The sequence below is a fragment of the Cololabis saira genome, chromosome 8 (genome assembly GCF_033807715.1).
Source record: "Cololabis saira isolate AMF1-May2022 chromosome 8, fColSai1.1, whole genome shotgun sequence".
Classification (NCBI taxonomy): Eukaryota; Metazoa; Chordata; class Actinopteri; order Beloniformes; family Belonidae; genus Cololabis; species Cololabis saira.
Window position 1 is genome coordinate 24,422,001 of NC_084594.1, and position 137,585 is coordinate 24,559,585.

A 137,585-nucleotide genomic window follows, 5' to 3' on the forward strand; every position below is an offset into this window, starting at 1 on the left:
TGACAGGCGACCATGTGAAGTCTTTTGAAATGAATACACTGTGCTTGATTAAGCCTCCTTAAATTAAGCAGACTCAACCAACAAATGTTTAAAGCTTCAGCTGTAGCCAGGATAACAGATCTTAAGGATAAAACTGTTTTGCTTGCAGGTCAATATTTGAATAGAGATACGTTATTAAAAATCTAAAATTTTAAATCATAAGAAAGTAGTTGATTGTTTTTAGAAACTATTTGGAGTCAGTGCTGGTTAATTAAAACTGGAAAAGCTGAAGTGAAAGCGTGCATTGTGGTCAGAAGAATCCATATTCCAGATTTATTTTGGAGGAAATTGATGCTCCCCTGCTTTTGTCATTCACATTTCTGTGATGGCAGCATTTGTGCAGAAAACTTGCCTACATGGTGATTTAAGAGAAACTTGTGCTTCTCTCAAGGTTCATGCATTTTTCGGCGAAACAATGCCCAACCACATTCTGCACACGTTACCACGGCATGGCTAAAGAAGAGACAAGTATGGGACTGGTCTGCATGCAGTCCTGACCTGACAAAGACAATGTATGCAGGACTCTGAAATGAAGTACACCCCCACCATACTGCTGTACACATACATGAAAGGGGCATAAATATTCACATTTAAATAGTTCAATATTTTACATTACAAAGTGGTAAAACCTTTGCCAGCTATTTTTAAAAATGTATTACGGGCCCAAATATGAAATAAAAAAATAGTATTCACATTGTCTGCAATAAATAAATAAGAATGATTTGGTATTTCCTCTTGAATTGCTTAGAAGTTTTAATGTAATTTTATTAATATTATTACCAATTTGGAATTGTCATTCAAATTTTTTGCCAGATTTCTTCTTTACATGATTGGTATTTGGTATTTCTCAGACTACAAAAGGACGTCACCAAGTATAAAAATCTCCTCAACGCCTCTACGTCTTCAACTGCAGAGTATTTTATTAGACTTTATGAAGCAACTATAATAAAAGTTTAAGAGAAAAAAGCCAACGGAGCAGCGTGTAACATACCTCCCACATGTAAACATTGCTGGTCACCTGAGACCTTTTTTTCTTGTCTCCAACAAATGGACCGAATCGTTTGCCTTTAGGAATTATTTTTGTGGCCCAGACACCTGGAAAAGAAGTAGAATATAGAATAAGGTTATCATAAGTTTTTTTTATGCTTTTACATCTGGCTCTAAATTTGTACACATTTACCAGTTTGACCAGCTGCGACAGAGAAGAAATGAACTTTAACTGCAGTAAACATGACACCATATGCATGCTGAGGTTTATAATTTATCTCAGGGGGTTAATGTGCAAGACCCAACCAGACTATTATTTTAGTTATGAGAATAGATGAAGCCTGCCAAATTAGTTCAAACGCTTTCATATTTTCAAAATTTGCCATATTGGAACTCAAGATTTGCTCATTTGTTTGTTTAGGGTTTATTTAGCAATATTATATTCAATATTTTGTATTTGTTCATTTCTGGGCAACAAGTGTTGCTGTTACATTTGGTTCCTGTTTGGTTCTTTCACTCTGGCCCACTGCAGCTGGAAATCATTTTCATTTTTGTGCAAACATGAGATTCAAAACGATTTATGTTTTGTACCTTGTGAAATGAAAACCAGCATCTTGTCACCCCAAAGCTGACTACTCACCGATGCGGCTTTGATTTATATCAGAGGGTCCGAGGTGCAGACAGTCAGGCAAACCATTCCACACATTAGCTGGAATGTCATCCAGAGTCTCCACCGTCCCTCCGGTAATGGCCATGGCTCCCACTAAACGACGTGGAGTTCAATCAATTTGTCATCAAATGCATGCAAGTTAGATTCATTTTGCAGATTTAGCCCCAAGAAGAAAGCTTGCTGCTTTTTATAACCTCACCAGCTTTAAATCAATTTTGAAGCCTCTTGCAGCTTTCGATAATTATGCAGTGTCATCTTTGAAAGCAGACAAGTTTATTGCTGATGTCTATGTAATTTTAGTGACAAAATGATGGATCAAATCCTTGCAGAAATGTAATTTAACCTGCTTGAATTAAAGATGCTTGATACAACTGTCAGCACCGCTCTTGGAAGGAGTCACAGAGAGACGAAAACATTACTTTGTCACATAATGGGGTTGAAAGGAAAACATAATTTCACTTGAGTTTTGTTGACATTTTGAAAACTGTAACAGAAACACGTCTGATGTCAGTCGGGAGAAGTTTAAAGCCAACACATTCTGCCCTCTTATCAAAAGTTTTACTGAAATGTCAGACACGTTTCAGTCAAAATACCACAGACGTGCAACAGCATCCTTTCAAGCTCTACTCACAGCAGCAGGTTTTAAGGGCCGGAGTCAACCCAGTCATACTTCTTTTGAAATGTTACACACAGGTGCAAATAAAGATGGTAAAAGGTGTATAACTACTCTGATGTGGGTCTGCGGCATCAAAGTATCCTTAAGATCTAAATGGCTCACAAGATGGACATGTTTTCAGAGTTTTTCAGCCAGCGGTGACTTCAGACACCTAATTAAATGTTCTTGAGTCTTTTTATAAAGAGTATAAATGAGGTAGCATCTTTAAAGAAAGGCACAATAACTTTAGCAGTTTTAAACACTTGGAATCCCCCTAGATGCTGGAAGTCAAGTCACTATTCCAACACCATCTTAACCTCTCGTTTAAAGAAAAAAATAAAGAAAATCGCTGCAGCGAGATGTAAGAAGGCAAATATTCCTTCAAATAAAACTTAAACTGATGTTTTAATAGAAACAAAAGGTAATTTCTTCTGCTTTAAAAATAATTGTTTCATTGGCAATATGTAAAAAGGAAAATTAAACTTGAAGTTTGCACAGTCTCAGGCACGATAATGACATTCTTGACATGCAGCCACGTATATTTTACTTTGCTGTATATCTAATGCAAGTTGCATTTCTCTGCAAACCTCAGGATTAATTCAATAAAGAAATGCAATCAATGCCAGACTATATTAATGACTTTACAAAAAAAGTATAATGCAGCTGAGGAATTCAGAAGAAGGCTCATCCTAACACTGACGTCAGTCATTTCATTGGGGAACTGATTATCTCAGTTGTTTAAATATTCCTCTCCATTCATGTATCTGTTCATTCAATCAGCTCAGCCAGTGCTAACCCATCAAACATCTCCATCACATGGCACATGCTCAGTTTTCCTCAGATTATGTTCATCCCAGCAGCCAGCAGGAAACAAAAAAAAAAAAAAACAGGAAAAGCCTTGGAGGGCAACAATAAAGATGAGGCATTCAAGTGTCGGGCTGGGCTCACGTCGCAATCATAGTCATTCAACGCCTATGAAAACCTCAGACGTGCTCATTTTAACAACTCTGGTTTGAAATAATGATGCTGTAACGTCAAACCCGACAAAAAGATGACACATGTAACACAATGCGCCCTTTGTCTGTGTTTGTGATGGTCCACATATGCTTGTCTAATTTAATCGGACATATACAGTATGAGGAATGAACTGCACAAACTTTTTTACCGGGGGAACGCTCACATGTATTCACTTCTTCATCATCTGCCATCACTGTTGCTGGAGTTGCGAGGCATCTCCCAAAAGCCCTCACGCAGCTGAAGTTCAATTACCAAATATCGAGATGAGTTTTGCAGCAGCGGGCGCGTCGGTGTGTGCGCGTAAAAGAGGATTTTAAAGCGTATCCTTCCTCCCTTGGTCCCAAAAAAGTTGTCAAAGACGGATAAAGAGTGTGTGAAAGTGTAGCTCGCTTGAAGGATGCGGTTTGCTGTTTCCCTGCAGTGCAAACCCGTCCGCTCCTCTCAACCCACCCGATTCTGGCCGGAGAAGTAAAGGCTGGTTTATGGTTCCGCGTTACACCAACGCAGAGCTTACGGCGTAGGGTACGCGGCGACGCACACCATACGGTGTGCGTCGCCGCGTACCCTACGCCGTACCCCACGGCGTAAGCATTGCGTCGATTTAACGCGGAACCATAATTCAGGCTTAAGGTGGATCTGCAGCTCCGTCCCGCACCGACGCGTCCTCGGATAAAAGGGCTTTTTTCAGGGGGGGTTTTCGGATACTATAGGAGGACTTACCTGCGTTATTTCACCGGGGACGTGTGCTTTTAGTGCTCTACCTGCTTTCAATCTGCTGAAAATGGCGGATGGAGGGCTTGAAGCCGAAAGCCTTTTCAGTAACTCAGATCGTTGTGTGGTGGAGTTGGGAGAGGCAGTCTGTCTGTCTGTGCCTCTTGTCTGTCACACAAAGATGGGGGGCAATAAAGCTCAGGCGAGGGTTTCCATGGACCAGAGCCTCCCAGAGCAGCCACAGATCCTGGGTCCTGTCCTCTCTGCAGCCTGCAGACAAACCAAGTCCATCAAGCACCTTTCTCAGATTGGTGTGTGAGCATAATGGGCCTGCAGGCTGCTGCCATCTGTGCATCCCTGAATAGCCCAGAGGAACTCAATAAGTGTTGCCTGGTGCTTTTAAAAGAGAGAGAGAGACCAAATAAAACCTTTAACTTCAATCTTTTCTTTGCTTTTCCTCTCATGTCCCTCGTCGTTATTATAAAAGTGTTACCAGCTGATTCAACAGATGTTTCAAGCATGATTTTAATTCATTTCTAACACCACCCCCTCCAATAAAGAGGAATATTGGTGATCACAGCTCTCTTATATTCCAGTGTTAAAAACCGGGGCGTCAATTGTCAATAAATCTTGTCCCACTGGCAGATTTTTCTACTTATTTCAAGTGAAAATTTACTTGAAACAGGTGAAAATGGTCAAATAACAAGTTATTTTTCTAGTAATGACTCTTGTTTTAAGTGTAATGAGATTTTTTGACTAAAAATGAGACATTTTAACTAGAAATAAGACAAATATTCCTGGTAAGATTTTGAGTTTTTGCAGTGAGCGAGACTGCATTTGAAAAAGTTCCAATTTTCTTGACCACACAGATAAGCTCCATAGCAGATTCTGTGATGAGTATTTGCTGGACGTGTTGATTGATACTCTAGTTAAGTTCTGTGACTCGTAACCTTGCCATACCTTAGCTTCCACTGAATTGACGCCACTGGTTAAAAATGCCATTAGAATAATTGCTGATGAGGAGTGGGAGAATTCTTGGGTACCCTGGCAGAAATGTTTAAGCAGCCCAACTTGGAGGGAGTTTGGCTGGAAGTTGAGAGTGAGATATTTTAAAACTCCTTTGGTGATAGCTAGATATTACAATAAGTGTTCCCCCCTTTGTTGGAGGGGTTGTGGCATGATAGGGGACTTCTCTCACATTTTTTGGGATTGCCCTAAATTGCAAAAATTCTGGGAGACTGTGCTGTGAAGCGACAAATAAGTGAGATTTTGAATTTAAATAGACCAATAGAACCACAGCAACTAATTTTGGGTACTGTACTGTTGACAGATTTAGGGAAAAACTGTGGGTTTATGCTCAGGGCTCTTTTGTTGATTGCACATAAAATGATCACAGTAAATTGGCTTGAGCCTCATCCACCCACACTGAACCAGGACCCAAAGACTTAAGGATGTAAACTATATGGAGCACATAACGGCAAAGCTTCGACTCCAGACGGACTTGTATCTTACAAAATGGACACCTGTTATAATGTATTTAGAGAAGGGAGAATATAGTCTCTGTGCAACTGGGCTAGTTGGATTTTCCTTTTTTTTATTTCTTTATTATTCTGAAATAAGTGGACTTATGAACAATATCCTTCCGCCTCTTGGCAATTTGATTGTCTATTTGGTATGATGTCATTTTGATACCAAGCTGAGTATTTGCACCTGTCATACTGTGTGAGACTCTATCAAGGAACTGGTTCTAATAAAAGTTCAAAATAAAAAAATGCCATTAGAAAAATCAGTATAACTGTAAATAAATATTGAGGATCTTTTGGCTACCTGAAATCAGGACTACATGGACTAACCAACTAAAGTGTTTCCTGTCTGTCTGTTGGTACTTTATTTATTTTTGTCTTCGGCTAGTCAAACAGAGTTATGTGCAGACTTTAGTACCCCCACTTTTAATTCTGTTTGTGTGTGTGTGTGTGTGTGTGTATGTTTGTGAAACATAATAAGTCATCAGCTCATAGTAGGTTTTAGGATTAACAAATACAGCCTTAGACAAATAACAACCCAGAACTCTTTTTTGCACCTTTTTTATTTAACAAAAATGAAGCCACAAAGTAAATAAATAAAAATCATGTGGAGAATACTAAGTACTCCTAAAATACAACAGCTTGTAGATGCACTTTTAGCAGCAACAATATGTCTCCAACCGAGTTTTACCTGTTGGACCAATAGCTTCACATTTGGCTCTGAGACACTCTGTTTTACCGTTTTGTTTGTGGTTGACCCAGTGACTACGAGGTGGAGCCCACATCATCACCACCACACCTGAGGGCAGGTATGAGGTGTTCTGCTAAAATGCTGTAAACACTCTACTTTGCTCTCATCTGTCCATAGGACATTGTTTTTATTTATTTTAATCAGGATCTGCTTTATCTAAAAGCTATATAGACAATACAAAGATTGCGTACAACTGTGAACTACTGTATATACAGGCAATACTTGTTATATATGCCAAGGCCCAGTAGATGAGGAACGTACAGATTATGGGTAATCAATGAGTGTACAGAGCAAGTAGCTGAGTGCAAAACATGAATGTGTTATGTGTGTAACATGAGATGTAACATAATGGAGATGCAGGACAAGTAATCGTCGCTCCTCTACACCCGGACCCTCGGCTCCTCGACGCTAGCTCTCGTTAGCTTCCAGCTACCGCTCTCGACCGGGACCATGCCGCCGCTCCACTCCGCCGCGGCCTTCCACCCGCGCCCGACACTTGGTCCACTCTGGCAAAACCATCCTCCACACAGCCGCTCAGGACGCATGTTTTCCTACAACTTCACGTCGCCAAACTCCATTCCTTCCTTCTGGTCCTCCTGCCGTCCCGCAACTTCGTTACGTCATCACAACAAGCAGCATGTGAATCTGTCCAATCTCCGTCCACTTCCTCAGTCCTCTCAGCCAATCACCAAGCAACACCACCTGAAACTGGCTCTGTTCAACACCCGCTCACTCAACAACAAAAGCCTGCTGCTGAATGAATTTATAACGGACAATAATCTGGATTTCCTCTGTCTAACAGAAACCTGGCACAAACCCCTGGACTATTTCTCACTAAATCAGGCCACTCCCCCCAACTTCACCTACATGGAACAAGCTCGCGCTGAGGGGCGGGGGGGCGGTGTTGCAGCAATATACAGAAAGGACATTAAAGCAACCTCCATCCCCATTCCTGTCATTCCTTCATTCGAACACACTGCCTTCAAACTACCTGGCCCCACTCCTCTTGTCACCGCCGTCATTTATCGCCCCCCCAAACCAAACCCCTCCTTTCTCTCGGATCTCTCGGATTTTCTGACCCAGCTCTGCTCCATCTCTCCCTCTGTTCTCCTCCTGGGTGATTTCAACTTCCACATCAACGATCCTAACTGTAAACCTGCTGCTGAATTCCTGGACCTGCTACACTGCCTCAACTTCACTCAACACGTCGACTTCCCCACTCACGCCCGCGGCCACACCCTCGATCTCGTCTGCTCCACCGGCCTCACAATAAATCAGCTCTCCAGCCTCAACCTCCACGTGTCTGATCACCTGGCAATCATCATGGACATCAACATCCCCATCCCCACTCCCAAAGAAGCACGCAAAATATCCTTCCGCAACATCAGATCCATCTCCCCCTCTGCCCTCTCAGCCTCTCTCGCCACTCAGATGTCCGCCTCCCCTCCCCCGTCACCCGATAACCCCTCAGACCTCGTGGATTACTACAATCATTCACTCTCCTCCTGTCTTGATCAACTGGCTCCCATAAAAACCAAAACAGTCTCTTTCGCACGCTCAGCACCCTGGTACACCCCTGAACTCCGCAAACTGAAATCCCGTAAACGTCAACTCGAGCGACTCTGCAAGAAATCTGGATTAACTGTTCACCAACTCGCCTACACTGATCATCTCCACCAATACAAGGATGCCCTCAACTCAGCTCGCTCCACCTACTTCTCCAACATCATCCATTCCGACTCCTCCAACCCAAAGGCTCTCTTCTCCACAATCAACAAACTTCTCAAACCCAGTGACAACATCTCCAACTCCTTCACAGTCTCTAAGTGCAACGACTTCCTCTCATTTTTTCAATCCAAAATCCAGACCATCTACAGTAACCTGACCACCTCCTCCACCCCCTCCACCTCCCCACCTGTTTACCCCCCCTCCACCACGCAGCCCCTGTCTCACTTCTCTCCCATGTCTTCAGCGTCTCTTTCCACTGTCATGATGGGCATGAAAACCTCTTCCTGTGCTCTGGACCCCATCCCATCCTCATTTATAAAAAACTGTCTCCCAGCCATCTCCCCACTCATCATCAACATCGTCAACTCCTCCTTCAGCTCTGGATCAGTCCCGGACACCCTCAAACTGGCAGCTGTCACCCCCATCCTCAAAAAACCTGGACTCAACCCTGACACCATGAACAACTTCCGGCCCATTTCCAACCTCCCTTTCCTGTCAAAAATTCTGGAACGCGCCGTCGCCACTCAGCTCAAGACCCACCTCACCTCCAATGATCTGTTTGAAACATTTCAATCTGGTTTCCGCTCACGTCACAGCACAGAAACAGCCCTCATCAAAGTCACCAATGACCTCCTTCTCTCCTCCGACTCCGGCAACCTCAGCATTCTCCTTCTCCTGGACCTCACAGCAGCCTTCGACACCATCAGCCACACCATCCTCCTCTCCCGCCTGGAATCATCTCTCTACATCACCGGATCCGCCCTCTCCTGGTTAAAATCCTATCTCACCAACAGACATCAATTCATCAGCATCAACAACTGCTCCTCCTCCACTGCCCCTCTGTCACAAGGCGTCCCCCAGGGTTCGGTGCTTGGTCCTCTACTCTTCATCCTCTACATGCTCCCCCTTGGCAACATCATCCGCCGCCACCGCCTCCACTTCCACTGCTACGCCGACGACGTCCAACTGTACATCTCCACCAAATCCCTCACCTCTGCAACCCACTCTACCCTGACCAACTGCCTCGCCGAAATCAAGTCATGGATGCACTCGAACTTCCTCCAACTCAACTACAACAAATCGGACATGCTCATCATCGGCCCAAAATCCCTCACCAAAACCGCTCACAACTTCACCCTCACCATGGACAACTCCATTCTGTCTCCCTCCACTCACATCCGCAACCTCGGAGTTATCCTGGACAGTAACCTCTCCTTCCAACACCATGTCAACCACATCACAAGGACTGCTTTCTTCCACCTGAAAAATATTGCCCGTCTCCGTCCATCACTCTCCTTCTCTACCGCTGAAACCTTGATCCACGCCTTCATCACCTCAAGACTCGACTACTGCAATAGCATCCTCTACGGTTCAACTTCCAAGGTCCTCAATAAACTCCAATATATTCAAAACTCTGCCGCCCGCCTGCTCACCCACACCCGCTCCAGAGACCACATCACCCCAGTCCTCCAGAAGCTCCACTGGCTCCCCATCCCTCAACGGATCCATTTCAAAATCCTTCTCCTCACCCACAAAGCCCTCCACAATCAGGCCCCCTGCTACCTCACCGACCTGCTCCACCGCTACACTCCCTCCCGCAGCCTCCGCTCCTCTGACGCCAACCTCCTGTCCCTTCCAGTCAGAACCAAGCACCGGACCTGGGGCGACAGGGCCTTCTCCATCGCTGCTCCCACCCTCTGGAACTCCCTCCCCAAAAACATCCGTGACTGTACAGACCTCCCAGCATTCAAATCCCATCTCAAAACTCACCTTTACAGAACTGCTTTTAATGTGTGATTAATGTCCTGTCTCATGTTGTGTCCTTTTGTACTGTCCTGTGTAATTGTAATTTGTATTATGTGTTTTGTTTTAATGTAAAGCGTCTTTGAGTGCCCAGAAAAGCGCTATATAAATAAAATGTATTATTATTATTATTATTAATCTGGAGGGAAAAACAATTCCACTGGTAAATTTATGGGATAAATATTCATGACTTGTATGAGGGTGGTGACAGTAAGAAACTGGTTTTATTATTCTGGTGTGGTGTCTGTGTGAGTCAAATCTGGCCTTGCTGTTGTTGTGCTAAATGAGTGGCTTGTGGTGGGTTGTATATTTGCTCTGGTGAAATCTTTTCATTATTGTAGAGGGAATATTATTTAATCTAGTTCAACCGTTCTGTGTATGTTCACGCTTAGTTTAGAGTACAGAGTTCACAACCAAGATTTCTTTTAGCTTCCAGAATCTCTCTGATATTGATCCGTTGTTTCTGCACCGTGATGAAGGCCTGTTTCATCTGCCCAGAGAGGATTTGACTGCCGGTGTCGGTTCACAGCAAATTCAACATGTGGAGTCAAATTCACACCTGTTTGACTTATGATGGTGTGAAGGAAAAGTTGTCCTTGAGATTGTCTTTATATCACTTGGCCAGTTTTATTTCAGGTTGTGAATACAAGGGTTCTACATTTCAAAAAGCTGCATTTCCTTAATTCTTCCTCTTATCTGGAGTCATATTAACTCAAACTTGCAGCATGCCTGCACTTTAAAGTCCCCATAACTTCAACAATAAAAACATTTGTAAAATTATTGGAATGAAAGAGACACACTCACAACCTTGTTTGTATAACAACTGAAAACAGCTGCACCATAGTTTCGGCGGCTCCAGTCCCTGTTGGGTTGTAAGTGAAACTTTCCTCATTTCTATAACGACAGCTGTGCTTGCAGGTGGCACCTGTGTCCACTAGAGGCCGCTCTTCTACCACGATCAGAGCTCAGATCAGAGATTTTCCTCCTTAAATTCATGAATAGTGTCTGGCTGCTCCGGTAAATTTGAGAAATTATGGGGCCCATTCCTTCAATTCGTTAAGAAGACGGATGTCCCACTCACCCCTGACTGATGGGACTGAAGCAGCTTAGTGAGTCCTGCAGATATGCTATTTATGTTGGGATGAGGGTTGTATGCCGTTTTAACTTGGGATGTCTGTTGCTATCTCTATTGCAATTCACTATTACCTGACTGATGTGCCTGTGCCTTTTTTTTTTAAATTTAATTAATAATTCTCATTAAATTTTTTCAAATATATATGTATATATATATATATATATATATATATATATATATATATATATATATATATATATATATATATATATATATATATATATATATATATATATATATATATATATATATATATATATTATTTTATTTTATTTTTTTGCAATTGTCCATTTCTGTCTTAGTTTTATTTTGTATTTTTTTATTGTGGTTCTAGTTTTATATAGGTTGTTCGGGTATGCTGCAATACGTAAGTGACCACTGTATTTTTCTGTTGTTTTTTCCTAACAGAAAAATGTGTGCTAAATTTGCTAAATGTTTTGATATAATTGTATAAATGCAAAACCCAATAAAAAAAGTTGGAAAAAAAAAATTCATGAATAGTGACAATTCAACAGGGCTGGTCTCATATGGAGGACCAAAACTGACATAATTAAAAATAAAAGCAGAAATATATATATATATTTTGAGTTTTCCTTTTCCTTATACATGCATTTGTTGTTTTTTCATGTCCTTGCTTTTTTTTTTACATTACCTTATGCAATTTTGCATAAGGTAAAGTAAAAAGCCCTTTTTACTTTACCTTATGCATTTTTGCCTCATTATGCAAATGAGGAGGGCTGCCCTTCTTGGTGCAGCTCCTCTACTATTGTTCAATAAACAGGAAGAAGCTGGATCGGGCCAAAACGAAGACACAACTGGCTGTGACACACTGGGATAGACACACATGCCCCTCACATTTGTGGATGTGTATGTATAATGCTGCTCTCATAAGACAAACAAAGCAGCTAATGTATATCTGGACATTATTATTATTAGTTTTAGTTTTGAATAAAATGTAGAGTAGTATCGACATTAATATAATTCAACATTGAGGGCATTTATCAACTAGCGCTGGCTTTACTGCTGTTTGTAAGCGCAGGAAATCATAATGTTAAAGAATGAGTTGAGGATGAGCACAATAGCTGTCAGCTTCTAAATGCCCAGCCGGTCCAAACTTAAAGACAGTCGAGGATGTGTCTAATCCAGTGGGTGACCAGCCTAGGTATGCAAGTCGTTCTCTCTCCAACGCACATCAGGGACATGTAGGCGATTCAATGAGTTGCAGAGTTTGACACCAAAATTACAGCCAAATAACGTGGGCAGTTACCAGGGTCAGCCACTCAGTTATCGGTACAGGCTTTGGGTTCACTATAGCCTCCTGCGACAAGGATGTGGACACTGGCGGTTGCAGAATAGTCTTAATTTTGGGCCCGATCATGTCATTCCTGTTTATTGACCAATAGTAGAGGAGCTGGACCAAAAAGGGCAGCCCTCCTCGTTGGCATCATGAGCCAGAAATGCAGATGGTAAAGTAAAAAGAGGAGACAAGGAAATGTAAAAACAACAAATGCATGTATAAGGAAAAAGGTAAAACCAAAAAAATATATATTTCTGCTTTTATTTTGAATTACCGGTATGTCAGTTTTGGTCCTCCATAGTCTCAGAGCAGCACCAGAACTGACAAATTGCAGTGTTGTAACACATTCTGCTGCAAAGCATAATACCGAGGCCGTGCAGAAAGGAGAGACAAAGTATGTCTGTATTTTCTGTCACTAATAAAAAGTGACAGCATTCCTCCGTAAACGATTATGGAAGGATCTGTGCTGCAGCGTCTCTTGATGTTGGATTAGGACCCACACAGCCAGCAACTATGATTCAGTACACTAAGAATTACATTTGCATACATGCAAAAATATGCCATTTCAAACAGCTGAACAAAAGAAGTAATTTGTGTCCTCATCCCATCGCCTTCAAACTCAGTCTCCTTCCCATAACTTGATGTGTTGAGCTTTTACAGTTCCTTCTGCTTTTCATGACAGCTTCAAGTCCTTTCCATTAACTTCCTGTGTTCTGAGACCGAGCCAGACAAAGCGAGTGTCAGTTACGTGGAGGAAGCTGTCACCTATTCTACAACATTAACATACTGACTGGTTTTCATAGACGAACCTTCTGCAGATCAGCTACTGGCACATAGTGCTACACGGTTTAAAGGAGCTTTTAAGAAATGAGACTCTCTAGCGCCACCCTTCACCACGACGGCCGTCGGGGGTACTGCAGCCAACAGTGAAGCCGGCACGGGAGAACGGGGAGAACGTGCATGCAGCGTCATGTGACGTCACATCCGCAGGGCAGCGCGGGAAATTCCGGCCCGGAATTGCAGCACATTTTGCAGCACACAGCCTGTTCAAGGCAACGGAGAGATACACTAGAGAGCTCATTCTTTTTGGTTTGGAACGCTTCATCTGACATTATTACTAGAAAACTTAAAACGTATACAAATTTTTTTCATAAATCCTGCCTCAATCCGGCCTCATGCTCCTTTAATGTGGTCAGTTATCTGGTCGGCTGACAAAGTGGAAAAGAAGAACCTGAATGTATTCATACTTTTAACTGTGTTCAGTGCAAAATATCTCCTCTGCAATTGTCCTTCTAATGTTGATTTTAAAGGCTGATAACAGACTCGGGTGTTGTCACACTTTTCACTCTTTCTTAGATTGACTGAGCAAAATGCATCAAGTGACTATAAATACTCCGCCAAATAAAACAGGTTCTTATCATATTGTGTATTTATTTTATCTTCATACCTCCTTTCAACTCCACTACATGCAGAATGTAGTCGGACAGTGTTCTGCTGAAATAGGTTAGATCTTTCCAAGAGAAGTCATCTGTTGATACTGTTCAGCAAGACTGGTCCCTTCCCATCCCAGATTCTGTATCAACTCTTTCCTCTTTAGCCCCAAAGACACAACAAATATGATTTCCAGAAATTGATTCATTAGTGCACAGGACAGTTTTCCACTTCACGTCTGTCCCTCTTGATTGCATTCAGGCTCAAACAGGCTGCTGTCGTCTATCTTTGTAAAAAAAAAAAATAAAAATATTTTCTTCCAAGGCAAAGTTTTGACTAGGTGCAGCACCAGACTGTTCTCTCCCTTTGGCTTTCATATATCCTTGACTTCATGCGATGTTTTTTGACTTCAGGATTTCTTGTCTGTTTTTATTCAGTGCAGCCTGAGGGTGAGAAGATTAAAGCCATTCACCAATGGCACACGCTTCACTGCACATGTGGAGTTTTATTCAGATTATGTGGATCTTTCAATGATATACTGCATCTGAGAATTTTTGCTGAAAAGAGACTTTCATCTCCTTTTGATTTAATTGATGCAATGAAAGCCAATCAGTAAAAACTAATAAGGATGTAATGTTTGAAAGTGGTATAGTAGCTGCTGTAAACTTGTAAAAGTTCAAAAAAATCACTCAGCAAGAGTCGGAACCTGCAGGTCTTGTAAACAGATTATAATTTCATACCAGCTCATGTGAATGTAAAACATAATTACAATTGGATATGGAGTTTTAATGTACAACTGGGGTTTAAACGTTTATTTGGGACTCTGTGTCTTCTTACCATCCTACAAATGTGTTGCAGCAGCATTCATTCACGTGGAGCTGGAGTGTGATTGATACAGTCAGACACCTCTCCCCGTCATGCTGCATGACAGGCCTTGTAAAGTGATAGTCCTCTATGACACGTGTACCACATGTGGTGTACTCAAGTGCATGCATGAATGGAGGCAGTGTTGTCACAAAGGATCATTTAGATTACTTTTGGGCTAAAATACTTCAAATATTTGCATGATTCATACACAGTGATAAGATATAAGATCAGCGGTGAAAATAAAAGTAGTCATTGTTCTTTTGGAGTTTTTCGATTAATGTTTAATACATAATACTTTCATAACACCACGTTAAAGCTCTCAAATGCCTTTAACAAACAGTTACAGTTGTATGCAAAGCAAGATTAATTTAAAATAGCAGAAAAATGCTGCTCACACATCAAAGAATTATTCAACTGCTGAGTTAAGATTTTTCTATTTCATGATAAAAGTAGATTAAACTGACTTATCTCACTGAGATGCGAAGGTTTGACATAAACTGAAGATCTTAAAATCCGGGTGGATGACAAACCCCCTCGTAGTTTCCATTGTCTGTGGACCTCTGGAAAAATCCACTCTCTGGGCATCCGGGCTTCACACAACCTGGAGCGAGACACCGTCCAAGATCAGAACCAGGACAACTGGTTGAGCTCGAGGCTTCAATCTGTCCACGTTTCCAACGTCCTCGAACAGCAATCATTTTTACTTTGGTGGGTTCTTAAGTCAGCATCTTGAAAATAGAGAGGGATTTGTGGGTGCAAGTTAATTTATTCCTTCATACATCACTTCCTGCATTTCAGTCTCCAACAGAGGATGTAAGAAGAATTTTGAAATGAAAACGGAAGCAGTGGGGACCTTTCTATTTCTGAACATGTTAAGATGTGTTTGCAGGAAGAATGGAGAAAAATAACATCTGAGACTCTGCATCTCATTGCCAGGGCAGCCTGGAAGTGTTTTGAGAGAAAACGGCAACATTACAAAGAAGTAAAAGCTTCCTTTTTTTTAGGATGTGTTGCAGCCCTGAAATCCAAAACTGGATGCATATTAACCTGAAGACGGTGATGCAAACATGCACTATCTTAAGTTTATAACATTTGCTGATTTTTTACTCACATGCTTTCATCGTAGTTTCATCGTAGATAAGATGAATATGATACATGAGGGTTCATACATTTGGAATTGTATACCGCTGGATGGAAAAATAATTGACTTTCTTTTTATGAGATACAGTATGTGACGGCAGCTCAGTGTTGAAATCTCACCCACAGGTTCAGGTTCAGGTTCAGGTTCAGGTTCAGGTTCAGGTGCAGTAGACATGTTAGCCACAATTTCTCTTGGAGCTCCTGGGACTACTTTGTCTTCCTCGTCCTTTTCACCAAGTGGCAACTGGACACCTTTTGCTTTCTCTTCTGAATTATCCTCTGTGCCATCATTGTCTGTGTCCTCCAGAGGGATGGGGAGGTTTGGGTCTGCAGGAGCTGCTTTCTCAGTAGGTTTCACTGGAACATCAACAGCAGGCTCTTCTGTCTCTGGATCTGTCGGCTTATAGGCTGAGACATTTTCTTCCTCTTGAAGCTCTCCTAACTCTGTACCGGTCTCTATTTGAGCCTCGTTTAAATTATTGTAATGTTTTATAGTGTAATACATATCCAAGTTATGTTGACAAATTACAGATCTGACAAAAGAAAGTGATCATGGAGCAAATGTAATGCTCCTTCTGATCCTCTTTTTTATGGATATAAGCTTCTGAAACTTACTGAGTGTAACATTTTCCACAATGCCTGTGTAATATACAATGTAGTGTTTAGACTCAATGATAGACTCTGTCATCTCATCCCCATTTATGCTCCCACTCATGAACACACTACAAGGGGAAAACAACTTTTAAAGGGAAAGAAAAGGAAACTGAAATGTACAAGTTTCAGTGTAACCTGCAAAGGTCCAAAAATTTGGAATGAGATTGATAGTGCTATAAAAGAGTCTGGATCTCGCTCAATTTTTAAAAAGAGACTAAAACAAAAATTGTTATTAAATTACATCTATTATTATATATTTTTTATGTACCAATACCTGATGTATTATTTTTATAAGAATATTTTTGTATCTAGGAAATCTGAGGAGGTCTCAGGGTTTTATTGTGTTTTTTCTTTTTAGGTTATAAGGTTATTATATGTATATGTATTATATGTGTAATTTATAGTTGTTTTGCTGTGTGACTGGGCCCCTATTCATAAGCTACAATAGCTTCTGGGGAGTCCCATTTTACAAACCTCAATTGATTGATTATTATCTGTATTTGTGTTTTTCAATTATTTGTAAATATACTCTAAACTCAAACTCATCTGCAGGACCATGATGGACAAAAGAGTCCTCTTCTTCTGTTGCCATGGGAGGAGTTTCTTCATAAGTGGCGGGATACCCATCTGGTATTATTGCGACAAACGCATCATCTTCTTCAGCATGAGCTTCTGGATTTCCCTCTGGCGATTCTGAAGAACTTACAGGAACTGTCTCTTGTTCATCTAAATCAGACTGTGATTCAGCCAAGTCCCTAGAAACAACAACAAATGTACGGTAGGATGCTTCTCGACCTGCTCTTATGGTGTCGTTTCCTCTGCAGAAGGTCTCACTTGATCCACCTCCTCCAGCTGGTTTTCTGCAGGACTGGGGATTACAGAGCCAGAATCAACAACACTGCCGTCTTCCTTGCCATCTGGGTTTATCCGTACAATCTTTGCATAATTTTTGCCATCTGAAGTTTCCTTGTTTGAAGCCACAGCAGGAATAGTAGAGGCTGTAGGCTTGCTCTCTGCTGGGGCCTCCTCCAGAGATGTCTCGTCTACAGCATCTCGAGCAGTTTCCTCTGGACGCTCTTGTGAAGCTGCAGTCCAGGCCCCTCAGGGACCAGTTCCTTAGATGCAGTAACTGATTCTGGGTCTTTATTGATGGCTAGACTGACTTTTTCAGATAAAGGTACGCCTGGAGGTGGCGATGCGACAGTTGGAATGTCTTTTTCCTCTTCTGATTTGACCTTCTCGACTGCCGTGTGTTCCTGTGGAACCGGTTCCTTGACAGCGGGAGATGACTGAACACCTTCAGCAGCTGCAACACAAATGTGATACTTGAAGCCCCATCGATATGTGCATTACGTATGGCTGTCTTGATTTTGAGTTCTCCCACAATGGTAAAAAGACCAAAAAAAAATGGTACACCATTATGAAAGAGAACGTCTCCAGTGACCTGATGCAGACATGAAAGTTGTTTAGTGATCCAAATACGGTCAAAGTGTTAACAGTCTGGCGCGTGCTGACAGGAGCTGCTGTGCCATTAAACGGCTGTGAGTCACATTTTAGCATTCAGACTCAGATGTTCTTGATTTACGAGGTGACTGAGATCAGTTTCCAAACTTAATGCACAATTTTATTATTCATAGCAAGCTAATGCCTAGAGCAACATTTGCCTTTCCCTGCTTTAGATTCTTGTTGACTCACAGCTTACTTGTTACATCACGGCAAGCGCACTTTTAACCGTGTCAGGCATCTTATTAGTATTCCTCTAAAAAACACGTCTCTGAAGTCAGTCGCTCAGCTCTGTGTTCTGACAATTGCTAAAGATTATAACTGAGAATTCAACTTATTACTGTGTTAAGCGCCATCAGGATATTATTCCACAGCATTTCATATTGCATAAGAATAGTTTCTCATCACGTAAAAACCTTATGAGCCATATTTACTTTAATCTTCAGTAAAGCAGCTTTGAAATCATTTTGCATAATACAAATGTCACTAGAACTCTGCAGAGCCTGATTTCTCCTGATAAAGCCGGATCTTTTACTCTACGAGCTCAGGGGAAATGAACAACTTACGTATGGGTGCTGATGAGAGCAGCTGAACATTCAGGATCATGGGCCAACAGGAGCGCGGGGGAAGCTCTGAACATCTTGTTCATCTTGCCGGAGTCCAATCGTCCTGGCTGTGACTCAAACCTCAGTGATAATCGCTCCAGTGTTCTGCTAGACCATTTTCCCCCTGAAGGAAAATGAATATCCTACCGGGGGTAAGCCCATGTGTACCATCAGCACGGACACATGTAAAGACGTGTCTTTGGAAATACTGTCAGTGTCCTAAGAGGGCAGTGAGAGCGATCAGAAAGCTCGGGAGATATGATTACTTGGGTCTCTTTCACAAGAGCACATACTGGTTCAAGTGCTTTTTTTGGAACAGCAAACACAGTTGTAAATTAAGAAAAAATTACTTTAAAAATTATCTATATACGCAGTTTATGACACCATTAAAAAATAACTTTGTGCACATTTCTTTTCAAATTCTTTTTGCAACAACTCATGTTTTTATTTTTGTCATCATTATTATTTTCTATATTAGAAGGTATATAAAAGTTATATAAGCACTGAATGCGGGAATTTACCAGCTCCTCCAGCACATGAAATATTAACTTAGACCTAAGCCGCAAAAAAGTTTAAGCAGCTATGCTGTTACTATGGAAACATACCATCTTTATACAGCTTATTTGACTCCGTCCCTCTGAAACAAGCACAACTTTCTCAGAAACCATTGCGGTCTGAATGAATTACTCTAAAATCTGTACTGCCCAGCATTAATGGAGCTTTGCAAATGTTCAACTGAAACTCCTGAAAGTTGAAACTCCTACATCACTGATGCCGATTACAAACGAAACAGTCCCCCTCGTTTTTATCCTGCAAGATGCAGCGCCCATGATGGATTTGACACTTCCTGCCCTCTAGATCGTCTTAGCTTAGATTGGGCCACTTAGGTGGTGTTATTTCAGTATTTCTTTTGTTTTTGGTTTAAAGTCCAATTGTAGATTCAGCAAATTGTGTTCACTGATGGAGTTTTCAAATGCTGTCCATGAAAGAGACATTTTCCTTTTGAGTGCAGAGATGCCTAAAACCCCAAAGATCACAACTTATCACTGTTTATTGAGATATTTGTTACTGACGTGCTGCCAGTTAATGTAACTAGTCGTCATTCTGTACATTTTACCAGAAGTTCTGTTTTACACCTTTTGTTTTCTAGGCTTTTCTAGCACCCTTTTCACCCCCCTCAAACAATCTATAGTTTGTTTTCTTCGAACCCCTTCTGATAAATGAAGGCTATTTGAATCGTTTAATTCATTGCATTAATTCCCATCTTTGATAGAGGGGTGTGTGTTTTATGCAGCTTTCATTTATATTAACTGTACAAGGTGCATGTTAAAAATGTCCAGTCTTCAAAGAAACGAAAATATTAAATAAAAGCTCAAAAAGGTCATATTATTCCACAGTGAAGTTACCATATTTTATTTCTTTAAGTGCCATTCATGCATATTGGGGAAGGGGGTGGGGTTGGGCGGTGGTATCGACAATTCTAATAACACTTGAGTTATTTTACAGCACTAAACGAGTACAAAGAGTAGCTGTGTCACCTCATTGGACAACAAAAGTAATAAACCGTGCAATAAACAAACGAGAGGAGAAAAAAGTACAAGAAATGACAAAGACAAACCGAGAAAAAAAAAAAAATTAAAAATGAAACACAAACCAAATACATATCAACACTGAAACACTGAATGTAGAACCATAGTACAGTTAAAAGGTAGTGTCACACAAAAAGCCAACGCATTTTCATCACATATATACAATATAGATATATACATACTGTCAACCTCTGATTGGACAATAACAAAATACTCTATTCATCTCCCCCTCCTCTTTTTCATGAATAGGACCAACCCTCGCCACCCCCCCTGCCCCCAGAGGGAAAAAAAGGGATGATTGAAAAGACATATGTACAAGCACAACAACACACCAGCACTGAATAAAATAGGCCCCGATCAGCAGATGTTGGCAGTTCTCTCCCATATTGTAACAAGTCTTTTTTTTTTCCTTTTTCTTTTTTTAATCCCCTCATTATAATAATAATAATAATCTCTCTGGCAGGTGCATGTCCAGCTGTATTTAAAAACTTAAATTGTCATTGGAAAAAAGGAGAAAAAAAGTAAACTTTCACTAGAAAACAAACACACAGACATATGTGAAACTTTGATCCAGTCTTTTTCTTCACCTTCTTCTCTGTTAGTCGCTGCGGCTTGTTAATATCTTTTGTTTTCCCTGTGGGCTGATGTGCTGTTCACTTCAGTGGCTTGTGTGTTCGCAGACTTCACCTGGAAGAGCTGAAACACGGCACACAGCCCACGTTTTCCCGTTTCAGCTCCATAAAGTCCTAATTAGCACACTCTGGTTCTCTTTTTTTTTTTGCTTTTTTTTCTGAGGCCGTCTTCAGTTGCAGTCCTTTAGCCCGTACCCCTTCTCCTCACACACAAAAAAAAGTTTCAATTTTGTCCGGGCACTTACACTGAAGAATCCTAGCGGCTGAATAAACTTAAAAACATCCACAGGTGAGGCAATCTTCCACATTATACCATGGACACTTGATGAAGAGACAAAACTTGGCAAGAAAAAAGCAAACGTGGACAGCAAGAAATAAAAAAAATAAAAAATATGAAAGTAAAATAATAATAAACAAAATGGCTGTATTGCAAGTTTAAATAAGAGAACCCGGCTTCTTCTGTTCAGTCTAACAGAAGAGTTACAGTATGAACTGGGCTGGATCAGAGGTGTGGTTCTGTAACGTTCAATGAAGCAAGCATGTAAAACATCAAAGTGCCACTTTAAAAAAAGAAAATAAAAGTTGAATTAAATGATATCAATTTAAAAAACAAAATAAAAAAGGATACATGATTGTCATCCAAATATGAAGTCAAAACTACAATTGGCTACACTTAACAGTTTAAAGGAACTATGAAATCTAGCTCCCTTTCTTGTTGAGATTTAGATGAGAAAACTGCAACCTCTTTCACATTTACATGTGTCTGTGTCCGTTTACTTGGCATAAAGACTGGAAGCTGTTGGCTGAAGACGTTCTTCAGGAGCGCACAATTCAATTTCATTTATATAGCGTCTATTACAGTACTAGTTGTCTCTGGGCGCAGAGCTCAACATGTTTCATTACTTCCAGCCGACTCAAAAGACGTGGATGACTAATGGGCAGAACTGTTGACGGTAGGCACTACGCCGCAAAGTCTTCGATGGAGTGAACAACTTGCTGTCTGCTTAAAAATATAAATGAATGTTGCTGTGCTGAGCCGAAGAAAAGGGCCTGAACATTTATCGGGAGTCAGCGACACTCATCCAGAGAGAAAGTACTGGAGGTGTGAGTGGGCTGTGGATGGCAGGTGAGGCTTCGGAGGAGGAAGGAACAAAACCAGTCTCGTTTAGTTTGTCATTAACTAGCACAAGTGCTTTTTCTGCAAGTTTACTGAGATGAGAGGGAATTTGAGGGGAAAAGACCAGCTGAAATCTCAGCCCTTGGCAAGACAATGCATGCCAGTACATCATAAAACTGTAAATTTACTGGTTGCGCCCATGTTTGCTTTGGTAAGTACAACCATCATTTATACTGGCTTTGTTCTGCAGCATCTAAAGCTGACTGTGCAAAAGAGGATGCTTTATAAAAGAGGAAAAAGTATGATGGATATCACAGTGCATCCTCTTCACAATACACTGATTCAGTGTCTTCAGTCAGAGACTTCCTCGGATCCATCACCACACAGACCCACTACTGGAGATCCTTTCCAGCCACAGCTACAGCCATCCCTTTTAAAGAGACTTAAACAGTGGCAGTAATGGCAAAATATACATTTCTGGGAGATCTATGAAGTATTACTGATTCTGGTTCTCAGTATTTATACACTAAGGGCCTGATTTACTAAGATCCTAAATAAAGAGTACTAAATTTGGGTGTGCACTGAAAAAGTTTGCACGTGCTGTTGTTGCGTGTGGTAAAAGAACCTATTTGCATTTTCCCCTCCCAGTATTTAGCGCTTTCTGGCGGGTACGCCCCATATTGATTATTCATCAGGGCAAAAGTACTAAATGAACAGCGTGTGCTATTTTGCGCATTTGAGAGGCGCAGTCCTCTTTGCACGCTGTTAGTAGATCAGCTGGCACTTTGCTTTGCGGGTGATGTCAAGTTTTCACACGTTTTTACGCACGCAAACCTTTAGTAAATCAGGCCCTAAGAATATAAACTGCACATGACTGATGATACCAAGTGTTACCAGTGAGCTCAACTGGGTCTACATGTTTTCCTGTTTCCAGTCTTTATGAGCACCAAGCAGCAGCTTCACACTTCACATATAGACAAGATAGTGGTATTAGTTTCTCATCTTCCAGTCAAAAAGACAGTTTTACCGACACAATGTTAATTTTCTTTTAAGCAAAGACAGAGTGTCAGTGATGGAGTGAACGACAGACACGTCAGTAATACTTCAGAGTTGAAACAATCCTGCTCATTGTCGTCTACAGACAACACCTCAGATAGTCTAAACGTGAGTGAAATGATAAGGAAACACCCCGACCGAACCAGAATAACTACCTTTGTGAATCTACTAGGTGCTTTGCATCTTAAGGTTGAAGAGTAAACAAAAGGTACTCGTGTGCAAAGGACTTGGTTTTTTCCCCCGCTCCTGCATCTCAATCTCCACTGTTCTCTTTTTTTTTCTTCTTTTAAATAAACATAGTGTCTCTTAAGGTCAGCACCTGTCTGATTGTTAGAGGACACAGAAGACAGGTTTCCAGAACCACTGATCTCCCTTTTCTGTGCTTGAAGACACATCTCAAAGCTACTCTTTCATCACTGTGTGCATCTGCTTTTGTGCTCATAGGTGGCAGAGAGATGACTGCAGCAATCAATCATGGCCTGAAAATTGTAATAAAAATCACTCCACACACACACACACACACACACACCATATATACGACTAGCACACTTACACATTGTATGAGTTATCTTTGAAATTATGCTGTGATTTTAAAAACTCCTGCTATCACAACAAAATGGTTGAGCATTTTAAAAAACCAACAAAAAAAACCAACCAATTTCCACAATTTAAATTTCAGACGCCCTAAGAAACCCTGTGTACGGTGCCAGAAACTCACTTTGATGCACACAAGCATGTACACATGTGCCTCACAAAAAAGTCCAATGTAAAACTGAAAATCAAATATTCTATTGATCATTAAACGAAGCTGCAACCCGGAATCAGATTCTCTCTGACAAATTCATGTTCTTCTACTGTTTTGTTAAGGGGTGGGTGGTCTAGTGGCTACAGAGGTGGGCTTAAGTTTCAGCAGGCTAAAACCTGTGAACAAATTAACCCTAGGGGGAAAAAAAGCCCCAGAATGGCAACCAAGATGAACCACCCTGAGCAAGGCCCTTAACCCTCATTCTTTCATGAAAATGGTGTGTGTGTCTCAGATGTAAGTCGCTTTGGATAAACGCGTCTGCTAAATGACAGTAGTAGTAGTTCAGTTTAGCAGCCAAATTATCAATTACCTAACTCTCTTCATGTTAACATAATCCACCCATCAGCATCTCCTAAACTCACTCACAGGTCACAAATCTAGTCTGGAAAACAACTGTCGCGAGGAACACAATTTTATTTTTTAATGCTCCCTAACGTGTTAACTGAGGACCCTCAGAAATGTCGGTGACAGTTATTTTCTTTTGGACAGAGTTGGAAAAGGCATTTTCTCCCGTTTCCAGACTTCATGTGATGCTCAGTTAGCCAGTTTGGGCTCTAGCGTTTTATTTTCAAAATCTTTTCATCAAATTCTCTTAAAAGAATTGAATAAGGAAATGTTACTAAAATGCTACATTTAACAAAGCCAGCTCCCAGTGACTTGAACAATTGAGTGTCAAGCGCTTAGCTGATGTCTTGTTTACATAAATGAGCAAGATAACTGCTGAATTAAATCCTTTAGAGTTGGTTCCTGATACAAACACATAACACCCTGACTGCCCTGAATAATATTAATATATAATAATATGTCCATAAGATGTGTATTTTTGGCCAACCAATAAGCAAATACTGATATTTTGGAATTAGACTGATCTTACATCAGCTTGCCAAAATACACTATTATTTTTGAGCGCAGGTATCTCGTTTAATGATCAGCAGGCTAGAACTTGTGAACAAATTCACCCTAGGGGGGAAAAAAGGAAGGGAAAAAAACAATTTTTTTTAGCTTGTGCCTGGTGAAGGTAATTAAAAATTAAATTAGTAAAAAAAAAAAAAAATGACAGTAATTTGAGTTTAATGAATTTCCTACAGACTGAATTCTCTCCCTTTGCTGCTTTCATTCACTCACCATCAAATTCATTCATTCTGAAGTGCTTGAGACGGAGACCTAAGAAAGACGTCATCGTTGAATTCCTATAACTAACTTGCTGCAGAGAGCCAGATCACGTTGGCTGAATATCATAAAGATGACTATAATTAGTATGAGTGCTCTCATTCTCACTCCTGGTTTGTTTAGAGTCCAGCCTAGTTTAAGATTTAACACCCTGTTCAAAACCTTAGCTTTTGTAAACCTGACTTAACCACCAGTTCAGCCACAGCGGGGCCTGCCTTCTCCCAAAAGTGACCAATAAGCACCATCACATTACTCACAGAGATGGCCTGTGTTTCTTAGAAAGAAAAGTAAAAATAACTTTTTTTTTCTTTTAAAAAAAGAGAGAGATAGTCATCCAAGAGGCAGCTAAGGCCAATGTTAACACGAGAAGAAGTACAAGCTCAACACATTGCTCAAATCACATAACCGTTACGGAGCAGGGGCGTTGGTGGGGAGAGGGGTTGGACACTGGAGGGCTGATCGCTGGGGCGAGGGGAGGGCTGGCAGAGGAGCTGAGGAGCATGTGTTTTAGACATGAATAAGTTCCACTCGTCTCTAGACAAGTTCATAAGCGATCGCTTTTATATGTCCGACTAAATATGATTGTCTTCAAAGTAACATTTTCTGGTTATGCTTTGCTTTTTGCAAGTGTCAGGACTCTGAAGTTTGTTTTTTCTCCAAAGCTTGTCAAATATTGTTCTGCATCACACAGTGGCCTCCTCCACCTGCGGCCTTTCAGCCTCAGCCCGACTTCCTCTGGCTTCCACCTCTTCTCCTCGCTCCGATTTGTATGCAAAAAGAAGGTCTGATGGCTAGACGATGGAGTCCCAGTCAAAATCATCCTGGATGTCATCAGCTGGCATGCGATGCATCTGGAAGTTTCTGGTGGGTATGATGTGCTGCTGGTTCATCTGTGTGTGGTGTCCTGGAGAGAGCGGGTTTGTCCGGTAAGAAAACAAATAGGGAAGTTGCAGTACCAGCTGCAGGACTGTCTCAGAAAATTAGAATATTGTGATAAAGTCCTTTATTTTCTGTAATGCAAAAATGTCATACATTCTGGATTCATTACAAATCAACTGAAATATTGCAAGCCTTTTATTATTTTAATATTTCTGATCATGGCTTACAGTTTAAGAAAACTCAAATATCCTATCTCAAAAAATTAGAATATTCTGGGAATCTTAATCTTAACCTGTAAGCCATAATCAGTAGGGGTGTAACAATATATCGTGCCACGAAATTTCGTGATACAAAAACGTCACAATACGTGTCGTGGAGGTGACAAAGTGTATCGCGATATTGGGTTATTAATATGAATCTATTGTGTTGACTAGAAACACACATCAGACCGCGACCGCATCTCGACCCGCGGACCAAAATCTTACTCCGCTCAGAAGAAACTAGTCCCATTTTGTGGTCCTGTTTTGAGCTCTGAACTTTTACTTATGTAAGGCTGGTGTAGAATTAAGCCTTACCTTATTAAATTAAACCTTTTTCGGGTCGTGAGTAGGATAAACACGCGCGGGCAACTTCTGCTGAGTTCCAGTGTACTTTAATGTCTCTCAACAGCGTAGGATTTTAGAACATCAACACAGCACCTAGTGCCGTACTGTGGCGTATCACTCCGCCCAATCTAAAACAGACTAAGCACTACAGATAAACTGACTAGTGTCATTATAGTCCCTGACAGAATATAAAGAATATATTTATAAAATAATGAACCCTGAATTACCAAAATAAACTTCTTAACAAAAATAAATCTCCTCTTACACTTATAAGGTGAGCATGAATCAATCTTTTTTATGATGTAAAATTGTATGTTTTTATTTACTTTTATTTATTTAATTTTAGTTGTTAAAGAAAAGAAAAAAGTCAAATCATACATGAGAGAAACTTTTCAGTTTGTGGCAAAATATTTGTACTTGTATGAAACTGAAGATGCATAATGCAAACCTGACATTTACTTTTAGTTCAGTTTGTGGAAAATGGTTGGCCTGGCTTTCTCTTTAAAACCTAAACAGTTATAAAGCTTTACAAACTGTAACAATAAGGCAAACACACAGCATTGTTTTGTATTTCGTGTCTTTCAAATAAAAGACAATTTTTTCCAGTCATATGTTCCTCATTCAAGGTTGTTAAAAAAATACTGCTATAATATCGTATCGTTATCGTGACCTCAATATCGTGTATCGTACCGTATCGTGAGAATAGTGTATCGTTACACCCCTAATAATGAGCAATATTAAAATAATTAAAGGCTTGTAATATTTCAGTTGATTTGTAATGAATCCAGAATGTATGACATTTTTGTTTTTTTAATTGCATTACAGAAAATAAAGAACTTTATCACAATATTCTAATTTTCTGAGACAGTCCTGTATAAGCAATAATCTTGAAGGTGCCTGTTCTCCTGGTATGTTACCTGTCATAGTGGGCCCTGTGCTGCTCATGGGGGGCATATGGGGGTATCCTGGAGGACCCATCATGGACATGCTCTGTCTCGTGTCCATGTACAGATTTCCTGATGAAAGAATCAAAACTTATTTTAATTCTTCTGTTTAAACAGAACCTGTTCACATGTAGTTAAAAACAGCAGATTAAACATTTTTACTCAGATGCTAGAAAATCTCCAAATCACCCCAAAAACAGCAGAAAAGAGCCCATGAATTAAAGATTTTAAAAACATACCCAAAGAAGCAACATTAACACATGTTTCCAAAATTGTCAAAGTGAAATCTGAATAAAATGGTGGGTTTAGGAACCTGTGTTGAGGTGCTGGCTGGGTTTGCTGGTGTGCATGGAGCCATGGCATACAGGAGGTTGTACCGCCCCCTGTGGCTGTATTACACCGGTGCGGGCAAAGAACTGGTTGATGGACGTGCAGAGGTCTGCGATCTGGGTGGGTTCAAGGCACCAATTGTTCAGCTCCGCTTGTCTCATACTGTCTCTCAACCCTAGCGGACAATTAATACATTTTAGCAAACACAAAGACGGGGTAACGGCACACTCCTGCACTGAAATGCATTTATGACCATCAAATGTATGAAAATGCACTAGTCCACAAAATATAAATGCGGTGAATGAGAAACTAATTTCCAAGCATAAAGCATAAAAAACTTGGCTGCAATATATATTCATTATGTCAGTAACCTTCAGTAGGTGATATTTAAAAAACATCCTACCTTGCAATCCTAGCCTATAATTGGATAAACTGACCTGCTGAGCTTGGTGTTATGGTAATTAAACTTGTAGGCAGAGTTATTTAATTGAAGAGCTCAGTTTAATTAAAGTCTTAATCAACTCCACAGTGCCGACACTTGAGTACTCAATCAAAAGCTGGGGCAGAGCAGTACTATCAGCCTCAAGCTTTAAATATCTGCGCCTTTTGATCGTACGAGGAGAAAGGAGATGCATCTGACAAAAGAATCTGGAGCCTTTAACAGTAAATAAAAATCGGAGTTAAGATTTTATTACAAAGGAAGCAAGATTTTTGGGTGATGTCCTGATCAAACCTTGAAAAGGAGAAAGGTCGACATCAGCCCAGTTATAGCTGCTTGCAATACGACAGCTTTCTTTCAGTGCATCGAGATTCGGGTACCAGTCAGACAGTAAACCTGCAACACAGACATGCAGCATGCAGTTATCTGTAATGGTACAAGATGAGAGGTGAAATTTAAGGACTTCTTTTGCCAAATTCACCTCTGGTACAATAATAAATGTAGTCATATGCAATCATTTCCGATTGATATTTCCTGTACGATACACACTTAATCTGCCAGGCAGAGTCCAGCACAGCAAAGTGGCCAGCAGGAGGCGCCAGGTGACTTTGTAAGTTTGTTAAAGTCAGTGGCTTCAGCATTTGCTTTGTTCTCAACAACAGATCGGAGGATGATTAACCATTTTGCACTTGAAACAGTTTTGCTTTGTTTTATGACCAAATAATGAGGAGTAATCGTAGGTTCTGTAGTAAACATGTCATGTTGGCTCCAGTTCAACTGTCTGTGTGATGAATGGGATGAAGAGAAAGCGGTTAAAAAGTCAGAGCTGGCTCACAAGAAACCCGTGCCAGACAGATGTTCTTACCTGTGTTGCAGGCCATCTGTTGCTGGGTGGGATGGGGCTGGTGGGAGAGGCTCTGGTGCTGCTGTCCGTGCTGGGAGGGGTGTTGGCTGTGCTGCGTGTGCTGGGAGGGGTGCGGCGTGTGTTGCTGTGGGTGCTGGCTGTGGGACGGGTGCTGCGAGGGGTGGTGCCCGTGCTGGGAGTGCGCAGCGTGCTGAGGGTGCTGGCTATGCTGGTTGTGAGGGCCGCCGTGCTGCGGGAGGTGCTGTGCGTGAGGCGAGCCGTGGCCGGGGTGGGCTTGGGCGGGATGAGAGAGCGGCACTTGGCCGCTGTTGGCAGAGTGGTTGTTGGGGTGACTGTTGGGCTGGTTGTTTGACAGACTGTTCTGAGTGGTAATGGTGCCACTGGGGAGTGCTGATAGGAGCAGGAGGTGTGGGTCTGCTGGGAGGAATCTGACGGGATGCCCATCAGACCTGGGAGACAAAAACAACAACACAAAACTGTCAGAGTCCAGACAGACTGGCAAAAACGGGAATCAACAAAACCCCCTTTTTTTTTCTTTAAGATATGAGGATGTACATCACAATAAACCTTTTGAATTCACTTTCGAATTAATTTCTCAGTGAACTAAATTATTAATGTATCTATTAAAACGCCAAGAGTTTAAGAAACAGCTGTGCTCCCAACACGCAATGCGTTTATGTTAGTAAAAATGTTAAAACTATCAAATACCGTATTTTCTGGACTATAAGCTCTATTTAAAAAAAAAGATATGCAAGCCGCAGATATTTATGTTAGATTAGATATTTACTACATGTACAGAAGGATTTTGAACTGTAACTGATGTACATGTTTGTACCTAAATAGATCCTTTCCTAACAGTGTCTTTTAACACGGCAGCAACTTTGCTGATTAAAGCGCGACAGAACCAAGAGAAAATAACCGGTATTTATCTATTTATCTGTTTGAAATCTGCTTCTACCTACTTCTATCTGCTAAAAAAGAAGTAGCGTATTCCTCTTTGCATTTATTTTGTCTTAGTTTTGATTGTAATACCGGTTAGAGCGACCCGAGCGGTGGAAGAAAAATCCACAGAATAGCCGCACCTTTATATAAGCCGCATGTTTCAAAACCTATGAAAAAAGTAGCGGCTTATAGTCCAGAAAATACGGTATTTCCCCCAAAATAACTGGTGAAAAATGTCCAAGAGCTGAAATCAGATCTGTTAATCATCATGTCATTTTACTTAAGGATTTTTCATGCAGGATTTTTACTTTTGAGTATTGTTACATTGACGCTTTTACTCAACACTTTGAGCACAAGCTTTCAACGTTTAAATATTTTAGACTGCCTAGCAAAAAAAAAAGACAATAAAGTTTACCACATAGCTGTAGCACAAGGAAGTGCCTCAAATATTCCTTTGCCACCCCACTTCAGTTTTCTTTCAATAATCTATTTATAAAGCTCCACATACACTTGTTCCAGCTTCTCAGCTGTAAGGATTTGTGTCCTTCCCACGTAAAGTCTATACACATGGGGTTTTAACCATTTAAGGGGAGTACCGGTAGATATACATTTTTTAAAAGCATCACATCAGTTGTGTGAATTATTGGAATAATTGTCAAAATATTTGCTCATAAAAATAAGTGTAATTGTAGTCCCAGTTCTTGAAAACAGATCATCAATTCCAGCTAAAATAATTGAATAAGTAACAGCTCTCAGTGCCGATCAGACTGAGGGGAAGTCAAAAAAATAAAAACAATTGGAAAAAAAGAAAGAAATAAAGCTACAAAAAGGGCTCTGTCTTAGCATCTGACAGTAACTGCATGTGGGCACCCCATGCATGTTTAAGCGGTTCTACTCTGGAGATCAACAGCTGCCATTTCATTGCATCAAGGAACGACTGCATCGGTTGCGTTTTCAAGGTTCACGAGGAGGAGCTGCCTCCATCTCTCCTCTCAAAACTACACAGCCCTGGCTCATCTTCAACAAACTTGCTGCACTATTGCTCGGCTCTTTCACTGATACGACTGGTGCGTGAACATCTGCCGACCAACTGCAGTCACCTGGGTGTTGCGGAGTAGTCTTGAGAGGCCCTGTCCTTCACAGTTTTGGCACAGTAAAGCTATTTCACTGGAGTGCTTTTAGAGTCGACTCCAGCCCTGCACTTCCACAATCGGCACATAACACTCACTGCAGGGGTGACAAAGGTGCATCTCTTATCAGCTCTTATCAGCACAGAAAGCCTATTGTCCAACTAGGGAAATACAGAAAGCAATTAACGTGGCACCAGAATAATAATGCAAGCTCATTACCTATTATCAAAGCCAGTGAATTAGCTCACTGTCTACAGCGGCAGAGTGTGAAATCCTCTAGCTCGATTATTTACGCTTTTTAATTGGTGGAGCTTGCCTGACTCAGAGATTTCACTTTTATGCTCATAAAAAAAAAAAGGTAACAACTTTCAACTAATGAAACATAGATGGAAGATTAAAGGAGAGGAACTCTTTGAAAACATTAGCATGAAATTCATTTGATTTCCAAAAGTGGGTTATACACAGAAAGCTCAGTCTACTTTGCTCATAACTTGCTTGTCAAGCGCTCAATGTTTATCAGTCAATCAGATTACAAGCAAAAATGCTTTTTGTTCTGCAGGGACTAGGCCCTTAGGAAAGCTGCACTCTACCCACCATTATGCATTATTTGATACAAATTCCAATCATTATGATAAATGAAGCTCAAGTCCAACAGAGTTCTTTAGCTGCTGTAAAGCTTTCCACTCCACTGATGAAACATGGCCGACGTGAAAAAACCATTTCCAACATGACCATACCCAGATATCGTTCATGCAAGCAGAGAGAAAATAAAGCAGAGAATTACCCATTAAGGGCATTTGGTAACACCGCTTTACATCCTTCAATTAAATATTTAAGACACAAACTCTGCTTTTGAATATGAAATGAGGTCTTTCGATATTTCCCTGGCAAAATACCATGAAAATACTCAGTATAATTTGCATTACAGCCAAGTCAGCCAGTTGAATACCTACTCACCCCCTGTCAACCTCATTAGTGCATAAAGACTCTCTCAAGTCCCAGCTGTTTAGAACAACCCCACATTAGGAAAATTGTTCTGAGGATCATCCTGTTCCTTGATAAGTGAAGCTTAGGCGCTCTATTAGATTTCCATTCAGTGCTCTCGTGAGGCCACTCACCTTGTTGGCTGAAGGACTGCTCAAAAACAGACTTGTAAAGGCTGCGGAAGGAGGCACTGAGATCTTCAAACTCTGAGAACAGGAGCTGCTTGTCCCTGTCTGGCATGTTGTACTGGGATTGGGGGGGCTGCTGCAGGCTCATCGACTGGGACACGGGCTCGGGGTGACTGGTCACCTGGGGGGATGGAGAAAAAAATCATTTCAGGTTAATATACGGAAGCCTTTTTTCTTGTGAACTGAACTTTTTGTGAAAGATAGAAACAAACTAAAGCTCTCGTACCAGTGCAGCACAAACTACAAGGACAACTGACTACAAGGAGCCCGCGAAACAGTTCAGAGTCACATCAATAGTGCATTTTTTTTCTTTATAGACATCTTCCATCCTCTTCTAGTCATGGAGCGACAAAAAAGAAAACTTCTTGAGTATTTTTTGCAAAAGCATGCATTAAACACGGTTATATAATAAGATGGTTTGTTTCCTCCTGTATGTAAAAGACAGCAATACGACACATAAACGTCAAATTACCCTAGCCATAACAATCCAGATCAGTGCTTACCGCCTTGGCTCACACAACATTAAGAGAGCAACTATAATGGACACAAAGCCAATACTCAGGTGGCTCGGCAAAATGTATTTAAAACAAAATCAATAGCAATACCTTGTACAAATAAGCAGCAATTTTATCTGTGTATTTGTGTGGGCAGTCAATGTTATGCACTGCCCCCGGCTGCGAGACAGAAAACCGTGCTCCCTCCAGCACGAGTTGGTCTATGAGATTTAGCCAAGCAAGGGCAGCAATACAAATCATTTGCAATTTCACAGAGTAGCGCCTGACCCGTGTCCACTGTGGGCTGGCTCTACTTGAGAGGTTGTGCCCAATTTTCGATTATAACGTCTTCCTCTTCTAATGTGTGGACAGGTTACTGAGGCATATGGTTTGTGTCAGAATGAAGAGGTGATAATAAAACTAGAGAATTTACTACAAGCTGCTGCTTTAGCCGAGAGAAAGAGAGAGAGAGCATGAGAGACAGCGCGCGGGCAACCACATCCATCAGGCTGAGCCGATCAATGCCCAGTGCCTGAAGCAGGGAGCACTCTTGGATGCAGGAGGACCACACCAAAGAGGGGGCATCTCTGGTGGGAGGACATCAGAGGAAGTGTTTCTCTTTGTCTAGCTTCCAGGAGCGAGCACATTTTTCTTTGTTTCCTTTAACCCCTTTTCTGATGTTGTACTCATGCTCATGTCCACCATGAACCTCTGTCTATTGTTGTCTACAGCCAACTCCTCTGTAGAGAGCCTCCTGGGGGCTTTCCAATCAAACGAAACACGAGATACCAGTACAGTTTCTCACTCCAGCAGTGTTTCATTTTCACAAACGCAATGCAAAGAAAACCACTAATCAGTTAGGCTAATGAGGGGGGGGGGGTTGTGTGGTCTGATGAGCACTAATTTATTCTGAGTGATAGGTGCATCACGGTTAGAATAAGGAACCCATGATGCATAGTTCCCACCGTGTAAGTCTAATGTGGTAGTGTCAAGATTCTTCTATCAATACATTTTTCCTCCCTGATAGCACAGGCGTATTAGAAGGTGACAATGCCAGGACTTATCGTACTAGTTAGGGCAGAACAGGACGTCATTTTCAGTCGTGGGTTGGCCAGCATAGAGTCCAGACCGTAATCGTATCCATACAAGATCTTGGTGAAAAGCTATCGCAACTCTGGGCAAAAGTATTGCAACATTGCACAAGTTTATAAAAGAAACGGCCCCAGAAAATGTGATGTGTATTCAAAATAAGTGGTAGAACAGCACACTCTTCGGGTGTGTGCCTTTCACTTTTCTTTTTTTCATTAATTTATTTAGTTTTGAAACCAAGAAATGTGTATTATTCTCTTCAAATAGCTGACTGGTTCCTAATCTTTTTTTATTATTAATTCAGAGTTCATCTATTAGGCATAATAAACAAGGACAGAGTTGTGGACAGCATCACTGGTTCAGGTAGGACCCTCTTTCTATTGCTGCAGCTTTCAACTTAACTCCATCATCTGGTGCCCAAGAAAAATGGCATTTCGAGTCAGAAAGTGTGAAATATCAATATTTCCATTCTGTTTTTTTCGTGCTTCATGCTGCTGCTGCAGATGTCCCCCCTCGTTCATGTTTTTTTTAATTTTTTTTAAGTCAACTGGATTATGAGCATCTCACATAAAGTCCAGAGTTTTGGATCCAACAAAGTTCTCTGAAATAGAAGTCGACTAAGGCTCCTTCTAGTACCCAGTGGCTCAACGACACCATGTTTTTTCTGAAGCTGGAAAAGATTAAATATTCACTGAAGGGTAGTTGCAACAAATTTTATAATAAGTGGCTTCCCTTTCTTACATTCTTCCACTCTCTCCAGTCCCTGCCTCCTGATTGACGGATCCCCCCCTCTCTCTCTTCTTTCATTCCTTTCTTTCTTCCTCCTTTTTATCTATTTATTTACTTTTCCTTTGTTTTTGGGGTTCGTTTTTCTTTGTTTTTTTTTTTTTTTAATCTCTCCCCCTTTTTATTCATCTATTTTTTAATTTATACTGTGCAGTTTTGTTACTTAAATATTACTTGGAATAATCTTAATGTATTTGTAATTATTTTGCGTGGATTTTTTGTTAAAAAAAGAAAAAACAATAAAAAATAAAAAAAAAAAAAAAAAGTTCTCTGAAATACCCAAATCCTTAAAGAGTTATGTCCATTTCCAGATTCCTCCTAGTTCTTACCGGTGTATAGTTGTGAACACTGCTGCTCACACTGTTGAGATTTACTGAGGCCAGACTCTGATCAGACAGGCTGTTGTTAAGGCTGCTTCTTGGACTATCGCTCCCTTCCTGGTCTGTGTTGTATAACGCCACCTGAAACACATATATATGCACAACATTTCATACCTTAGAAACACACAAACGCGTACTAATTACTGTTATCAATTCTCCACTCTTGTCAAAGAGAGAACATGTCATCACCCCTTGGTAAAAATAGGTATAAAATGTAGGTATACCATTAAACAACCTACTTTCATATGGAAATGTAAAGCCTGTGGGTGAGTGTACAGCAAGCAATAACATGTCATAATAGCAGAGTAAGTTGTCGTCCCCCCCAGTACTTGAATGTGTGTGGGGGAACACAGCATGCTGTTCAACACCCTCCGCAATCCCAAATGGGTTCTATCTAAATGTGTAAAGGGACCGGGAGACAGCTGAGACATTCCCATCGCTAAAGGTCACAGCACTGGCGATGTCAGCCACATCTGCTCACCGAGCGCAAATCCGTTTGGGACAGCTAACAAAGGATTTCAGTGCAGCCGAGACACTGACCTTTCAGTGTAGGAGTGTAACTAGCTGAAACACTTCAGGACGACAATCTTAATTATTGTCCACCAAGGTTCTGTCCCCCTACTAGGGATGGGCGGTATGGACTAAAAAATGTATCACGATAATTTCTGACATTTATCCCGATAACGATAAAAATGACGATAAAAAAAATACCAATTCAACTCGATCTTTTTAACTATGAATCTATCTCGCTCTCAGTTTGTTACACAAAAACGTCATCAATGGGAATCTTTCTTTCTTTCTTTCTTTCTTTCTTTCTTTCTTTCTTTCTTTCTTTCTTTCTTTCTTTCTTTCTTTCTTTCTTTCTTTCTTTCTTTCTTTCTTTCTTTCTTTCTTTCTTTCTTTCTTTCTTTCTTTCTTTCTGGCTCATTTCCTTCCTTCCTTCTTTCAGGCTCATTTCTTTCTGGCTCATTTCCTTCCTTCCTTCTTTCAGGCTCATTTCCTTCCTTCCTTCCTTCCTTCCTTCTTTCTTTCAGGCTCATTTCCTTCCTTCCTTCCTTCCTTCCTTCCTTCTTTCTTTCAGGCTCATTTCCTTCCTTCTTTCTTTCAGGCTCATTTCCTTCCTTCCTTCCTTCCTTCCTTCCTTCCTTCCTTCCTTCCTTCCTTCCTTCCTTCCTTCCTTCCTTCCTTCCTTCTTGCTCATTTCCTTCCTTCCTTCCTTCCTTCTTTCCTTGTTTTCTCCCCTTCCTTCCTTCCTTCTTTCCTTGTTTTCTCCCCTTCCTTCCTTCCTTCCTTCCTTCCTTCCTTCCTTCTTTCCTTGTTTTCTCCCCTTCCTTCCTTCCTTCCTTCCTTCCTTCCTTCCTTCCTTCCTTCCTTCCTTCCTTCCTTCCTTGTTTTCTCCCCTTCCTTCCTTCCTTGTTTTCTCCCCTTCCTTCCTTCCTTCCTTCCTTCCTTCCTTCCTTCCTTGTTTTCTCCCCTTCCTTCCTTCCTTCCTTTCCTTCTTTCCTTGTTTTCTCCCCTTCCTTCCTTCCTTCCTTCCTTGTTTTCTCCCCTTCCTTCCTTCCTTCCTTCTTTCCTTGTTTTCTCCCCTTCCTTCCTTCCTTCCTTCCTTCTTTCCTTGTTTTCTCCCCTTCCTTCCTTCTTTCCTTGTTTTCTCCCCTTCCCTTCCTTCTTTCCTTGTTTTCTCCCCTTCCTTCCTTCCTTCCTTCCTTCTTTTCTCCCCTTCCTTCCTTCCTTCCTTCTTTTCTCCCCTTCCTTCCTTCCTTCCTTCTTTTCTCCCCTTCCTTCCTTCCTTCCTTGTTTTCTCCCCTTCCTTCCTTCCTTCCTTGTTTTCTCCCCTTCCTTCCTTCCTTCCTTGTTTTCTCCCCTTCCTTCCTTCCTTCCTTGTTTTCTCCCCTTCCTTCCTTGTTTTCTCCCCTTCCTTCCTTCCTTCCTTGTTTTCTCCCCTTCCTTCCTTGTTTTCTCCCCTTCCTTCCTTCCTTCCTTGTTTTCTCCCCTTCCTTCCTTCCTTCCTTGTTTCTCCCCTTCCTTCCTTGTTTTCTCCCCTTCCTTCCTTGTTTTCTCCCCTTCCTTCCTTCCTTCCTTGTTTTCTCCCCTTCCTTCCTTCCTTCCTTGTTTTCTCCCTTCCTTCCTTGTTTTCTCCCCTTCCTTCCTTGTTTTCTCCCCTTCCTTCCTTCCTTCCTTCCTTGTTTTCTCCCCTTCCTTCCTTCCTTCCTTGTTTTCTCCCCTTCCTTCCTTCCTTCCTTGTTTTCTCCCCTTCCTTCCTTCCTTCCTTGTTTTCTCCCCTTCCTTCCTTGTTTTCTCCCCTTCCTTCCTTGTTTTCTCCCCTTCCTTCCTTGTTTTCTCCCCTTCCTTCCTTGTTTTCTCCCCTTCCTTCCTTGTTTTCTCCCCTTCCTTCCTTGTTTTCTCCCCTTCCTTCCTTGTTTTCTCCCCTTCCTTCCTTGTTTTCTCCCCTTCCTTCCTTGTTTTCTCCCCTTCCTTCCTTGTTTTCTCCCCTTCCTTCCTTGTTTTCTCCCCTTCCTTCCTTCCTTCCTTCCTTCCTTCCTTCCTTCCTTCCTTCCTTCCTTCCTTCCTTCCTTCCTTCCTTCCTTCCTTCCTTCCTTCCTTCCTTCCTTCCTTCCTTCCTTCCTTCCTTCCTTCCTTCCTTCCTTCCTTCCTTCCTTCCTTCCTTCCTTCCTTCCTTCCTTCCTTCCTTCCTTCCTTCCTTCCTTCCTTCCCACCCATACGTTCTGCGTCGATTTAACGCAGAACCATAAATCCGACTTTACACAAAAACGTCATCAACGGGAATTTATCGTTTTTACCGTGAGATGACAAATTCTTACCGTGGGGAATTTTTTTGACGGTTTATCGTGAACGGTAAAATATCGCCCATTCCTACCCCCTACATCTCCTAAATAAATTGCACCGTCAGACAATTAAGACAACAGTAAGAACAATCCTGATAATGATAGCTGAAGAGAACGGCACAAATGAGTTTTGTTCTGTGAGAAAAGAAGGATGCCTCGGAAAAGAAAAGGCCTAGTATTCCTGGACCGGTGTGTGTTTTGGGTACGTGTGTCTGCCCATCCATGACTGAGTGCAACACGGTGGCTTCAGCTCATCATTGTGAGTGGAACAGAGTGGGCTCTGTGTTCAGCACAATGAGACAGCAGTTGCAGTAGCTTCAGGCTGGCCCGGGCCCTGCCAGCAGGCTGCCTCTCAGCAGCAGCGGACTGAAGCCTCGTCTTCTCTGTCGAGCCACAGCGTGCTACCACAGAAGCCGCAAAGGAGGTGAGAAAACTCAGGCAGCCCTGACTGGCTTCTCTGCTCTGACTGATGTTTGGCCAGCTGACAAACATTCTGGTTCCAATCCAGGATACAGAGCAAGAGCCTAATCATATTTAGCCTTTAGCGTGGCTGCTGTACTGGAATAATGAGAGAAATAATTATAAAAACAACGACAAAAAAACCCGGAAATGCTGAATCCAGGCAACACTCGTGTGCTTGTGGAAGAGAGGTGAGTAATAGGGAGAACAGAACAGGGGGGTAGTTAGAGAAGCTCATTAGGGAACTCTAGCGTTCACCACTTATTGTGGGCTTGGCTCCAGTGTTCATTAGCATGAAGGAGAGCTCAATGAGCAGCTAAGACCGAAGGCTTAAACACGTCTACAAAATCAGTTCTACGATGCTAATCAAAGGCAGCGTGCCGCAGAAATATAAATGCTATGTGTAATGAAGTCGTAAAACAGGCTTTTATGTCTTAAGTCTCTAACCCACAATCTATTTTTACTCTACTCGACCATAAAGTGTGATGAGTTCAAAACCTTACTGTTCTATAGTTTCCCCAGAATAGAACCCCTGAATCCCCCGAGCGAAGACACCCACTCGCCCCATCTGAGTCTCAACGCAAAACAATATCTCACCCACATACGTATAAATATACACAAATGTATGACCAAAAAAAAGAGAGAAAAGAAAAAAACACTTAATAATTACACACAAGAGGAACGCACACACACGGACACGGACAGAGACAAACATGCCAACACAGGCAGGAGCCGCTCCAGAGTAAATACGGTGTGCAGCTAGTAGGCAAACGAGTCAGAGTTCTATTCTTAGCAACGAATTAACTAAAAAAGCCAGAGGTGTCTTTTACATGGGAGAGGGGTAATCTAGAGCATGAGACATGGATTATAAAAATCAAAGCAAGATTGGCCCAGGTGTTTCCAACAATGCCAGCCAATGTTCAGCACAATCCCTGCTTGCTGGATTGAACAGACGGAGCAAAAGAGAGAAGAGAGAGAGAAAAAAAGAGACTGCTCATCAGCAGCCTTAATTCCAACAATCCCCTCTTTCCCACCGTCATCACATTTCACTGCCAAAGTTTCATCAGGTTCACGCCAGCGTGCAGGACTGTCTCAAAAAGGAACCTGTAGTGGTGGTTGTGGCGGGTCAATGCAAGAGGAAAAAAAGAAAAGGGGAAAGAAAAAAAAAAAGAGAGAACAATCTTGTGAGGAATGTCGAGAAGAGAGAGGTTCTTGCTGGTTCAGTAGTCACACTGCCAGCCTCTCCATTGGCCTATCTAGGAAGGCGGGAATGATGCGAGAGACTGGAATAGAAAAACAGAGAGAGGGAATTCCTGTGGTTTGGCACGCTGTACCGAAAGAGGCGTGGCCCGTCGTATGTTTACGGTGTAAGGCAGTGAGAAACAAGCTCTCTCCAAGGAGTTGGAGTCTTAGATGTGTTGCTATTCCACTTTGTCTTCTGTTAACTTTACCGCCAAAACAGTTCTTGACAGATGAAGGGGGAAAAAATGTCTTTTATCATCACAAAGTAGAGGTTTTGTGCTCTGTTGTTTCTTCTGCTTGTTGCTCTCCTAAGCCATTTTACTGGGAGCATTTGATGGCAATCTGGATTTAACCGCCAGCACTTCACATCAGCGCTTCATTATTTAGTCAATGCTAGTGGGTGCTGGGGCTGCGGAAAGCACTTGTTTGTAGAAGTCAATGAGCAAAAGGGTCATCTTCCTGCACACCGGTGCCCAGGAATCTTTCTGCCACAGAAAATAAAAAAAACTGCCATGTCTGAAACAGCCCCCAGCTAGTACTCACTGACATTTGTTAAAACAAGCTGAAACACTAACATACTCTCCGATACATGTGCACATGAGTTGGGGAGCACAAGCAGACATATGCTCAGACTTTCTGCCTCATACTCAGAACGTGAAGAGCCCCTGACACACGCACACCGACACCAACTCATATTTCCGACGAACACTCCTGTTCAGGCAAAAAACATTTTTTTTGTAATGCTTGCAGCAAATGAATAAGCGACTCTTGTAGGCTTTTTAAAAGTACTCCTGAGAGCTGCCCCCACTGGGCCCAGAGGATGAGAGCTTAAGGTTAAAAAGCCTATTTAAATTTCAGAGTGAGCCACACACTCACAGCTAACAGTCCCTGTAGCTTTGCTTTATGATGTTCAAGTGTTTCCAAGTGAGCAGAAAATAAATGTATATATATATACAAATATATATATACAAAATAAATAAAATGTTGGGTGTATCACAACAATAAAGTATGAGCCTCATATTTTCAAATTGAGGATAGCAAGATCCTGTTGTTCATTGTTGTAAAGGAAAGAAAATACAACAGGGCACATAGTTGTGTATTTTGATGTGGGTTGCAGTGAAGAGAAGCTTTAGGCACATGAGCATATGCTTGTGTGTGTGTGTGTGTGTGTGTGTGTGTGCCCCTGCATCTCCCTCTACAAGAGTGTGCCTCTCTCTGTGGGGAACAGTGCTGTAGGTGGTTGCAGAAGTGGGTGGGGTCAGGGTGCAGCCGTGTAGCCAGGTGTGTGTTGGAGCTGGAGGCTGCATGGCTGGCTGTAGTACCTTGTTAGTCACAGTGTTGATTGCCAGCGTTGGAGAGGCACTTCCAGAGATCATACAGTCCATCACCAAAGGCTCTGAATCCAGGCTGTACGGCGTGGAAGCCTATGGAGATTGGGGGCAGGGTAAGGAGGCAGAACAAAAATAATTCAACACAATCCAATTATTAAACACATGCGATCTCACTACTGCAGGCTGAATGGATCAACCTACATAAAGCTGGTAACAAAAAAAAAAAAAAAAAATCACTAGATATATGGCCAAGACACTTAAACTATTTTCATATGACAGAGCAACACCTTTATTTAGGTCACATTCGAACAGTGCTTTCTCAAAAGATGGAGACACGCAGCTCCCCCCCAGCCCCCCACCTGTCACTTCTCCACTAAACAGCCAGTATACACATACTGTATATGCCCTCGTCTCGCAGTATACCGAGACACTGTTGCGGCAGATAACTTTGCCATGCCTGTCTCCCAAAACTGCTTACCCTAAGAGGATTGGTTGCCCACCATACCATTTTTAATTCATGATAAACATATATGAGATTTAAAAAAAAAAACCCAACTACATTTCAATGTATGCGACTTAACAGAATGCCTTGTGGCCAGATGGTAGCGACCGTGGTGGTGGTGGTGGGGGGTATGTACAGAGTGTGTACATTTAAGAAAACACTCCCTTGGTATATTCTTTAGCTTCTTGCTGAAATGAACAAAACTGAATCCGGAGGAAGGTGATACTGTTTTGACATGCTCGCTAGGGATGGGCGGTATGGACTAAAAAAATGTATCACGATAATTTCCGGCATTTATCCCGATAACGATTAAAAAATACCAATTCAACTCCACCTTTACAACTATAAATCTATCTCGCTCTCAGATCCGCCATGTTTGTTACACAAAAACCTCATCAACGGGACTTTCTTTCTTTCTTTCTTTCTTTCTTTCTTTCTTTCTTTCTTTCTTTCTTTCTTTCTTTCTTTCTTTCTTTCTTTCTTTCTTTCTTTCTTTCTTTCTTTCTTTCTTTCTTTCTTTCTTTCTTTCTTTCTTTCTTTCTTTCTTTTCTGGCTCATTTCCTTCCTTCCTTCCTTCCTACCTTCTTTCCTCCTGCTCTCTCCTTCCCTCTTCCCTTCCTCTTTTCTCCCTTCCTTCCTCCTTTTCTTGTCTTCTCCCTTCTCCCCTTTTCTTCCTTCCTTCCTTCCTTCTTTTTTCCCTTCCTTCCTTCTTTCCTCCTGCTCTCCTTCCTTCTTTTTTCCCTTCCTTCCTTCTTTCCTCCTGCTCTCCTTCCTTCTTTTTTCCCTTCCTTCCTTCTTTCCTCCTGCTCTCCTTCCTTCTTTTCTTCCTTCCTTCCTTCCTTCCTTCCTTCCTTCCTTCCTTCCTTCCTTCCTTCCTTCCTTCCTTCCTTCCTTCCTTCCTTCCTTCCTTCCTTCCTTCCTTCCTTCCTTCCTTCCTTCCTTCCTTCCTTCCTTCCTTCCTTCCTTCCTTCCTTCCTTCCTTCCTTCCTTCCTTCCTTCCTTCCTTCCTTCCTTCCTTCCTTCCTTCCTTCCTTCCTTCCTTCCTTCCTTCCTTCCTTCCTTCCTTCCCGTTGTGGATTTAACGCAGAACCATAAATCATTTTTACACAAAAACTTTATCAAAGGGAATTTATCGTTTTTACCGCGAGATGACAGATTCTTATCGTGAGGAATTTTTTGGACGGTATATCGTGAACCATTATATTAACTCCAAATGTGTTGTACGTTAATCGCCACACCAGAAACAAAGTTGTTAGGTGAATTCAAGTGATAGTCTTCTGACTAAAAGAGACACATAAGAGACAAATGTGTGTGGCGAGTGAACGGGCATCTCCGTCAGCTGGAGAGAACCTCTCCTCATCGTAGCCTCTGGTCAGCCACATTGTGGGAAAGGAGGAGACAAGAGCCCTGTGCACTGGGATGGCCAAGAGCCAGGTCAATCTGAGCTGCTCTCTACAAACCTCTACAGCCGTTTGTAACAGTGGAGAAAACTCATGCATAGTTAAAGACAAAAGCCCCTGTTCAGAATAGCGGGCACACACAGCTCTGCATTAATTGATGTTTGTTAAAAATGTGTTTGCAAAATGTAATGTATGGCCTGTAATGGCTGCCTGGGGCATCGCTTATTAATAAGGGGCCCACTGCATGACAGGCTAGCAGGGAGAGGCAATTACATGAATTCAGGGATATGAGCTCTTGGTGAGACCATATGCGAGTGTGGGGGTGTGTGTGTTTACCTGCATGTGCACAGTAAATGGAGTATACGAGGGAAAAACACGGAGAGAAAAAAAAAAAACGAAAACTGAGGTAGAAGGGCAAAGAAAAGCCAAAGAAATACAGACCCAAGCAGACGTGAAAGGTATAGATTAAGTATAAAAGTGTGTCCTCTTGGGAGTATGCAGTTTCTTCCAACACTCACCCGCTCTCCAGACCGCGGCCTCTTCTTGGGCCGGGTGGGCAAGGCATCCTCCTTTGGGTTAGTGTCAATGGCCCAGTAGGAGCCCTGCAAACAAAAGACAGGCCTTATAGAGCAGGTGTATTTCCCACATTACATCAGTGGGAAACTGAATCCTGAAAATCTTGAATCAGGATTTCAACATTTCCCTTTCACACCATAAATACCTGAATTTTTTGTTTTATTTGTTGTTGTTTTTTGCATTGGCACCTTTCAAAACCTTCATTGGAGTAGCCAGATGAGTGTTTAGTGTTTGCATGTTGTACGTGGGTGTTAGAAGAGAACTTTGACTTTCTTTGCGAACGCTCCTCAATGAGATGCTGGTGAGGGCAGCTGGTGGCGGTACGATGCTAAGCCTTTCTTGAAGCTGTACTTCCTCAGCCTCAGGTGCTAAAATCAGAGCACTGTTGCCAAGAATGAAGGATTCACTGTCTCAGTCAAGGAACCGAGGCAGCACTAGTCCTGCCATGCTGCTCTTTTCCAAGTTCTGAGCCAGGCTAACCGGGGGGGGAACGGTCAGGCTGTGGCTAGTGAACTCCACTACCAGGCTGCATTATTCATCTTTGCATTCATCCCTGTTTAATTCATTTTTTCAACAATGTTCTTACTCAAAGCCAACAGGAACGCTGCTTACAGTTGTTAAAAACTAGATTTCTACCCTAAGGCTCGGGGAGTTCTGAATTTCTTTTCAATATTTATATGACCCATGATAACATCTCAATCGTCAAGAGAAGGTGAGATCAACACCTTCAAAATGACTTCCTTAGCAGAGAGAATAATTGATATTTCCATAAGAAATCATCTGGAAAACAGGAGAGGACATGGACCAAGCTGCTTCTAAAATCTCTACATAGAAAATGCAATAAGTACAACAGCTTACTCTCGTTTAATGAATCCAATGTGTTATTTTGAATCAAATGAAGTTGAATGGAATATTATAAATCCCAAAGGGAAGTTTGACTGTTGCAATATACATTATTAACCAAATAAATTTAAAATAAATCATAAAAATGAAATAAAAACATTGAAATGAGCATTGTATGTGTGTTTTCTCTCGCGCACGCACGCACGCACGCACGCACGCACGCACGCATTATGCTGCTGCAACTGCTGACCTATATTTATTAGGAGGTTTAAAATTATAAATTTTAGAATATGTGAAGCTTTGGGGTCAATTAGTATTTTCCTCTGAGGGAAGAAATTCACAGTGCAATCAACAAAAGATAAAGAAACATGCTTACGTATAGAGACTGACTATAGTTACAGCAGAAACCTCATTATAAACTTTAACAAAAGGCTTCAACAAAGATCACGTGTAAAAGGTGGGACACACCGTCTCCACATGTGAACCAAATGTCTTAAACTCTGTCAAATACAGAGGACAAGTACAGACATCTCAAAATTAAGTCAGACAGAGCCAGGCTAGCTGCTGTTTCTTCTAATTGAGAGGGGAGAAAACTTAAAGTCAGCCCTCGTGGGACAGGAGTTTGTGCATTTTCCTACGCTCACCCCCAGAGAGTTTGCAGGAAAATAAAAAAAACATATAAATAACCATTAAATTATTCAGAAATTCTGCAATATGCTGTTGTAAACCCAAGTTATATGTATTCTTTGAGTTTAGGGCAAAATAGAGAAAAGCTAGTATACTTTGCTGCAGTCACAAAACAAAAACCTCTGTAAAGTAAAAACAAAAACAAAACAAACACACACACATCCCAATATCATATGTAAACTACCTGTTCTCTTCCTCTAAATGACGCAGCTCATTTTCATACATTACCATGAAATACATCATTTGCTTCCTCTTTTGTATGAAAATTTAGGAAAGACAAACAAAAACGTACAGTTGTTGCAACTCCAGACCAAAACACGCGACCAATTAAAAGGATTATTATTAACAGCAGGCTTCAGATGCTGCATATATTACTTGCATTATTGGACAGCACGTGTGTATGCACGGTATAAACTGTCATCGCTTACACCATCTAAGAGAGAGTCAGACAGAGGAGCAACATGACTCTCCTATCTCATCCAACCAGCAGTTCTCATATTCCTGCCACATTACAATATTGATGCAACATATCAAGACCAGCTAACATCTCTTTGAAGTTTTCTTCGGGGGGGTGGGTGAAGAAAATTTCAAATTAAACATTAAGGATACGAGCATGTTGGCCATGCATTTGGAATGGGATCTTTACAGCAATAGATTATTTTGTATTTAGTGGAGCAGCTCCCAGGAGTGTCGATATCAGAGGATTACAGCAAAACATGAAATTAGCATTCAGTCCCCTTCCTCTACACAGCCTGCTGCGGCTCTCCATGCATGTGTTGGTGTGCATGTATGTATGTATGTGTTTGTAACTATTAGTGTGGTTCTCTACGCATATTCTCCGTGTACTCAAAAGTGCACGAAAGTGCTGGTAGGATATCTGGGTTAGGCAACATAAAGCTAGACCTATGCGCACTCACTGTCACAGTAAATGCAGGCCTATAAGCTCCTTCCTCGTGACCGACAGCATCCATCGGGGGACGCTACTTATATCAGCTGTTATTGCTGGAGAATGTCACGTAAATGGGCTGAAACAGCAAATGTAGATGGTCCTGCTGAGACTCAAATGTCATCATTAACATGGAGTATACATCTTTTTAAAAAGGAAAAATAATGGGAGGCAGAAGCGAGCTGGGAGCCGATGAGTTTGTTGTTTTTTTATTTTATTTATTTATCAATACTTCTAGGTCAGGGGTCGGCAACCCAAAATGTTAAAAGAGCCATATTGGACCAAAAACGCTAAAAACAAATATGTCTGGAGCCGCAAAAAATGAAAAGTCTTGTGTAAGCCTTAGAATGAAGGCAACACATTGTGCATGTATCTATATTAGTTATTAATGGGGGAAGACTTCAAGCAAAAAGTCAAAATGTTGAGAAAAAAGTCGAAAATTTGAGAAAAAAGTTGAAATGTCGAGATTAAAAAGGAAAGGAAAAAGGAAGAAAAAAAAAGAAAAAAGAAAGACAAAAGAAAAAAAGAGAAAAGGAAAAAAAAGAAAAAAGAAGAAAAAAAGAAAAAAAGGTCAAACATTATTGAAAAAGCTCCAGGAGCCACTAGGGCGGCGCTAAAGAGCCGCATGCGGCTCTAGAGCCGCGGGTTGCCGACCCCTGTTCTAGGTTGTCAGATTCCTGACATAACCTGGCCGTCTTCCCTCAAACTTTACTAGTCTGACTTTTTTCCTCATTGACATCTGCCATCTAATCTTGCATTTGAAATGCTGTTGTGTGGAGGTGGTAAGTTCGTAACAGATAGTAGCCTTTACGCCCCTTCCATAACAGTTTAGATTCCAGGCAGCAATTCAGAGGGAATTGTCTCACAGGGATAGCAAGACAGACACATCCACAAAAGTGGCTTGTGAATTCTTCCAACTTACTAGACATAAATAAAATGTTAAACAAGCTATGTTTTCTTGCACTTGCATTCAACCATAACTATTCATAATTAAAATAATGTTTCTCAGGCTTACCTTTCCAGGGTCATCTTTGGAGCGAGGCACTTTGAGAAAACATTTGTTCAAAGACAGATTGTGCCGAATTGAGTTCTGTGGGAAACAAAGTGAGATAAAGGTGGAGATGTGAGAGAATATACATTTTATCATATAAAATAAATAAATCCACAAAAATAAACAAAGCAGCAGAGAACATCACTATCTACAGCACTGGGTGCACGTAACCTGCAAGTATGGGTCATTTTGGTTTAATCACAGCTTATGTCATTGAGATTCAGCTTGTTTCGTAATATAAAATAAAACTGTAGCTCAGTTACTGCACAAAGTCACCAGAAAGCTACATCTTTCGCCAGCGATTAGGTTACACAACATATCATATTCCATGTGTGCCAAAAATAGGAAACAGAAGGAATCCCACACTGGGATGGTTGCTGATGGCAGTGCCTGATATTAATTAATGCTTCAGCAGCCTCCTGTGGGGCCAGGAAATAAATTATGTAGATCATTCACAAAGTTAACTCATTACAGTGTTACAAGCTACTCCAGAATGGTGAAGAGGGAGGTTCATCCAGCTGCCTGATAGGGTAAAAGAGGTGGTCTTAATGTAGCCACAAGAGCCAGAGATCACCGATTCAGGCCTGCGTTAACCAGCAACAGCAAGACTCTCAGAACCAGCTGGAGCCAGACCACCTCGGGGCTTACAAGAGCCAATGGATGCACATGTTTCTCTGAGACACTTTATGGACTAGTATTGACAGATGGCTATGATAAAAAGCGGTAGAATTCCCAGATTAGTTTAACGGATGGCAGAGATAAGCCAAGAATGGCGCTCTTAGAGTGAGAAACACCCAAAAGTGCAACAGACAAGGCAATTATACCATGGAGGGGGTGAGAATTACATGCTGGTGGTAAATGTCCCAATGTCACTGGTTAAATTAGTTTGAAATGCCAGCAATATCCAGCACAGCCCCACCCCTGCTGCTTTTCAACATACACCGATTATAACACCTGGAAACTGGTCAAAACCTTCTAATTTTATGCCAAACAAGGGCAGGATTCATTACTACACCTTAGGGCTGTTCGATTTTGCCCAAAAATAAAATCTCGATTTTTTTTCCGTCAAAATCCGATTTTCGATTACGATTATTTTGTGAATTGACAAAAGGCAAAGAAATGATTTCAAATATGCTGTTTTTTTATTGAACATTTGCCCCATTGGGCTTTAAGTGCAAACTTTGCCCTTATTAAACCAAAAATGAATGAATAAAGTGCAAAACTCTGTAAAATAAGTTGAAAAAAAGTTTTAAAAAATATAATAAAATATAAAGTTTTATCTCTGAAAAAAAAAAATCAGCAAATGAGCACTTGCAAACATACAGTAAGTTATATTTCCAATTAAATAAAACAAGACATTTTCTAATTAAACTAAACTGGGTCTTTGCATGCTAAATAATAATGCAACCCATGAAGGAGGTAGAGGTGTGTAATGTCAGTCATTACATTTGCTATTCACATTTGCAAGTTTTTTGCAAGGAACACGAGCCGGTCTACCGCATCTGGCTTGAGGGATGCCCGGTGGCATGTTACAACGCCCCCTCCTAAAAAGTGAAAAATCGATTTTACGATTTTCACGTTTTAACATCGTTCTAATTACATAATCGCGATTACGATTTAAAATCGATTAATCGAACAGCCCTACTACACCTGCTAGAATGTTTTGACCATGAGTTTAACCTATTTATCCATCTTATTTCTTACAAGACACATGCATACAGTAAGATAAAATATACATCAGGCCAGTGCTTCCCAATTTTGGTCCTCAAATACCCCGGTCATGCATGTTTTAGATGTTTCCCTGCTTCAACATAACAGACTTGTGATGACCTTGATGACACGCTGATAATGACCATTAATTAAAAGCAGATGTGCTGCATTAGGCTGTGTTACCAGAAAAAATTGAAAACACATCACAGGCCATGATATCCTTTGGTAACATGTTTATTAGATCTCTACATAACTAGATAAGGAAGAGCTCAGGCTTGCACAGTAATCAGAATTCTTATGTGGTCTGAATGTAAATCAGTCACATGTGCAGCACTTTTCTTTGAAGTAATATTTTGCCTTGCAATGGCCCGGCAATACCTTGTCCTCAGAATTGTATATACATTTAATCGATTTGACACATACACATGCAAGACAGTAACAGTAATCTAATGGACCTATGGCAGTACAATTTTCTGATTCATTTCAAATAGGTCCAAATAGGTCCATCCATGTCAAGCTTCTTTGCCAAAGCTGACAGGTACAAAATCACTGTGAAAAGTCTCGTCCTTTTAGCTGCATCGTACCCCCCTCTGCCAAAGTTCAGCAATAGTCTGGACGAATAAAACAACGTGCACCGAGTGTGGTCATGCATAGTGGATGGTGACAAACCGATAAGAGGCTCCCAATTTAGTCATTCCATGCTACTTTAAACCACTGACACACGTTGTAGCAGAAGAGTGTCTGAGTAAGAGGGGTTCTGATACAAGCCTTACAATGCCATACACACTAAAGTCATTTAAAACATTTTCCTTTACAGACTCTCTGTGTCTGAGTGCATGTGCCACTTAATGCCAGATGGATAGAAGCAGCAGAACTTGCACAGAGAGGTGGCTCTATCCATTAAGGACCTTCTGCTAGGTCTAAATCATTGATACAGCCAAGCAGTCATGGCCTGCTGCTACATCTAAAATTTACTTTTTAATGAACTCGGCATTCCTCGCTCTCCTCCACTTTTGCTAGGTCCTGGGCCTGCAGCTTCCCACAATGTATAAAGGTCAAATCTTTTTACTATGCTTAAAGCTAGGCCTGTGTTGAAAAAATCGATTTCCCAATTCTAAATCGATTCTCATATTAATTCCTAAAAATCGATTCATATGTCTAAAGATTGATTTTTTTTTTTTTTTTTTTTTTTTTATTTATATATGTATTTTTTTTCATCATTACTTTACAACTTTGTTATTTTTTTGTTCATCCCCAAAAAAGGAATGTTTTGTTGGACACGAGAATAACTGGTGCCATGTTTTTGCCTTTAAATATGTTTAAAGGTATGAAAACATTAAAGTGTTAGGTTATAATTGCATAAATTGTCTATATTTCATTACTTTATATACTGTCTTGGGGTTACATTTGCAAAAAATGCTAAAAACCAAATGGTCAAAAATTAAAAACCAAAATAGACCGAAAATGGAACAAATAAAAACGGAATGTGGGAAAAAAATAAAACCGATTTCATCCGTCTCTGTTTCCTCCCTGGATCTGTTTAGTAATTCTGACCCACATGATGTTTCTGAAAGCAGTTCTATCAGCATTCTGGGAGCTGATTGGTCCTTACAGCATCATTAGCTGCCAATATTTGCTGTTTAATCTCAAGTAGTCTCTAGTAATATTTTGCATAACTACACTCATATAATTCATGCAACAGCTCAAAAAACAGTTTTAATAACACTAACCCAAATCAATATCGGAATCGAATCTTGATAATCGATTCTGAATCTTAAGAATCGGAATCGAATCTTGACATTTGAATCGATCCCCAGCCCTACTTAAAGCACTATTGTTGCATGGAGCCAAGTAGTGCGGAAGATTAGAAAATAAAAACAGAAACATGTCAACAGTGACAGTACATTTTATAAGTCATATTTGCTGATTGGAAGAGAATAAAACATCAATGCAAAACGGGGAGACATACTGTAAAAAAGATTAAGATAACATTGGTTATACAGTATAAATATGATAATATAATACAACACCTCTTAGATCTCCAAGATGAGGATCTTAGCTCTAAAATGTACCATCAGGGTTTGTATGAAATATTTGCTTTCAGACAGGCAGCTATAAGTTGTTACAATTGTAGATCTACAGTAAAGGGAAATGAAGTACGTGGGAGAGGTCAGAGGGTGTTAGTAGTTGTACACAAAGTGAGTTAGACAGAGCTCACTGCAGGGGTCCTGCCCAAGTGGTGCCCAGCATCTACCTGCAACCCCCACAGAGCACTTCACGTCCAACCTCAGAACAAGCCCGCGTGTGTGTTTGTTAATGTATGTGGGATGCCCTCCTACACACCTACAAAAAACAAAAACGTGTGCACACACTAGAATGTGTCTCCTCACAAATGGCAGTGATTTAACACACCAGGACAGCAGTGGAGGCGTAAGCGACTCCGCCCTCGCTGCCCCCCCTCCCGCTGAGAAACGCTGCAGCTCGGCAGAAGAGCCGCCAGGGAAAAGTAGGTCAGGCTGACCTCTGCTTTCGGCGTGTCAAACGTTCAGAGTGAGCTAAAGGGACAGGCCATGTCAGAGCCCTGCTCCTCACAGCTGGGTAGGAGGAGGCACGCTGAGCACATGGTCAGGCACCCAAGGGAGCGAACTCTGCATGTTGCTCATGGAAACATGCGTATACACATATACCAGTTTTGACACAGGGACAAACACCACCAGCCACTTTGGTCCAACAGGAATAACTAACTGCTACTGTAAGTTTCACACAACCCGAGTACAACTTCATGCCTTTAGAAAAAGCCTAAAACAGGAAAAACAGCAATCTTCTAGATGAGAAAGAGGTTTCAGTCAAAATTTAAGGTTACTCTAAACATTCTTGAGGACATAGAGAGAGTTTGAAATGATCAAACTACAATGAATGAGAATTTACACCCTGTTGGTTTTTCTGCCTTTTTGATCAATGTGATTCCCTCTTGCACAGAAATGAGTGGGAAAAAGGTCTGAGTTAAACAATGTCAAGTACCAGTGGTTAAAGAGTAGCATGACATCCAAAACAGGAGCTGATATATAGGCAGTTAAAAGAAAACAGATTTTAACTTTAATTTCTAAAGAAAAGAACATGCATTAGAGTAAATATCCATCTGTATATATCCGTCTGTTATCTTTTTATATACTAGAATTTCTTATTATTTATTTTTCTTCTTCTTCTTATTATTATTATTGTATATACCAGTTTACTGTTTATAGTGTGTTATTATTATTACTGTGTTATTACTTCTCTATTGATGCCTCTTGTTTTTTGCACTATCCCCTTTGCTGCTGTAAACTGCAAATTTACCCTCCGTGGGACTATTAAAGGTTTTATCTTATCTCTTATCTTATCTTAAATAGTAAGGTGAGGATTAGGGACGACATCCATCTCACTATTCACTCTAAATATATACATACATACATACATACATATAATATATAAAATAAATAAAAAGGTAAATAAGCACCTGAAAAGGTTCGACAGATAGTTTCACATGTATTAATGGGAGTTTCTCTTCCCAAACACAAACTTTGGGAAAGAGATTCATTGCACATTAATAAACGAAGTCTGATTTAATCAGCATTGTGCACACAGTTAATCCATTTGTGTCATTATTTACAACCAAAGAAAACCTAGCATGCCTGTGATCGTTGTTATGCAGAGGCTCATGCGTTACCCAACAACAACAGAGAAGTGTGCGGAGGAAGAGATTCTCCGTTCATTTATATTTACACTGAATCCCAGACGGGCAGACGTTATCAGAACATATTGACTGCTAAGCCACGCTATTCTTAATTGACTGGAAAGTATCTAAGGTATTGTTACTTTCCCTACACCATTTTTTCTTTAAACATTCCCATTCAATTTCACGTGACCAAACTAAAAAATGACTAACAGGGACCAAATTCTGCTAAGAATAATGAGATTTAAAAAGTATTCACCAAAAAGAAAAAAAAAATGCAGAAAACCAAAAACACATTAAATCAAGGATGACAAAATTACTGTTAATACTAGTAATCAACTAAAAGAAGATTTGAACAATAGTTAAGTTACTCATACTGTGTATTTTTTTGATGCAATCATTGTTGCACATTATTAAAAGGGCTTTTCAGTTTAACTGATTCCCTTAAACAATTCACACCCAGAATATTTGTCTCAAATTTTCCCTCTTTTTTTTTTTAACAACTTACGTTGAATGAGTCAGCTCACGATTTTTATGAGTTATTTTATTTTTTATTAGAAACAATGTAAAAAAAAAACAATAAAACATAGATAATATTAAATACATTTAGATATAAGACGCAAAGAGATGGGGACAGAAAGCAACAGAAAGAAGGAACATGCGTGACAGAAAAGAGTACTAAGAACAGAGCAGCAAACGAGGCCGTAATAAAAGAAACAGGAAGTGAATCAGTACTGATATAAAAAACACACAGGTAGATTACAGTATTTTTAGGCTTTTGTTATTTCGTATGGAACCCGTGTCATGCCCACCAACACAGAACATACTCTTCAGCCTCAGGGATGCACAACCAAGGCCATGGAATGTAGCACCTTCACTGTCTATTTGTAGTGGGTGTGGGAAGGCATGTGGGATGCCACGGTATTTGCTCAACAAAGCACTGCTTTAAGAAAGAAAGAAAAAAAAACTTGCTCAGACACAGGTAGCAAAAGGTAAGTTTGTTCAGGTACAATTACAAGACTATTTAGAAGAGCTTTGTCACGAAGGAGATTGGAACGAGGCCGTTGACGTCTTGCAGTCGATGAGGTGGAAACCTGCTGCGTGATGGAAATGGAGGGCACTCAAACAGGAACTTTGAAACAACTGTTCCCCTTGTTTTGCAACACACCTTCACAAAACAGCCACAAAAAGATCATGGAGCAAACATTAGTCAAGTCTGAAGTTTCAGTGGTGGCCTATGAAAATGGTTCCTGGGCTGCAGGAACAAAGAGCTTAAACTAAAACATCTGTTAAAACATTAAGTTCCATTTAACATGACTTAAAGGCTTAAGGAATATGGCAACCTCCTCCTTCTCTGATAAAATAATGTAAGACTTAAGCAGTATGTCAGCATACGCTGCCCAATATGCCACAAAACTCTCAAACATCCAGTGAAGCTGTTGAGAGACCTACAGCCAAATACCAATGAAGTCAACTATAAAAACTTTCATCTTTCATTTTTTTTTTTTTTAACCATCTTCAAAGATATTTGATCTGCCTCCCTTGATATCTCGTAGTAATGTGTTGGCATGCTTCTCAGTCTCTGATCTTAGTAAAAAAAAAAGTAAAAAAAAACAAAAAACAGGCCCAATAGGAAAATCAAACTGAAGACTGACTTTTACCATCTTCACATAGGTTATAAAGTAATACTCTGAGGTATTACAGTAATTAAAACTCAGCCACTTTTGCAGGAAGACATGACAGTATGGGGAAATTGTATTCTCTCAATCCCGCCCCCAACGGCGACTATTTTGCTAAATTAAACTCATTTTTCACTGGTAAAATCATTTAATGAGGGCAATACATGCAAGAAAGAAATTAGTCCAATAAGGGATTACATGTGTGGACTCAAAAAGAGGACTATGGGAGTAGTGGGAATATATGCTGCAAAATACAAAAAACTTTCTTAAGCACTCACGGTAGTGAGATATGTGGCAGGTATGACTGATGGTTAGTCAAAACTTTCCCAACCAATCCACTTCCCCAGCATTTTTAAATAAATAAATAAAATAACAAAAACAAAGCTGTCAAACATCAGCAGCAACTACAGGGAAGCCAGCTGAGAAGATAACACAGGTCAGTGGCTTGCGTCAGCCTCCACAGGTGTCTTTTTTCCAGAGGCAAGCTCCATACGTTCAAACTGCTGGCAAGCTAAACACTATAGACTAATATACATGATTGATAATGACAAAAAGCCATATTGGGCCAAGCTTCAAACGTATTAACCATTTTATGACACACATTAATGAAAAGATGTGAACCCGTAATAAAAGTAGAGTTGAAGCGTACCTGCCTACACTGGCTGTGCAGAAACTGTCAACACCTTAGTAAGCGAGGCTATCCAATTTTATCCGTCAAAGTAATTTTCCTACAAGTAATCCAAGGATGCTGCATCCTATAGAGCTCCGACAATGGGCTGAATCAACACAAAAGCCGCGCAGTTCCCTTGTGTCATATAACACGTTTAAGAATGCTGCACCAAGGATATTCCCTTTTCAATAGAGGCAAAGGGGTTAAAGACCAAAAAGTTCCACCACAAATGCTCTGAACTCAATTTCATGAAAGTATTGCATCTAAATTCCTTTTGTTAACTGTAGCTTTCTTTAAGGTCAACCTTGGAAGGGACCTGTAGAAATTAAAAAGAGGAGAAAAAAAAAACTACTTTGGTATTATTTTCTAGGCACACTCGAGGTTAAAGCAATGACTTGAATACTAGGTTTGAAATTCAAGCATTCCTCTTTTAAATTGGGAATAGTTTACTGTAGATCGGAAAAGCTGCGGGAAATGAAAAAAAAAAAAACTCCCTTAATGCAACACTGAATGACAGGTCACACTATGACAAAAGCCCCAAGCCACTCGTATGAGGTCTATTTGATCACAGTCCCTCAGAGAGCTGTTTGTCTTTGTCTCCCTTGCTTTTTTGCCAATATTTGTGTCTATCCCACTCTAACTCAAAACCAAACTACACACAGTAGAAGTGTTTTATTAAACCCCTGGTGTTGCTATACTTGCTACACTATTGCATGGTGCAGCATGCAGAATTGTAGTATAATTCCATTAAATGGATTATTTCAGAACATCCCTGACCTTCACTGGGATTGTCACTGGCAATGAACCAGGAAGCATTCTCAAGAAATGAAGATGGAGCAGAGTTTAAGGGATTATATTACCAGTAAAACAGTCAATACTGTTGATAAAAAAGGAAATGTCTGAAATATGGACAAATTAAATTATCTCAGGAGTGACGCCTATTAAACCGACCATGTCCAAGGGGTGATTAGCTGTTCAGACCAGGACTGACCAAGCGTTGGACTGACAGTTATTTAACTTTACTCTTTAAACTGTAACAACATATCAAAAGACTAAAATTCACACTGGATATATGGTGTGAAAATTGATATAAGTTATATATATAAGTTATATATATATATATATATATATATATATATATATATATATGATATGAAAAAAACACCCTCTCTCTTTATTCATAATCTCACTATTCATGTGTTAATAAAAGTATTTTTCCTTACTACAGTGATAAAACATACTTAAATGCAAATTATAGCTTTCTTTTTTTAATTTGTACTGCTGCCAAGTTATATATGCTAAATAAAACTAAAATTGATACTTAAAGTCTACACATTAGCTGCTAAGTGACAACCTTATTGGCTGATAGGGTCATAGAAGCAATGTAAAGCCTGCACTTGCTGCCACTGTGTTAATAGTATTAAGTGAAAACCTAAAAATCTGTCCAACTATTCAGTAGCATCAGGCCTGGCATGACAAAAATTAATAATTACGATTGAGGCAAAAAGGAAAACTAGCGTAGAAGTGACTGACAATAAAGACAAGGGCTTTATTCAGTGCTGTAACCTGAGTCGTCTTCTTTGAGCAACGCTGGCTCACACTTTTCTCTTCTGCTTTACAGGACCTTTTTCTTTCCCTTACGCCTCCACTGCAGAGGCAGCATAAGGCCATGAAAGATTGGAGGCAAAGTGACGTCCTCTGGTTTATCCTCCCTGAAAGCCTTCGCATGCTCTCAGTTCCGCATGAGGGATCTGATGAAAGCCGTTTGTCAGTACGCCACTTAATTATCAGCCAGAAGAGGAGCCTCTGATGCTACCCTCTGACAATAGCTTACAGCAGCCTACCGACTACAGTGCACACCAACAATGAAAATATGACTATAGCTACTAATGGTGACAGGGTAGCGCCAACTGTTCACTTAGTTAGACATAAAATAACTTCACAGAAAACCTTGTGTGCTTTCAACTTCAGTGTGCGTGCGTCCCCTCCGTCTCTCTCCTCTCTCTCTCTCCCTGAAAACCCATAAATTGCTATGTTTTGGAGCACAAATTCAAAAAAGATGAATTCTAAAAACGGATTTGAGCCTTTCTTAGACAAGAAGAAATACATGGATTATTTGGCTACAACAATCTATTCAATGTCAGAATTCAGATATTGGTTACTTATTTGTTAATGCTTCGTTTTACTTTAGAAATGCACAAAACTGTAACATGCACACTGCACTGCATTAAAATGGCAGCAGACGGGAACAAATCTTGAGATATAAATCAACAGAGGCCTCAGTTGCAGCTCAGACACTCAATCAGTTATCTTTCATTTATTTAAACCAGAAGATGAACTTTAAGAAAAACAACAACTTGGTCTAGCAGCCCATTATCACAGATAAAAGGCATGTAGTTGAAAAGTTTGGCTACAGGATATCTAAATTTTTCATAAGTTATCATAAGTCAAATGAAGGCATTGCTGGTATTTAAGTCTGTTAATGTCACTGATGGAGTTCATGTTACATCACCATGTATGTGTTACCAGGTGTGAGTCAAGTCAGATTTGTAGTTGTTGAATTAACAGTGTGATATTTGAACACACGCACACACACACCTCCCTCAAGGGATTCCTGATATATCACATTTAGGAAAATGTTTCGGTAACCTGAAAACATAATGCCTTCAGCCATGGCCATTGCTGCACCAATGCACACCAAAGCCTAAGAAAAGCTTTTCCCCCTAATATGTATTAGATTTGATTTCCTTCTGAAAGGGAATCAGAGACCCACCCCACAGTCCATTAGCCAAGTTAATGCGGAGCTGCCAGACTTGCCGACCCATTAATAATACATTGCAGTGGTCAAAAGAGGCCAGACACCTCTGTGCACCCTTTCATCCCTCTACATGGCCACATTAATGGACTAATTCAGATGCAATTAACTAGGGAGGAGAGGCTGTGGCCTTGCGGCTGTTGGAGCACAGGCTGAAGGGCTTAGACCCAGGGCTTGGATTATAATCACTGTGATCACACACATGAACACACACATTCATAAAACAATTAACATACCATTAGAAAAGAGCCTATACAATAACTGTATGGGCTCAGTTAGACACGTATTTTTTACAATTGAATTCCAGAATACAAATACAAACCTCTGCATAGTTTGAGCAATGAATAATACAAAAATCCTACAACCAGTTAAAAACCAGGACTCTAATGAAGTTATCTCATGAGGAGCTAACATTACTGAAAATGTATTTGAAAATGTGTGATATATACAGCATTGAGCTGTGGTTGAAAATATTTTGTTTCAACATTTGTTCATTACAGCAAGCTCCACTTTATAATGTGTGTCTAGAAATGTGCTCATTCAGATGTGACGTTGACAAATGAGTTATTACAGGAGCAATATTCACATATCAAATTTGTGGCTAGCATGACCTGTGATTAGCCCTCCTGATGCCGAATGTTAGGAGCAAGAGATGTACCCGTCAATACCGGCGCTTGGGAGGGCAGAGTAGCTCATTCTGGCATATAATCCATCACTGGTTCCACTCGGCTGCCACAGCTGTGTCACTGTCCCCCTTCTCACAGACCACTGACCCCACTGAGGACACACCAGCAGGATGATCAAATATCACTCTGCTATAAGACACAGTCATCCTAGTTTCCTGATGACGCAGAGAACAAAATATAAAGAAAAAAAAAACCTTTTCTGCAATAGGAACATCTCTCAATAAGCTGCTGTAAACATCAATCAGCAGAGTCACAGAAAGAAACAAGGCTGTTAGCCTTTCTTTCAAAAAAAAAAAAGGGGGGGGGGGGTGGCAAGGATTGCAAAGAGCAGAGTGAAGCCATTAGCTGTGGGAGATTGGCACAGAGGGTGACAGGGATTAAATAATTGCCTGAGAAGGGTGAGGGTGGATGAAAACAAAGATGAAATCAAATACCATTTGCCAGACATCTTCCATGATAATTACTTGCCATGCAGATTTTATCAACATGCCAATCACCAGGCCAGTCTGCTCCTTTTAAAATTCCTATAAGATGGAAATGACCCAAATTCATCGTGTCAGACAGCACGGGTGAGTTCCCAGTCACCCTGAGTGGATATTCATAAGAGGGCTTAAATCAGTGAAGCTAGAGACCTTTGACCAGATCAGACTTCTGTTTTTTTTTCTTTTTTTTTTTAAAGATCCTTCTCTAGCCTCCGCTAATTAGTCCACCAGCCTCTTTCCCTTTCATTTCTAAAAAGGAAATCCTGTGTGAGCTACAGTGCTGGCAGATCAATTAGCTGCAAGCTTCACAGAAGGCAACTGCTCTTAAGGGAGAGCAGGCTGCCATAATTATGAATATTATTAATTACATTAAAAACAAGAAGTTACCAAAAAAAAAATAGTTCACCCACATAGTGAAATATTTTTTTTAAATAGTTAAAAGAAACAGCTGAGAAGAATTTGGACTTTCTACAGTGCATGTTGTGTACAGGGAGACAGTCACACCAGTAGCTGCTCAAATTAGATTAATTTAACCGGCCAGAATCAGTGCTGAAAGCGGACTCCAAGAACTGTATTTATAGAAAGCAGAATGCATCGGTGAACCTCTCTCCTTTCTACTACTCCTTGTCAGGGCAAAAATCAGTGTACATACAGGATGCTATTTTAAAAGGAACCATCTGTGATCCCAATGTAAACAAAAGGTAGGGTGATATTCACAACTGAGAAGTCTTACATTACTGAGACATTTTTCAAATCTGACACTGCACTTGGATTAGCCATTTTCTGATCAGCAGGGTTTTATTTTACTCCTGTCTCTAAGCTAAACTAATGATTCCATAATAGATAAAGTCCGATCTGTAAAGCTTGTGTGAACTGTGCTCTTTCAGCAGCTTAAGGATCGCTCATTAAATTCAGTGACAAAACAGTTTTTTCCCCCCCTCTCCTGTCTCTAAAACAGCTGTGGATTGCCACCAACTCTGAATGAAATGCTGAATGAAACGTTTTACAGTGTATTACTGAGACAGCGATGTGGGAATATTGAAGTATTTGTTTGGTTTTTTCAAAGCATTAAAAAGGCTCTTTTTGTATAGATTTCTGCTGTCAAACTAGCTGTTGATTGAAGTAGAAAGTATGAAACCGATTAGGGTGAGAAGTCAACTGATTGGGACAGCCAAGTCAAAATACAGGAAGATAACAGTTAAACAGTTATTTATTAAGTCTTAAGAAGTTAAGAATAGGTTAATGATTTTTCCAGTTATAAGTTTTTTTCTGAAAAGTGTTTCCTTTTTTTTGGCATTGAATAACTTTAACATCAGGGGAGGTTTCAAGCCAAGTTGTGCTTCAAAATACAGGTCTGCTGATGTCTCATGAATGGACAGGTCCACATCCAAACCTCTTGACCCAGTTATTACATTGCATGTGCTTGATTAATGCCAGTCAGCTGAAGACGTAACGCTGCTCAATAGTTCTCACACTGAAACCTCTATTCAACCGAGATAACGACCAAAAACAAACACACCTGGGAAGAGACACCCACCAGCATTAGCCTCTTATTTCTCCATCATTACCAACTGAAGAGCACGTCTTAAACCATACAAGTTAATTAAAATATTTTTTCCCCAAAACCCTGAACTTCTGTTCAAGAATATGAGTCGGAAGCAGCAGTTTATTTTCCATTATAACCTGCACTATGAATGATTTCAGCATGGCTGTGTCTTAGTCAGATATCGACTACAACAGATTTTATTATCACAGAGCAGGAAGTTCTCAGAATCAATCAATGACCATGATCAACAGGTTTTACAACCGACTGTTGCATCACATTTAACAGAGCAAAAAGAGCAGATGGGAACGAGCTGATAAAAGTTAATGAGTGCTTAAAATGATAACAGAGATCATATACATGCAGAATGGACACAGTGAGACCATTGCATTGGCTGTTAAAGGGACAGCTACAGTTTCAAATGAATCTATCGCCAATATCTCTGAACAGGCCTGCTGCATGCCACTAAAGGAAGCAATGGAAGCCTGAGGCCTTTTATGTACTGCACTGCAGTCAGCACTTCACTCAGTGGAGTGTGGGGACACGCGCTCCTGCCAAAATGTATCAATGCCAAGGTTTGCCAGCTTGCTCTCCCCACCCACTCTAAGGGCCAGAGCGTGAGCGGTGGGGCACCGGTAGGCGGGTGCAAGGTGATGCTGGTGGGCGGATGGCCAGGCTGGAGCTTCCTGACATGGGAACCCGCCTCACAGTCAAATCCAACTAGCGGTTCAGTGAATCACTACCTCTCCCACAAACTGAACAAGTCTGTAGCAGGCCAGCAGGCAGACACATCGCTGTCTCTACATGGCTGTAAAAGCTCATCTTTCAACCTGCATCTTCGCCAAGGTTAAAATGAAACAGCTTTAAAAAAAAAAAAAAAAAAGAGAAAAATTCAGGATCAATTTGGAAGTGGGATTTGGAAGATAAAAAAACATATAAATCATCTCTACATATTTGTCTGCTGCCCAAAAATTCACCCCAGTCCTGAAAATTCAAATCCATGCTTTGCAGTTTAATGATGACGCAGACTAACAGACCAGATGAAGGTATCAGAGAGTCTAGCGCCAAAGCAATAATTTTACACTTTCAGATTTCAGGCTTCACAAACCTAAGCTTGAAGTGGGAGATAGGGCAGAAGGTACAAATGCTCATACCTGCCCAATCTTATTCAAATAACCACAAGTAGCAAGGATTTTCTGAGCTGCAGTGAGTCACTAGTTAGAAGCAGGAACATTATCTCCAGAGTAAATAATGTCCTGAAGGACCAGTGGCTACCCAAATCGCTTCTTTAAAAAATAGAAAGCTGCTTCGGGCTACTATTATTAAGCCTCAGATCCCATGGGAAGTTGAACCTTTGATCTGTTTAGGGTACTGTGTATTTGCATTTTATAATGAGATCAAAGCAAGGTCCAGGGCCTCTGCAGGAGACAGCTCTGTGCCCCATATCTACACACAAAGATTTACAGAGCAAAGCTACATTTCCCCGTTAGCATCGCCATATGAGAGCTATGGACTGTGGTGTAAAATGCAGACAGTTTCTGTGTTTGTCAGGCAATCAGCAATAACCTAGATTCCCTTCCAACTCATTCTGTTTTCGTGTACACAGGTGTGGAAGAGAAAAGTTGTGCCAGCAACAACAATTTCAACAGTTCAAGTTCACTTTTCACATTTCAAGCATTTTGAAAACGGTTTGGGGATTGATCCAGACTGTGTTTGGCATTCATCACCTGGAAGAAATGCAGAGGGGAATTTATACACTTAGCTTGAAGTGATCCGACAAGGAGATGAGAAGAGATGAGCACGGAGGTCAAAATGTGTTTCAGTTTTTTCCTTTTTGTTTGTTTGTTTTTGAGAAACGTTTAAAAATACGCCCAAAGTCATTATGCAGTACTATTAGTATAGTATGGTACAGACAGTATAGTAATACAGTAACATTATACCAATAGTATATACACAGAGTCTATATCATTCTGCAAAGATTAAGGAACAAATTACATAGACCTTATGTTAAGGACGTTTTCTGAGATTAACTTTTAATCTCAAAGTAGTTATCTGGGTCATCTTCCATTGCCCGTGACCGCTTTGAAATTCAAGAGACTGAACTACAGATATCTATTAGGACAAAGAGGATACATTGCATTATAGTAAAGAGCTCCAAACAGACATCGGACAAATCCGCTTTAAAATTTCTTAGCAAGTCAGACATATCCAAGCAATTTGGCAAATAAAAAAGAAAAAAAAACTGTACATGAGAGGAGAAAGACATGGAAGCTAAGGCACACAAGTTGAATCATGCACAACATGCTTTAACAAATCAGCAAAACATGAATCAAACGTGCCTCAGAGACGGTGTGAGGAAGAGCACCAACTAATTGTTTGCTCATAGATACCAGGCACATGTTCTCTACTCTTGAAGGAAACATTCATATTTTTTGACCTTGAAGATTTCAGTTTTTATTGACAGCACTTCCTGATATTTCTTCAAAGTAGAGGCAAATGGAGTTTTATTGATATGATTAAATGAGTTGCTGGTGCCGAGATTAGCCATGTCTGGTCTCGGAGGCACAGCTTGCACTATCATTCAGAACACACGAAAGAAGATGTCGAGTCTCCAATTGCAGCAGCTGACGTCTCTAGGGGAATAAGAAGAGCCAGGACTACATTTGACCCACATTCACCCATGATAATCACCAAGTACAAACATGAATACTCAGTGACACTATAGGTGGGTTCACATCATAGTAGTGCTGCAGGCATACAGTTAATACTCCAAGTGTATGCCTGAACAGTAGAGCTATAACAGATCACGAATAATCCAGGGCCATACATATCGCGCCCCTCTCCATGGCATGTCATGCGAGTCTTGGATTGATTTTTTTCCCCAAGTGCAGTGCAGATGTGTGGATTATAAGTGCTTTAAATGACGAGAGGTAATCTCGAAAATGTAGAGAAAAGGGAACTTGAAAAGCCTTTTGAAAAGCCTTTTTCCAGGTACTACTATGGAAGAACTTTGCGTTTTATGTCAATGACTGTCCAAAGAACAAAGACAAAGTTTGAGGTGCACAGGTGCAATTACAGTATGGGGGGGGCATGTCTATTTGGCGTTTCAACGTAGGAGCATTAATTACCTTAGAGGTGATAAATAAACATGAATACAATTATGTGCAAGTTATGCTTTAAGGATGGTGAACAAAATAGTTACAAAAGGTCAGAATCGTCACACAAGGAACCTATACGATCGTAGCAATGCATTGAGCAAGGCGACAAGTACGAAACAACATCAACCCCCTGTGCCAATGAAAGGAAGAAAGCCACATAAACTAGTTAAATTTATTGAAAAATTTGATTTATTTTCAGTATAGAGGTCCCATTTATTTTAACTCTTTTAAAGCTTAAAGTATTAAGTAGGCCTAATAGTAAACAAAGCAGATATGACACCTCATTCTTGCACTTATATTTTGTTTTATTGTACGTTTTTGAGCAGTGCTGCAAATCTTTGAACATCTAGGAATTTTGTTATCTTGACGATTAGGAGAGAACACTTTCCCAGGCTTTTATCTCCGGCTCTAGATAAAAATGTGTGTGTGATGGGATGTTAAAGTTTTTTGAAAACTAAATTTAGGGAACAAACCTAAGGCTACTGGAGCTCATTCAAAAGCCCCAGGCACGGAAACGGTTTAATAATGGATTTCATTTGGATGACTCATGCAGTCAAAAGAATTCATATTTTTAATACATACCTAGAAAAAAATAAATAAAAAATACAATATAATCTTATATCCATTATTTGTGTCACTTAAGATTCTCAGAAAAACTTTGACAGGTAAAAGATGCCATTAACAAGAACTGGGGTGGCGGGGAGTAGTGACGCATGGTTGTTGCCTATGAGCCCATCTACAAACCACTGTTTCTTTGTTTCCTGTGCTGTAAAGCATCCTGGTTAGAGTGATGTGGTTTCTCTCACTTCTAATGTGAGGGTATTTCTACAGTTGCAACCCACATGCAGGGAGGAATCTGTTCATCTGCGCACGCTATCACTGATCTTGAAAGTGCATGAAGAGCGTAAATCTCCCGCTATGACTAATTCTATTACTTGCGCTTTTACTCAAGCCATCATTGAAATTACGTCAAATCTTTCTCACCTGTCATGACTGTACGTACATGTATAATGAATACGTTTCTATGTAAAATTGCCATGTACAACTATGGTATTGGTCGTTTTCTTTTGTTTCTTCTCGATGAATCTATATATAAATGTTTAAGACATGAAGCCAGAACTAAAATTAAATTACTTTAATACTACTGATGACCACAACGTTCTGGTCCCAAAATAACTATGGCTTTCAAAAGGCATCAACGTCTGTCGTCTAAGGCCACGTTTACACATAGTCGGGTATTTACAAAAATGGGTATTTCCCCCCTCATCAGATCGTTTTCAAAATCTCTTCATTTACACGAACCCGCATACATATGCTGTTAAGGTGCTATGAGCAGCCAAACCTACAGCGGCAGTGTAACGAGAAGCATAAAGTCATGCTAGCCAATCAGAATCCTGGAAAAAAACATCAACAAATAACACGAGTAACTACAGTAGCCAAACAAATTGTAAACACAGGTCGCACACATGACGCTGGTGACGTTTATGTTGCATAATGCAGGGCTTGAAGTAAAAAAAGATCCTGAGCCTGAACTTTTTTCCGGGCGCTGGGGCACATTCGCTCGGCAATTTGGCAAGCAACAAAAATGACATAATTTGAATATTATTTTCCTTCTCACTATGCTTTTGATATCAAGTTTCGCTAGTTGTCATTGTGTTTGACAGGGTATGAGATGACCTACAATCTAAGGGTGCTTTCACACCTGTCCCGTTTGGAGCAGTTGTTCCGAAACAGGGAGCGTTTCCCCCTAAAGATCGGTTAGTTTGGTATAAATGAACACAGCAATCGCGCTCGGATGCGGGACAAAACAAGCGAGCCGAGATCGCCTAGGAGAGGTGGTCTCGACCCGATTCCATTCGAGGGAGCATTGCGTTTGGAGTGAGTCAGCGCAGCCTCCACCACCTTCTCTCCTATTGGACACAACTTTCTCTCTTCTCCCTTCTCTCTCTCTTCTCCCTTCTCTCCTATTGGATGTGCCGAAGATGTCACAGCGCGGCACAGGGAAATTAATAAATGTTCAATTCGGGCAGGCAGGCGCGGTGCAAACCCTGCGGCAGGCGCCGCTGAGCTCGGCGGCAGAGCAATCCACTCTTGCGCCGGTAGCACATACAGGACTGTCTCAGAAAATTTTAATATTGTGATAAAGTTCTTTATTTTCTGTAATGCAAAAATGTCATACATTCTGGATTCATTACAAATCAACTGAAATATTGCAAGCCTTTTATTATTTTAATATTGCTGATCATGGCTTACAACTTAAGAAAACTGTATCGATTTAGCCCCTGAATCGGAACAAAACAAACGGGGCACAGGTCTGAAAGCACCCTAAAAAATGAATATTTTAAATTAAAGGTCATAATGTTATAAGGGCAGGTGAAACTCAGGCAGGCTATAGATAGATAGATAGATGGATAGATGGATAGAGAGAGAGAGAGAGAGAGAGATAACTTCCACTATTTATTTATTTTTATTTGCAAAACACCTACAGTGCAACAGTTGAAGAATAAAAGAGAGGAGGTGAGGGGGTGCTGCTGCTGGGGTTCTCCCTCCTAGCTTGTGTCTCAAGTCCAGTCCTCTTTCCCTTCATAACGGCACAATTGTCCTGTAGAATACTTGTGACTTGTTTTCACTCAAGCTCATAAGACTGCAGGACTAGTTCCAGCATAAGTGCTGAAGCACGGGCAAGATTAACTTTTCTGCTTGCCAGATGTTGAGTTACTCTGGCCGTATCATCATGAAAAAAGTGAAACAAGTACATTCATAATTTTGTCCATGCTCTGGCTGGTGGCTTCATCAATGTTTAATGAAAACACTCTTTTTGAGCTTCTGATAGCCTCTGAGCTTCTGATAGCCTCAGAACAACAAATCAGAGGATGGATGTAATGAGAAAGATGACATTTCTGCCAGAAAAGCGAAGACTTCATGTAAATATATCTAAAAATGGGAGCCAGAGACCCACATGAGTGACAATGACAAATTCAAAGAAAATGTTTCACTTGAAGACAATCAATTTGTATATAAACTAAAAATATTTAAAATAAATAAATGTGCTTTAATTCCCCTTTGTGTTTTCATTTAGACTCTATTATAGGAATTGCATACATAGGAATGTCAACAGCATTTCAGTGTCAACAAAGGTACATAAAGGGCACTTAACTGTAGTTTGTAAGTTATTGACAGGTAGATATTTTAAATATCTTGTAAACCTGTCCTAAAATGTAATAATGGACCTCGGTTGGGCTACTTGGACAGCGGGTGGCGGAAAATTTCCCTTATTTTTAAATCCAAAACTTGACAAGTATGTATGCCATGAGTATTCATATACTGTAACTGGCATGCTGATTAGAAATGGTCAGGTTCGTCAAAGCTTTTTTATCAACAGCTAACTTTTTACATAGATTTACAAGCGGTTGAGCTGTTCAGCAATGAACGAGCACAGACGGATGTTCGCATCACAAACCCGGTCGGCCATTGGCGCCGGTACATCAGCTGTTGCTCCCGGTACCTTCGTGGCGAGGTACAACTTTTTTCCCGCTACTGGCGTACAGTAGCTTTTTAGAGCAGGGCTGTAAAAGCAAGCACCTGGCTCTCTTCTGGCACCAGCTACCGTAACACCTGCCGTCTCCGCCCATTTCTTCCATCCATGCCCAGTGCCATTTAATTTTCAGTCTTTTAGCGGCCAAATCATCCTCTCCCGACTTCATGAATTTTTTCTCTCCATCTTGAAATCGGTGATTCGTATTCCGACAGGCTGAAACACACCGCTCTGCGCCCTGCTGCCGTCAAAGACCCGCCCCAGCTCTACTTCTGATTAGGGATGCAACGATTCGTCAACGTTGTCGACACAAATTGATAATCAAAATTGTCGACAATGAATTCCATTGTCGACAATTGTCGCCAGACGTTTTTTTCCAATTGAGTGAGGCGTCTCACTCCAATACAATCTCTGCGTCTCAGCCGAGCGGTAGCGGTTAAACAAAAATGACTGCGTCCTGTACAGCAGCTGCATGTAACAAAATTTTAAAAGTTTGGGAGTATTTTAGCCTCGATACAGTAGATAAAAAGCTTACTTGCAAGTTTTGCAAAGCAGACCTTGCTATCACGGGAGTATGTTGGTAATGCACGATGCATTTGAAGAGAAAGCACGTGAACGAACGTTGAACGAAACGGACTCGCCTTGGTAAGACATTAAGCCTATTTTGGCTTTAAAAGAGAGCTTTTACGTTATGTCTGACTGTGCCTGAAATTTTTTTTTTAAATTAAATGCATTCAGTCCGAAGAAGAGCCACCGTGGAGCCTTTTCTGCAAAAGAAGCAGACGTGTTCCCTGCAACAGGTGACTGCCCTCACTGAGTCAATACTGCAGCTGATCTGTGATATGAGCAGCTCTCCATGGTTGATGGTGACGGGTTTCAACAAATTCATACTTGGCCTCCAGCTTTTTTAGAATTGCAGTTTTTATTGACTTTGTTAGTTCGAGGTTGTTTTCTTTTTTGACACTCGGTGTGCGACCTGCCATCTTTCTCCCAGTGCGTCTCTCTCCGCTCCGCGCTGTCAGGTGATGACATCACGTTCATAAACTTTATGGAAAGTCTTAAAACGTAGGCTAAAACATATTCAACTATTTAATTAAAACTGAAAATTCAACCACACATAACTGGACATAGAATCAATTTTAGGCAATAAATTACTTTTATTTGATATGTAATTGTTATCTCTTATATAAGTCCATTGCATTTTTTCATGACGGTATTGAAGATGATACCGCTGCTGTTTTTAGACACCGACAGTATACGGTATTACCGTAATACCGCCTAAGCCTAGTCGTCATATAACCATACTTACTTACCATAGGAAAGGGCATATTTTTAACAACATATTAAAAATACAATGCCAGCCACATCACTCAATCTCGACACAGCTTCCTCATTTAAGCATTACTCAAAGTCGAACTGTAACTCAGTGGGTAGAACATCACGTCAATCCTGCCACCAGAATCGGTATGACTCTCATTAGCGCCACCCACTCTTTAATGTATGAAAAGTATGCATTCCCACTGTTGTGACTAAATGTCACCTAAATTCTATGCTTTATTTAAATTTTATTTAAATTGGGTTGGTCAGTCACACAAGACTTATGAGCAATTACGTCCAAATACCTAAAAGAAAAAATAAATTAACTATGTTCACTTCAAAGATTAATCAGTGAAAGAGCAGTCATTGTTTTATTCAAATCTGACATGGTCTGAAGTGAGTCTGACACATAGATCAATAGATAAATTAATTTTCTTCATGTTTGCATGAAGGGGATACTCAAACTCAACTCAAACTCAAAGTAAACCCTGTCAACTTTGTTTGGGGAATCCCCAGTCTGAAAATATGTTATTTGGTGAGTGGCTCAGATTTGAAAGGGTAGTGTGACACCACACTACCCTTCAGAGTAGAATCCATCATCTTCATCTTAATCTCCAATTTCACATCAGCCTGCATTTGCCGTGCCGTGAAAGTGTGTGGTGCAAAAGATGCAACACAGTTTTTAAGAGAGCTGCACCTTGTGCAAGAGGGCGCCCGAGTAGAGTCTAAAATAGCTGCGATGAAAACATTGCTTTTGTAAGTATGTTGCAGACATTTCCTTAAAAACGTAAAAAAAATTCTGTCAGTTTGTGATAAAAGGGCACATCAGCATCAATCCAATTCAACACCACCAAGTCAAGGTACTCCTGGAAGCTCATACCAAGGTGTAGAAAAACATTTGACACTCAATTTTTAACAATGAATTGAATAAAAAAAGTAGAAAGTATCATTAAAGAGGAGGAATGCCTATAACTCAAATCAAGGCAACACGTATACAGCTGTGTTCCTGACAACTAAATAAGGTATAATCAAAGGAAAACAAGGAACAACGGTTACAGAATGAATCAATTAATTTCCATACAAAAGGCCTTTCCACGAAATCTCTAAAAAAAAAACACAATCCATTTCTAATAACACATGTTTTCTCATCTCTCCCCGAGCTACACTCACACACACACCTCCATGCAGCCTGTACACGCCAAATCTTGACGCCCCAGGAAATAGGCTTCATACATCTTGTCTGACTGCAATAAAGCACTGCCTAGGATTCTATTTCCAATAAACGGCAACTGATTGGAAAACTCATTCTAATATCAATTTCCATCTGGGCCCTTTAAAAGGCAATCAGCATAGTTTCATCTCAGTATATCATGGGCTCCTTGAGATGATGACACAGCACTGGCTTTCTCCTTCTGCATAATGGCCTTCTCTTATCAAGGCATCTGCAATGAATAATACCACCCATGAATGGGCTATTTAGTCTGTGCTTGCACAGATAGGGGCCACTTCTCTGAATATTAATCCAGGGTTTTACACTTCATACGCTTCTCTTAGGGCTGCACCATTTTTCATTCAGAGAAGTACAACACTCATGGTTTCCCTTTAAGCTTTCACAACATGTTGAAGATACGAAGCACCCGCAAAACAATGGATTTTCAATTTCAACCCTACACAAATATCAAGAGCTCATCATGAAATGTAAAACCAAAGGAGAACTTTCATAAATGAAGATAAAATTAAAAAGTAACAGATATAGAAATCAAAAGGCGAAAATTCTACACCATATATATGACTGACTGTGGTCTATTTTCAAAAATATTTATATTTATATATATATATATATATATATATATATATAATTAAACAAATTAAAAAAATAATAAATACAATATTGAATAAACTAATATATATATATAAGTATATTTACAAAATCACAGGGGATGACTAAATAAATAATGGAACAATTACATTCTTTTATCCTTGCTTTTACTGTTCATTGTTGTGAAATGCAGCTGTAAATGAACAGCGTGAGTGCATGCATCTCTGTTCAAGCAAACCGCTGCACTGATTTTCCCCTAAAATGAGAAAACTGTGACCCAGTGCAAACATCAAAAGCCCAGGTATAACTTGCGATCATTATTGTTGTATGTGAGCTCCAACAATTCAATCTGCATAGAATTTAGGATAGACGTTTATATTTGCTTACCTTCCAGCCACTGCCCGCTTCCCTGTAGTACGGAAAGTTATCACAGATCCACTGGTAGATTTCGCTCAGTGTCATCTTTTTCTTTGGCGAGCTGTTGATAGCAAATGTGATGAGACTGGCATAGCTGTAGGGAGGCTTGCCATCCTTGTGCTGCTGCACCTCCTCCTGATCCAACGTGGTGTTGTGATCGAGCATAGTACTCTTCTTGCCCATGCCTGGACCGTGGGTATTCTGGGCATCAGCCTTGCGGATGGCTGCCTGCATGGTCAGCTGAGGAAGCCAATCCATGGAGGTCAGGCTGCTCTCCAGCTCCGACGTCATGTTGACGGCAGGCTGGGCAGGAGGGAATGGGGGGAGGGGAAAGGTAGAGGTCCTTACTGCTGGTTCTTGGTGATGGATCAAAAGCACCCCAGGAGTGAAAACGGACAGGGCGGAGTGGGGATGAAGTCTGGACTGCCTCAGCTCAGGACATTAGCATTGCATCTTCTGTGAGTCAACTCTGCAGAAACAGGAGACAGACATGTTTTCATTAGTCAGCCATCTAGTCTTTGATTCATGGAGTAAAACCTGGTAGTGAGGGAATGTAAAATAACATCTCCAAAAATATAGGACAGTGTAAAATGTAAAATGAATAAATAACATAAAATGTATTATTTGTTCATCAAAAATAATAGCTCATTTTCAATTTGACGGCAAAAAAAGTCTCAAAGATGCTTGAGCATTGGGTTCATTCAGAGGAGGTCAGTGGCATGACTGATCTACCAAGCTAGGGGAAGAAAAGAAAATGAAAAAAAACTTAATTTTCCATTTAAATGTTTTTCAATTCTTTAACCATGGATACTGCAGCGCCCTGACTAAAGAGAAAAAGGACCACCTGACTTGCACTTCGTATGGGAGGTCATTGGTGCCTATGGCGTCTGCCGTTTTCACATCTAGAAATGAAACATCAATGCTGAAATGCTTGTTACAGGTTTTAAAACAATGCACACTAGGCCTAGGCGATAAACCGAAAATGTACCGTTACCGACATTCACCGCGATGACTGACGTCAATTTTCCCATGTCTGTAAATTTGGTGTTTTGATTATAAAAATAAAATAAACATCTTTTTGTCTGTTTTGACTGTGTGCATATAGACCATTTTCATTCCCCTTTAAGACGGTGTACAGCGTGTGTGATCACGTGACCCATCCAGTCTGAAAGAGAAGGGAGACCCAAGAAAATGGCTGATGGTTCAAACGAAGAAGCAGCCGACATAACAGGGCTGTCTAGTGTGAGACTCGTGCATTTCAACAAGTTCACACACTCACACCACACATGGCATTTCTTATGCTGAGAAATTAACTTCAGCGCACAGTAACTCCAACAGCCTATCTTACAAATGAGTCACGGCACGCTACTGTGCGCTGAGCTCTCAACTCAGAGCAGCCGTCTGGAGTTACCGGCCAATCAGCCAATCTGAAAATAGAATTTTTTTATTGCTGCCCAAAGGTTATCATACATTTATCATTATCAAGGTAAATATGCCCAATTTATCGTGATATTGATTTGAGGTCAATCGCCCAGCCCTAATGCACACTTCCATCAAGAAAACAACTTTCAGGGAAAGTCTTGTATTGTTCTGCAAGACAATGCTAAACCGCACACTATACCCATTATAAAAGCATGTCTTAACACTAGAGTCATCCAGGCGTTAAGACTGGTTTCTGGTATCTGGTTACCTTCCTCACTTTTAACATTTAATAATCTTTCATGTTCTATATTGAATAAAATATGGCTCTGAGATTTGCAAATCATAGCACATTTACTTTTTACAGGGTCCCAACGTTGTTTTTTTTTGTCATCTGGATTATATGTCAGATACGCTGCAGAGAATGAAAATGGTTAACGGTCTTGTGTCCTTTTAACCTTATTCAGATCCTACAAAGCTGAATCTCTCATTAAATCGTTCACAAAAAACACAGTTGCTTTAAAGCATTTCTATTAAACAGTATATACAGCAGCACATATTTTAGACTCCATATATCTTAAAATAAAATCTCATTTAACACTCATTGAGCACATTTTGGAAGTTGGAGGCAGTGCAAAATTCAATGTCCTGCCCAAGGACACTTCAACACATGACATGGCTAGGGATTTATCCGCCAACCTTCTAGTTAGAAGACAATTCTCTGCAACCATGAAAAAAAAGGGAGACATGAGTGAGAAAGCAGCTCTGTGGAATTTGCACAAGGTTAACAAAGTGTCTTAGTCAAGTATTCTTGTACAGCGCATGCTGGGGATCACAAGCCCACCACTTTCTCCGCCACTCGCTGCTCTCAAAGCTGACTCATAGCTGGGAGTCCATCTGCACGGAGAGTAAATGCCAGGCAATTGTTTTCACAACTGCCAGCCAAATGGGGGAATGGCTCAGGAGGAATTCCAACTCTCTCAAGGGGAGCACACACCACTACTTTCTTCCCTGCAGCTTGCTAGCTTCCCTGCCTCCTCTTCCTCCCCTAAACGGAGCCTCTGCCGTAAACAAGCCAGCTAGCGTCATCTTGCAAACTGCCCACTGTGATATGTGCGTTAGCCGTGTTGTGCAGCATACAGCCAGCCAAAACCTGTCTCACTGTCCCTCTCGGCACACTGCAAACCCCGTCCTAAAATAGATGAAGTAGAAAGGCCAAAAGTTACATGTACTCATTATGTGAACATGAGAATGGTGAAAAACTAAGTATAATGATGAGCAATAAGTCTAAGGCCGGGTGGGGTGGGAGGAACGACTGCTCCTCAGGAGAGTGAGGAATCCTTAAGTTGTGGGGTTTTTCTCTTGATTAAGCCTGCCAACACTAGTGCGTGCGTGTGTGAGAGAGAGAGCATGTGTTAACTTGATTATGCACCATTAAGCAGGGAATAAAACTGTTCTGATGGCACTCAATTGCTCAAATACTGTATCTTGCAAGCATAACATTTGTGTGTAATGACCTGTACTATGGCATTTAACCCGTTTTTTTTTTTTTTTACTTTTCAAAAAAGTAGGTCCTTTTGCATGTTTTTTCACAAGGACATTTGGACAAATAAGTGTTTAAGATCATAGTATATTGGCATCTTGGGAACATGACCTTGGAACAACAACTAAAATCTAAATGTTTAGGAAACAGACTTCAACATTAAAGGTGAAACATGTAATCACACAAAGCTGATATTTCTCCGTCTCTCTGCAAGGACAGTGCAAAGTTCAGAAACATCGGTAATTATGCTTAAGCATCTAAATATGAGATGCATGTGAAATTTAACAGAACAGTATAATTGCAATTGAAACATTGAGGGGGGTGGGGGAATCTGGTCCTCCTGGGACATACAGGCCGCCGGCTGAGCACCGCGGGAAATACAGAGTAGGTTTGAAGCAGAGTACCACATCTATAACTTTGACTGCGATTTTGCTAATGGTGCGCCTTCGAAGACATAAAAATACCTTATTCTTTGGCTTTCAACCTCAGCGAGACTTAGTCTCCTTATTTACTCGTAGGTGTTTAAGTCTGTTTTATTGTGTTGAATTTCAGTTGTTCTTACGTCTAGTTTTATTTCTGTTTTTATTTGTTTTATGTTTCTCATAGCCTTTTATAGTTCTTAGTATTCAGTTATGTGCAGCACTTTGTTTCACCTGTAGTTGTTTCAAAGTGCTTGATAAATAGAGTTGGTAAGGTATAGTTATGTTGACAAATGAATTTAAAAAAACAACTAAAAAAAACAAACTATTCTTAAGAGATGGGGGATTTGCGAAACGCTTCCAACTGAATCAACATAACATGCATTCATCTAGACTGCATTAGATCGTCTTCTGAGGGAGATGTATACGCCTCTGCTTATTACGCTTAATATTGTTCAGATTCGGGTTTTGATACCATCAGGACTGTAATATTATACTACTGTATTAGGGCAGCAAGTAAGATTTTCTTTTTAAGACATTTATCTGTTAAACATTATGGGAGTCTGTTCATTTAGAAGAGACAAAAATGTGTTAATTACCCTCACTTATTCACTCAGTTCCTCTCCATTCTGCACCTTTACTCTTGATTCATTAGTTCTTTATTATGACTGCAAAAAAACGTAAAAATACAGAGGTCATAAAGGCAACTCTCTCAAGTCTGAAGTCATGAGCAGGCTTATTAATTACTTGACTGAACTGACAGGTGACTCATAATCGCTCATAGCAGTTCCCCATCACAAAAAAGAAACAAATCATTCACAAGGTAACCCCACCCTGTAACTGAAATAAAAGGTGACTCATAAGCTGTTAATGACAGCAGGTTTTCCCCAAGAAATTAATATACTTAAATATAACATTTTTGTTGTTTTTTTATATATCAATTTGCATGTTCTCCGTTTGAATTTCTGTAGTACAACTAAAATGCTCCATCTCTCTCACAGGCCACAGGTACAGCTTTTATAGAAGTGCCACACTGTTACTACAGGTGTTACAGCTGACATCTGTTACATATGTTGCTGTGGTGCAGGTGTAAGGATGCTCCGACTGCTCAGCTGGAGACCACAGCTGCAACTCACGATTATTTTGGTAGTTGACTAATCAGTTGATTATTTTGCCAGCTATACAATATATACCAACAACTATTTCCATCATGCCCTCCACATGGCTCGCCACAGTTTATAACAACTCACAGAAGCAATTCAACACTATCGCACGGATGGTGCCTGAAGAGCCAGGCACCGTGGGAACTTGGCATCACAACATCACAAACGTCACGGAGGCTGCTGACGCTGTCTGGTGATGCTGCCTGCTTACTTTTTTAAATTGGACCCGAAAATTATAAATACATAACATTTCAAAATGTATCAATTAATTGCTGGTTGAATAAAACAAATTAAAAAAAAACTGTCTAACATGAAGTGATATTTCATATTACTGGACTCGAAATGAGACACCAAGCTATAACTTACTTTTTTCTTTTAATACCAAAAAATGTCCTCTCCGTTCAAAAGCACAGATTGATGGTTTTCCCTAGCCTACTAATGAAAACGGTACTAGTACCCATATTACACAAAAATAAATTCTTACTAATGCTCTAAATGAATGGGTCAAGCCAATGATGAAGCAAAACAAGCTTTCTGGTGGCCAGGGGAGGTCATGACACAAAGACACAGGTTAATGAAAAGTGATCCACTCAATACATGGAAAGCATGCCACCTGACTGCACGGTAATGATCCAGCTGCTACATAATCTGGAAGGCAAAGATGGTGTCTTAATTAGAGAACATTCGGCAGGTGGCAGGAAGGATAAAGTACAACACAAGTAGGGGTGGGCAAAAATATCGATATGGCAATATATCGCGATACTTTTCCAGCCGATTCAATATCGATATTCAAAATTTGAATATCGATTTTTTTTTTTTTTTTTTTAATCCCCGATCTTTTTCCCATTATATCACCCAGTGCTCCTACCTAAGTGACAGTCCTGGGCATTGCCACTCTCTACCAACCCTGGGAGGGCCCTGCACTGAGCTCAGGTTTTATTTCAGGTTTTATTTCATTTTATAATTTATTTTTTATATAACACAATTGCCTGTCCTTAAAAAATGAAAAACAATGGACAGAGGTTTATTTATTTATGGATTTATATCTATACTGACTGATCACTGTGCCTGTCCTTGGTTTTAGTACCATCTTTCTTGTGTTTATTATCATTTGCCACATAATTAAAGCAACCTCATACTAAATTTAATGTTAATTTCATATGATGTAAATAATATGAAAAACATATACAAATATGTTGTAACTTTAGCTTGTATAGTTATAATAAAACATTGTTTTGACTCAGTTTGTCCCATGAATTGTCACTATAATCTGATGAACGTGCAACTCGGATTTTAAGATCCATCACTATCATCTGATGTACATATATACAACTTGGATTTTAAGATGTGTAATGCATTTTTAAATTTTTCGGTGAACTATGTAGAATATAATAATCGGGATATCGCAATGTGTATCGTATCGTGGCTCAAGTATCGTGATGCGTATCGTATCGTGAGGTCCTTCCCAATACCCACCCCTAAACACAAGTAGTCAGAAAGAAGCCACCCCCCTACTAACATGTCTTCATTACTCAGGCTGAGGCACAGTCAGAGTCGAGACAAGCTCCAGCCTGATGGGACATCAGGATATGACTGTCCACCAACTTGTCTAAGGGTTGGCAAAGAAGTGCACAAGATGCTTGGAAGTTAAGACTTAAAAAAGCAGGGGTTGTTTGTGAAGGGCACAGTTTAGCTAGAGGGTAAAAAGTGGCAATAATTTGCATTCAAAGAGTCTGAGGGTTTAAGCTCCAAGAGCACAAGCCCAAAGGAACAGACATCAATGACGTACGATGTATAGAGCCACTTTGATCTGGCTCCAGAAAAATGGATTCCGCCACTATCATCATTAAAAAATAGTCTGACTTTATTTTTAGAATGAAGCACCAACAGTATTTTCAAGGGCTGAAAGGAAAATGGATGGTCTAATTCACTGTATTCAAAACTCAATTTCTTTATCCTTCAAGGATTAATGACAGATTTGGTTCTGAATGGAAAAAAATGAAAGCATTTTTGAGACATCTTAATTTCCCCAAGTTCTTGACAGGATTTAACAGTACAACTGCCAACAAAGCACTGACAGCAAATCAGCAATTGTGTTTTGTGTCTCAGCTACAAAGCCTGAAGTGGTTCAGTCAAACTGACAGCATGGCTTTTATACATGTGCTCGGCTTTTATTCAAGGATCCCCATGAAGAAACAAGCTGAGTAATAACCAGGGATTACTCAAGACAGCATAGCACATTACGTCAACTTCATCATGTTTAGCAAGTATGTACAGAGATGCAAGTCAGCAAGTGCGTCATACAAATCTGCGCTATTCCTCTTCTCTATTGCAAAATTGATGTCTGTACTTAACAAGCACTTAAAATTTTAGTACTCTGAACAATGCACAGTCCAGGGTGAAATTAATATTTCAACTCTGGTAGTGCTACTGTGAGTGGCACTTAAACATCTTCAACATTTTACACAATGATAGGAAACATGAAAATAATTTCTAGTTACTAAGCATTTTTAATAGCATTGGTATGCTTCATATAAATTGTGAGTCTGGTTAAATAGACAAAACTGCCATGAGATCAAGAAAAGATGAGAATACCCATATAGCAGGGTGTTCAATCAATTTTATTGATTGGTTCAAATGTATAGTTTATGGCAATGTTTGAAAAATGTAAAACAATTCACTTTTATCAACAATAATCACTCGCAGTTCGATAACCGTTCTCTTCAGGCAAAAGACAATTCTACAATATAGCTGTCAGCATTGTTAAGAGAGAGGGGGGGTTGCCTGCTTTAGTTTGTTTATTGCCATCAATAGTTCATGGCACCTGAAATTAAAAGCCCTGTAAATGTATTTTAGTGTGTTAAACAAGAGGCAGGTTAGTGTGAGACTGTTGTGCAAACTGCTGTCTTCTGTAAAATTTGTCTGCAGTCCATGGCAAGGTAACTAATGGTAGCAGCATCTTAAATGAGGGGGAGAAGTCTGTGAGAGATGTTCAAGACGGGTGAACCCGTAAAACATGCGCTAAGAGCATCAATTTTCCAGTGTCCCATTAGTTAGCTAAACCCGGTGGAACGCCATCACAGTCACGTTACATTACTGTACCAGACATTAAAGCTCGAGTTCACCCAAATGCTTATCAAGCTAAAACTTAAGTATGACAGTTCACATTGAACTTATTCATTAAAATATCAAAGTCATCTTCACTTAATCATTTTATACATATTTTTTAAGGCTGTCACTAATGATCGATTATTTTCTACATTACTCGATTAATATAACAATTATTTTTTTAGATTAATCTTTTTTTTTTTTCAAATTCTTTCCCTTAAAGGAGCTTGAGGCAAAAATAAGAAATGAGACTCATTAGCGCCACGACGACCGTCGGGGGTACTGCAGCCAACGGCGAAGCCGGCACGGGAGAACGCGCATGCAGCGTCATTTGACGTCACATCCGCAGGACAGCGCGGGAAATTCGGGCCCAGAATTGCAGCGCATTTTGCAGTACACAGCCTGTTCAAGGCAAAGGAGAGATACACTAGAGGGCTCATTCTTTTTGGTTTGGAACGCTTCATCTGACATTATTACTAGAAGACTTAAAACGTATACACATTTTTTTCATAAATCCTGCCTCAAGCTCCTTTAAATGTCAATAAATACTACATTTCACCATTCTCACAATTTTTTACTTTAAAATGTAAAAAAATAAAATAAAATTTCATACATAAACCTGACGCAAAAGTGTCTTAGGGCATCATTTGGTTTAGTCAGAACAATCTCCATAAATTCTAAAATAATTAATTCAAAGCTCTAAAAGTGTAAAACACTATATATAATTCTAACATAAATTCTGCCCAATGTTGTGAGTTTCAATGGTTTTCCATCACAAGCATAAACACTGCACAATTCACGTTGAATATGTAGTTACTTTTTTTAAACTTAAATGATCTTTTACCAGGTGATCGCAAAAAGAGGGATGTATTTTTGCCAACTGTTATATTGACAGACAGCACAAATATGACATAATAGAAATTAATATTGTTTAGTTTTAAGTGCTCAAAAAAAGACACCCAAATAGGCTGGAACACTTTGAACAAGGAAAGCTGTTAGCATCATCGTTTCATTTTTTACACCAGAAAATGATTAAACCACGACTTACACGTAAAAACTATAAAACAACAACCTACATTTATGCAGCTAATGCGTTTCCTGTCAATAATTATGTACATTTTTATATATTATTTTAGTGTCGTCACTTTAAAGTTTGAGAACCGCAGGATGTTTTCTTGAGATGCTCACGCATGGCGGTTGTGCTGCTGTGATACGATATTTCGATTTTACTGAGCGGCTTTAAGAGGTAGAAGTTTAATTCGATTAACGTATGCTACTTGTACTCGCCATTGTCAGTGTGTTGTGTACATGCGGCATGCAACGCATTTTATGCAAGTCAACGTTTTACGTCGTCGTTTTTTAAGGCAACGCAGGTTTAATATTTTTTATAAAATCAAATATTTAATTTTGAAACCATATCATCTAGCCCTAATCCATGAGGACTGTGGATAAGGCAACTATGCTGCAACAAGAATCCATCCAAACATCCACTGTCTGGTTCGGATCGGCCACCAAACTAGACAGGCACAGACTGCAACGGACAATTAGGTAGACCCTCCAGAAAAACGCGGGCAAAAATCCTTGATTCCGCGGGCTAAAATCCTTGATTCCGCGGGCTAAAATCCTTGATTATGCGATTAAATGTGGGGGTTTTTTATGTGCTTTTATGCGGTGAAATTGCGGAATATGCTGGAAGTTGCGGAACATGCGGGAACTCGTGGAATATGCGGAAAGTTGCAAAATATGCGAAATATGCAGGAAGTTGCGGATTCGGCGCTGAGCTCTTCCCTCTTAAATTCAGCGGGCTGTCTCGTCTGATCTGAGCTCGTAAGAGAAAAAAAAAGGAGAGCAGGTGGAGAGGAGAGGGGCGGGGGCGGCCCGGGGGCCGGCCGCCTCTCTCCCTCCAGCCCGCGGCTCAGTGCTCGGGTGATTGCCGGTCGCACCGGCGCGACGAGGGGGACGAGCCGGAGCTCCGTCACCCCACACGTCTGCCGCCACTATCCCCCAAGTGGATGGGAGCTCCGCCTCCGCCGGCCCTCGCGGGCGCAGTGGTGCGCGGTCAGCGCGGAGACCTGAGTCCACCGGCAGCCTGTCCCACCGCGCAAGCGGGGGGCGCGGCTGCCGGTGGACTCTCTTTTTCCTCTCCCTTTTTCCTCTCACCCCCGCGGGTGAGAGCTGCTGTTTGGGGGGTGGCGGTTTCTGGGAGGGGTGCGGAGGTCCCCGGGCGGGTCCCGCACGTCGCGACCGGGCGTCCTGACATGTCACTCACAACACTCCCCCCTTTTTCCAAACGTTATGCGAAAATGTGCGGTGATGATGCAGTGAAATCAAGCGAGCCCCGCATAATTTGCATATTCAGCGCGGACATATGCAATATTAACCCCAGTAAAAGTGATTTTTCTGCACCAGACATTGAAATCCACGGAAGGTCTGTAAATCCACGGACAGCGGTGAAATCCGCGAAAGGTTCCGCGATCACGGAATCGCGGATTCCTGGAGGGTCTAATTAGGTCTGCGGAGAGGATAATCTGGACTAACCTCCCATCTATCCAGGACCTGTACCGGTCCAGGACCAGGAAACGGGCAGGTAACATCTCTGCAGACCCCTCGCACCCAGGACACGGTCTGTTTGAACTCCTCCCCTCTGGACGGCGCTACAGAGCTCTGTACGCTAAAACCTCCAGACAGAGACAGTTTCTTCCCCCAAGCTGTTGCTCTGATGAACTGTCATCCCTCATAGTCTCAGAGTAATCAATCACTGTGCAATAATAATAACAACAACAACAACAACCACAATCATATGCTGTAACAATGCACCTTTTCAACAACCATCTCTATATATATATATAATTTGCCTATTGCCTATTTACAGCACAGTGAGCGAAAATAACAGAGTCAAGTTCCATGTCTTGTTTGACCTGACTTGGCCAATAAACATGATTCTGAAACTCACAAAGCGGGGTACACAGAAAGATTATCAGGTTGTTTTTTTCACAATTTGCCCCTTCCCGACCAACTCCCCATTATCTTAAATCGTAAAAGATTATCCTATCAGATTATCCTGTGAACTGAGGTGTGTTAAGAGTGAATTTGTCCCGATAATCGGCTCCAAAACTGGCCGGGGCTGACAATCACAAGTATTAAACTTGTTCGATATAAATATATAAATGCCCAACTTTTTATCTTCATTTGTGGGGTCTCTACAGAGAAAAACTCTCTTTAGATGTTTAAAAAAAAAAAATCCTTATGTGTGTTCCCCCGCTTAATCTCTGATGTGGGTCTGAAGCGGTGCAACTGACGATTTTCAAAATATATTCTACAAAAAACACATCAGATACTTTGCCTTACCACTCTTATGTCACTTCACTGCATATCATTAGTATGACAAAATGTAGTAAACAACTTTGTTACCAGCTGCGGAGACCAACAAATACCCTGTGGCAAACCTTAACTTTTGCTGGGTCTTTAAGAAATCCCCACAAAATCCTGCGTCTTCCATTGAAGTAGTCTTAATTTTGTATTGTGACATTTTTGAACACACCTGTGCATTGTGCCAAGGTATGATGTTTCGATGAGCCCTTATATCCGGCAAAGTCAAATTTCCTGTCTGGTTAGAAACTTTCCCAAGCCAAAAAAAGAGACGATTGAACTAGAAAGTTAAACACTTTTCAACCATTTTGAATCCTTTTATCCCTCATTTATAAAGCACTTTTTCAATTTTTCCATTTAAAAGACAGCAATTTGTTATTTATTACCAAAACAATGAATGATTATTACAGAAATAATACAATAAAGATGGAAAAATACAGCACCAAGATGTCGTGAACATGTTGACTTACGCAGTGGCTCGTAAATGTTCCTAAAATTTGTCAAGGGTGGGAAATCTGTCAAGCCTTGCATTTGAATCTGCTTCCTCAACAGCAACCAATAATCCAATTTAGCAGGTCTTTCCTAACTGACCAAGCCAAATAAAGAGCAGGTCTGAAAATATAAAACTACAACCTGGCCAAAATCTCCTGGTCTTCACATACATTTTGTGATTTACACCTCAGACTGCAGTACAGCCTAGGAGTGCTGTCATCTCCAGAAATACTTTGGCTCTGATGTGGGGTGGTGTCATTGGTGGACAGAAGTCTCATTACAGACAGAAGATGGACTACTTTGTAGAACAGTGTGCAGGGTGCCATCACCTAATCATGAGCATGAACCAGACCAAAGGAAATAACTGTAGATTTTAGGAGGACTGTGAATATTCTGAGCACCATTTCGATCAATGAAGAAGTTGAGGTGGTGTAGGACTACAGAATAAAGATATTTACATTAAGAACAGAAATTATGGAAAATGCAACACTAAAGCCGTCTACAAAAGAGGTCAGGCATACTTTCCTTTAGAAAATGTAGGTCGCTCAATGTTTGTGGCAAATTGTTGCATATCTTCTGTAAATCTGAGGTGGAGTGTCCAATTTTCTTTGCCACCATCTGTTAGTGCAGCAGCATTAGAGCCAGCGACTCAGAAACTGAACAAGCTGAAAAGAAGGCAGACTCCATACTGAGGAGTTCTCCGGAGCACCTGGAGCTGATATGTCCTGACAACACAGTGTCTGAACATTATACTGATGAAACAGGATCTTCAGTTGGACACTTTTAAATCTGCCCTGTAATATGGATTGGTACAGAAGGTCATTCCTGCCCACAACAAATAACCTTTCAAAAAAATTATTCTGTGTTTCTTTCTTAAAACTGTATTTATAGAGACATCTATGCATTTTGGAGCATCTATGTTCTTTGGATCGTACCGTTTTGTCAACGATGATAGAAAACCTTTTTATTTAGTCACCCTTTTAAGCTTCCTCTGATATTCAGAACACCTTACTGATATTGTGCTATAGATCTTCCCCAACTAGTGAAAAGCTCCACACCAAAGTCAAGCTGATATAACACAAGTATGTCTGTGGCTGAACCAGTAGACACATGATGCATTTATCTGACCAAAAATAATTAATAAATAAATAAATAAAAAATTGCAATTTCTGAGAAAGTGCACTGCTGGTCACTGGTCAAGCTGGAAATTGTCCAATTCCTTTCCCTAGCAGAGGGAACTATACATCCCTATTTCTGCATGTGAATGAAAGCCAAAAACATAAAAAAGACATTCTTTAATAAAAAGAAACCATGCATACAGTACTTGGACAAAAAGTTTTTTTCTATAGGGGCCTATGTATATATCTGTTAAACCAATAATACAAAGGTTTTACATTTATAATTTTTTTTTTATTTGCTCCATCAAAATCGGTATATAATCCACAAACTCAGAGTCAGGAAGGCAGTAAATATTTAAAGAAGTTGGTTTGCAATTTGAAAATTGATTTTTTTTTTCTTATTAAGGTAAAATAATCCTAGTTCAGTAATAGATAAGGCAGATTATTATCACATCAGGGTTATCATTGCATTAATAATGCTCCTCATTTAGAGCAACATTCACAGTTGAGTCAGTGAGTGTCGTTATTGTGTTATATAGGGCTGGGGATCGATTCAAATATCAAGAATCGATTCGATTCCGATTCTTAAGATACAGAATCGATTATAACGATCCGATCTTTCCGATTCAATCCGATATTGATTTGGGTTACTGTTAATAAAACATTTTTTTCAGCTGTTGAATGATTGATATGACTGTAGTTTTGCAACATATTAATACTAGTACTATATTGAGATTCAACAGCAAGTATTGGCAGCTAATGATGCTGTAAGGACCAATCAGCTCCCAGAATGCTGATAGAACTGCTTTCAGAAACATCGTGTGGGTCAGAATTATCAAACAGATCCAGGGCAGCAAACAGAGATCGCTTTTTATTTTTTCCCCATTTATGAGAATTTGCTTTTTAACATTTATGCAAATGTAACCCCAAGACAGTATAATAAAGCAAATAAATATAGACAATGTATGCAATTATAACTGAAAACTTTAATGTTTTCATACCTTTAAACATATTTAAAGGCAAAAACATGGCACCAGTTATTCTCGTGTCCAACAAAATATTCCTTTTTTGGGCATAAACAAAAAAGTACCAAAAGTTGTAATGTAATGATGAAAAAAAAAAAAAAAAATTTTTTTTTTTTTTAAATCGATCTTTAGACATATGAATCGATTTTTAGGAATGAATATGAGAATCGATTTAAAATCGGAGAATCGATTTTTTCAACACAGGCCTATTGTTATATTCAATTATACTTAACTGTGTAATATAATGTAACATACTGACATGCACTGGTAATGATCTAGTATCTTGCTTTTCATTTTAAATTTGTTTTATTTCCCATTTAGGTTGCACTTGTTCAGTTTTCATTATAATCAATGTAAAATATATATTTATAATGTCATATTCCACTATAGTGACCATGTTTTATTCTTAACCTACAACATCTATCTGCTATTATCTCTTTTACATACCTGTACACTCGTCTCATTTCCTCTCCGAGCTATTCAGCTCAAATTCTCACTCCCACTTGCAGACAGAAGACTGCTGATAGGTACCAGACCACTGCTCTCCTGCACTTATCTGCAATTTCGGCGATTAATCCCCTTTTTCTGTGGTCATGCATCAGTCACATGTAACACTCAAAAAGCATTGAAACCTGTGATGCCCATTTTGTTATGTATACTTCTTCAAAGATGAAAAAATATGAATGAATGCTGCATTAAAACCAATGTCAATGGGATTCAAACAGATCACAATAAACATTTACTGTGTTAAAAGGGTGGCCAATGTTTAGTTCATATTGAGAGCAAAGAAAGAGCATGACAGAGCTCATTATAACTAGAATCTTCCTGTAATGTGATGGTAACTTGGCAAAAGGGAGGGGAAACACTAAGCATGCTCCTTCTGTTATGTCTGAAGACTTGGCACATGCACTCACAACAACAACAGTGATGTAACCTGGTAACAAGCCTTTGGCATCTGCACTCAACCGAAACCTGGGTCATACCTTCCATATCAACAGCTTTATATCCAGCGTGGGAGAAGCCCTTGTTTTCCTAGCAATTGCAAAGGTTACAAATAAAAAGGGCTGGGAACTCTACTCACCTGCCCTTCAGTCAAAATGGGCTCATCACTTTTTCCACTCCTCCAGGCAAAGGACTTGAGTTATTTTTGAGATATCTCATACTAAAGTAGCTGTGTGTCTCGGTATTGTGTTTGCACGTGAGCTGTGTAATCATGCAGCGAACTACCCTAGGCCTCATCTTCATTAAAAAACAAAAAGTGGGTAACAGCAATTCCAAGGCAACAGCTTTTAATGTCAGTCTTCATTCTCAATTAAAGGCTTAATGGTTCTGCTGAAATCACCCCCAGGAAGAAAGCATTAATAACCCAGTCCTTACTTGCATTTTTAGGATGTGTCAATTATCGCTTCACTGCTCACACGGCTGGGCACATTGTTCAGCCTACTACACCATAAAAAGACTGCCGGCTGCCAATTGAGGCCTTACAGAAAGAGCATATAAGCTTTACATTGTAATCCAAGTCTAAGTGTTATTAGTATTCTACATTTTCTTAAAATAGTTTTTTTAAAGATGCAACAAGACTGACCTTGCTGCTGTTTTCTTTAAGAGGAAAAATGGCATGCATGCTCTTTTTGCTCCCTTAGTCCCTCAATCCCGCTTCACTTATAGTTCAGCAAATCAAGTCCATAATTATTGTGCCAATCAATCACATCTGCTGTGGAGCAGTTAAATGCTGAGGAGAGAGTCATGAGCCCTCAAAGCCTAACGATTATTGAAACCTAAAAATATATATATATCTTTATAAATAAAAAAAGTAATACAAAAAAAGTGAGAGTGACTCCTTTCTTTTACTAGTCAGTGGCAAATAAGAAGAGGCTTCCTTATACGAGAGAAAAAGCTGCTCCAAATGGACAGACATGCCAGACACAGGGACAGAGATCAGAGTCAAAGATCATAGACACCTGTCTGGAGATCAACTGACCTGCTCCAGGCTGTCTGGAGAGGTTGCAGAACCAGTAACAAGGTTTGTACCCTGCAGCAGATGCAGCTACACTAAGACAGAGGTGTGGATAGATTGTGAATAGACACAGAAGTGATAAATATTAGAGAGATAGTCTCTGTAGTCAACTTCTTTCCATGTTGACATGGTATGGTTATGCAATATAAATGTGTACATGTGGAGAGAAGCGTCTAGACAGTAGAGGCATGCACAAGCCAACAGCTCACTGTCAATCTAGAAGGTCAAGTTAAGGGAAGAAAAAGACACGCACACACACAAAATTCCAGTAATTGAGTCTTTTCAATGAATCAGATTTTTCTTTTTTTTCCTTTTTTTGTGAGAGAGTTTCTGTGTTTAACAGCTTGCATGGGAGGTGCCCTTTGGTGGCCTTTGTTTTGGAGGTGGCAGGGGTATCCTGACACCAACCATGCAAACCCAATTATCCCAGTGCCAAGGCCCGGGGGCCGCATTAACACAGTTCCCCTGGGAGGTTGACTCCATGCCAGCCTGGCAACCAGCAAGATCCTGCTGCTGAATCACAAGTACACCACTTAAGGAACTGGCAAGCAAAGCACTTGGTGGCAATCTTGTGATCCTTTCCTCATCTGCACTGACTAAATCCAACGTTTTTGTCAGTGTTAAATACAGAACCAGTGTCTGGGGATTACCCCGAAACAGTCTGAGCTAACAAAGCTATCCATTTTCCAATTTAAAAACATGCAGCCGGGACAGTTATGATCCATCTAGGAGTACAATCTATTTTAACTGATTAAAAGACAAAAATAAAGTCACCACATTGAAGCACTGAATACAAAACAACAACATTGCTCTGAAAGGTCATTCTTCACAAGGGCAAATGTTACATACTACAGTTTTTTTTGTTGGTTTTGTTTATAAAGAGATTTCAGTCCAAAATGAGTTCTTTATTAAATCAAGTCTTTATCAGCAGGATTTCAGACAATTTCAGTGTATTGTTTTGGATATTGCAAAGTTTTGACGAAATAAAAAATTACATTTGAAATAATGCAAGAATTCCAACACAAATTTAGATGTTTTTAAATGAAATATAATAATAATAAATTATTATTATTAATAATAATAATCATAATATTACCGTAATATTAATATTAATATTACAAACGTTTAATTGAAAATCATATTTCATATGTCAGGCTTTAAAGGGTTTAACCAACTTACCAAGTGGTGTAAAAAGCAAAACAAATGCTCAGATGGAAAAAGAAACCAACTTCTCTCCCAAAGAACATGTTTGAAGTGCCTGCTCTATTCCTACATAAAAGGCTTCAGACCTTCCGCTATACTTGATGCTACTTTAAATGCTGGCCCTGCTCTTCCAGCAGGACCAGCAATCCCTCACCCCCACCCCATGTACCCACACTGCATTTTGTATGTGTAAAGTTAAAGGTTTAAGGACAATTTTCCTTTCGTGAAATTTTAAGGCCAAGCAATTTACCATTTAATCAAGAAATTCTTTGGAAGTTTAATCACAGACATAATGTGTGTGTTAATCAATAATAGAAATCAATCCTGAGTCAAATGCATAATTAAAATTTTCTTAACATAATAACAAGATAAGATTGTTGGGTCCAGTGAATAGCACATATTTAATCCCCGCTAAGTGTACTGTGATTCTAAGGGGACATGTGTCTACTGCTTGAACTCAAGATATAACGTGGCACGGTTCACTGTGTACGTACAATTCCCTTCAGAGAAAATGTGTGATAACTTATTTTCATGTGTAAAGGTGTGTTTAAAAAAATAAATAAATGAAAATTATAAAACATGCTTGAATTACCCAAGCGCAAGTTAAATGAATTACCCGAATGTGTGATGCACGTTCTGAGAATGCAACATAGAGCAGGAATCTGTTCATGAATTTCAAAGACAATGGATCAGCACCGGCAGCTGGAGCTTAGAAAATAAACTGCATGAATGGACACACTGAAACAAGGCATCTTCTGTCATGCAAACAAGAACAAAGTAAAAACTAAATTCAAATTTTGTTGAAATAGGTTACAATTTTTAATTAATTTAATCTGCTAGATGTTCCACACACATAAAGCCTAAAATGCTGGAGATATAATTCAAATCTTTTTTTGCCTTTTAAATCAATATTCAATCTCTCAGAAATAATTAACAGCATATTAAAGAGTTTACTGCCTGACAGAGCTGGATGCCTCTAGATCATTAAGCTGTTAAAATGCTGCTCTTTGACTCCTCGTGCCGTTTTACTGGTTTACTGCGTCTCTGTGCAGACCTTTAAAATGCTCCTGAAGTCGCAGTACCTGCACACAGTAACACAGCCCACCGATAACATCCAGTATGTGTGGTATTTTTACAAACCTAGTTTAAAACTGGTCACACAAAAGCAGTTGGAGCTTGATGAAGGAATGTGTATGTGACAAACCTTTTGAGTTTACTGACTTTAAAATCTTCATGAGAAATAAAGCAACCTATATTTGTCTTTTTAGTGGGGGTATTTTAAGGGAGCAACGACTGGCCACCAATAGCAGTTTCAGCCCAAGAACATCCCCATAGAAAAATGGGGAAAAACGAGTTTCCTACAACACACTGAGATAATGGCAAACTCCATACTTACAACATGGTTGCAGCACTCACCTGTGTGATGCAATGATTTTTAAATCTGCATTTGTTTGCAAGGGTCTACGGGAGAGCCAAAAAATGTTTCACTCACACAGAGACACAAAGTCATGCTGAGCTAAATAATTCAAACAATCACGTAAGTAGAGACATTTTAAATTGAAACAGTTTACACAGTGCTGCAGTACAAAACGAAACCATTGAACTGGACGGGCATTGAACTACGGTAGGTTCCTTTCCGTATAAAGTGCTGTGAGATGACTTATGTTGTGGATTGGTGCTACAAAAATACACTGAATTGAAAAACATTGAAATTAGCTGTTAAATTTAACGCCCTTGTTGAATCTACCTGCTTGCTAATCTCCCAGACAACTTCCATTGTAATTCAAGGGCAGCTGGGCTTTCATAAATTCTTCAGTGAGGACAAAAAAAATAAGAGTGTAAAGAGACGTGAAAGTGAATGTGACTACATCATAACTAGGAATAACTACCCTAATTTTTTTGTTTTAACATGGAACAGAGAGCAATCAGTGTCTCTACCTGCTCACTCAGCTCCGTCCCACATAATTTCAATGTATTTGGTTTCCTGGAGACAATGTTGGTATTTATCTAGGTGTGGATAAGAGGGTAAGGTAACAAGAATCATTGTTGGTTTAAGGCTCTGCACTCAAAATACCTACAAGCAAAGAAACAGATTAATCACTGTAAGCCCACTGCCTTTATGAGATTCACAACAGGTCATCACAAAACCAAAGGATTTACCATAATAAACAGAAAAACACAAGTTAAAAGTGAAGCGCTCGAGGCCTAGAGTTAAAAGTTTTTGGCTGCCACAACCCAATTTATGAGGCAAGATCTGATGGCAACTTTAATATATTTTGGCACTCAGCATCTAATACCTTTGTTTAAAAATATTTATGCAAATAATGGATTTCCTACTGAGCTCAAAATCAGCCTTAAAAAAAATAAAAACAGAAAAAAACATGAATGCTGTACAACATAACAGATAAATTAAAATAAACCAAAAACAAGACACATTTTCAAAAAGTGTTTCTCTAATTATGTAAATATAAAAATTCTTTTGCATATTGACTGATGATAGAAATAGTTTTGGAAAGCTTTCCAGATTAAGGACCGTGATACAGTGCTGAGTCATTTGATGGTTACAATGGTGGCACATCATACATTAGTCTCCTTAAGACATTTATAGGTTGGGAATGAAAAATAAAAGTTATATTATATATTTGCATTTTCAATCAATACATGCATTTCATCTCTTTCAAACTGATCTGCGAAGACGAAGGTTATGCACCTACCAGGTAAAGTAGCGATATATTTGAATAAATTATGCAGCCAAGTGATTTAAACTATAATATTATATTGCGTTTAAACAACTAAAGGCTGAATTATGCTTCTGCGTCAAAATGGCGCCGTGCCTACGGCGTGTGGTTTGGATCGACGCAGAGGACACGCCGTCACCTGCGCCGTCACTGACGTGCACCTCCCGAAAATTGAAACTACGCGTCGAGGAGACGCAGACCACACGCAGACAGAGAGGGCTGTGATTGGTTCACTTGGGAGCAACGCATTTCCGGTTTCCGGTTTGAATCAGTAGTGAACTTTCAGTGCTCTTTTCTTCGTTTATGTGTGATTTTTTTTGTTTTTGTTTTTTGCACAATAGTTGTCCTTATTTCTTTGATTTACTGTGACCGGAAAAAGTCGGATAAACCATTCAGAAAAAGATCGCTAACTAGTGGCCGCGGGGGGTACTGCACCGCGACCAAATGGAGAGACGGAGAAGTCTGAAGGGTTCACGACGGCGTCACGGCTGCGGCGTGTGCTCTGCGTTGGTGTGACGCAGAAGCATATTTCAGCCTTAAGCGAGTGCCTCTCCAACCCAACTCCATCCAGACCTGAACAGTCAGACAACCTGTTTGACACCAGAGGACCGTGGATGGGATACTGAATAAACTATCATGTGGATCAATGAAAGCATGATATATCACAACAGCACTTCTACTGACATGGGTGTGAGGCAAAATACTGATTTTTCAAAGTAAGCCTCACTTGCTCCTGTGAAGAGAGAGACATACTATAAAGGCTGCAGACTGGCAGGTATGTATAGCCAACACTCTGTTTAACCAGCTTGTTGTTAAATTAACATCATATGTGAATTAGGACATGAATTGAATTATGAATTATATTTTTGATATCGTTAAGGCTTAAGCTTGCTGAGCAGGGGGACAGACATGGCGTTTTTACCCTTTATTATTTTACCCTTTATTTTTAATGCCCTGCCAATCTAATGCAGATTCTGAATGTATACTTTCAATCTTCAATCTATTGTAAAATTACATTTCAATTAAACTATAGTTCCTGTTAAATACTTGGGAAACACTTGAACTACGGATGAACAATAGTCAGTCTGTGACAAAGGCCAAAACTGCCTCAGACACCTTGAGAAACTCTTGACATCTCCACCCAATACTCCCTCTGACAGCTTAAATCCACTGGAAACACAGGAATTCCCTTGAATGTGAAGAAGCCATCAGGCAGCAATCTGAGAGCGTTGTCAGACAAGAGGCAGCAGCAGAAGGAGTTACTGCTTCTGCTATTGCGAAACTGACAGTGGAATTTCCAATGGGGAACACTCATTTAAGAGAAGGAAGATGAAGAAGCTGTGCGAGTAGCTTCTTTCTCAACAACTACAGATGTGGAGAAATCTGTCGATACCTTTGCACACTCGCACACCAAAAAAATATCTCTATAATTAACTTGAAGATGCAATATATTATCTTGTTTGTGTTTAAGAACTGAATGTTTTACATAAAGAATTACATGAAAAGTGCATGAACTGAAGTGACAGTACCCTTAACTTCATATTGTGTTGTGCAACCACTGGCAGCAATCGCTGCCAACATCTGCCAAGGTATTTTTGATCATTTTTCATTGCTGTCTGATGTTTGAATGTGAAGAGTGCCTCCTCCACACTGACTTATTTTATTTTTTTATATTTTTCCATTGATACGAATAGAACTAAGATCCAGACATTTTTATTTATTTATTTTTATTTATTTTTTGGGGGGGGATTTCCTCCATAATGCCTCAAGTCTTCAAAACCTCATGTACCAGATGCCACAAAGCAGCACCAAAACAAAACTAAGACATCGACATGTTTCAAAGTAGGTGTGGCGTTCTCTTCTTTACGAGCCTTTTGTTGTTGTTGATGATCTGTGAAAAAAGGAGGTCATGGGACTTGCCAAATCTCTCCAGTTTTGTCTCATCAGTCCAGGGGACAGCCTCTGAGAAACCTTCAAAAGGGTCTCCTGGATCTACAGAGGTATCAGCCCTATTCCATATGAAGCCACCATGAGAAATTATGCTCTCACCCTCTTCATCCTCATTTGCTCATAACATTGTCAGCTTCCGCTGCACAACTTCAAAATGAAACCATTAGTGCTAACTTGAAAGGCAGTCATGTTTACTCATGTAAACCCAGCATGCTGCATGTGGCATCTTATTCTTTTGCATATGTGGGTAACTTCAGGGCCATGGCCAATTCAAACTGGAGGCTGATGTAGGTCTGATTTGAACAATAATGCCACTGGCCACACAAACAAAAGACCTTATGAGCAAAATGATTATAAATAAATAAATAAATAAATAAATAAATAAATAAATAAAGCATGAAGACCTGTAGTCAATAGCCCCTTTCACACAGCCAGTTCGAGGCGGGAACGTTGCGCCTTTAAGCCGCCTCGCTGTTCTGTGTGAAAGTCACGGAGGCGGAATGGGGGGGCCAAGTGGCCCCACCAATAAGCCGGCAGCGGAGGTAGTCACAGAGCCGTCACAGAGACGAAACGGGGTCTGTGTGAATGACACAGCCGGCATGCCGCTGACATGACGGTCGGACTGACGCTGTCGTCACGCCTCTGATTGCGGAACGCCGGCATGCTGTGTGAATTTACAGACGGGAGCGGCGTTATGCCGGCGTTGTATGGTTCTGTGTGAACCAACAAAGGCGGCGTATTGGCAGGACTTCTTTACACCAATATTGCGGAATCTCTGTGTGAAAGGGGCTACAGTCTCATTGGAGAACAGCTCCTTGGCTGGTGATGAGTCAGTGGATTTTTAGCTTAATGGTTCTGACCAGCGATAGTCCAACAGGTTCTTATTAGCGTTCACTGAATAGAGGGGATATGGACTGCTGAATTTCTCGCTCCACTCAATGTTTATTACAGACTCTGAAAGCAAACTCAATAATCATATACTAAATGCATTCAAAAAATGAAGAGGAAAAAAAAAGCCCAACAGTTTCTGACTTCATGCAGCAACAAAGTCACATCCTCCAAAGTGCTTCTTCAGCAGCAATAAAATGTCAGCAGCGCTGGAGCCCTGAGACATGCAAGCCTTTTTTTTTTTTTGTATCTTTTAAGATCTTTTTTTAAAGCAACACCCCCGCTAAAAAAGCTCCATGATACATTTGTAGTTCTCAGCTTATGGAGTGTTTGTTGACCTCTTATCTGCAGAGCTGCTCAAAAGTCTTAACAGGTTTCCAATATTGGACATGCAGAAGCAACATATTGATGGAAGAAATAATTTGAGTCCAAAATATATTTTCCACTATCAATAAATATCCGGCTGGTCAAGCAGGCAAGTGCATCCGATCCTGTGTTGGTAAATATGCAACATTGTCCATTGATTTATTGAATGAATCTAATTTTACATTTGATTCAACAGATGTTTATTTAAGTTGAGCAAATCGGTGCATAATCTTATTAAAATGTGTGGTATCTTATTGTATGGAGAGAAAAACAAATCATAACAACCACCATTTCAGCAATATCAGCCAGGGGGGCAGGTAAACAAACAAATAAAAAGCAGGAAAAGTCAATGGCTTTTGAATAATCAGCACTGACCAAAGATAAAAACCAATTATCTAGTGATCTCTTAATAGTCTGCTGTAAAAGTCCATTCAGGCATCATGAGCAAGCATTTAGAATTTCAACAAAATCCACACAAGGCCATTTACATTTTCTAACAGTTGTACGGAGTGGTTTTTTTTTTTTGTTTAGTTTTTTTCCCCTCTAAGCATCACATCCTGCTGGTGTAAAAGATGGGGTTAATTAACATGGGACCATTTGCATCTTTATCCGTGTCTCAACAGCAAGGAGAGGAAAGATGTTACTACAGGCTTATGAATGCTTAATTTGAGAGGAAAGACTTTATGTCACTTCCAACGCTCATGACATAACCCTCTGAAATGCTCCTGACCTGCTATCTGGCAAGGCTGTCTGCATCTTGTCTTTTTCCACAACCCTCCCTTTCTCAGGTTTAAATTCTTAAGTTAATCATCTATTCCTCGCCCCCACTACAACACCACACAGGCTGCATTCATTATAATGGATTTGCATGTCTGTTCCAGAGCAGTATGAGAGGAGATGAAACAGAGCTCCCAGTGGCTGCCTCTGCAGAGCTTCACACATCTAACACAAAGAGCTCCACTTTGGGCCCCAGACACAGCCAGCAAACAAATGCAGTCTTTTTAAAAAAGGGGCAATAGACACATAGATATACACAAACAAGCACAGAGATATTCCTTGGGAATAATTTACACCGCTCAGTATTCAGTTTAAATATATCTATATGCAGGAAATAAAATGAGAAGCAGTCTGCTACGATCGAGGACAATGCTCCTATTCCGCATATTATGAATCAGGACTGCTCAAGTGAGACGGATGAGGGCAGGAACTGACTTATCAGCATGTCCCCCCCCTTAGTTACTGTTGCTAACTTGGACAAGCTTGGTGTTATTTACAGTTGTACAATGGTGACTGCCTATGTGAAAACCTTATCCCAAGATGTTTTAGACAAATTTTTGGGAATTTTTTGAAAGTGAGTACAAAATCATCCGGTAAGGACTATCAGTTCTAGGTGACAAATGTCAACATCTGGAATCAACACAGTCCGTGTACCGCAGGGTAAGATTGAGGACGGATGTCTGAGATACTCAACAGTCATTGGCTCATCTGGCTTCACCGGTCGGGTTTTACCCATAGCTCAATCGTGCACTGTGCCATCAGTGTCCGTTCCCGCTGAATAACCCGCCCAAGACCAAAGGATATGTTTCTTATGCAGGTGATAAGATCTCGCCAAGGTCGTCCTTTGAAACATATCACTTGTCATCAAATCAAATATTCCAAATTCTCTAAGACCCCGTCCACACGTAGCCGGATATCTGCGGATATCTGCTAAACCGGAGATATTTTCCTACGTTTTGACCTGTCATCCACACGAAAACGCAAATAAACGAAGCTTTAAAAAAACTCTGGGCAAAGTGAAGATTTTTGAAAACTCTGTTTATGTAGATGCGTGTAGACACACACACCCGGAGTTTTGCGTTTTCGAACGTCACATTATGCGCCAAAACAACAACAAATCTGCTCTGACGTGCGCCTTTTGTTTACTACAGATGATCCAGCATCTGTTCTCCAAGCTATTAAATAAATATTCGTTTTTAAAAATACCCGGCTACGTGTGGACGGGGTATAAGTTACGGCTTTTTTTTTTTATCAATTAATTTGGATTTATAGTTTATTTAGTCCATTTTGACTTTAATTTCCATAATTACAGTATGGCACGAGGCCCACTTTGATGAGCTGATACAATACGCCTCCTACTGCTCCATGAGTTCTCTTTAGCCAGTGGCAGAAGCACGCTGCAGTGTGCGCGCTGTTAAAAGTGAACAGTTTTCTCAAAAAGTTTTCCCAAACAGGCATAGGTTCTTCACTGAACTGGAAGTGGTTAATGTTTGTGACGTCCAACGTTGCTGAACTGCTGTCATGTTTAAAGTGTGCCTGTAGTCCATGGAAGTTAAGGGAGCATCAGGGTAAATTTATTCCATCATCGTAAAACAGACGTACAATGCTGAGTGGGAGAAGAGCATGTCAGGCAAATCACTGTCCATTGTAAAGTAAACGACAGCTAAACGAGGCAGCACAAATCATTTATTTCAGCATCTTAAATGAGTGTGTACTCATTTGAACTTTGAAATGCACAGTAGGTCAAACTTTGGTCAGGTCAAACACAGGGGTACACCCTGGACAGGGGGTGTAGCCTTGGGGATTCATTCCTGGTTCTAGAGGGGTGTTTTGTTCAGGATGACTCACTTGGTAAAAGTTGAGCATCATGTGCCATGCAGCATGAGTCACTATGAAGTAGAAAGCCAGTGAATTCTATACAAAACCGCTAAACTTTGCCAAAATAGCACTGAATTCAAGAGATGAAAGACCATAAGCATTTTTATTTTAAAGATTGAAAGTTTGTTTTTACCTTTTTTATATTGTACATGAAAGCTAAGCAAAACATAGACATTAATAGACCAATTTTGCAGTTGGAGGCACATTTATTGTATTACAATAGATCTGAAGAGAGGAGGAAAAAAGAACAAGAAAAAACAAATGACCAAAAACGTACTTATGAATCATGGCAGGCTCTGACTCATAAGTATATGATGCCTTACTAAATGGATGAATAAAATGGGGGAAATTAAAATGGGAAGTTTGAATGTTTTTTTTTTTGGGTTTAGTGGATCTGAAAGTCTTAAAACTTTCAGATCCACATTCTTGTTCAATCAAGATTCTTCACAGCTAAATTACCATATTTAAACATATTACATTTATAACAGATCAGGAGTATTTATAAAAAAAGAGAAGGTATTGATCAGCAGTCATGTTGGATGTTTTTGTTTATGTTCTTGTATTGACCACACTAACCGGAAGTGGGTGGAGTCACACAGGTGTTCTTGATTACTGATTGTCAATAAATGACTCCGGCTTGCCGGCTCCATGTGTGAGAGCAGCGGCATTTGCCAGTCAAACTAAGTGGATGATTGAGACTGAGTTATTTCCTCCGTTATGGTTTCTTATCGGCATTCCAGCCCTTAAACATGGCAGCGTCAACAGGTTATGGGCCCAGAAAGGACTTTGGAAGCCGATGGAATCGTTTGTGTTTCGACGGAGATGAAAAGAACTACGAGTTATGGGAGACGAAATTCCTGGCGCACCTGCGCCTGATTGATCTCAAGAGCACGATACTGAGTGAACCACCTGGAGACGGTGACGAGAACGCGGAGGAGGACGCCGACAAGAATGAGCAGGTGTATGCTGAATTAATCCAGTTCCTGGATGACAAAAGTTTGTCCCTGGTGATGAGAGACGCTGCTGATGATGGCAGGAAAGCATTAAAAATCCTGAGAGATCATTATGCCGGCGCGGGGAAGCCGCGCGTCATAAGTTTGTACACTGAACTGACATCTCTTCAGAAGACCGTCAACGAGAGTGTTACGGACTACATTATCCGCGCAGAGACGGCGATTACTGCACTGCGAAATGCAGGAGAGACTCTGAGCGATGGATTACTGACTGCCATGATTTTAAAGGGCCTGCCAGAGGCGTTTAAGCCATTCTCTGTGCACGTTACGCAAAGTGATGAGACTTTAACCTTTGCGGAGTTCAAGACCAAGTTGAGAAGTTATGAAAGCACGGAGAAATTTGCGGCTGTCTGCTCAACTGAGGACAATGTGATGAAAATTGGTGAGAGGAGAAGAGCTGATGTCAGCTCAATCACCTGTTACTCCTGCGGCCTGAAAGGACACATGGCGCGGGACTGCGCAAAAAGCACGGAGATGCGCAGAGATCAGAGACGCTGGTGCAGTTTCTGCAGGAGTTCCGGGCATCGAGATGCAAACTGCAGACGGAAGAAGCAAGATAAAGCCAAACAAGCAGTGGACGGAGAGGACCACACCTTCGCTTTCATGGTGGACCAGGGCGCTCCTGTCTGCAGGATGGAGAGGGGCCTTATGGTGGATTCTGGCGCAACAAGGCACATCGTGACTGACATCACCAGATTTGAGTTTTTCGACGCAAGCTTCAAGCCACAGAGTCATGTTCTGGAGTTGGCTGATGGGGTGAAAACCAGCGGAGTTGCGGAGAAAAGGGGTACTGCCAAGTTTCATCTGGCAGACATCAACGGGAGAGTTGTGGATGTGCTGCTGACGGATGCGCTGTATGTCCCGTCGTTTACGCAGGACATATTCTCCGTCAAAGCGGCAACTGCCCAGGGAGCAACGGTAATCTTCAAAGAAGGTCAGAACAGACTCATTCACAAAAATGGTGGAGCTTTTGACATTTATGTGTGTGACAGACTGTTTTATCTGAAAACAGTTAAGGACCTAAGTGATGTTTGCAATGGTTGCTATGACATCCAGACGTGGCATGAAATTTTAGGCCATTGTAATTACGATGATGTGTTGAGTCTGGAGAGTGTTGCAAAGGGTATGAAAATTAAGAACAAATCTGAAAAGTCTGAAATGAAATGTGAAGTGTGTATTCAAGGAAAATTTGCACAGAGCAGAAACCGAGAACCGGATGAAAAAGCAAAGGGTGTTCTAGAACTAGTACATGCAGACCTGGCTGGACCAGTACAGCCTGTAGCTAAAGATGGATTTAGATATGCTTTAGCGTTTACTGATGACTATTCTGGTGCCATCTTTACTTATTTCTTAAAAGCCAAGAGTGATGCTGTTAAAGGTACAGAAAAGTTCATTGCTGATGTTGCACCTTATGGTAAAATTAAAACTTTAAGATCAGATAATGGAACTGAATTTACATCATGTGATTTTCAGTCACTGCTCAGCAGAAATTCCATTAGACATGAAAGATCAGCTCCTCATTCCCCCCATCAGAATGGGACAGCTGAAAGAAGTTGGAGGACTTTATTTGAGATGGCCCGGTGCATGTTAATCGAGAGTAATTTACCAAAAGAGTTGTGGACTTATGCAGTTCAGGCTGCTGCAATTATTCGTAATCGGTGTTACAACAGACGGCTCAAGCAAACTCCATACACTGTGTTAACTGGAAAGAAGCCTGATCTCTCTCAAATGAGAATTTTTGGGTCAGAATGCTATGCCTACAAGCATGATAAGAAAAAGCTGGATGCACGCTGTGACAAAGGGATTTTTGTAGGTTATGATAAAAACAGTCCTGCATATCTTGTCTTTTATCCAGACACGGGAAGAATACTGAAAAACAGGCTGGTGAAGTTCGTCACAAAGAAAGCTAATGAATGCTATACTCAGACAGATGAAGAAATAGAGGAGCATGTTTTGTCTAGAGAGAGAGTTGGCATGGAGTTACCAAAATCTGACCTGGTGCAAATAGCTCCACAAGAAATAAAGGCTGAGACCAGTGACACAAATGTGAGCGCAGATGGGGGAGAAAGCAGTCATATTACACGTTACCCAAAGAGAGAGAGGAGACCTCCTCAGTACTATACAGATTCTTCTCATGAGGTAAAATGTGTCGAAGATCAGGAAATGACTATTGACTATTGCTATAGAGTTGCATGTGGTGTCCCCCAGACAATGAAGGAAGCAATGAGCTCCTCAAAATCAGAATTATGGGCTAAAGCTATGAAGGAGGAAATGGGTTCTTTGCAGGAGAATGACACCTTTACCTTAACCACCTTACCTGAGGGCAAACATGCAGTGGGGGGCAGGTGGGTTTATGCTGTAAAGGAAAGTCCTGTAGAAACTATTTACAAAGCTAGATATGTGGCAAAAGGCTACAGTCAAGTTGCTGGCATTGATTTTAAAGAAACTTTTTCTCCTACTGCTGATATGACATCTGTACGTAGTTTAATGCAGCTTGCAGCGCAGTATGATTTAGAACTACATCAGATGGATGTAAAGACTGCATACCTTCATGCCCCGATCGATTGTGAAGTGTTTGTAGAACAACCAGAAGGATTTGAAGTAAAGTCAGATACTGGTGAGAAATTAGTCTTTAGACTAAATAAATCTCTTTATGGTCTTAAACAGTCAGGAAGAAACTGGAACAAAATGCTTCATGATTATCTCACAGAAAATGGTTTTGTTCAGAATTCATTTGATTACTGTGTTTACAACAAACAAACAGAAAATGGACGGGTAATATTGATCATTTGGGTTGATGACCTCATTATTGCAGCGAGTGATGATCAGACACTTAAGAGTGTGAAGAAAATGTTGGGAGCAAAGTTTAAAATGAAAGATCTTGGAAAACTTAAGCACTTTCTAGGAATTGATTTCACACAGAAGGGAGGTGAAATAAAGATGAACCAGAAAAGATGCATTGCAAAGTTATTGGAGAGATTTGACATGACTCACTGTAAAACGAGGTGTACCCCATGTGAATGTAAACTGAAATTTGATGATGAAGGTGAACTTGTTGAACCAAAAAGATACCGTATGATGGTTGGCAGTTTAATCTATGTAATGACCTGTACAAGGCCAGACCTGAGTTTTATTGTCAGTAAGCTGTCACAATATTTGTCTGAACCCAAAGAACAACACTGGGTTGCTGCAAAACATGTGTTGAGGTATCTGAAAGGTACTGTGGACCAGGAAATGTCTTTCAAGAAAAGTGATGAGAATCTAAAACTTCTTGCATACAGTGATGCAGACTGGGCGGCAGACCAGAACGACAGACGTAGTATGACTGGTTACTGTTTCAGTTTATCTAAGACAGGACCCATTATTTCCTGGAAGAGTAAGAAACAACACACTGTTGCTCTATCCACATGTGAAGCAGAATACATGGCTTTAGCTGCAACAACACAGGAAAGCTTGTATCTTGTAAATTTGATGAATGAGATGGACAATCACTGTAAATATGCACCTGTGACAGTTTATGAGGACAATCAAGGCACGATCGCACTTTCTAAGGACCCTGTCTGTCGTCAGCGATGTAAACACATTGATATCAGGTATCACTTTATCAGATCTGCACTTGTCGATGGAAAAGTGACCGTTGTGTTTTGTCCAACAGAAGATATGGTGGCAGACATTTTCACAAAATCTGTAACCAAAGCCAGAATGGCTAAATTTGTATGTTTCATTTTTGGTGTTTGAAATGATGGCTATTATTTGATATGTGCTGGCAACCTAAGAACAAGTGGGGGTGTTGGATGTTTTTGTTTATGTTCTTGTATTGACCACACTAACCGGAAGTGGGTGGAGTCACACAGGTGTTCTTGATTACTGATTGTCAATAAATGACTCCGGCTTGCCGGCTCCATGTGTGAGAGCAGCGGCATTTGCCAGTCAAACTAAGTGGATGATTGAGACTGAGTTATTTCCTCCGTTATGGTTTCTTATCGGCATTCCAGCCCTTAAACATGGCAGCGTCAACAAGTCACGTATCGATAAGCATGAGCATTTCAGACATATTGCAAGCTTAAATATCTAGCAGCTAGATATTTTGGAGGACTCGGTGGAGGAGTTGGTGAGTGAATCACAAGGAGTTTCAATGAATGAGAGCACAAGAGATGTGAGGATACCCAAAATGAAGAAACCAGGGAAATGTAAAAAGAAACATGCAGGCATTAATGAATGCCAGCTGTCCTTTGGTAGGAAAAACTATTCCTGTTTGATGTTTCCAGGACTCAATATCATAACATACCTGAGACAGATGAGACGTAGAGGGAAACAGTCAAGTCTCTTCAACAACCCAGTAGGAAAACAGGTTGATTTGGGTTGAGAAGCCCAAATTCATAATGCTTTTATGACAGCTGTAACTGCTTGATAAATCCCAGACAGATAAGTCAAAGGTCAAATCTGATAAAAGAATAAATAAATAAAATTAAATATATGGTCTGGCGTGACATGTCGTTCTTGTGTGAATCCGGTAAAACTTAAAATCTTCCAATCATAACACAATCTAGTCATGTACTTTGCATAATAAGACAAACATATAGCAGATCACGTAGTCTGAACTCGGCTTAAGATTTCCCAATTAAATGCAATTAACTAAAAGTGAAGTGTAGAAGCCAATTCCAGCTTTGACAGTCATTTGCATTTCCTCAAGATCATGTCATAAATATGATTTTTATGATTAAAGAAATCATGTGTGTGGTCAAACAGTAAGTAGTATGTAGTGTTATAATACATTTTTGACTGTGACAGATTTGATCCTTAAGCCAGTAACACAATAAATAAATAAAATAAATAAATAAATAAATAAATTAAAAAAAGGTCAACTGACAACAGTAGCAACAGGATTGAGCCGTTCCCCTGCCTTTGGGTTCAACAGTCTACCAAACCACACCACCAGAAAACAGCAAGCCTTTGTGGCAGTCTCATGATAGAAATGTGGTGCATTGGTGACAATTGTCTGGACCAAGAAATTCCAGGGATTTCTTCTTTTTTTGTTTGTTTGTTTGAAAGGTATATACTGTAATCGTATTCAAAAACCTTTATTGTTATACTGGGTGAAATGGTCCTTCCATCCTGAGAGTAGCCAGTGAATAATGTGTTCAGAAAAAGGAAAGAAAAAAATCCGACCTCTCTGACAGCTTTAATCCTGTAAAAACTCTGACCAATCTGTTATTTGCGCTCCGAATGGCACGGATTGGTCAGAGGACCAGAGGATTGGCAGGGGGGAAAGAACCAATCAGATGCCTTCATTTTAAGTCCCGCCCACGCCCCCCTCCGTCCCATACGCGCACTTGTCACGTCTCTCTGCTTCCAGCCTGCCTCCAGCCCCTGTGTCCGCTTCCCTACTGGGGGTCTGCCACGGACCCCCAGTAGCGGAGCGCCGGTGTGGGTGGCGTTGGCTGCGGTGCTGCGGTGCCCTGCAGGCTCTGAAGCCACGGCTACGCCGTAGGGTACGCTGTAGCCTACGGCGTAGGGTACACGGCGACGCGCACCATTCTGCGTTGGTGTGACGCGGAACCATAAATCAGCCTTACGGCGATCCCTATGCCGTAGGCTCTGCGTTGTTGTAACGCAGAACCATAAATCAGCCTTCAGTGTGTGCTCTGTGTGCTGTTCTGAACATTTCTCTGTTGTGCTCATTTTGCTGGGACGCCGGGTCCCTCCGCCGAGACACAACTTTTGCGGTATGCGTTCATTGTTGTGTCTAAAAATGATGCGCAGTGCCCATCCAATCAGAAACGGTACAAATATTCTGTGATATTTTTTTATATTCATAAAAAAATAAAATTATAAAAAAATAAAGGATCCCCATAACTTTGTTGAAAATGTTCTGTCCAAAATGTCCTGGAAAACTGGACTCCTGCAAATGCGCGTTCCACAAAGTTTGTGGGGGCGTGGCTTTGGACGGAGCGCTGACGGGAGGGGGAGGAGGGGGTGGGGCTTAGAGGAGGTGCCACTTTCAAATCTTGCTAGCTCTCCAAAATCAGGGACTAAACCTTTAATTCTGATAAAAAATGTTAATCCTTGAGTGGTGGTGAAACACATTCACCGCTGGCAATTATGAACACACGAAAAAGTATATGAAAATTTTAAACTATAAAGGCAGCCATGGGGTCCAATACACCTCAGTTGGATGAACAAGCATCCCATATACAGAGGTAATACATGTCAACCGTAGCCGGTCAAGCTCTAGCTCCCAGACTGTGAAATCCTTGCTGCATGCCATCCTCCTTATTCTCTCCATTGTCACTAAATGGACAAGAGTGCCAAAAATGAAATGAAAATAAAATAAAATCAAAGGCAGTTTATATGGACGCATTTTAGAGATTGTTTTAGAGATTGTCAGACATAAAGCCAGGGAGCAATCCGCATTAACCACAAAGTTGTCACTTTAGTCAGAGCATAATTTTTGACTCTGTGAACAGACTCAGCCAAAAGAGGCATAAATCAGCAGTGTGAGAAGTAAAGTATGGGAGGGCTATACAGGGCACATTAAATCATAATAGTCTTTATGCTAAACAGTGCCCTCCCCACCCACCACCAATAAGAATTTAGATGAAATGATGCTCTGCCTTGTGTATCTTGATAAGAGGAGGGAAACTACAAGGGAAGTCAAGACATTGCAGTGTTTTAAAAGGAAGCAGAATAAATGACTGAACTCACACCCCGAGGCAGCCATGCCGGGGGGTTTCCAGGAAACTGGCGCGAGTGGGGCCAATTGTGTCAAGATGAATGTGGCAGACTAAAAGAAATCTGACATATCAAAGAAGCCAAGCCTTTTGAAAGGGAAAAGAGCAGCCAGTTCAACACATTCAACTACGCAGTTTGTTTCTGCATCGATGACACCACCAAGAAAAAAAAACATTAGTAATTAAAAGAGGAAATTCCATCTGCTGCCTATTCTACATCCAGCTCAAATCGTGTAACATCACTGATCCCATCTGTGCCTTGCTCAGTGATGCTACGACCTTTGTTGGTATCCATTTCTTTTCAGAATTAGGAAATATCATTCACCTGTAAAACTGCATTCTTGACAAAACTTTATCACTTGTCTTGATACATTTAAGAAAATGTTAAAATGTCATCCTTACTGTGCAACTAAAACTCTTATTAGAAAAATAAACTGACTAGGCCTTAAAACAACTTTCACTGAGGAAAATGCTTTGTCTTCATGCAGAAAATATAACCTTCGCCAACCTGGATAAACCAGTAAAAGGCAAATGTGAAAATAACTCAGATATAGCGGGATTATGAGTCCTAAAATGAGTTATATTTTTAATAGGCTTGATGAAAACCCCAGTGGCCTTAAACTCAGTTTCCTTCTAATGAAATATCTAAGCTGAACTCTTTACTACGCATCATCTTTGCTTGTGATAATAAAAGGGAATTCTCTGAGGTGACTGCCATGCTGACACAGCCTTTACATGGTTGAATACAAAAATAGGTACATTAAGTGCATTTTAATTGACTTGCATTTACCCAGTGTACTGTCTTACAAATAAAAAAAAATCCTTTGGCACTCATAGAAGACGTGAAAAGTAGGTCACTCAGTCTCCTGTGAGTCATAAATTTTGGCAGGAAATCAAGACAAGCAGGTAAAGTAGATACCGAAGTAAAGCTGAGGAAGGCCTAATTTGGCCTTTCGTAAGTTTCTTAAAGATAATGAAGGTGACTTTAAATGTGCATTTTGTGTTACAGTGTAAAATATTAAATCAAAATTAATGCTTACGTTCAGGGTAATTAAACAAAACTTGAGTATTATATTTTTAACTGTTGCACAGAGAAAATTAACCTGCAATAAGACAGCATGGCATGAAAATACGTCTTTATATTCCATCATATAAATGTTCTCCAGTAAGGCAGAGACAGATTTCAAAGATTCCAGGTGCAGTCTTGTTTCTCTCCAGAGCAGAGGCCTTGGCTTTCCTCTGAGGGCCACAGCACCTTGGCAGGATGCCATTCTTGTGGGGTCAGAGCTGGCCAAGAGATTTCCAAACACTTACTTTGTGATTGCAGTGACTCAGCCCGACCAAAGCCATCAGTCAAACAGTCACCTCGGGACAAGCGCATTTTTGACGACACTGATGCAAAGTGCAAGTGTGCGGCCCTTTGACCAACACACTGATTCTTAATTACATTGGGTAAGTGACACAGACAAAGTCGCCTCAGCCAATGAGCCCTTCCTCCAGCTAACCTCTACACCCTCTCATTCATCCACCCTGAGGGAGAGACATGCAGGCCAGAGGAAGTATGACTCATCTGAGTAACGAGACGCATTCTTCTAAATTCTCTGCAGACATGTCGTTTGCTAAGTGAGGAGCACAGGAGAGCATGGTGCAGAGAGAGGAAGAAAAAGGGAAGAAACAAAATGAAATATAAATCAGAGACAGACTACGTGTGCGAGAAAAAAAAAGAAAAGGTGCACGGGATAGGAATGATGGCGCAAGAGCAAGTCATCACTGGTGTGGGTTTCCTGGTCCGCACAGATCAACATTTCCTTAGACTCCACATAATCCTTGGCTTCTGTTAGGGGTTTTCTGAATCACAGATGAAGACTCCAAGCACTACATCTAAGACTAATCCATCAGGTTCTCACCATCAGGGTGTGTGAGTGTGTGTAGAGGGGGGGGTGACAATAACAGAGGGAGGTGTTGACAGGCACTTTTGCTGAGCAAGCAGTAATGAGGGCACAACCACGAGGCAGACAGAAAAGTATTAGATCCTTTGGTCAAATAGATCCACCACAGCTCCTTCCCAAATGACACCAGATCAGTAAAACTTGGCACACGCCACTACGTACTATGCGCCTTACACGTACTCTCCAACTTAGAGCTATTTCTGGAACAGTTCACAATAACATTGTCTGAAATCCCATAAATTACGAGGTTTTACATATGAAGAAGTCTTACACAATCATCAAAATTTAGCAACCTATTAAAACTAAAAAAAAAAAAAAAGATTATGAGTTGACCAAACAAGCTTCCCACCTTTTTGAATGAAGTATCAGTATATTAAAAGTGCTGCATAACCGTGCAGCCATTGGGCAGTGTTTAACCCATTGCTTGCATGAATGAATGATTCATCACCTTCTGGCACAGAAAGGTCATCATTTAGCACATGCTACATAGATACTTGGGCAGAACCAAATGTTGTCACATTTGAATGCATTCAGTGGCAACTGCACAAACAAAACAACTCTACAGTCAGAAATATTTTTTTTAGACAATCACTCCATCAACGGTTCTGGTATTAACATCATCATTATAAACTTTTTTTTTGTTGTGTTTTTTGATTTTCAAGTTGAAGCACATTTATGTTTGATAGGACATATTTAAAGTAAAACTTTTCTCAAAGTGAAATAAACAATGCTGTATTAATGTCCAGTAAAAAAAATAAAAAAATCATGTTAAATAGATGTGATATCCCAGCTGTCAGCAAGCAAGATCCGGTGTGCTTGGACAGGTCATCAGTCCCATCACAGAGCCAAAACAGACATACATGTAACAAACAACTAGGTCTGTGGTCCTCAAAGATCTCTTAAGCATGATTGATTGTTTTGACTAAATTCCAAGATGAAAAATAAATATAAAAAATTGGCGCAGTATGTGTACTGATAGCAAGGAGTTGTGGCAAATATTCAGAGCAGAGAAAACTTGAAACGCCTCTTACATGTTTTACATGTTTTAAGTCACCGCTATGGGAGCTCTATGGCTTACTTGTCCATGATGGTCAACATTAAACCAACGTTTCTGGGAGGTGCACATGATCCTATGGCATATAACGGGGCAGGGCCCCCAGCTGCTGAATTCATGGTGTATGTTGTCCACACAATGCAGAAGCATAAATTACCACACAGGTTTTAAATTATTAAAGAGGTGTTGGTTGTTGCTTTAAGTGTTTTTACTTATTAGAAAAATAAAAAATTATAAACTTATTTTCTTTGATAAACTGTACCAACCCAAAAAGAAATTCAATCCATAGCTCAAATATTGTGATATGATTCTAGCCATGAGATATGTGATATTTTACTGCCCTACAGACAAGCATTCTCCTTAAATTGTATAATAATAATAATAATAATAATAATAATAACTTAATAATAATAATAACAATAATAACAATAATAATGTCTCTTTCACATTCAAATGTGCATTTTTTTAAGCTGAAACTGAATCCCACACCTGTCAAAGCAGTCACTGCAACAGCCAAAAGCTTTTTCCAAACACTACAATGAATGCGCCACACACATTTCTAAAGCTGTATCAGATATAGTGATGTTCACCTTCCTGTACAGTACAAAGGTCTACTAAAATTGTAAATTATTGAATATGAATTTCCTCCACTGACAGCAAAAACACACCTATTCTGAAGGCGTTCAAGAAAAATATGTACAAAATTGGGGAAGAATCCTTCAAGGCATTAAAAACTCAAGCCTACAGTAGGGGTGGGTATTGGGAAGGACCTCACGATACTATACGCATCACGATACTTGAGCCACGATACGATACACATTGCGATATCCCGATTATGCGATATCCCGATTATTATATTCTACATAGTTCACCGAAAAATGTAAAAATGCATTACACATTTTAAAATCCAAGTTGTATATATGTACATCAGATGATAGTGATGGATCTTAAAATCCGAGTTGCACGTTCATCAGATTATAGTGACAATTCATGGGACAAACTGAGTCAAAACAATGTTTTATTATAACTATACAAGCTAAAGTTACAACATATTTGTATATGTTTTTCATTTTATTTACATCATATGAAATTAACATTAAATTTAGTATGAGGTTGCTTTAATTATGTGGCAAATGATAATAAACACAAGAAAGATGGGTACTAAAACCAAGGACAGGCACAGTGATCAGTCAGTATAGATATAAATCCATAAATAAATAAACCTCTGTCCATTATTTTTCATTTTTTAAGGACAGGCAATTGTGTTATATAAAAAATAAATTATAAAATGAAATAAAACGTGAAATAAAACCTGAGCTCAGTGCAGGGCCCTCCCAGGGTTGGGAGAGAGTGGCAATGCCCAGGACTGTCACTTAGGTAGGAGCACTGGGTGATATAATGGGAAAAAGATCGGGGATAAAAAAAAATTTAAAAAAAAATAAATAAAAAATAAAAAATAAAATAATCGATATTCAAATTTTGAATATCGATATTGAATCGGCTGGAAAAATATTGCGATATATTGCCATATCGATATTTTTGCCCACCCCTAGCCTACAGTATCTTATCTATTTAGTGTTTGGCAATTCCTTAGTATAACCAAGTAAGTACATTGTCAAATGACACATTGACACACACTATATCCTAAATAAATTAATAACATTAATGCTGAAATGACAAACACACTGTTTGCAATTTTCTTGACCAATTAATTTATTCTTAAAAGATCTGAGCTGAGATTTTGGAGGGATCCAGTTTTATAATCTCCTGCCCCTTTATAACGACAACAAACTCTTACAGTAACATAACCAACTGGTGAAAGACAAGGCTGTTGGCTGTTTGCTCAGCTCCCTTTATTTTTAGCCTCTTAGCACTGGACATACTCAGCAGGATGATACTGTTTTAAGTGCTGCGTTAACTTTGTCGTCCCAAAGTTTTGATTGTTGGTCCTCCGTGGATTATTTTCACCTAACAAGCTTGATAAATTGCTATAAATATAAATACCACCTCTGTCTGAGTGGGAGGCTTTTCCCTATGAGTAAAGAATATCCAAAGGCAATTATAAAATAATATAGACAGTGTGTGCGTGTGTGATAACTGCATCATTTTATATATTATGCAGCCTATACGGCTGATTACACAACAAGAAAAATTTAAGTCAGATCTTCAGGTCAGGTCAGAAAAGAAATGAAAGGGGAATCAGCCAAGGAAATGGTAAACCACCACCATCACCTCCATTTTAATAAAATCTTTAGTCATGAACTTCCTCCAATTCCAAAAATTGTATTTAATTCAAAGAAAAAATGGCCACATAATGTATTCATCTTTCCACCACCACCAAACTGGAATGAGTCACAGAAACCACCATGCATTACACGACAGAAGTTACCATCTTCACAACCCCACCCTTTTTTGTCCTTCACTGACTAAACTCACGCAGCTTTGGAGTAGGTAGTTGGTTGCCCTGCAGAAATGGTTCCTGATTGGTTATACTGGGAAAATAAACCGATAAAACACAAATGAATTACATATCACAAGTTTTGCTTATTTTCATGTCTACTTCCAACTCTCCACCAGGATATAAAGTAGATACTGGATTCATTCACTGACAAATTTAACTCAATAGATTGAGAGGAGGTCAAATGAGGAGAAGTAAACAGTGTATTGCTGGATGAATAAAAAATGATAGTCTAGTGCTTCAATAATTTTGCTCTCTCCATCCTGTGAGAACAGTGGATGGTGAAGGCAATGGTGGACTAGTAGAGAAGAGGCATGTCAGAAAACTGAACCAGTACTGCATTCCCACATCCACCCTTATCCAGCAAGAGGCTCTTTAAAAATTCATTAATTTACAGCAAAAATAGATTAAAGCACCCAGCTGAGCAAAACTCAAAATTTGGCTCCTGAATAACATTAATGATAAAACATCTCCCTCAAGCCCAGGAGTTTCGCCTGAAGAAACATTTCTAGCTTTTTTCCACCTTACAGCACCTTCAGAGTAATTTCTTTTCAATCATTACAAAAATAATGCATTTCTAATTGTCATTTTTAATTACGCTTTTCTTCAGAAGGAGAAAAAAAATAGAACCGAGCAAAAACCTGCAAAAACTAATTAAAATCCATCCAAGGATATGCCATTCCCATGATGCCATGCCAATGCCATTCTATTCAGCACTTCATATCTCAGCTACAGAGACTCAATGACAGCTGCTTCAGGTCCAGAAAGAAAAAAAGAGCCTAGAACTGCAGTTACAGTAATTGGTCTGGCCAGCACTAAATGAGGTTCACTTAAGTGCAATTATCCCCCTCTGATCTCTCGCATAAAGAGACTTCTTTAACATGGAGAAGTGAGCTCACACAATGTGACTGCAAACAAGATTCAAATTGGAATCAGGGAGGCATTTCCAGGAGATGAATTGGCTTCATAGCTCATCTGCATTCTAGTGATGCACAGCATTGCTAATGAAGACCAAGCAGTCCCTACTCCCAACGCAGATTCCAAGAGAGCAAAACTCAAACCTGAATGTAAGAAGACTGCACTGAGAATGTTCTAACAAAATTGTCTATTTTATCAGAGTAGGATTATAGAACAGCGTGGCCTCAATAATGCTACTGAACCAATAAATAAGATGCCGTTTATGTACGCATTAAAGGAAAAGAAAAAAAAAAGAAAAAATAGTGGGTGAAGAAATTAAGACAAAATAAAACTCCATGAATCACCATCTGCCAATTGTGTAATGCCATGGTTTTTCAGCCTCAGGAGTAAGATGTGACAGTCTAATAGTGGTTGAAACAGAGATTACCTGTTGGGTGCCGTCCAGCTACACGAGGTGGAAGTGGGGGGAGGGCTTTGATGGGCTTTCTTGTTGCCACAGGCTAAAGTACCAACAGGAGTCTGATAAATATACCTCACGGATGGCGATTTGAATAATCACTTCAACCAGGGGGGGAGGCTGGCCAATCACAACACCAAACACTGAATTCCAATATTCAAGTTATAGAAACGTTTCTTATTTCCTACTGTTCTTTTATTCTGACCCTTATCATATAACTAGATTATTACTGTATTCTACAATATTATCTTCAGGGGAAAATTATTTTTGATGCTCTGATAACAACATTTATTTATCTTTTTAAGAACTTGAAAACATTTTTTATGCAGAAATGCTAGATGCATCTCCTTTTGCACCATATATTTTTTTTATATACAGTGCGCACACACACACACACACACACACACATGGTTTGTTTGTTGTTCTTTGAACTTAAAACATATTGCTGGTAAAATACCGGTAAAATGCTGGTCCAATAATTGAATTTGAAGAATGGTATCTAGGACCCAAGCAGAAATTGACATCTCTATTATCATTACAATAAATCTGCCCCCAAAAATAGAAACCCATTTTACATAAAGCTTACACGAAGTGTTTTATTTCTTGTAAATACAATTAAACAGAAACTACTTTTGTAGTATGAGTTAATATAGGACGTGTAGTGACAAATTTCCAGAAAGTGCACTAAATGGGGTTAATTTTTCTGTACCTGGATAGTCCATCATAACTCAAACACCATGTTGCCTCTACAGCTGCATGCACAAATAGCCTGATCCGGACAGCTCTGTAGGCCTGCTATTTAAAGGATGGGTGATTAAGAAGCAAACCAGGTCTGACCTTTGATTGTGGGTACTGACTAACGCTATGGGCATTTTGTTAGTTGAAGCATAAGGTCTGGCAGGTTTGAGATGTTGGAGAGAGGGGAATTATAATGTTTGAATTTAGTCATAAATTCAACCTTTGTATGCTCACTTTATTGCAAACTAACTCAGCGTGAGAGAACATGACGATTAGCAAATAATCTGCTCCTCTTTTCCGATTATGATCTGGCACCTCATCTGCAATGGGGCGGGGGTTGTCAATCATTTGAAAAAGACTGCGAAAATGTTGATAAAAATCTACATAAAGTAACAGAGGGCAATTGAAGAATCAAGTCATCCATCTTCTAACAAGACCAATGCAGCAGATGAAACTTTAGATCATAGTTTTTCTTATGTCCTGTGTCTAGAAACTTCTGGAAAGAATTGAGAAGTTGGTTATTACTTAAAATAGATGACATACCAGTTTTTGATATTTCTCATATTTTTTTATATGTAGACAATTTGAAGGCTGTTATATCTGATATGATTAATATTATTATTCTCATGGGTAAATATCATATTCACTGCTGTAAGTGGAGAAATGGTAAACCCTCCTTTGATTGGTTTTTAAATTATTTTTAATTGTTCTTTTTGTCCCTCAAAAAAATTGATTCCAGCAAGATGGCTAAAAAGATTTGTGATGACATATCTTGTTTTTTGCTTTTGTGATTCATGCCTCAGACCTTGCTACTATTTTGTTATGGTTTTTGTTTTGCCTGATTTTGAAAATATATGCAAATGTTTTTACTTGTATTTTAAAATAACAACCCCTTTTTGTTTGTTTTGTTTCATTTCTACATATATATATATATATATATATATATATATATATATATATATATATATATATATATATATATTTTGTACATGGCTTATACTTGATGACAACATTCCACTTCATGTTTAAAATGTATTAATGTCCTTACGAGAAAATGTTATGATACTGTGTTATTGTATGTTCAATTAAAAAAAAAAAAAACAAACCTTCTAATAAGACCGTCAGGGGGGGGGAAACAAAATAAAACCCCGAAAATACAGCAGTGCATTGGTTTAAAGTAGCATCAAGAACCAATCAGTCTGATCTATGAGAGCACAAACCAACTACTGAAACATCCATGATAATAAACCCCAGCACAAATATTCAACTGCAAGCGACGTATGCGTCTTATTACTGCAATTTTACAACCGAGTATTTCAAATCAGCCGCATGAAATTAACCTGAGACATGTTTTGCACTTGTTGATTGTCCAGCAGCCACATGACAATCCTGCGCTCCGCCGTGCAGGTCGAGCAGTTTTCACCGAGGAAGGAGGAATCATTTCCCAGAGAAATTTATTAGCCGCATGAGAAACAGACGATTGACAGACGGGAGAAAACGCACTGCAACAGCTGTGAGTCAAATACCGTCGGAGCTACGCAGGGAAAGACCAGCGAGACTGGGCTCAGTCCTGCAACACTCCCACTTCACATACCAGGCAGCAGCTAGCTTAGGATAGTGCTGGAGGTTTGAGATGGGTCACTACTAAGGGCTGATTCATGGTCCCGCGTCACACCGACGCAGAGCGTACAGTGCAACGGTGCGCGGCGACGCCGTAACCCTACGGCGTAGGCTCTGCGTCGATTTAACACAGAGCCATAATTCAGGCTTAAATCCTCCTTGTGAGAGAAAACGAAAAAAACAAAAAAAAACACAAAAAAAAACACATGCACTAGCATGCCTTCCACTTGGGGGAAAAAAAGCGCCGATGTGTGGTGAAATTGAGTTAGCTGGCTGTCAAAGTTGCCCTGCTGTCAGATGTCACCGGTTGTCACCACTGCCCGGCTACTAGGTAATAAAAGAGAGGAAAACACCAACATCCACAGCCAGAGAGCGGGGATGTGGGTGTCAGGGCCCTGTTCGCCGGGATTAACCCCCCTACAACTTCGCTGCACTTCACTTCCCCCGTGAAAGTCGCCCATTTCTCAGGCCTGAGAGCAACTTCCATGCCCGCGTAGCTCACTCACCCGGGATGAGAGCAGCGCTGGCGGCCGGCGGGGCGGCGGAGCTCCGTACTCCTCTCGCTACTTTCAAAGTAACCGTGGCAGGTTTTTGTTTCTCCTCCTCCTGGGCGGGTATTTTTGTCTTCCCCACGGTGAATGTCCCCGTGTTTGTTGGCGGTGTTGTCCTCTGCAGTAGCGAGCCTGGCCGGTGCTGCCTGCGGTGCCGTGGCGTCCCTGTGCTGCTCTCCGCCTCCCAGCCGCTGTTCTCCGGCGGAGGGACGGAGCCAACATCCGGGACTCTCCCCCTGCTCGGGTTCAGCGCCCGGAACTACTTTCACAATATGACGACGTGATAAGCCTTGTTACAACGACGCAGAGCCCTACGTACGGAGCCTACGTAACGCTCTGCGTTGGTGTAACGTGGAAGCATAAATCAGCCTAATACGGAGGTCCCCCTCCCCCCTCGAACTCTCACCACGCCTGCCGCCACAGAAACTAGCGCGCGGTTAAACGCTTTCGCCCGCTGTGGAAACAGCAGCCATACATAGTGTTGCCAAAAAGGTCCCCTTGAAAAACGGAATCTTCCCGATTTTAGCTTTCAATTCAAAAGTGTCAGACTAAAACAATGATGGTCCAGTGTGACGGTTCTACTTTTTTTTTCCTTTTGCTTGACTATACCACAAATATCCTCCAAAGTGATCACATATTTGAAATTCTAAAACAGTTTTCCCCTCAAAATCATAACCATCATTAAGTTTATTTTCTTCATTTTTTTCTGTGTTCTATTCAAAAGTATAGTAAATGATTGTATAGATCATTTTGAAAGGATGGTGATGGTTAATAATAATCCTGTTACTAAGAAGGTGTGATTTTTTTTTTTTTTTTTTTTTTAATGTTTGGATGCATCTTTGTTTTGTTAGCTGGACATCTCACTATATCATCCCCCAACTCAAATCGTCTTCCAATTCTCCAAATCCATATTTGAAGATGATTGTCATTTAAGGATGTGATTGTTTCAAATATTAGCCCCTATTTGTATTTGCAAATGTGATGGAAACAACAATACAAGAACCGTTAATATAGTGCAATCCAGTTTGCAGGGATTTTACTTGAAATTGAGTATTTGTGTATTGCTAGATCCTTCATATAGGATCTGCATTTTCTGCATTCTGCATTTCTTCCGTTACTGATTTGAACGGTCAAAGATGATTTCAGCTTTCAATTCAAAAGTGTCAGACTAAAACAATGATGGTCCAGTGTGACGGTTCTACTTTTTTTTTCCTTTTGCTTGATTGTACCACAAATATCCTCCAAAGTGATCACATATTTGAAATTCTAAAACAGTTTTCCCCTCAAAATCATAACCATCATTAAGTTTATTTTCCTAATTTTTTTCTGTGTTCTATTCAAAAGTGTAGTAAATGATTGTATAGATCATTTTGAAAGGATGGTGATGGTTAATAATAATCCTGTTACTAACAAGGTGTGATTTTTTTTTTTTTTTTTTTTTAATATTTGGATGCATCTTTGTTTTGTTAGCTGGACATCTCACTATATCATCCCCCAACTCAAATCGTCTTCCAATTCTCCAAATCCATATTTGAAGATGATTGTCATTTAAGGATGTGATTGTTTCAAATATTGGCCCCTATTTGTATTTGCAAATGTGATGGAAACAACAATACAAGAACCGTTAATGTAGTGTAATCCAGTTTGCAGGGATTTTACTTGAAATTGAGTATTTGTGTATTGCTAGATCCTTCATAGGATCTGCATATTTCTCCCGTTACTGATTTGAACGGTCAAAGATGATTTCAGCTTTCAATTCAAAAGTGTCAGACTAAAACAATGATGGTCCAGTGTGACGGTTCTACTTTTTTTTCCTTTTGCTTGACTGTACCACAAATATCCTCCAAAGTGATCACATATTTGAATCCCTTCTAAAACAGTTTTCCCCTCAAAATCATAACCATCATTAAGTTTATTTTCTTCATTTTTTTCTGTGTTCTATTCAAAAGTGTAGTAAATGATTGTATAGATCATTTTGAAAGGATGGTGATGGTACGTATGTTTTTATATGCATTTATAAAAGATAACAGTCTTATTCTTCTCCTTTCGGCTTTTTCCTTCAGTGGTCTCCACAGCGAATCAGTTGCCTCCATCTGAGCCTGTCTTCTGCATCCTCTTCTCTCACCCCAACTATCTTCATGTCCTCTTTCACTACATCTATAAACCTCCTCTTGGTATTCCCCTGTGCCTCCTGTCTGGCAGTTAAAAACTCAGCATTTACCAATATATTCACTATCTCTCCTCTGGACATGTCCAAACCATCTCAGTTCTGCCTCCCTGACTTTATCTCCAAACCCTCTAACATGTGCTGTCCCTCTGATGTTCTCATTCCTGATCCTGTCCAATCTGGTCACTCCCATAGAGAAGCTCAGCATCTTCATCTCTGCTGCCTCCAGCTCTGCCTCCTGTCTTTTCCTCAGTGACACTGTCTCTAGACCAAACAACATTGCTGGTCTTACCACAGTTTTGTACACCTTTCCTTTCATTTTAGCTTAAACTCTTTTATCACACATCACACGTAGAGTTTCCAACTGTCTCTTGAAAAACGGAATCGTCCCGTATTTATGAACTAAAGTACGCGTCCCGTATGGAGCTGAAAAAGGGACGCACTTTGTCCCGTATTGAACTGAGTCAAAGCAATAGTCATAAAATGCCAATGGAAAATGGCATTGAGCTGTTGAGTTCATAAGTTATTTTTTTCTGTTTTACTACAACTGTAGCCTATAGTCATGGCCTTTGAGGCACAAATATGTTTACAAGTTTTCTACAGACTTTCTGTTTGCACTTTTGTTATTGCACTAAAAATGTGCACTATTACAGAATGGATGTTCTGCTTTCTTTATTGTCTTATATTGATTAATACAATTTTAAGTGAAGCAGGACAGATTTCTGTTTAAGAAAGATACTTATTTTATTCAGTTCATTTCGTTATTTTGTATTAAAGTGAATTGCTGGATAATAATTAGTTTTCATTGTGTTCATGGCATTCAAAGTTATGCATCTAATTCAATTCAGGTCCGAGTCAAATAGTTAAAAAATCGTTTCACTCACAAAAAAGGGGCTAAAAAAATTCAACACGCAAGGAAGGGTGAAGGCAATTGGGTTGGCCGGCCCTGCCGATGAGGTGTCCCTTATTTATTTTCCAGGGAGTTGGCAACCCTACCCATACGGGACTGAACTTCAGTCAATAAACTGATCAATAAAGCCCCTTTATTTACGGATCATCACGAGTGAATGTAATTTCAATTTCCCACTGAGGGTAGATATGACCTATTAAGACTAAAAGGACACAATCACATAGGTCAGTTTTACTGACCTATGTGATTGGACCAAAATACATGCTTGATCTGTTAGTTCCCTATGAAGCTCCCAGACCCGTGAGGTTCATCTGGATCTGGTTTGTTGTGGTTCCCAAGAACAAGAACCAAGCAAGGTGAGGCAGCGTTCAGTTATTCTGCTCCTCACCGGTGGAACAAACTTCCTGTAGACCTGAGGTCTGCTCCAACTGTCAGCTCCTTTAAATCAGGCCTAAAAACATTACTGTTTACTGAAGCGTACTCTTAAATTAAATACTTACCTGCTGTACTCTACTGCCCTTACTTTTAACAACTTGTGCTTTTTATTATTTTACCTATTTTCTTATAATTTCATTTCATTTTATGTTTTATTTACTGTTTAATTGTGTCTTGCCCCTTTTAATGTTGGTGTAAAGCACTTTGAATTGCCTTGTGTTGAACTGTGTTATACAAATAAACTTGCCTACCCTGAATAAAAGTTGAATAAGATGGTGAACGTCTAAAAGCCACCTATTGTACAAAGCTTGGAAGCTATGACTAATGATTTTATCAACCTAAAGATAATAAATCATTCACCCATTCTGCAATGCTTTCCACATCATTTACAGGACTTTACAAAGAGCAGGTTGCCAAGCAATGCTAAATCTTTATCACACACACACGCGAAGGGTTAATATTGTAACTATTTAGTCTAGTAAATTCCTTAAATTAACAGATTCAAACCTCTAGCCATTCTTTTATTTGTCTATATTGCAGCAGTGTCTCTCTGAGTTCCCTTAAGTGTTATGGTACATGTATTATATTTTACCTTGGACTGAAAAATGCCCCATTACAGTTTTTAACTCTGCACAGTGTCGAGGACATTTAATCTTTTTCCCATCCAGGAAATATAAAAAACAAAGCCTCAGTGTCCTCTTTTTTGTCTCCAGCCCTTGTTCTCAGAGGTGATGAGTTACATGGCACTTATGAAATAAGTATGGTTCTTTATACACTTTAATGGGAATTTTTCAAAAATGAAAATTCATACATTTTAATGTTTTACTGATATGTGCAAAATAATTGTTTAGAACTAGTTGTTGCTAAGCCACACACACACACACACACACACACACACACACACACACACACACACACACACACACACAGTATGTACATATGCAGACTGCTTTATCGTGGAATATTGTCAGAAATTATTTTAGGTGTTCTTCTTTTTCTGCTGCATCCATCTCCATCTCAGCATCCTTCCACTTTATTTACTATCCCTCCTCTTTATGTGTCAAAACAAAAATCAATTGAGCCTCTCTTGCTTTATCCCCAAGACATCTAACATTGGCAGTTCATCTGATGTGCTCATTCTTAATCCTATCTATCCCAGTCAGTCTTTAAGAAAATATCAACATCTTTGACTCCGAGACCTCCTGCTCTATTCCCTGTGTCCCGGTCAGTGCCACTGTCTCCAAGCCATGGAGATGAACTGGTTTTCAAACCGTCTATGTATATATGAAATGCTTCTGCGTTTGACATCTAGTCTATTTTTTTAACATTCATCCACCTGACATTGTCTCTCTTTCTTTTTTTGGGGGGGGGGGGGAGGGGGGGGGGGTGAGTAATTACAGTGCTGTCTTATTACTTTTTGAACAGACTCTTATTTATGTAGCTGTTATAGTTTATGTACTTGGTAGGTGTTATATATCAGTAAGAAAGTTTCATTACTAAACTTACGAAAATAAAATCTAATCACATCTATCAGTATCGTCAGACAGTGATGAAAAGATTGCAGCCACGTGAATGTGCCGTTCTTGTCTATTCAGCGATGCAACAGCGCCTCTTGTGTGTGGCTCAGGGGACTGGATGCTAATAAACCCTGAAAATGTGCAAGACGACTTATCAAGTTTAATTGAAGCCTCTAAAACTGACCTTGCTTTTCTGTGCAACACAAATAGACATTTCTTAAATAATAAATTATGAAGTATTTTTGAAACCTGCATGTGATATATTAAACCCGGAATATCCCAGTTTTTTGCCCCCACATTTTTCGAATGTCATGTGTGTCTTTGTGCCGTAAAATAAGGTGAAAGTTTTCTCTCAGTAATTAAACAAAAACACATTTTTAGATATGTTAATTTGTTTTTAGATCACTTTGGATTAATAGAAATAACCAAATTAATCTTTGTGGTTACATGTACGCTCTACATCAATAAAATATATTATGAAGTAATTACAATTTTCACTGGATTATAATTTCTTTACATCGATGCAGTTGTAGACATATGTTAAAACATAACAAAATTTAAATATATAGCTCCTAAAGAAAGTTTTTAATTCCACCTATCAATTTAATAGACAATACAGCACTAATATCCATCGTAAGCCTGTGAAAAACTTGGATAATGTGGGGAAAAAACACACATAATTCCTAAATTTACTGTGTTTTGTTTCTTCTCAATAGGGTGATGACAGTATAGTTCATGTTTTTCTCACCTACATCATTTCATTTGGTAACGTCATGTGATTATATTTTTTTTATGGCAAAAGTTAGACAAATAGCTTTTACCACTTGATAATATTTCTATTCCTTCTCACAATACCCTGGCACTAATGAAATCAAGCAATTAAACCTTTCAGATGTCTTTTTGTCCCATTCTTCCTGCAAAAAAAGTCTATAGTTTTACAACAGCATGGGATCATCGTAGCCTTTTTGTTTAAAAATTCTTCACACATTCTCTTTTGGGGATGGGTCCGAGCTACATGCAGGCAAGCCAGTTCAGTGTGCACACCCTTTTCTTCCTCATCCATGCCTTTGTAATGGGTGCAGAATGTGGTTTTACATTGCCTTGTTGGAAGATGTTATCACCACCCCTAAACAGATGGTGTAATCTTGAAGGTTGTATATATTCTATAACCATATAATATTAATCTGCATCATTGCTGCCATTACAGATGTGTAAATAACATGAACCCCTCATTTACAAAAAAAAATTCATTCCATCTGCCACAATCATTCTGAACAATATTAAATAGATCGTTGCACTTTTAAAATGCACTAGTCATGTCTGTTCTAACTTATTTACTGTTTTTTTTAAATGTATTTTTAACGTATTTAATCGTTTTTTTATATTGTAATGTGTCTTCATGGGAATGTGTGAATGCGGTTGTGAGCCCTGTCAAAGAGGAATTTCTGTCACCATTGGGACAGACAATAAAGTATTCTATTCTATTCTATTCTATTCTATTCTATTCTATTCTATTCATACCATCAGAGACAACTGACTCTGGCTCTTAGAACCTGTTGCTGTTGGCTCTTTTTGTCTTTGCTTTGCAGCACAGAGCCAAGGTTTAAAATTATTTGCCTAAGTGGTTATATTGGATATTGATGAACGACAGTTCATCATGAACTGAAAAATCCAGATATTATGATTCAGATCTCTTTCTTGTCATTCAGAAATTACATTAAGCAGGATGAGAATGTTTTTTCATCAGAAAGTCTCAGGCTTCCATGGATTCTGCTTTTGATCTAAAACATATTGACATACTTTTTTCTTTTTCATCCTCCACACCATCCAATTTTATTTTCTTGGTTGGGGTTGTGTATTTAAATAACATATTCATTATAGCACATTAAATATATTATTGCTTGTTTCAACTTTATCAATATATATCTCGCCAGCTCTAACTGATAAAATTCATGTGTAAGAATATTACCTTTGATGTTGAGCTGAATGACATGTTCAGTGGTATGCTACCTGACGCTGTATTGATTAAGTGTTGCATGGTCCATAGAGTGATCAAACAGACCTCTGCACAGAAATACTTCACCACCATTTCTTGCATTTATTTTTTATTGGCATGATTGAGTAGGGATTACTTTTATGAGTCAATTTTTTCTTCAATATTTATCTCAGTGAACATGAGATTATTTTGTATTTTAGTTATACCATATTCATGAGAAGTGTTTGTTGTTTGTGTTGCTATCTAAAATGCATACTTATTTTCAGGTGAGTTCCTGTTTTCTTCACAAAATAATTTCACATTTTTGCATGATTGTATATTATATATTGATGTCCTACAGTGTTTTTTTTCCACTTAATGTTCAGTCCTTGGCTCTTTACTTTAACAGTGATACCAGTGTGTCTTGATAAAAAAAAGATTGGTTGATAAGCTGTCGTTGCAAAAATTAGGCTGCTTTGTTTGAGATTTCAGCTTTCATTTGTTTTAGGAGTCACTGTGAACAGCCATCGGCATGTGTTGATTGTGTATTCTCACTAGTAAGTGGGAACTTTCACAGTTGAGCACCCACCGGTTTGTAAATCGGACACAGATGTTTCAAAGGCCTTTATAGACTCTTCTTCTTTTTCTTTCAATATTTTTATTCAGATTTCTTTTCACCCATTTTATCACCCAGTGTTCCTACCTATGTCAGTCCTGGGCATTGCTTCCTCTACCAACCCTGGGAGGGCCCTGCGCTGAGCTCAAGTCTCCTCCTTAACTTGAGGAGTGAGCAAGCCGCTTCTTTTCACCAGACAGAGTTAGACTCTTCTTCTGATCACAATTTTCTGCTTCAGTTTTCTATTCAGCTTGGACTCAGCAGACTCTGGTCCGGTTATTTGGCTTCATCTAGTAGTCTCACTGTTAATACAACAATCATCTCAGCCTCCCACTGCTCACAAGCTACACTTGATATTGTTGTAAATAAATCATTACAAAGTGTACTACGTAAATGTTTTCAGTACTATGCTCTTCTGATGAAGGTTCAGGCAAACGGAAAACAAAAATTACCCCTGCTATGCTTGACAAAAGACATGAAAAACTTTGATACGAAAAATTTTGCAACAAGTGTGTTTATAAATATAAAATTTTAAAAAGAAAAGTGTCAGAAACAGGCTGCACAGTTCTACAATACGCTGTCCCTGAAAAAGTCAACAGGCTGTTTGGGAAGGCCAGAGCAGATGCTGTTGCATCTTCTTGCACATGAATAAGACTATTTGCAACCACTGAAAACACTTCTATTGTAGTATGGCTATATATATATTTTAATCTATTGTGAATATAATAGTTCTACATTGCATTTGAAGTGCAGCATTGCCATATTCTTTGCTGGAAATTATATTGTGGGAAGAGGCCTATAAAAGGCTTCTGAATAGTCATCTTTATTTGACTAATTCTTGAAGGTGTGGTATTTAGTGCCTCTATAAAAGTAGTACACATTCCTTGTAAAGTGAAAATATGTAAATCAAAGGCAGCCACAAATCAACTTTATCGCAGCTTTCAAATTTAAAGCCTCTGGCTGTTTGATTTCTGCTCTCATATCTTCACAGAGGGTGCTTGCATTAGTTGATGTAAAATCATTACTGGCTGCAGTTTCCATTATAATTCATTGTCCATTCTGTTCTAAACAAGGTGCTGCATTCACAGTTGCTACTAAAATATTGAAAAGTAAGTAGTGCATTTAATGTAGCATAGTCCCAGTTTTTCAAGCAAATGTTCACTTTGATTAGGAATATTTTAAATTGATCATATAAAGAAGCATGAGGGATCTGCTCTCTTCACATACTAGAAATGTCGTCCAAGATTTATCTCCATTGTAGACCGAATGAAGAAACTGACCCCCACAAATGTCATATTTGTGGATGTTAACCAAGCCTGTTTTCTCTTTCTGATTTTATGCAAAATAAAATATAAAATCTCTTATAGTCATTATTTATGTTTGAAAAAATGTATGATTTCATTTTTGGAATTTAAGAAAAGTGATAATTTTCTGAATAGATGAAAATCTATTAAGTTATGAGTTATTTGTTTTTACATGTTAACCATGATAACCTATTCACTGCTGCAAACAACTGTAGAATAAAAGTAAGTAACTAAGTATTGCATTTGGAAAAGGACACCCTACCTTATTGGAATCAGACAGCTCCCAACAGGACTAGCATGATGCACCTCATCCTTTTTACTCCACAATTGAAAGTGTGAATGTGGCTCACCAGTTATGTAATATGCCACTCCTTCACTCTGTTGGTAACTTCCATCATATGTGAATCCATCTTCTTGCCTTCCCAGTCTCCTGATAGTGAGACGCATCTGGGAAATTCTTGTTCGTCAGAGATAAATTCTGACAGGAACTTGTTGATAACCTCAATCAGTCTGAGTCTGTTCTCACTGCAGGCGTTTCCTGGTTCCTGCCTCTTCTACTGACTTACGTTCAGCTGCTCTTGTCATCATCAAGGCCAGAATTCAAACAGCCTAAAATGTCTTATTCCTTTTTGGCTTCAGACAGGACTGACACATCACTTCTTACTTACAAGCCAGACTGCGTGATTTATTTGGAGGGAAGTGGAGGAAGGAGGGAGGGAGGGGTTAAAATTAACAAGTCAGTGATGAATGGCAGGTCTTGCCCTTTGCAAAGCCATACTAAGTACCTGATTAATGAGGGAACTGACACGATTGCATTACATCTTTCTGTTTTAACTGCTGTGTTCAATATAATATTTCATTTTGACTTTTCGAAGAACCAAAAATCTACTTATACATAATCTACAGATAAACAGAATAAATTCAAAAATAACAAAGGGCCTTTTTTGTACCACTTACTTTGCCTTATTCTTCCATCTATGTGTTTCTCAGCACCACTTCAGTGCACTTTGACTGCTAGTTCTTTTTTTTATTTTTTTTTATTGTATTTTTATATTTTCGATCACAACAAGAGGGGTATACTGTACATACATAGAACACAAAACCCCCACATCTCAACTTCCAATAAAAAATTAAATCAGTCAAAGTCCATACACACCAAGACATATTTCCTAGTGCTATAATCATGCCAAATATTCTAACCAAAAATTCTACTCATTGCACTAATTGAAAATACCAGATAGTACTACCATATCAATAACTCTGAAATAATAATTAAATAGTTAAATAGTCTTCCTACCATACTTCATGATGAAGGGGACTTGTCATAAAAAGTAGGAAACACTTCATGTAATTATTTTCTTATTCTAACGAGATTAAAGTCAAATTCTATGAGATTGCCATATTTTTTAAAAAGTCTGAGGATCTGCCTTTACTCTTGTTATAAATATCGTCAAATGTAAGGTAGCTTGAGAGTTCATTCCACCAGTGGACTAATACTGGGGGTTTAGATTCGTTCCAATTTAAAGTTATATATTTCCTGGCTGCCAACATAGCAAGATCTATATATCTGCATTGATATTTGTTCCACTTGTATGACATACTAGTTCCCAAAAGACATAAACGAGGGGACGGAGAGACAAATACATGTAAACATTGAGATATCAACTTGGTAACAGAATTCCAAAAAAAAGGAAAGGGCATCACATGAACAATACATATGAAAAAATGTTCCTTTTTATTTCTTACAACGCCAGCAGAGAAATGACATCTCACTGTTCATTTTATGCAATTTCTCTGGCGTATAATAAATGCTGTGTAACATCTTAAATAGAGCTAGTTTATGCATTAGATTGTAAGAACATTTATGAATTTGCCTACAAATGTAAGACCAATCCAATTGACTGTTAGTCAGAGGTGTCAAGTAACGAAGTACAAATACTTCGTTACCTTACTCATGTAGAAATTTTGGTTATCTATACTTCACTGGAGTCATTATTTTTCAGACGACTTTCACTTTTACTCCTTACATTTTCACGCAATTATCTGTACTTTTTACTCCTTACATTTTAAAAACAGCCTCGTTACTCTATTTCATTTCAGCCTTTTAAAAAAAACTATCCAGTTAAATTGCTCCATCCGGATAGAGTGAATTTGGTTGTGGTTGTTTCAGATGTTCTTGTCCAGTTTTGTTCTTACATCCGTTGCCCTCAGATTCCTGCAACTAAACTTGGATGTACATTCCAATAAAGGTTAGGATAAATGATAACATGCCTCTGAAGTTTGACTTTTTGCAACATTACAATACTTATAGGCAACTAGTCATCATATCTTCTGCTCTCTGAAACACATGTTAATGCTCAATAGTACACATATATGGTTCTTTAATATATTTGCATTATACTAAGATGCATTCATTTTCAATGGCTTTGTTCCTTAATTACTTTTCCCCCCCTTACATTACTTTTACTTTTATACTTTAAGTAGTTTTGAAACCAGTACTTTTATACTTTTACTTGAGTGAAAAACTTGAGTTGATACTTCAACTTCTACAGGAGTATTTTTAAACTCTAGTATCTATACTTCTACCTGAGTAATGAATGTGAATACTTTTGACACCTCTGCTGTTAGTTCGGAGCAACAAACATGGAGGCATTTAACTTTGAGTCCGACTAATTTAAACTTACAGTCTTGCGTCTCCTCTTGGCATGCCATTACCACGTGCGGCCAGAGGGGGCGCTGCCGGCTTTCCCGTGCAGTGATTTAGACCCCAGAGTTAAACACAGAGTCCAGCAGCGCTGCGCTTTCAGGAAGTGCAGAAGTTGTTAAAGGGAAAACTGTCAACAGACCACCTTGCGTTTTAACCTTTATTTTCCTGTGAGTATAAAGACATGTTTGTTGGTTTCCCTCGGGATGTTGTGACGACAACCGCATACGCCATCGTATGAGCGTGTCATAAAACCATTTAAAGGCTTTTTTGTCCTTTTCACTCAGGATTTCAAGGTAAAGTGATAGACGCAGCGAGATTTGAAGTTAACCTTTGAACCCTTTAAGATCCTCTTTCAAAGTCTTTTCGTGCGGATTGCAGCTGTTTAACTGTTTTGGCGTTTTATAAGTCCGTGAATATGTCTTAAAAACTACTTATTTTTAAGTTTTAAAAAACAGCCAAACATAATTGTCATCAAGGTAGAAATAGTTTTAGGTCTTTATCAGGGAAACTGGGAGCTCAGATTACAGGTCAAATTGTATTTACCTCATAAAAAGATCTGGTAAAGATATTTACTTTTTCTATCATTTTTTTAAACATGCAACTTTTAGAAGTGAAAGAGGGTTGACTTTCACTTTCACTTGAGAATCCAGCCTTATTTTATCTTTTCATCCACTTGCATGCATGCTCTTAATGCCAAACCCTCAGTACACATTCACTTAACATGGTTACAGTAAACTTTGTTAAAGAGCCATTGTAGTTAAAAGTCAGATATGTTTGTGTCTAAAATGAGCCAAGCCTCCCCATGCAGCGGTTATAATGTAAAACAGCTGTAGGAAGCATGCTTGTTGTTGATGTGGATGTGACAACAGTTCCAACTCTTCTTCGTTCTTGGTAGATGATGGCTGAACCCAGAACGTCTTCTATTGAGGGGAAGTTGTCTGAAGAATTTGCTGTTCCGTCCCATGTTGACGAGGTCAAAGAGAAGATGGCTGCTTTTGCTAGACATCACGCAGAAGCAGGTCGCAAGGTGGTCCTCATCACGTCTGGAGGCACTAAAGTTCCCCTGGAGTCTCGCACCGTCCGCTTCCTTGATAACTTCAGCAGTGGCAGACGAGGAGCCTCCTCAGCAGAATATTTCTTAGACTCTGGCTATGCTGTCATTTTCCTACACAGGCATCGCTCTCTTTACCCCTACGTGCGCATGTTTTTAACCGTCAACATGTTGGATGTGCTGCAGTTCAGGGGTGCAGAAGGAGCAGCTGCCAACTCCGGTGACGTGGTGATTAACCAGCAGCTGCTGCCGAACATTGCCAAAGTGCTGAAACGATACAATGAAGTGAAAGATGGCACGCTCCTGTTGCCCATTGAGTTCAACACTCTGTCAGAGTATCTGCATTTACTCAAAGCAGCAGCGCAGGCACTCAGCAGTATAGGTACACATTTGCATTTATCTACAGGTTGATAACATTGTCCTGTGTAGCCTGAACTCAAAAGCTGGTCTCAAATGTTCTTTTTCCATCTAGGATCAAAGGCTATGTTTTACTTGGCGGCAGCTGTGTCTGATTTCTACATACCAGCATCAGAGATGCCTGAACACAAAATCCAGTCTTCCAATGGGCCTCTTCAAGTGAGTGACGAATGAGAAGACCCATTAATGTTGATGTAGGCTACATGAAAACTTCAGCTGGTTCACTGCTTTGCTCCAGGCTGGCATCTCAAATATTCAATTAAACTTTATTATTTTGTGCAGATATTCATGGTCTTTTGAGTATGACTCCAGTTCCAATGTTCTTTTAAAATTGTCAAAAGAAAAAAAGTAAAATGGATCACCCTGTAATCAGTCTACAATTACATTGTAGACATTGATTATTCTTTGCATTTAACACTTAATTGTGCCCCCACCATGAGTATGTGGGGCCAACTTGGGTGGTAAAAAAAAATGATCTCAGGTCAACCATATGACCCCATCATGGCTGAGTGATACTGGGTTCCTTGTGTGGGTTTGAGCTAGATCACTAAAGGGAAAACTATGAATTTGGATTTAAAATAAATAAAAGTGGCCAATTTGGAATTTGTGGTCATTCCCACATGGAGCCTTCTTTGAGCTCGTATAATTTAATCCTTAATGAACATCCACCTTTTGGATCATATTCCACCAAAATTTGCATTTAGGCAAGTTTCTCTTCCAACGGTGACCACGGAGCTAGAATATCCTTCTTAAAAAACAAGCATTCCTTCAAAATTACTATTTTAATCTGGAAAAACTCCTTTTAAAAGATAGTTGCATGAGTTTTAACTTTTTTTTTTTTTTTTTTTAAATTTGAATAAAAAAAAAAAAAATCCAACTATAACTAACACTTCTACAGCTTAAAACCTATTCTTGTGATACTTTTTTCCCCCCTTCAGTTGAGCATGAAGATGGTCCCCAAGATACTGTCCCCCCTCGTGAAGGACTGGGCACCTCAAGCATTTGTTACATCTTTCAAGCTGGAGACTGATTCCAGCATACTGATTGACAAGGCTCGGCGGGCTCTGGACACTTACAGGCACCAAGCAGTGGTCGCCAACGTACTGGACTCTAGACGGGGTTACGTGGTGGTGGTGACCCCCGAGACTCAGGCCGAGCTGATCCTCACCGACGAGGATGTGAAGAATGAGGTGGAGATTGAGGACAGGATAGTCAGCAACCTGACATCAGCACACACCAAGTTCATAACTCAACAAGAAGGTTGAATGGATTTTGTCTGTGTGCTTACCTGATGTTTCGCTGAAATTCATGCTTGCCTGCTCTGCAGCCTACTTTCTACCCCTTCAGTCTCTTGTTTGGCTGCAGAGGTCTCGTAATAATCGTTAACTATCAACATCATGCCTTTCTGCTGTTTTACATGTTCTGAAAATTGGACTCAACAGTTAGAATGCCATTGCTGTACAGGAACAAAATACATATTCATTTTTCAAATGTTTATTCACATCGTCATAAAAGTATTAAAGATTTTACAAATGCTTCACCCGAAATAAACATTTATTGAAACAGTTGCTTGTTAATTTGTTCAAACCCAGCACAAAGAGGACCGGAGCCAGGTTACTTGAGTTTGGTGCTCTTCTTGACGCCAGCACGAATGCCAGACATCTCCCCGCTGTATCTTGCTTCTTCCCGACGAACCTCTCGGACCTGGTAAACACAAAACAACGGGTTCAATACTTGTCACAGGATAGAAATACCTCTATATTCTACAGGAAACCCAGAGTCCACAAACAGTCTGAGGTTTTATAATTCTTGAGGATGAAGGTCTACAAACCTGTCCCTTTCTGCGGATCTTAGCCCGTCTGAACTTCTCTCTGTGCTTGACTCTGGGATTACGGTCAATTTTCCTTCTCTTTGGTGTCAGTCCCTTGTTCTTAGCCATCTGTGAAAGTGTCAAACATCAGAATATGCTTTAGAGGTTCACACTAATATACTTCCATCTTTCAAGTATATTACAGAAACTTTGCAAACACAGTATGATGTACGTCCCACTGGAAGGAAGAATGGAGACAGTCCCAGGACACGCTGGTGTGTCCTGGGACTGTCTCAGTATCTTTCCAGAGCGGTTGGAGGACAGTATTGCGTTAATCAATATTGAGCCCCAGAAACAGTTTGTGCGTCAGTTGTTGTCAATCAGTACCTGGTAAGTGATTCCTCTCTTGGCGTCTGCATCCTGCTCATCATATTCATCATCTTCGTTCTTCTCCAGCCTGAATCAAACAGACATTTTAACAGAATCCTATTTAATAAATTCATGACTGAAAAAAGGAGTCCTACTTACTCTTCAGCTTGTGGGTTATTGTTCTTCCTCTTTAATTTCACCCGCTTCTCCACTTCGCTGTAGAAGCGTAAAGCTGCTTCCTCGTCCAGGTCTGAATCTGAGTCCGAGTCCTCATTAACCTCAGACAGAGTTTCTGCAGAGTCCTGCATCCATTGGAAACTCATTAGTATTCTAACTTCAGCAATACCTTCACCCCAAGGAGGTCCTGCAGGTCTGATCACGTTACAGGTACTCACCTTTTTCTCTTTTACAGAGACTCTGGTCTTCTTGCCGTCTACAGGCCTGTTGCTGGTTTTATCTCCCTCTTCTCCAGCTAGCAATTTGTGAAACCACGGCGCAAGTCGAGCGTCCACTTCACCAAGTTCATTGATGAGCTGCAGGCAGATATTGATGAAGCAATGACACAGGAATACTTAGAGACTGTGCGCGAGAATATAATTCCCAATCTCGCACTAGGCTGCTGATGTGACGTCATTGCAGTGTGTGCTTCAGAAGTGTAATGGATGTAAGAGCTGCTAACTCACACAAACAAGCACATCTCCAACGGCATTAATATAAGGACATTAATGTCAAGAGAAAATATAAGTGCATGTTTAATAATTCACTGACAGTATTCTTTCAAATGTTCCAACTTTGAGTATCAGTTGCACATATTGTGCATTCGTTTTAACAGGTTCAGGGGCGACGTTTCAATTTACTACATGCAGGAAGATAAACATTAAATCGGGTTCAATGCCAAGTTTTGCTAATCTACAAATCACCAAAACTGTTTTTTGTTAGTTTCCAGTTACAGATCTGTAAAGAATCTTATGTCTTATTCATTTGAAATTGTCATTATATCTTAACTGTTTGCACTAGTGAGTTTACAGTTAAACAAATAAGATTTATAAAAAAAAAAAGTAAAGTCCAGAAATTCGAGTCAGCTCCCTCATGAATAAGGCGACAGCTCTTCCCTCCTCTTCATCCTCTTCAACTGCTGCTACATTTGCTAAAACAAGTTAATAGTTACCGTTTCTCATTGCAGCAGAGTACAATTAAGTCTTTATGCCTATTTTACTTGTCATATTGTTTTTTTGTGCGTTTTCTTTTCCATTTTCAGTAAAAAAATTAAAAAGTTGACTGAAGCAACTCTGATCAATGTGAATGGAAAACCTTTTGACCTTTCTCGGCTTTTGTAAACCCGACTTTCTGGGATCGTCCCCCACGCTGCGTTTAGGCGGCTGGACTTACGTTTCTGTACGCCAGCAGTCGCTCTATCACCGGATGGTTGTGAGCAGGGATTCGCTTTGCTTTAAGCACCAAGTAGAAACTGATGTTTGTGCAGTAACTGCAGGAGGAAGGATCTGTTAATTACTCATTGACCGACTGATGTTATTTTGTCACATAGTTACAATTTAGCCACGACTTACTTGAGATACAGTTGCTGCTTTGTCTTGAGAAAGTCAGCACCCTTTGAAAAAGAGGATGAAACTGTTCAGGTTCACTCAGAATGTTTCTAATAACAGGTTTCTGATCTACAGTAAAAACTTTCAGCACAATATTTCTCATGTTATTTTCCACACACACACACACACACATTATATATATATATGTAAAAAATAAATTTTAAAAATCCCCATAAAACAAACAGATTAACTAGAGTAAATATTTATCCTGTACTTTAGTAATCAATAAAGCATAAAACAATCACAAGCTGCATTCATCCATTCAATGGATGAAACATGTTCAAATCAGTTAGATGAGACATTTTATTGACTTAAAGCCGCTGTTTCCAAGTTTAAAATCGTTGCAACGATCACATAAAACACCATGTTTGAACAGAGCAGATTCTTGCAAACTTGACCGGCGTGCCAAACCTCGCCGAGTGTTTCCACAGTGGGAAGCACGTCTGCCACGGAGACGTTAAGTCAAAGGGGAACTCAAAAATGTGTCTTAACCTGATTCATTTGTTTATAAAAATGACTGGTATGCTCCATTATTTTCAGGAATGTTGAAACCTGTCAAGACTGTTTGTGCTCTTCAGCGCAGCAGAAACGAGCTGCATGAGCAACGCCGACACATCAACACAGACAGGGTGAGGTTTGTGCTCGATCATGTGAAGTGGGGGAGGAGGGGATCGCCGGAGGGACGGCGGTGAAAGAGGCGGTGTTTCGTTGGATGTTTTGTTTCAAACATCAACAGACGTGACATCATCCAGAAATCCCTGACCTTACTTAGATGTCCACCTGCTAACTGCCACGACTGGCTCTGAGCAGTAGACGTATTTGTTTTTTCTTTTTTACTGATTTCCCACTGAAAGCAACTGCCCCTTGTCTCAGAGCCGTGCGAATACTGCGACTGAACCAAAACAGTGAGTGAAAATGCTGCTGAGTTCAAAATGCTCAGAAAACTCACCTTTCCTGCAGGGATCTTTCCATCCTTGACCATTTGTACGAGGGGCTGCACCTCATCCTTCAGCTCGGCAAGCTGCAGAGCCAGAATTATTTCACGTTAATGACATTTAATGACCATCTAAAAGTTTGTGAAAGTGTGTGTCTTAACCTTTGCCTTGAAGTCCTGAATGAGTTCAAGGAGTTCAGGTGATTCCTTTTTCAGCAGTTTCATTTTTTCTTTGTGAGACATCTGCTTCAGGTCCTTCACAATCCTCTCCTGCTTTTCTGCAGTCGTGCTTTCATCCTTCTCCTCCACAGCAAATTCCTTCACACGTTTGCATAAAGAGAATCATTAGTAACAAAAGAAAAACAGCATTTTCCTCCCTTCTGAAATTTCACTGCAGGTAAAGCAAAGAGATTAATATATAAATACCTGAAAAAAGTTTAAATCGTAATCCTCCTCACTCAGATTTGCAGCTAAACGTTTCTGAATATTTTTGGCCTCTTCTTCTTCCTCTTGCTCCTCTGCTTCTAACTCTTCTTGCAATTTTCCTTCTGTAAGAACACAATTAAAGTTCTGCTTTGACAAATATCAGCCACAGAGGCGAAAAGAATATCTCAAATGATGTAACTGGAGATAAAAGATGCTTACTGGGGGCCACATAATCGGAATTGTAGAAATGTTTCTTCTTGGTACCCCACGCCATGTCATTAGGAAGATCTGAGGATGAGTGAGTAGAACAAGAAAACGTTTAAACAAATAAGATCTATCGTAAAAAAACAAGGTTAAAATAACTGATATATTCACCTTCATGTTTTTTATCCTCTAGATCACTCTCCATATCAGTCCCCTCTTCTTCCCCTTCATCCTCTTCCTCTTCTGACTCTGAATCGTCAAGGGCCATCACTTCTTCCTGTGAAATTCAGATGTGCTTGAAATTGGCTTTGAAGGCCATTTATTATGTGAATTTTAAAAAAAAACCCAACAAAAAGTACCACCTCATCGTCCAGTTCCTCCTCATCACTGTCCATCTGAACACCGCTGGCGAGAAGTTTCTGCAGTACCACGAAAGAACAGCTTCAGAGAGCAGAACAACTGCAGCGTAGACATTTATCAAAGTATTGAGGTAAACTTACAGCGATCTTGTCTTCGTGAAACTCATCAATTTTGTCTTTTGTGTACTGTGATGAGTTCTGGAAGAGAAAAAAAGAAGAAGAAGTCATTGTTTGAAATTGCAACCAAACATGATGCAGAGCTGAGATCAGTAGCAACGCATGCTGAATAAATCTGCTTCTGGACACTACAGGATAGGTAGACCACCGTTCAGAGGAACAACCAGACTCGTATCAGCAAAAGTAGTGGGAACACCAGTGAACGAGAACATGATTCGCAACACACTAAAGTTCAAATTAGGGCTGGAACAATTCCTCGAATAAGTCGAGTAATTCGATTACAAAAAATTATCGAGGAATTTTCTCTGCCTCGAGGAATCGTTTAATTTTGCCAGCTCGAAGCAGGGTATTTCACCCGGACTACGTTTAATGCGGCACAACGCGCTGACGCCGCGCACGTAAAGGAAGAAGAAAGAGGCGGCTGATATGTTTGGTTTTTGTAACATGCCATGCTCAGGCAATGAGTCTGCAATGGCCCAGACGGGAGACACATGTAGCTCAGTGCTTAACTTTTATTTTCAATCCACGCTATATTCTTCTGGTCCGTTCTCCTATATGTTCCCCCTCTAACCTGGTACATACACAGGTTCCTCTAAACATCTGTTCCCGCTACAGTTTTAACTAAAAGAAAAGGCAGAAAATTCCAGAAAAATAAAAACGTAATAAAGCTAACTGGGTAGTTTTCAATTTTAGGTCTGTAGTCATTCATGGATAAAACAAGCAGCACTGGTGCCTAATGTGCTCCAATACAGCAGGTCTCATAATTCTATTTTGAACACTGCCAAAACTCAAAATCTTATACTTTAACTTAACTAGAACTTAAAATGTGCTTGACACAAATGAAAGATCAATTGAAACACATGAGAAAAACACCTAACCTTTTAAGTTATGTGTGTTATCAGGTGTAATGACATTTTTAAGTTAGAAATAAGAAAATGTCTTTATAAGATCCTTAGTTTTTTGAGTGAAGGCAGTGAATTTGGTCAACTGGTGTAAGTTCAGGGTTTATAAATGCACAGCCTAATGACAGATCAGCGTTATTTATTGCATGTATTATTAGTTATTGCAAGAAAAATGATTACTATTAACTGGATGAAACCTGACCCCCCTACAATTGCTCAATAGATGCAGAGGGTAAAACTTGTATACCAGATGGAATACATGACTGCCCAGTTACAGCTTAAAGTACCTACTTTTATGAGAAGATGGGCCCCAGTTACTGACTACCTACCCTAAGATTCTTAACGAGTTACTTTTCATTTAGCTAACCATAGTGCTATGTGAGTTGCTTCTATCTATATGTCTATATGCTGCTGTTTGAATAGTGAGCCAGCAAGGTATATATGCAGTGATCTGTATATATGCAAGAACCATTTATGCTTGACACGTATGACCCAATCTCAGGATGTGTTATTGTTTTTGTTTGTTTCTTTTTGTTTTTATTTCTTTTTGTTTTTGTCTCAATTGTCACCCATTATGTGCATACAGACAATAAAGTTCAAAAAATAAAATAAATGCACAGCCATGAACCTACTGTATTATATAATTTAGTCTTAGTAATATCAATTAACATCTAACAACTTATGTATATTTATAATTGCTCTTTAACTAAACAAAAATAAGTTTTATCCGATTACTCGATTAATCGATGGAATTTTCAGTAGAATACTCGAATACTAAAATATTCGATAGCTGCAGCCCTAGTTCAAATAATTAGACACAAAGTTTTATACATGCATTTCCATGCAGCTTCAGAAAGAGAATACATACTGCAGAAATTTGCAGGAAGACAACTGCAAATCTCTGTCATTAATAAGGGAGACTATCCTGCTGTACTAAACCTGTTAGTGGCGGTAAAGCAGCACAAACAAAAGGCCGTAACTCTCACAAAATTACCTAGATCAAAGAGATAACAATGTGTCTCACCTTATCAGGGACAGGCATGTCCTTGTAGGCTTCAGGATCATCTTCATCATAGACTGGTTTCTTTTTTGCCCTCTGGACTTTTATACTCCTACACAGAAACACATCATTTAAGATCTCCGCCCTGCTGCATTTGTGACCATGTACTGCCACTGCTTTTCTATTTAATGCAGACTTTATCAACTCAGTTTTTATGTCTGAAGCACAGTGTGGACATTCAAGCTGAGATATTATAACGTTTATATGCAGACTAAATCGCAAGAAACTCACCGTTTTTGTCGAACCATGTTGGTAATGAAATACAAAAAGAACAAACACAATAGGGCGATACTAAAAGAGCCAAAAGCCCGAATAAATATCGATAGATTTAAATATCCAGACGGTTTGGAAGTTTTTACTTTTATCCCTCGTCAACATGTGCTTCCGTGAATTCTTCTTCTTTGGTTTAAATGTCAGTAGGGGACCGGGTTTGACTGTGGAATACCGCCACCTAGTGGACTGACTCTGGCCCTTTGTTTCTCTGTCCCGCAGATTATGATATGAATCCCGCCGTAACAGCAAATACTGTACAATACTGCGTTTTTTTATTTTTGTAATATTTGTAATATTTTATATTAATAAAATACAAACATATCCAGCTCAATTACTTTATTACATATCTTCAATATCCTTTTTTATCATGATGTACAAAATAATAAAACATAAAAAATGTTTTGAAGATTTTACAGTGTAATGAAACGTTAACATCGGAAACGTTATAAATAATATTTTTTGTATTATTATGAATACTTTTGGTCATTTTATATATGTACTGTATGTGTGATGAATGCAGGTATTTTTATTTTTGGGATAATGTGGTGGTGTACAGGTCTCAAACACTCGGTATTATAAGTAAGTATTATTCCATTCACCTTGTTTGACTCCACTCACAAATGTTTCATTCATCTCCCACTTTGTAAAAACAAATACATGACATGAATATTTCTAAAGACACTTCCTAACTCCTGTTCCTTTTGTATTCTTTGTTCTATCCTTCCCTGTATCTACTGCCTGTCTTTCCCTGTCTGTTTGAGTTTCTTTTTTTTTTTTAAACCAATTTTTTATTATCCCTAATGCCTGACAAATGAAATAACACACAAAATGGTTTTTTTTCTTGAAGTGTTAATCCATCCATCCATCCATTTCCCACTGCTTTGTCCAACAAGGAATTTGACTTCGGTTATTTCGCTCGCTGTACCCAGATTTAAAAATAGCAAACAGTAAATACAATAAATGTGGCACTTATTGACATATGTACAACTGAAGGTGCAGCAGTATATGGTAGAAAAATGACGGCTCTAAATAAAATAACATATATACAATTTTTTACTGTATATATGGTATATAGGTGCAGCAGAATGAGGCAGACATGATTATTGCCGGAAGGTGCATTGTTACAGCATGTGATAGTTATTATAATTACTGCTATTATTGTTATTGCACGGTGATTGGTTTCTCTGAGACTCTATTAATTGTGAGAGTTCATCAGAGCAACAGCTTGGGGGAAGAAAATGTCCTTGCGTCTGGAGGTTTTTGCATACAGAGCTCTGTAGCGCTGTCCAGAGGGGATCCATCCGTTCCCGGGTCGCGGGGGCAGCAGTCTCAACAGGGATGCCCAGACTTCCTTCACCCCAGAACCTTCCTCCAGCTCTTCAGAGGGGAGTCCGAGGCGTTCCCAGGCCAGCCGAGAGACATAGTCTCTCCAGCGTGTCCTGGGTCTTCCCCGGGATCTCCTCCCGGTGGGACATGCCTGGAACACCTCCCTAGGGAGGAGGGACATGCCTGGAACACCTCCCTAGGGAGGAGGGACATGCCTGGAACACCTCCCTAGGGAGGCGTCCAGGAGGATCCGGTACAGATGCCCAAGCCACCTCAGCTGACTCCTCTCAATGTGAAGGAGCAGCGGCTCCGAGCTCCTCCCGGGTGACCGAACTCCTCACCCTATCTCTAAGGGAGCGTCCAGCCACCCTGCGGAGGAAACTCATCTCGGCCGCTTGTATCCGCAATCTCGTCCTTTCGGTCACTACCCAAAGTTCATGACCATAGGTGAGGGTAGGGGCGTAGATTGACCGGTAAATCGAGAGCTTCGCCTTTCGACTCAGCTCCCTCTTCACCACGACGGTCCGGTACATCGACCGCATAACTGCGGACGCTGCACCGATCCGTCTGTCAATCTCACGCTCCATCGTTCCCTCACTCATGAACAAGACCCCGAGATACTTGAACTCCTCCACCTGAGGCAGGACTTCTCCACCCACCCGGAGAAGGCACGCCACCCTTTCCCGGTGGAGAACCATGGCCTCGGTTTTGGAGGTGCTGATTCTCATCCCTGGCGCGTCGCACTTGGCCTCAAACCGCCCCAGCACATGCTGAAGGTCCAGCTCCAATGAAGCCAACAGGACAACGTCATCTGCAAAAAGCAGAGATGAAATCCTGAGGTCCCCAAACCAGATCCCCTCCGGCCCCTGGCTGCGCCTAGAAATCCTGTCCATAAAAATTATGAACAGGACCGGTGACAAAGGGCAGCCCTGCCGGAGTCCAACATGCACCGGGAACAAGTCCGATCTACTGCCGGCAATGAGAACCAAACTCCTGCTCCGATCATATAGAGTCCGGACAGCCCTTAATAGAGGGCCCTCCATACTCACTGACCCCCCACAGAATGGCACTGGGGACACGGTCAAATTCCTTCTCCAGATCCACAAAACACATGTGGACTGGTTGGGCAAATTCCCCATGAACCCTCAAGCAGCCTGCGGAGGGTTGAAGTGTTAATTATATATTAAAATAAAAAACACTCCCAATTTCGTGTTTAACAATTTCGAAAATATTTTTCTTACCATTATGAATACATAAGTTATGTATGTAAGTGAATGTATTTTTTTTTTAATTCAGTTTTTTTTTTATATAATATTTTGGTTTGTATAAAACATTGTCTTGTTTCTTTCCTTTTTTGACTACGGGGTGGTACAAAGGTCTCAAAATTTCATGTATCAAATTTGATACATCAAACATTATAGTCTTATTACTAGAGGAAATTATTGTGCAGCTCTCTGGGGCAGTATATATACATATAAGTACACACACATACATACACACAAACATACATAAATGAAGGGAGATATATATATAGAGAGCTACATGATTATATTATTTTCATTTAACTCAAGTGTTACATATATAATAACCCATGTTTGGTCGCCTTAACCGTACAGTTGTCTCATTTTAACCCTTTTTTTTGCATAGAGGACCATATCCAGTTGGTCATAGCCCAACCCTCCCTCATAGCAGACCCTTCTGGGCCTGGTCTAGA

The 137,585-nt window shown here is 39.9% G+C and overlaps 4 protein-coding genes across 5 annotated transcripts in view; 1 reads left to right on the forward strand and 3 right to left on the reverse strand.

Moving 5' to 3' along the window:
- The window catches only part of prdm2b (PR domain containing 2, with ZNF domain b), a 21,962-nt gene extending 20,181 nt beyond the window's left edge, over positions 1 to 1,781 (reverse strand). Inside the window, exons 1-2 of the mRNA XM_061728287.1 lie at positions 1,667 to 1,781; positions 1,031 to 1,134 (exon numbers count right to left, since the gene is read on the reverse strand). Coding sequence (XP_061584271.1) covers positions 1,031 to 1,134; positions 1,667 to 1,781 — 219 coding nt within the window. The remainder of the gene's footprint in view (positions 1 to 1,030; positions 1,135 to 1,666) is intronic.
- A 22,990-nt stretch (positions 1,782 to 24,771) lies between these two features.
- Positions 24,772 to 113,522, reverse strand: foxj3 (forkhead box J3). The gene is given in 13 exon segments (XM_061727366.1): positions 24,772 to 25,789; positions 27,287 to 27,385; positions 27,627 to 27,818; positions 28,377 to 28,478; positions 28,948 to 29,319; positions 29,322 to 29,396; positions 32,138 to 32,312; positions 34,890 to 35,021; positions 40,810 to 40,911; positions 43,239 to 43,322; positions 46,788 to 46,862; positions 70,337 to 70,835; positions 113,284 to 113,522. Coding segments are annotated over 12 exon segments (1,842 nt in total). The 5' UTR covers positions 70,658 to 70,835; positions 113,284 to 113,522; the 3' UTR covers positions 24,772 to 25,676.
- Positions 113,523 to 125,029: 11,507 nt separating this feature from the next.
- On the forward strand, positions 125,030 to 127,986 carry ppcs (phosphopantothenoylcysteine synthetase). 2 transcript variants are annotated; one of them, XM_061727368.1, is made up of 4 exons: positions 125,030 to 125,126; positions 125,855 to 126,392; positions 126,483 to 126,586; positions 127,366 to 127,986. In XM_061727368.1, exons 2-4 carry the CDS (start codon positions 125,855 to 125,857, stop codon positions 127,690 to 127,692), a joined length of 969 nt encoding a protein of 322 aa, XP_061583352.1. In that variant the 5' UTR covers positions 125,030 to 125,126; the 3' UTR covers positions 127,693 to 127,986. The 2 variants fall into 2 exon arrangements, with proteins under 2 accessions (XP_061583352.1, XP_061583351.1); XM_061727367.1 differs by having other exon boundaries at positions 125,061 to 125,252.
- utp3 (UTP3 small subunit processome component) lies at positions 127,915 to 134,663 on the reverse strand. Its single transcript, XM_061727370.1, has 16 exons — positions 134,504 to 134,663; positions 134,237 to 134,324; positions 132,275 to 132,331; positions 132,137 to 132,193; positions 131,946 to 132,051; positions 131,790 to 131,858; positions 131,571 to 131,692; positions 131,307 to 131,462; positions 131,160 to 131,231; positions 130,175 to 130,215; positions 129,996 to 130,092; positions 129,002 to 129,139; positions 128,766 to 128,908; positions 128,625 to 128,694; positions 128,259 to 128,366; positions 127,915 to 128,131 (listed from the first exon to the last, which is right to left on the reverse strand). Exons 1-16 carry the CDS (start codon positions 134,518 to 134,520, stop codon positions 128,042 to 128,044), a joined length of 1,431 nt encoding a protein of 476 aa, XP_061583354.1. The 5' UTR covers positions 134,521 to 134,663; the 3' UTR covers positions 127,915 to 128,041.
- Between the last annotated feature and the right edge of the window lie 2,922 nt (positions 134,664 to 137,585).

What these genes read in the sequence shown, in the direction of transcription:
- ppcs (XM_061727368.1), top strand. Translation starts at nt 125,855, where the DNA reads ATGATGGCTGAACCCAGAACGTCTTCTATTGAGGGGAAGTTGTCTGAA. An exon ending in GCAGGCACTCAGCAGTATAG is followed by an intron (nt 126,393 to 126,482) that starts GTACACATTTGC and finishes TTTTCCATCTAG; the next exon opens with GATCAAAGGCTATGTTTTAC. An exon ending in CTTCCAATGGGCCTCTTCAA is followed by an intron (nt 126,587 to 127,365) that starts GTGAGTGACGAA and finishes TCCCCCCTTCAG; the next exon opens with TTGAGCATGAAGATGGTCCC.
- utp3 (XM_061727370.1), bottom strand. An exon ending in GACTGCTGGCGTACAGAAAC is followed by an intron (nt 129,140 to 129,995) that starts GTAAGTCCAGCC and finishes ATCTGCCTGCAG; the next exon opens with CTCATCAATGAACTTGGTGA. An exon ending in AGATCCGCAGAAAGGGACAG is followed by an intron (nt 128,132 to 128,258) that starts GTTTGTAGACCT and finishes TGTGTTTACCAG; the next exon opens with GTCCGAGAGGTTCGTCGGGA.